This window comes from Gossypium arboreum, chromosome 4 (assembly GCF_025698485.1).
Source record: "Gossypium arboreum isolate Shixiya-1 chromosome 4, ASM2569848v2, whole genome shotgun sequence".
Classification (NCBI taxonomy): domain Eukaryota; kingdom Viridiplantae; phylum Streptophyta; class Magnoliopsida; order Malvales; family Malvaceae; genus Gossypium; species Gossypium arboreum.
This window is the reverse complement of record NC_069073.1, coordinates 119,677,609-119,820,569: the sequence shown is the minus strand read 5'-3', so window position 1 is coordinate 119,820,569 and position 142,961 is coordinate 119,677,609. Positions and strand designations below refer to the sequence as shown.

At 31.6% G+C, this 142,961-nt stretch overlaps 14 protein-coding genes, 3 long non-coding RNA genes and 1 pseudogene across 36 annotated transcripts; 10 read left to right on the top strand and 8 right to left on the bottom strand.

Annotated features, from left to right (window-relative positions):
- Positions 1-7,272: 7,272 nt before the first annotated feature.
- On the bottom strand, positions 7,273-7,957 carry LOC108458974 (transcription factor bHLH25-like). The gene is made up of 2 exons (XM_017758354.1): positions 7,676-7,957; positions 7,273-7,347 (listed from the first exon to the last, which is right to left on the bottom strand). The coding sequence occupies exons 1-2, from the start codon at positions 7,955-7,957 to the stop codon at positions 7,273-7,275; spliced, it is 357 nt and encodes a 118-aa protein (XP_017613843.1).
- Positions 7,958-13,153: 5,196 nt separating this feature from the next.
- Positions 13,154-16,096, top strand: LOC108458027 (soluble inorganic pyrophosphatase 6, chloroplastic-like). Its single transcript, XM_017757259.2, has 6 exons — positions 13,154-13,563; positions 13,640-13,800; positions 14,864-14,964; positions 15,081-15,262; positions 15,604-15,702; positions 15,788-16,096. Exons 1-6 carry the CDS (start codon positions 13,312-13,314, stop codon positions 15,878-15,880), a joined length of 888 nt encoding a protein of 295 aa, XP_017612748.1. The 5' UTR covers positions 13,154-13,311; the 3' UTR covers positions 15,881-16,096.
- Positions 15,796-18,267, bottom strand: LOC108458029 (eugenol synthase 1-like). The gene is made up of 5 exons (XM_017757260.2): positions 18,018-18,267; positions 17,815-17,949; positions 16,821-17,049; positions 16,513-16,716; positions 15,796-16,417 (listed from the first exon to the last, which is right to left on the bottom strand). Exons 1-5 carry the CDS (start codon positions 18,207-18,209, stop codon positions 16,221-16,223), a joined length of 957 nt encoding a protein of 318 aa, XP_017612749.1. The 5' UTR covers positions 18,210-18,267; the 3' UTR covers positions 15,796-16,220.
- Positions 18,268-24,597: 6,330 nt separating this feature from the next.
- On the top strand, positions 24,598-27,029 carry LOC108458973 (agamous-like MADS-box protein AGL61). Of its 2 annotated transcripts, none has more exons than XR_008281337.1 (2): positions 24,598-24,988; positions 25,437-25,855. XR_008281337.1 is itself a non-coding variant. In XM_017758352.2 (2 exons), the coding sequence occupies exon 2, from the start codon at positions 26,160-26,162 to the stop codon at positions 26,877-26,879; it is 720 nt and encodes a 239-aa protein (XP_017613841.1). In that variant the 5' UTR covers positions 24,617-24,988; positions 26,117-26,159; the 3' UTR covers positions 26,880-27,029. The 2 variants fall into 2 exon arrangements, 1 of the variants encoding a protein (XP_017613841.1); XM_017758352.2 differs by lacking the exon at positions 25,437-25,855 and adding an exon at positions 26,117-27,029 and having other exon boundaries at positions 24,617-24,988.
- Positions 27,030-34,132: 7,103 nt separating this feature from the next.
- Positions 34,133-36,412, top strand: LOC108459426 (RNA demethylase ALKBH9B-like). Its single transcript, XM_017758794.2, has 6 exons — positions 34,133-34,461; positions 34,648-35,043; positions 35,182-35,267; positions 35,347-35,657; positions 35,739-35,810; positions 35,880-36,412. The coding sequence occupies exons 1-6, from the start codon at positions 34,296-34,298 to the stop codon at positions 36,190-36,192; spliced, it is 1,344 nt and encodes a 447-aa protein (XP_017614283.1). The 5' UTR covers positions 34,133-34,295; the 3' UTR covers positions 36,193-36,412.
- A 3,352-nt stretch (positions 36,413-39,764) lies between these two features.
- Positions 39,765-45,421, top strand: LOC108460231 (phosphatidylinositol 4-phosphate 5-kinase 7-like). Of its 3 annotated transcripts, none has more exons than XM_017759647.2 (10): positions 39,765-40,238; positions 40,515-40,663; positions 40,749-41,825; positions 41,954-42,121; positions 42,242-42,407; positions 42,593-42,703; positions 43,053-43,240; positions 43,354-43,508; positions 44,425-44,593; positions 44,692-45,421. In XM_017759647.2, exons 2-10 carry the CDS (start codon positions 40,569-40,571, stop codon positions 44,972-44,974), a joined length of 2,412 nt encoding a protein of 803 aa, XP_017615136.1. In that variant the 5' UTR covers positions 39,765-40,238; positions 40,515-40,568; the 3' UTR covers positions 44,975-45,421. The 3 variants fall into 3 exon arrangements, with proteins under 3 accessions (XP_017615136.1, XP_017615137.1, XP_052882562.1); XM_017759648.2 differs by having other exon boundaries at positions 39,771-40,238; positions 44,437-44,593; XM_053026602.1 differs by lacking the exon at positions 39,765-40,238 and having other exon boundaries at positions 40,525-40,663; positions 40,801-41,825.
- LOC108460234 (uncharacterized protein At1g10890-like) lies at positions 45,216-49,347 on the bottom strand. 9 transcript variants are annotated; one of them, XM_017759650.2, is made up of 8 exons: positions 49,200-49,341; positions 48,999-49,045; positions 48,815-48,903; positions 48,518-48,721; positions 47,355-47,573; positions 46,012-46,231; positions 45,870-45,911; positions 45,216-45,770 (listed from the first exon to the last, which is right to left on the bottom strand). In XM_017759650.2, the coding sequence occupies exons 4-8, from the start codon at positions 48,658-48,660 to the stop codon at positions 45,504-45,506; spliced, it is 891 nt and encodes a 296-aa protein (XP_017615139.1). In that variant the 5' UTR covers positions 48,661-48,721; positions 48,815-48,903; positions 48,999-49,045; positions 49,200-49,341; the 3' UTR covers positions 45,216-45,503. The 9 variants fall into 9 exon arrangements, with proteins under 9 accessions (XP_017615139.1, XP_017615140.1, XP_017615141.1 ...); XM_017759651.2 differs by lacking the exon at positions 48,815-48,903; XM_017759652.2 differs by lacking the exon at positions 48,999-49,045 and having other exon boundaries at positions 48,815-48,924; positions 49,200-49,340.
- Positions 49,348-58,108: 8,761 nt separating this feature from the next.
- LOC108458044 (transmembrane emp24 domain-containing protein p24delta3-like) lies at positions 58,109-60,399 on the top strand. The gene is made up of 4 exons (XM_017757283.2): positions 58,109-58,489; positions 59,172-59,384; positions 59,881-59,957; positions 60,058-60,399. The coding sequence occupies exons 1-4, from the start codon at positions 58,262-58,264 to the stop codon at positions 60,200-60,202; spliced, it is 663 nt and encodes a 220-aa protein (XP_017612772.1). The 5' UTR covers positions 58,109-58,261; the 3' UTR covers positions 60,203-60,399.
- Positions 60,400-63,798: 3,399 nt separating this feature from the next.
- Positions 63,799-68,304, top strand: LOC108457759 (vacuolar protein-sorting protein bro1-like). The gene is made up of 5 exons (XM_017756888.2): positions 63,799-64,547; positions 65,328-65,437; positions 65,529-65,900; positions 66,096-66,762; positions 66,882-68,304. The coding sequence occupies exons 1-5, from the start codon at positions 64,286-64,288 to the stop codon at positions 66,959-66,961; spliced, it is 1,491 nt and encodes a 496-aa protein (XP_017612377.1). The 5' UTR covers positions 63,799-64,285; the 3' UTR covers positions 66,962-68,304.
- Positions 68,305-68,616: 312 nt separating this feature from the next.
- Positions 68,617-69,529, bottom strand: LOC108460096 (E3 ubiquitin-protein ligase MPSR1-like). The gene is made up of 2 exons (XM_017759470.2): positions 68,912-69,529; positions 68,617-68,807 (listed from the first exon to the last, which is right to left on the bottom strand). Exons 1-2 carry the CDS (start codon positions 69,483-69,485, stop codon positions 68,773-68,775), a joined length of 609 nt encoding a protein of 202 aa, XP_017614959.1. The 5' UTR covers positions 69,486-69,529; the 3' UTR covers positions 68,617-68,772.
- A 1,314-nt stretch (positions 69,530-70,843) lies between these two features.
- LOC108459508 (probable plastid-lipid-associated protein 4, chloroplastic) lies at positions 70,844-72,790 on the top strand. Of its 2 annotated transcripts, none has more exons than XM_053026601.1 (6): positions 70,844-71,268; positions 71,370-71,479; positions 71,576-71,674; positions 72,152-72,226; positions 72,438-72,505; positions 72,608-72,790. In XM_053026601.1, the coding sequence occupies exons 1-6, from the start codon at positions 70,944-70,946 to the stop codon at positions 72,678-72,680; spliced, it is 750 nt and encodes a 249-aa protein (XP_052882561.1). In that variant the 5' UTR covers positions 70,844-70,943; the 3' UTR covers positions 72,681-72,790. The 2 variants fall into 2 exon arrangements, with proteins under 2 accessions (XP_052882561.1, XP_017614382.1); XM_017758893.2 differs by having other exon boundaries at positions 70,844-71,279; positions 71,366-71,479.
- Positions 72,791-75,218: 2,428 nt separating this feature from the next.
- Positions 75,219-77,271, bottom strand: LOC108459530 (basic blue protein-like). The gene is made up of 2 exons (XM_017758916.2): positions 76,864-77,271; positions 75,219-75,622 (listed from the first exon to the last, which is right to left on the bottom strand). Exons 1-2 carry the CDS (start codon positions 77,045-77,047, stop codon positions 75,423-75,425), a joined length of 384 nt encoding a protein of 127 aa, XP_017614405.1. The 5' UTR covers positions 77,048-77,271; the 3' UTR covers positions 75,219-75,422.
- Positions 77,272-80,482: 3,211 nt separating this feature from the next.
- LOC108460968 (uncharacterized) lies at positions 80,483-83,291 on the top strand. 7 transcript variants are annotated; one of them, XR_008281336.1, is made up of 3 exons: positions 80,483-80,774; positions 80,912-80,981; positions 81,170-82,062. XR_008281336.1 is itself a non-coding variant. In XM_017760694.2 (3 exons), exons 1-3 carry the CDS (start codon positions 80,769-80,771, stop codon positions 83,003-83,005), a joined length of 1,104 nt encoding a protein of 367 aa, XP_017616183.1. In that variant the 5' UTR covers positions 80,495-80,768; the 3' UTR covers positions 83,006-83,291. The 7 variants fall into 7 exon arrangements, 6 of the variants coding, with proteins under 6 accessions (XP_017616183.1, XP_017616185.1, XP_017616184.1 ...); XM_017760694.2 differs by having other exon boundaries at positions 80,495-80,793; positions 81,997-83,291; XM_017760696.2 differs by having other exon boundaries at positions 80,496-80,774; positions 80,912-80,977; positions 81,997-83,291.
- Positions 83,292-84,518: 1,227 nt separating this feature from the next.
- Positions 84,519-87,509, top strand: LOC108460921 (uncharacterized). The gene is made up of 8 exons (XM_017760626.2): positions 84,519-84,668; positions 84,780-84,916; positions 85,010-85,090; positions 85,259-85,347; positions 85,636-85,710; positions 85,850-85,914; positions 86,976-87,182; positions 87,263-87,509. The coding sequence occupies exons 2-8, from the start codon at positions 84,794-84,796 to the stop codon at positions 87,346-87,348; spliced, it is 726 nt and encodes a 241-aa protein (XP_017616115.1). The 5' UTR covers positions 84,519-84,668; positions 84,780-84,793; the 3' UTR covers positions 87,349-87,509.
- Positions 87,510-87,527: 18 nt separating this feature from the next.
- Positions 87,528-89,847, bottom strand: LOC108460922 (uncharacterized). The gene is made up of 3 exons (XR_001867684.2): positions 89,662-89,847; positions 89,493-89,543; positions 87,528-87,762 (listed from the first exon to the last, which is right to left on the bottom strand). It is a non-coding gene; the product is annotated as an uncharacterized LOC108460922 (long non-coding RNA).
- A 21,677-nt stretch (positions 89,848-111,524) lies between these two features.
- Positions 111,525-113,157, top strand: LOC108458972 (WAT1-related protein At1g25270-like; annotated as a pseudogene).
- Positions 113,158-121,837: 8,680 nt separating this feature from the next.
- Positions 121,838-123,949, bottom strand: LOC128291512 (uncharacterized). Of its 2 annotated transcripts, XR_008281334.1 has the most exons (3): positions 123,822-123,949; positions 122,873-122,914; positions 121,838-121,989 (listed from the first exon to the last, which is right to left on the bottom strand). It is a non-coding gene; the product is annotated as an uncharacterized LOC128291512 (long non-coding RNA). The 2 variants fall into 2 exon arrangements; XR_008281335.1 differs by lacking the exons at positions 122,873-122,914; positions 123,822-123,949 and adding an exon at positions 122,641-122,856.
- Positions 123,950-134,086: 10,137 nt separating this feature from the next.
- On the bottom strand, positions 134,087-135,150 carry LOC128291511 (uncharacterized). The gene is made up of 2 exons (XR_008281333.1): positions 135,101-135,150; positions 134,087-134,517 (listed from the first exon to the last, which is right to left on the bottom strand). It is a non-coding gene; the product is annotated as an uncharacterized LOC128291511 (long non-coding RNA).
- Between the last annotated feature and the right edge of the window lie 7,811 nt (positions 135,151-142,961).

The window sequence follows — 142,961 nt, the reverse complement described above, 5'->3', positions numbered from 1 at the left end:
AATCCAAAAAATATAATTTTAACAACAGCACAACCACCACGATAGAGATGGAAAAAGGGGTGAATGAAAAGTAAAAAAAGGAAGGAAAAACAGAGAAAATCTTTAACACTAGTCTAACATGAAAAGCAAAATTGGAAAGGGTAGAGAGAGAGTGGGGAGAAACTTGGGACAACAAAGTGAGAGAAAGTGGAAAAGTGGGAGAGGAACATGAGAGATTTTCTTCTTTTGTGATATTTTCAATTTTTTTAAAAAATAATAATAATATCTCACTAAATCCTAACTTATCAAATTTTCTAGAATTTGAATTTAACTCAAATTCTGACCACATTGGGGTACAGACAGAGAATACCAAAAATATTTTTTCTTTGTTCCTGTCCCAGATATGCTCCTTATCAAACTCAATGTCTGTTTTGGTGTATGAGAATAAAATAAACTTATGAGAAATGAATGAAGGCTTCAAGGTGTGTATCAACATCACTTTCTTTAAGGTTCTATTCGCCCCCACCTATATTATGGTGTGGATAAGAGTTACTAACAAATGAACCTCAATGATACAATAAAACCCAAAGGCTGTCTATGTTTTACACTGACGAGAACAGTCCACTAAACACTGAGCGGAGCATAATAAGGATATCAATTTCTATAAAGAAATTTTGTAGCAATTCTTTATAGAACAATATAGAAATATAAAAGATGATGAAAGAAATAGAAAGAAACTTTGTTCCTATGTTTTTTTAGTGTGTCATACAAATGAAATCTCATTCCTAATTGTAAGAGTTTTCATGTCTCTTCATAGAGACATAATTACCCAAATGGATAGTCACATCTTTAGCAATAAACATAATTATTCAATAAATATATACTTGAATAATTATGACTACGTATTAATAATCAAGTGACATAATTTTTGAATTTAAAAGACATAAATTTTGGTTAATTATAACTTTTCATTTACAACTATTAGAACACTATATATATTTTGAAAATATTCCAATAGTCTCTTGGCATCATGACCTTACGAGTTACAAGATTGTATAGTTTGTAGTCATTGTTAAGAGTATTATTTTTCTATATGTTTTAGTACATGGTTTAGGAATAAACTAATTATAATTGGTAATTTTAATCACTTACATGAATTGTTTGTGGCAAAAAGAAGTAATTTTTTGTTTATTTTGAAGATGTCTTATTTTACAAAAATTTTACTCATTCTTCTAATTTCAAGATTAAATTTGTACTAAGTATTTTTGTTTTATACCTAACTATTTTAACACGTGTATTAAATAAGTTTTTTCCTTGTGTTATTACACTAATATCAAAACGTGTTATCAAAGTTGATTTTTGATATATTCTACACCATCTTACAAAGTATTTTTACTTATGTCCATTGACATTCACATTTGAAGATAACATGGAACATGGTCAAAGTTCCATGGAGCCTATGTACTAATGTCACGGGGCTAGACCTTTCATCTCACAATCCATGTAGCTTTAGGCGATCCGCTTGTCCAAACTTGCCTAAGTCAGCCTTTACTCGAATGAGGATTCCTTAAGAACTCCTCCAAGGCACCAATTGTATAGCGGAAGTGATTTATGCCAAAAGAAGCAACCAAAAGAACAACAAAAAGAGCGCTCGCAAAGTGTTTAAGTAAATGCTCTCTATTCTTTTATTCACAAAGAATAATGAAAGAATGTAATGGAGTGATTACAAATGAGGGGGAGGCTTTCTATTTATAGTTGAGCTCCCCCAAAACCGACGGTTAAGATACATTTACATCGACGGACGAGATTAACCATATCCCATAATTTAAGGGATTTACAAGATATGTCATATCAAATCCTTTCTAATATTTACAAGATATGATTCCCTCTATCTTCTAAGATTAGTTACCAAATTAGCCTAAGTTGTCATATCTTTGCTATCGGGCCAACCAGGCTTCAATCTGACAAGCTTCTCAACAGTTCTTTGAATCGGGCCAGCTTTGTGGGCCAAATGATCCTCATCTAAACAATAGACCTCCATCGAATGCATTTGGTGCAATGGTCATGGGCTTTGAACTCTGACCCGTGACACTTAGAGCAAGATTGCATTTTGCCTTATTTACTCAAAAATGAAAAAATTAGTCTTTGTACATTAAGTCAAAAAGTAAACTAGACGCTTTCTATTAATTCATCTTTTTCTACTATTAAAAACTAGCGTGGCTGACAGAATAATCAAACATTACACGTGGTGTAACTTGTACCTTATTCTGACATACAAGGATCAATTTTTAACAGTAAATTTGAATAAGATTTTTAACAAAAGGACCAATTTGCTCTTTAATCTAACGTACAAGAACTAATTTGTCCATTTTTTGAGTATAGAGGGCAAAATGCAATTCGGCTCCTATTACAAAAGCCTCCTTATTACTTTTACCCATGGAACATTTATATCTTAGTTTCGAGTATTAACTTTAGTTATATAACTTATTCAATATACTTATAATCAAGACTAACTCGCATAACAAGGATTCTATAGTAAAACAAATTCACCAACAAATTAACATCGAATAGTTTGAACTATAATTGAGAGAATTATTATACTTAAATGAATCAATAGGAAGTGATAACATATTTGGAATCCACAAAATACAATCAAATCAAACCTTTTTTATCTCCTCTATTTCAACTTCTTCACAAACCCCCAAAAACCAATCTTTCACAAATGTCAAGAGCCAAGACATATTCCTTAATGCATGTGTCACGGGGCTAGACTTTTCGTCTTGCAATCTGTGTGACATTAGACGATTTCTTCGCTACAAATGTACCTAAATTAGTCTAACTCTCGTAAAGTGAGAATTCTTGCAGAAATTCTCCAAGGCACCAAAGCAAAGTGGAAGCAAACTTAAAAATTGAAGAAGCTACAACAAAGAAAGCCACAAAAAGAGAGTGCACACCAAGTATTTGAGTAATGCTCTTAATATTTATTTAATTCGGAAAGAATGAAGTGATTACAAATGAAATGTGAGACCTCTATTTATAGTTAAGCTCCCCTAGATCCAATAGTATAGATCGATTGACGTCAATGGCTAGATTAGTGTCTATCTATAAGATGAGAGTCTTAAGGGATTTAAACTCTATACATTTTTATCTCTTAGAATTTACATAATTTACATTAATTACCCTGATAACTCTAGTTCTTCTAGAGTGTTTACTGGCTACCAAGGCTTTAAGTAGATGAGTTTTTGCTTATCTTCCACGAATCGGGCCAGTTCAAGTGAATCGAATGAATCTCATTTCATCATTGAGCTCTATGGGACGTTTCGTGCACATTGCTCACGAATTTAACCCGCGACCTATGACACATGGACAAGGATAGCAAATAAAAACCAACCCAATTGACATTAAAAATTGGAACTATTTATGCAAATAAAAGTGGTTAGATTACATGAGTGTCATGTATTTCAAAATTTGAACTATTGATACAACGTGTGTTAAATAGATGTAAAAATATTTATAATCTTATTGATAAGTGGGCGAGAGGATTGGGAGGAAACTGAGGTGACGTTAAAGGAACCGATCACATGATGCGACACACTAACACCATTGGTGGGCATCTGTTGTTGTTGCCAGTTTATTTCTTTTTTACCTATGGCCCCATTTTTCCATCCGTGTTAAACCGTGGAATCACATGTAAAGGAATAAAGGAGACGATGAAAAAAAAAATGTACTGGCGTCGCCCGGTTTCCAGTGTGGTAGACTGACATGATAACCAGCTACACCACGACACCACTGCTTCAAAGTTCTGTACATTATTTATAATATTGGTTCGGCTTAAGTGACTTGTAAAGAAAATAATTCCAAATTATGATACACGATTTTACAGGTTGAATGGTGATAAATAAAAAGTACATTACCCAATTCTGTCCACTAATATGCGATTGGTAAACCAAAACTGGAAAAAGAAATAAAAAATGAATTATTCATAAAAAATTAAACGCAAAATTCTATGGCGAATTAGTTTTTGTAAAGTTGATAGAAACATTGATAGGTAAGTCACTTCACCTTGCATTCATTTACGTCTATTTTACATTTTTTTGACCATATATTGAGGCGTGGGATCACACATTTAATGGTCAGTAAATAGTTGTCCCCAGGATTCCTTTCGCAATAATTTAATTTCGTTTTGAGATAATAATAGAGTGAGACAAATAGAATTATCATGTTTAGAGGTGTATGCACTAAATGGGTCGAGTTTAGATTAAGTCTATGTACGATATTAATACAACATATAATTGCCTAAGATCATGATAGTGTCACAAGCCGCAATTCAAAGTTTGTGACCATTACACAAAAGTTGTTCCATGGAGGTCTACATATTAAATGGGGCTCATTTGACCCACAAGAGGTGGCCTGATTTGAAGAACAAGTGATGAAGTCTATCTACTTGAAAAATTGGTAGCCCAATGAGGCAATTATGGGAAATTAGGACTATCTCGGTAAATAGCGAAAGTAATCTTTGAAGATATGTAATCTGATAAGATTTGATTTTGTAATCTAGGAGATTATGTAAATCCCTTAATCGTAGATATGCTTCAATCTCGTCTGTCGGTGTAATTCGATCTATATCATCGGTTTTGGGGGAACTCAACTATAAATAAAGAGTCTTCCTCTCAATTGTAAATCATCCATTGTATTTCATTCTTTAGTAGTAAATACTAAATTGAAAGCATTTACTTAAACACCTTTCGTGTATTGTTTTTCTGTGGTTATTTTGCTCTTTTGTGTTTCCGTCATGATTTCGATGCTTTGGAGGAATTCTGTGAGAATCCTCACTTTATGAGAGTTAGACTAACTTAGACGCATTTGAGCAAAGAAATCATCTAAGATTGCATAGACCGCAAGGCTAAAATTCTAGCCCGTGACAATAGACTCTTCTATAGAAACTTACAAAGACAATATTATTTCACCTTTGTTAAGTCTTGAATTTCTAGCCATTATTTAAGTTAGACATCTCCATGTATCATAATTAGTGAGTTAAGACTAATATGTATTTGATATAACGATAAAGTATATTATAATTTTAAAGAAAAATGTAAAAGAAAATGTAAGTTCAAACTTACAAAACGATATTATTAAATACAGAAAGAAGAGATTTTTTTTATGAGAAGGAAAGAAAGTGATAACAAGATTTGGGAACAAAACACAACTACAAACATTTGTTTTGAGTCAAATATAATGTCGAATTTAGACTGTTATTCCGACAAATAACATGAAAGCTGTTGGTATCCTTTCATTTTCAATATAAAAGGAGAGGCTATCAGTAAAGCGTACAGGACACAAACTAGATTTAGTAATAAAAAATTCTGTTACTTTAAAATGATTTTATGCTCTGAGCCTTATGGGAGAGAAAACAGTATTAAATTTTACTTAAATCAACTTTTAATTTAATTTAATTTAATTATGATCCAAAACAATTACTAAATACTCAAATTTTATGTACAAATAAAATAATTAGTATGCAACAACCAAAAAAATAAAAGATTTGAATAAATAAAGAAATAAAATAAGAACGTTATCTCATAGTGGGATAATCACACCGTTGTTTCTAACCAAAACAAAAAGTCCCCACAAGAATTAATGTCAAAATAAAAGGCTAAAAATGGAGATATTTTTTTCAATTTCTGAATCACATGTGTTTCCATACTAAATATCTATACATTTACCATTCTTAAATTTTTTAGGTTTGTATGTAAAACCAGCTATTTAAATTACGTAAAAACTCTCTTTATACAAGTAAATATCTACTTGATTTTGATTAGAATAAGGTTTTTAAACTTATAAATTGACATAATCGTCTCTCCTCTTGTATCATTCGAATTCTATATAGTGAATTTTCTCCTCCTCTACCAATAGTTATTTTCTTCTTAATAAGGGTTTTCCACGTAAAATTTGCGTATTCTTATTTTTTTTTCCTTATTTCTTTGCGATCATTCCTACTGTCATTATCAACGTATAGTATAGCAGAAGGTTTACTTGGGCAGAGGCAAATGTGGAGGGCTGGCAAGGGCCACGCCCCCCCTAAAATAGAAAATTGTTATTTTGACCCTTTAAAAAATTTTAAAATTTTAAATTAATAAAGGTAAAATATCACTTTGACCTCCCCTAAAACTATGAAAATTTAATTTAATTTAATTCTTTAAAAATTATAAAGATATAGATGATTAAAAATTAAAATTTTATTTTGGCCCCCTAAAATGATTTTCTAACTTCGCCAATGTACTTGGGTGAAATTTCTGAAGGAAAAATCAAATACGTTTAAAAACTTTAAGAACTTGTATAAGGAGCTCATGAACAAGAAGGTCAACTAGTTGGGAAGATGATTAGAATCAAAAGTGATCATGGTAAGGAATTTGAGAATAAAGAATTTTCTAACTTTTGTGACAACACAAGCATGCAACATGAGTTTTCAACCTCAAAGACTCCACAACAAAACGCCATTATTGAGAGAGAAAATTGCATGGTCGAGGATATGGATACGATCATGCTAAATGCCAAAGGAACTTCTCACAGATTTTTGGGCGGAGAATGTGAATGCAGATTCACATATGATGAATAGGATATTGTCAATGCCCAAGATAAAGATGATCCCATATGAGATGTGGAGAGGAAGAAAGCTAACTATGAATTACGTCTATGTTTTTGGAAGCACATGCTATATTCTCAAAAACAGAACCTATTAAAGAGAACTTGATGCACGCAATGACAATGAGATTTTGCTTGGATACTCCATCAATGGTAAAGCTTATAGTGTTTAACAAGTTCACAAAATCAATTACGGAGTCTTCCAATTTTGTTGTCGATAAAGTATACCTAATCAGTGTGTAGAAAGAACTAGTAGAACTGAATGTAAAAATAATTGCAACTGAACCTGTAACTAAAGCAGCTGTTGAACATGCATGCGTTAAGTCTGAATATACTAATAAAAATATAAAAGTTATGCATGTGTTTAAAGCTATTTTAATTTTGTTTTGTTATAAGTGATTGCTTACCCCATTTTTAATTGCAACAGAAGGCCAATTTGTCCACACACCCTTCTTTGACCAACTTATACAGGTTGAGTTCAAATTTTCAAGCTTCCAAAGATAAAACCCAAAGAGAAACTGTAGGGCATACATACATACATACATACATACATACATACATACATACATACATACATACATACATTTCCTAACTTTTAAAGCTTCCAGCTGCAGTAGGTATTGTAATATATGATATTTGAAGGGAGATTTGTCACACTAGAAATATAAAAGCTAAACGTAGTTTCTTCACAAGCTCCTTTATTGTCATGCAGAATTCCATGCCCATCTGCAAAAGAAAAAATATACTATTGAAGAGAAAGTACGTTCATGACTTCCCATTGAAGAGCTTTTTGCATTTAGGGTTTTTTTAGTTCAACCAGTTATTAGGGTTAATTGCATTAAATGTCTCCAAATTATGGTTCAGATTTAAACTTTCATTTGAATTGAATATATTTAAAGCATATGAATCGTAAATATATGGGAATTTATTACGTAAAATATAAGCCGACTATGTAATAGGTACATATACGTACTTATACTTTTATGTAAGTTTTAAATACGTAGAGGTCAAATTTTAGCTGACATTTAATGCTATTGCTAACGGATCAAAGTACCTGAGCAACGATGGTTATATGAAGAGCACAATTCCCAAATGTCATTGCATTGCTGTTGATGACTGTTAGGTGACATTTCTCTATTCCAGAAATGATTTTCTCGAGAAACCTTTTCTTTTTCTCACAGTGAATGCTTATGAGAACACTTTGGTCACAACACCTTGCTTCAATTTCTGGTAATGGCTCATCAAATGGGGCACTGAAATGTTCATCCCAGCTTGAAAAATCACCATTACTGTCAGTCAAGAGTTGGTGTTTCTTCACACAGGCCACATATTCCATTGGTTTCTGCCTGGCCTGCTCTTCAAGTGTCTTCACTTTCTCTTGCAGTTGTTAGATATTCTTTATGGCATCTCCAAGCACTGTTGCGCTATCCATCTGCCAATCCCATTGCAATACAAAATCTCAACTATTTGGCATATAAATTAATTATATGCAATATAGGGATATTTGTATTTGACGTCCTCAAATTTCAATGAGTTCTAATTGCATTCTCAAAGTATATTATCATATCAGCCAGATCCATCCTTTCAGCCATGGTATGATCTTTGGTCCCTGAAATTCTATGACAAAAAGGACTGTGGTTGGAACAGGAAAAGGGGAGAATGTTTGGTGAAAAGGAAGATTGAATATCAACTGAAATATGGGTTTTGCATGAATTGCAGCCATTGGTGATTTTAAGCTGTTTTTGAGGTCTATCAATGGCGGCATGGCTAGAAGATGAAGCTTCATAGTGCTGCAAGTTGTCCCCAAAAGAAGCTGGTTCTTGGACTAAGAAGACACTGAGTCCATCAACCGAGTTCATATTATCCCACTGATCATTGAATAGGTTAGGATCCTCCATTAAATCCTGCGTGGGATTTTAAGATTTTGAAAAATGACTATGCTAAATGGCATAATATTCCATAATAACGAAAAATATATATATTTCCTACCAGTTCAGGCAATACTCTGATTGATGGTGGAATCTCCATTGAAGACCCCTATTCTGATATAGATATGAAAATAATATATGATTCTTATATAGATTCTAATCTTATCTGTCTATAAATAAGAGTATAATACACTCGAATTTATATATTCTTGCATTGATAATAATGTCCACGTCAGTTGAACTAAGACTCCATCAATTAAATATGATTTTAGTTGAAAAGATAGAATTGTAATTGTCAAAACTATAATAAGTTAAGTTTAAATCTCATGATTCTCATTATGAGTAATAACTAAACAAGTAAAAATAGAGTTGGACACAATAGTTAGTTACACAATTCGAAAATTTTTATCATTGTGGAGAGTCTCTTTTGAAGAATAATCCACTATGAATCAACAGTACAAGTTGTAATTGAATCACACGTTTATGCATAAATTAAGATCACTCTCCTACTAAAATATTGTCTTTGAAAGCTTGGTTATAAATTAAACATCAAAATAATTTATTTATAATGTATTTACACTAAAACAATTTTCTAAAATTGAACTAAATTTGTGCTTTCTTTAATTTGTCCCTAATCACACAACCAATCCTTCTTTAAATAGGTATTGTAAGCTTGTAATTATTTGTTGGTGTGAGTGAAACATATTTACAGGACTTATGTTTCAAATAAATTTTTAAATGACATCAAAATAAGTAGAGATCTTTAAAATTTGAAAAGGTCAAGTTAGATCAATGTAGCCTATGGCATATGTTGGCAATGATTGGTCCATTGTGCCATGTGTTGTACAAATCTATTGGCCCAATTACACTTCCATCCCGAATGCAAATATATTGGACGACCATCACCATGTTCTCTAAATTTGTTGGAATTATTTAAACCATTCTGAATTGTCATAATAATCAATCTGACTAATGCCACTCTATGTATGAAAACTGTCGAAACCAATTTTTTATTTTTAAAAATGGGGATAGACTTTAAAATGAGGTATAGAGTCGCCACAAATCTTTTTTGTTTAGGTGTGATTGGATCACCTAATAAAAAATTTTATTCTATTTAAATCAATTTTGGCCTACGAAATTTGAGAAAACGGGTTCGTAAGTCGATTACGTATGCGGAAAGATTAGCACCCTCGCCACGTCCAAAATTGGTACCAAATTGACTAAATAATGTCCTTATGTCTAAGATTTAAAAAAAATGTTTTGAAATACAATTTCTTTTAAAACATTTGAAGGACATAAATTGGACGTCAAAATTCTTTTGTTTCGAAGGAATACAGTATCACATCCATCAAGCTAGGACACGATCCTTTAAACCCTCGAAACCACAATCAATTCTTGATTTCCAAAAGCTCATACATTTGAAAATTACAAAAAGATATTAGATTATTTGGTCCAACGAAAAACCGAAACCCAATACATTAGGGCACGATTTCTCGGATTTCCAAACATAGAACATTGTCTTGTTTTAAAATTTAGAAAACACGGATGAAATTTTAAAGGGATATTTGATTATTTTGGACAAATGGAGAATCGAAACCCAGCACGTTAGGGCACGATTTTCCGAATTTCCAAACATCAAATATTGCCTTTGTTTTAGGAAATTTTCAAATAAACAATTGCAAAGCCAATTCAAAACGCATTAGTTTGATTTGAAAATAATTAATTTGGATTGATAAATTGAAAATTACAATGCAACACTTGTGAACGAAAGGCGAAACTATAAACATGGAACAATATACACGAATAATGTACTATACCTAGTGAGTGAACAAAAAAACAAATTAACAAATACATAAGAGCAATGAGCACACATCCTACTTTGAAAAACATTAATAATCAAAAGAATGGAAACTAAAATATAACTAATCAAAGAAACATATTAGAATAAAATAGATGAATGATAATTGAAATAATAATACATAGGACGACTAAACAACATGCAACAGTAATATATGAAACAATATGAAAAACACACAATACACAAAACAATATGGAAACTAGAAGCCAATATAATACCAAAACAACTTAAAAACCATATGGAAAAATTTACAAATATTGAATAATGCATGTTAGAATTCAAATAACTTATGTGTATATAAAACTAATAGAATATATATGATTATTAAAATATATGTTATGTAAGAAGAAATTAAATAAATAATATATAACATAATTTTAAATAAAATAAATTGATTTAATTAATGATATATACAAATAATATATATAAATGCAGAATATATGAAAGTATTTAAAATAAATAAAATATACAATTTTAGATAAGATCCTTAAAGGAAACAAATTGTACATAAATAAATTTAAAAGAAAAAAAAAATATATATATATATATATAATAGATTTAAAAGAATATATTTGCATAAAATAATATGAAAACAATAATGTATATAGAATTGAGCTAATTTTATAAAAATTATATATGTATAATCACATATAAAAGTATTTAAATGTAATAGCATACACAATTTTAAATTAACATGATATAAAAGGAACTTTTAAAATAATAATTTTGTAAGCTAAACAAAATAAAGAACAAAATAAAATACTAAAGTAATTCAAAATGTGTAAAAAAAATTTAAGAAAATGAATGTTATATGAATTAGAAAATAAATTATACAAATTGAAATAAAAAACTTAATTGAAATAAAACCAAATTCAAAGAGATAATTAATAAATGAAATAAACTATTGAAATTAAGAAAAAGACTAAAGCGCAATGCGTGCGAATGCACAGGGATCAAATCTAGAAATATTCCAGATCCCAAAACGCGGCACTGAGGCGAGGACCAAATTTGATCTATGCACAAATTACACAGATAAATTAAAAAAACAAGGAAAAAACAAATAAAGCTCAATTGAACAATAGCGCAAAAGGGAAGGATTTATCGCGCAAATATCCCCTTTTAGAAAAACGCGCGGATCCTCATGGGTAACCGGATCAAGTCGGATCGGGTCTGGTCTATACGGCACCGTTTTGAAGCCACTGAAACAGGCTCAAAAGGCACCGTTTTTGGTCCTTTATAAAGGCTAAAACTAAGCCAAATAAATCCATTCGGCCGAACCAACCCTAGCCCCCTTTCTTTTCAACTAGCAGACCCTAAATCCCTTTCTTCAAACACTGATCTACCTCCATAAACGGCTACCAGTGCCTTCAAGCTTTGAAGGATGTTTTTTAGCCTCGAGATCCCCTTTCAACCTCGATTTCAACAAAGCAAAACGGAATCCATTGCATCTTCGTAAGGTAAGACTCCCTTTTTTGTTTTCAAATGCAATAACGAAAGACCTCAAGAAATAAACCGAAAGAAAACTCAAAAACTTAAAGAAACTTAAATCAGAAATCACCTTTAAAAAGTTTGATTGATTTCTTTGTATTCGATTTGCGTGCATAATCCATTTACACTGATTCTCTCGGCCTTTTATAGCCAATTTATAGAATAAAATAAAAAATATAAATCACAATTTTCCTATACATTTGCTGGCTTATTTCTGTTATTGGTACTGTTTCTGCTGCTTATTCTCACAGGTTCTAAGGCCGTACGGAAGCGTGGGGCTGTGGACGTGGCAGTGGTGAGCTGGAAATCGTTGCAGACGTGGCGAGGCCGTTCGTGAAAGACCACTCGTAGGAGCGGCTGGCTGTGGCTCTAGCATGTTCCAGAAACCTCTAAGGTTTCTAGTATTTTCAAACTGTTGGGCCCCTTTGGGCTATTTGTAAATCGGGCTAGGGGGTTTTGGGTGTAATGTTTGGGCCTGTAATTTCATTTATGATTTGGGCCTGAAAGTTTGTAAAAGGACATTAGACCCTTAAAAGTTTATTTTGGTTGATTATTTATTTGGTTTTATTTTTGTATGATCTGGTAAAAACTATAAATGGACTTTTATTTATTGGGAGTTCTTTTTTGTTTTAATGATTTTGTGAGCCCGGGCAAAATGGGTCTATTACAAAAAAAATATAAGAGACATGCAAATGGTAAAAACACAGTTGTGCTCACATGTCTCCGACGATAGTATGATTGTAATCTATTCTACTTGATACAACATCTAATAAATTGTAAAAAAAAAAAATCCAGTTTGAGATGATATTAATTAAAATAAAGTAAACTCAACAACATAAAACATAATTTACTAAATGATTAGATTCCTTTCAATATCAAACCATTCTTCTAATATGTGGGTATAAATATAAAACATTTAGAAATTAATGGATATGAAAGTTTAGGTTTCTATTTTAACCTTTTAGCCAAATGAAAACTAAGCAATTCAAAAATAAAAACACAATGAAAAAAGTAGGAACCACAATATAAAAAATCATGAAGTAAAAAATATTGATTACATGAAATTTATTTATTTTATTTTAAATAGATGAATCTAAAATATAATTACTTTTAAAAATATAAAATTGTTGATTTTAATCTAAAATTTAGTTTAAATGAACGATACATTTAACTTTAATTAGTATAAAAATAACCATTAAATATACAGTAATAAACATATTGTTACGAATGTGGACGAGTTGAAGCATATAATAAAAAAAAATTAGAAAGGGAAAAAGTATACAATAAAAATAATCAGAAAAGGGAAAACGACTATACGAGAGAGCATTAAAAGGTTTGCCAATCAATGCAAACCACTTACTTGCCCCAAAAAACACCCCTTCACTGATCTTTGAGTCCACCACACAAAAATCAACCATGGCAGCAGCAGCCAGAGTGATAGCCATCGCCGGCAACTCCGCCGCCGCCGCTTCTTCCTGCTTGCTTATCAAAACACCGTTCGCTTTGCAACGCTGCAGCAACGGACTTAGATTCAACAACGTCAGACGATCATCGAAAAGATTGTTTTCTTGCAATGCCATTTATAACCCTCATGTTCAAATCAAACAAGAAGGCCAACCCGAAACTCTCGACTATAGAGTCTTCTTCGAAGATACTTCGGGCAAAAAGGTATTTTCACTTTTCTCTTCTTTTGTGTTTTTTAAATGAAGATTGTAATTTGAGATTTGATGGGGTGTGGCCTTAGATTTCTCCTTGGCATGATGTTCCATTGCATTTGGGAGATGGTGTTTTTAGTTTCATTGTTGAGATACCCAAAGAATCAAGTGCTAAAATGGAGGTTGCTACTGATGAACTTTACACTCCCATTAAACAGGATACAAAAAAGGGCAAGCTTCGATATTACCCGTAAGAATTTTCTGGTTTTGATTATGTTTTGATCATTGCTAATTTTCAATTCTTGGGTTATTTCCAGCGTGGGTTTGTACTTGTATATTTAATTTTTCTAACAATTTTGCAATTAGATTTTACATTTCACCATTTCTTTTTTTGTTCTTAGCATTTTGCAATGTCATACTATAGAAATTGTAAGTGACTGAAAATAATTTAGTTATGTTTCAAGTATACGGTAAAAGTAGCATGGAGTCCCTGGATTAGAGCTCAGATTGCATTTTCCACTCTTTACTCAAAAAATGAGCAAATTAGTCCTTATACATTAGCTGAAAGTGCAAACTTGTCTTTTCCGTTAAAAATTTCATCCATTTCTACCATTAAAAACTGGGCTGGTTGATAGAATAACCAGACAGTTACATGTGGCGTGTCACGTGTACCTCATTCTAGCATGCAATAGCTAGATTTTACTGGTAGAAATGAATGAAATTTTTAATGGAAGAACCAGTTTGCCCTTTGATCTAATGTACGAGGACTAATTTGCCCCTTTTTTGAGTAAAGGAGACAAAATGCAATCCGACTTCTAGTACAAGTGCCTCTATGGTACTTTTACCCAGGTATACATATAATAGCTAGAAAATTTGTCTGCTAAATGGCAGAGTTGTTGAGTAGCTATGATTTTAGCTGAAGTAAGATTAGACTAAGGATGATAGCTGATTGAATATCTATAATTTTTTTAAATATCGGAACTCGAATATGATTAATTTATTTGAAATGTGAATCTGTTTATCATTGTTTCTTTGTAGAATCCCATCTTATGTAAAGAACCTGGTTGGATATCTGAATTCATTAAAAATTTTAAAATATGCAAATAGGTATGAGATTCGGATATTTTACAAATAAATTGATATTCAAATCCACTGCAGATAGTAAATATAAGGTCTAAATACATAAATTATCCAAATCTTCCATATTCGAATCCACAATAAACAGATTAGCTAGAACCATTAATATGGCATGACTATCTAGTGTGTGTTAACAGAGGTTACATTTCTAAATGTTTCAATCCATTGTCCCTCAGCTATAATATAAATTGGAATTACGGATTGCTTCCACAAACATGGGAAGACCCATCTTTGGCAAACTCTGAAGTTGAAGGAGCATTTGGCGATAACGACCCTGGTAAATTCCGATACTTGTTTCAATATTTGGTACTTTTCTCATAAGATTGTTGTTCTTTGTTACTGTGAGAAGTAGGTTTAAAAAGATTGATGTTTTTTGTTTCCTTAAATTTGTAGTTGATGTCGTTGAGATCGGTGAATCCCGGAGGAAAATCGGTGACATTTTGAAGGTTAAGCCCCTGGCTGCTTTAGCTATGATTGATGAAGGGGAACTTGACTGGAAAATAGTTGCCATTTCATTAGATGATCCAAGCGCTTCTCTTGTAAATGACATTGACGACGTCGAGAAACACTTCCCGGTATTTCGCTCTATTCTTTCACGGGTTTTGTATTATGGTTTTAGTTTGTAGTTGATCATATGAACATCAAGAATAGTGGAGTCAGGAACTGCCATGTACTCTTATGAAGGGCTTCTCTTGTAAGTGATGTTAACAATGTTGAGAAGCAGTTCCCAGTATTTCTCTCTATGCTTTCATGGTTATGTTATAGTTTTAGTTAGCAAAAATTGTGAAGCCGGAAACCGATAAGTTAGATCCTTGATATTGCTACCATGTTTTACAATGACTGCATGTATTTGAAGAAGTTGGTGTCTCTTGTTGCGAAATTTAATAATCGAGCATCAACCTGGTGATATTTTCAGGGGACTCTCACTGCAATCAGGGATTGGTTTAGGGACTACAAGATCCCTGATGGGAAACCAGCCAACAAATTTGCCCTCGGCAACAAGGCGGCAAACAAGGTAAGTATCGATCTTATATTTTTACCCTTTGCTTCATCCTTCTTCAGGCTGCATATGATCACTCTAAGTTCTATCTGTATAACAGGATTATGCTCTTAAGGTTATTACAGAGACCAACGAGTCTTGGGCTAAACTTGTCAAAAGATCAATTCCCGCTGGAGAGCTTTCGCTTGTATGAATGCTACCAGAAGCATTAGGGCAGCAATTCTTTCGAATTCAAATAATCATCCGAGTTTTTCCCCCTTTCGGGTCCTGATAATAGTACGAATTGATACCAATGCACTTGTTTCTGCTTATTATTTGAGTAAATTAGTGAACTCTTTGAACTTGGATAGTATTTCATGTTCATATGGTTGCTCTAGTGTGGATTAATAAGAAAAGGCGTACATGGGAATGACTTTCCTCTACAGATATATTCTTAGTAGACATTGGAAATATATATACACACGCGCACGCATGCATACGTACATGTTTTAGCAGGTAGGGAGGTGATGAAAATGATAAAAATCAAGTCTGATTCAAAATGTAGCAAGAGCAGGCTTAGGTGGATCAACCAGGAAAACATCGAGAAGTTGATCGATGGTGGTATACTTAGAATCTGGGTATAAACTAGAAGCTTCAAGGTCATTTTCCCCAAGCTCATAGTTCGCAAGATCACCTTTTACAAATAGACCGTGAAGAACCGATGCCCGTACATTATCCGGAAATGGTAAGGCTGCATTTTATCAAAGAGCTCCCAATTATTATTCATCCAACAGGTTCGGGATTCGAATTCGGAAAGCAAAATGGAAGAGCATTTTAAAAACTTACTCTCTGTCAGTTTCACAAGTTCTTCCTCTGGTACATGAACCTTCTTGAAATATTTACCTGTTTTCTTCTCCCACAACGAAATTAATTCAATCTGGGACAAAATATTCTTCTGCATCTTATAAATCACTATTTTATTGCATGTTCTTGGATCATTTGCTACTCTGATGGTGTAGTTTGCTATATCTTCTTCATAAGTAAACGGAGCTGAAAAAAAATATTATTTTAAACACGTCATCAATAAATTAAAAATTAATTTTTAAAAATTATTAAAAATAAATATAAATATAATTTGCTTTCATTGTACGTACCCTTGGCTTCACCAGATCCATAGATAATAACATCTTCCTGTTGTTCATGTGGACGAAGCAAGTAATTCAAAAAGTAAGCACCAAAACAATTTGCAGATACATACGTGTAAGGTATCCCACTTGCTTCCACTGCCCTTCTAACCTTTCGCTTCTCGTCTAAACAAGCTTCAAACGGTGGCAGAAAACTCAGCCGGTCTTCTTCGACCCCGAATTCAGACGGAAGGAACCTCTATATATACAAATTATATATATATCTATATGTTACATCTATCTATGATTGTTCAGACAGTCAAGCGATACAAATAGACCTTTTGAGGGAACTCTTTATAAGATCACCTCAGCTTACAACTTATCTTATAGGCAAACTCACTCAATAACTACCACATCAAGTTCAACCATCACATTCCACTTGAGATGACTTAGCAGTAGCTGAATTTGTGACCAGGTTTTGAAGGGACCTATCCAAATTTTAAAAACTTTTAAGAGTTTAATGAGATTCTTAAAAAAAATTTGGGAGTCTAATTTGGGGATTTTTAAAAGAGTTTAAATAATTTTAAATATATATATTTAAAAGATATAATGAGAATTTTCAAAAATTTCGGACCTAATAAAAAATTTTTGAGGGCCAAAGCTCCGTAGGCCACCATTACAATCGGTCTCTATGACTTAGGTCACATCATAGCACCACTCTACCTAAGACTATGGCAACAAGCCACTTGCCTGGAGCTTAAGAATAAACTCAAGTCACCTACATCTCTCCTCTTTCTAGCTTACCTCCAACCACATTCTCTCCTCTTTCTAGCTTACCTCCAACCACATTCTCTCCTCTTCGTTCTTGCTACTGCAATCATCCTATTTAGCAACTCTTTGTCTTATTCTAAACAGATTGGACCACCTACCTACCCATCATCATATCGACACTATACATAAAACCAATTACAACCATTTCTCTATTGAAATAATAAATCAAGATGACAATTTTTTTTTAACGTACCTTTATGTTACCTGCAACCTTAATGGCTTCAATAATATGAATCTGATCAGGTACTTGAGGGAATGGTAACAATGAGATCACAATATCTACTTGACGAAGTATTGCCACAATCTTTTCATGTTCCTTCAACTCCCCCTGTTTTCGTACATACATTAAACATTTACGATTATCAAATATACTTGCATGTATACATACATACATACCTGGATGATGGTGACACCAACAGACTCAAACTCTTCATGCAAGTTTATCTTGTTGAGAGTAGATTGTGGGGTGATAGGGCGAGCAAAAACAAAAGTTGGATGCCCTAACTTGATGCTTGCCTTCACCATGTATGTGCCTAAGTAGCCGGTTCCTCCAAATATGAGGATTTTATTTTTAGCTTCCCTATCCATATTCAATTTCTTTTCTTATGATCCACAGCTTCTTGCCATGCCCATATTTATATTGTCTTATCCATACATGTTCTTAAAAATATGAATTTTTTAAATTAAGATTTTTATATCAAATGAGAAAAATTGTGTAATATAAAACGTGATATAAAATGTCAAATCATTAAATTTATTTTTAAAGGTACAATAAGATTAATTTCGATGATATTAAAATAGAAATTAATTATTATAGTGGCAATTTAAAATAAATAATACAATATGTATTTGAGTACAAATATAACGATTGCAATGAGATTAGAATAAAAATAATAATCATTAAAGATATTAAATCGTGTATAATAAATAATTAAAATTATATTTATAGCATTTAATGAAATATAAATAAATATAATAATTATGTGTTAAAATATAATAAAAATAAACAAAAATAGGTATCTTAAATAATTATAAAATTTATTAAAAATATTTATATTAAAAATAAATTAATAAAGCAAATATTAAAAAATTGAATTAAATAAAGAATGAAAGCTATGACACAATGTAAGTAATTTTCAGCTTCAAATATTTGAAGAATTACTGCCAAAAAGCTCTGTCCATGAAACCTCGCTTTCCTCCAAACTTTCATAATTGTTTATTGTCTGTATTGATATTTCCAAGAATTTTATATTTTGAACGAAAAAATCATGTATGAGAATGATCTGAAATTTATTGTATTTATCCGTGTTGCTCCTTCGTCATTAATTAATTATCGATTTTTTTGAAAGATATTTTTTTTGAGTGTCACCGTTATGTCCGGCAATATTTATATGTATTTTTTAAAATACATATATTTTTCACTAGTATTCAAGGTGGAATTTTTTTTTTATTTTGATGTCGTTTTTGTTTTAGGCAATACCACCGTATCAAGTAGCAATGTTATTAAGTTTTAAAAAAATTGTTTTTCTGTGCTGCCGATGTGTTAGCCGGAATTGGTGACCATTTTTAAAAATATATATCTTATTATTTAAAAAAAATAAGCAAATAAAGAGAAAAAAAAAAACACCGTAAGAACCAAAAAACGAAATTAATGTTTTCTCGTTTTAGATTTTCTAGGCAAGAGAGCATACAAATGACACATGAATTAAGGGTAAAGAAACAAAGAAAAGCCGAAAGAGGAAAATGAGGTTTGGTTTCTTTGGTCACTTTTGGGTTTGATTGAAAGCATTTTTGACAGTGGTGCTGCCTAAGTGGTGTAGTAGAAGAAATTAATGATTTTTCCTTTCAAATTTTCTAGGCTTAATTGCATTAATTAGGTTCTAAATTTTCAAATATATAAAAATTGCATTAATTATGTTAATTATTATTTTTTTAATCCTGAAAATCTTTAATCACATTTTTTATCATCTCGTTTACTTTCTTCTTGACTTAATTGATTTTGTAAACTAGTGTCAGAAAACTTTTGAGTTTTTTAGTTTTCTTTCTCGATATATTTTCTTAAGGGTAAAGATTCTAGACTTTTCATTTTATTGCTCTACTCTTGCAAATAATTTTTCCACATATGTATTTTTTTCCATTTTGTTTGTTCTACTCTTTTTTACTGTATCCTACCATTAGAGGGTTTTTTACTTAAATAGTACAAAAAAATAAAAATAATACAGTAAAAATATTATGTACCAAAATGGTACAGTTGAGGTGGTGCCGCCTATGTCAAAGGCGTGACCACCCCAAAATCTGATAAAATATTTGTTAAAAATTTAAAAACAAAAAAGTTGTTAAAAAAATACATTTTCTCTATTATATTTTTTTACTCTTCTTTCTCTCTATTCTCTCCTTCTCTTTTTCTTTTTCTTTCTTCTTTTTCCCTCACCTGTGTCGCCCTCTCATTCTCCTTCTTCTTCTTTTTTTCTTTCTTTTTCTCTTCTTCTCCTTGCTTCTTGCTTCAACGGAGCTGTTGCTACTGAACTTAGGAGACCTTATAATGGTCCCCAAACAAAAAAAAAACAAAGGAGGCCGTGCATCCTTGGTGCCGCCTCTGGCACCCCCTCCATTACTTTTTTTTTTGTTATATTTTGAGGTGTTCACGCCTCTAACATAGGCAGCACCACCCCAGGTGTACTATTTTGATACATAATATTTTCACTATATTATTTTCATGTTTTTCTTTTTTTTTTTGGTATTATTTTGGTAAAAATCCCGCCATTAGAGCTTTCTGTTTTTAGCTTAGATTTTTTACTTTTTTTTTGGTTTTTATTGTGCAAGGTGTTACATTCTCTTTCTATATGTTTATTTTTGTCTTACAGTGCTCTTTTTTCTTCTCTTTCACCATATTTAATATTTGCTTACTTTTTTTAATTATAAAAAAAAATTAAAAAAAAGTCATTAATGTTGCCTGATACATTGGCAACACAAACAACGGTACCACTTGAAACGGTGGTGAGATCAAAAATTTTAAAAAAAAAAAATAGTGTGCCCTAACACAGCAACGACACCAAAGTAAAAAAATATTTTTTTCCTTTTTTTTTTATTGTGAATACTCGTGAAAATATAAATATTTTAAAAATTACATATAGGTGCCACATTGGTGACACCTAAAAAAATTATTTAAAAAAAGAAAAAAGCCAATAATTGACTAATGATAAAGGGCAGCGATATATCTGAAAACACTAACAAATACAGTAAATTTCAAGTTATTCTCGTAGGTGATTTTACTTCTAAATTATTTTTGTAATTATTTAATTTATTTGGGTCAATTTCGGGAAAAAAAAAGGCACATTTACACCATCATTTCAATTTGCTACTTTTTATATATCATTTATGCAAGTGTGCTCAGTCCATGAAAAGTCTCTTTCCTCCAAATTTTCATAATTGTTTATTGTCGGCACTGATATTTTCAACAACATACATATTAATTTCAATTTGATATTTTTTATATATTATTCATAAAAATTATTAATTAATTATATTAAAATTTGAAATTTTAAAGTTCAAAAACATAAGTGTTAAGAAAATAAATTTAAATATGTGAAAGAAATCACAATCACCTATTTGGATAAAAAAATTTAGGTACTAATTTAAAAATCAAAATAAAATTTAGATACTAAAACACATAATTTCCCTTTCAATTTTTCTCTTTTTCCATATGCATTTAGCGAGAGCTTATTAAAACGCCCATTAACAATGTTATCAATTTAGACATACTATATAACATTATAAAAATAAAATATAAGAATTAAATTTTAAGTTTCAAACATAAAAAAAAACTAAAATCATAATTAGAACAAATATTTATAAAAAATATATTTAATCTATCATTACATTATTAATCAACGTAATGATGACACATCATCAAAAATAAAATCTATTAATTTTTTTAAAATTATTATGTGTTACTGTCTCATTGAGTAACAATATATATGATTATCAAATATAAAAATTTCAAAGTTTATTTTTAGTTTTAAAATTATTTTTCCATTTTATTGACAACTTCCTAGTTGTGTTCCAGCGACAAAAGCAAGCTCTTTTGATTGTAAAAAGTTTTTAAATTGAATTGATAAAATCACCATTTTTAGTTTCATCGATTTAATTAGTTTATTCGTTTTAATTATATAAATTATACCAAAATTATAAAATTTTAAAAAATTTACTGTCTAATTTAACCAATTCTAAACGATCCACGGATTAATTAATCTAATCTATCTTTTCAAAATCCAATCAATTAACCAATTTGATTTAAAAAACATTGCAAATAGCAGTAAGAAACGCCAAAAACCGCCCCATGTGGATTGAAACAGTGGAGACAACCCTCAAACAGTCGACACATGTGTGATTTCAGTTGCCCTAAAACAGAAAAGCTTGGTTAACTTGTATTCTATGTCATGTAAAGACAAATAAATAATGAATCTAATGCGAGTAACAATTAAATTACTAAAACATATGTATGTACGTGCGAACCAATTCTCGTTACAACACCTTCCAGCCCACCTCTAACTTAGAGGTGATCAGGATCGGTTTGAGTCAGGTTGGATTTAAGCCTTCTATTAATATATTTTATATTTGTCTAAATTTAAGTTCGGCTTAAAATTTAGGCCTAAAATTTTACTTAAAAATAGTCTATATTTGTAAAAAATTAACTCAAATTCATTTCAGGCTTACCCATATTATTTTTTAATTTTTTTAAAAATATTTATATTATATTATTTTAATATTTAATAATTTTTATTTTTTATTTGTTAAAATTTTTATATAGTTATCTTAATATTATTTTAATGTTTATATTAGAGTAATATTATATATTTATTATAAGTTTATTTTAAAATTTGTTCTCAATTTCATAATATATAAAAATAACATAAAATAAAGTATTATAAACTTAAAATGGGTCGAGCTGGGCCAGGCTCGGGTCTTGAATATTCAAGCCTAAGTCTGACCCATATTTTAAACGGACTTAAATTTTTTGCCCAAACCTTCTCAAATTTCTGACAGACCTTCGGACTTAAATAGATAGCTCGACCAATGAACAGGTCTATAATAGTATATAACTAAAACAACTTTTAACTTTAGTCCAAATGACACCCCGTTTAGATTATCTAACTTTTGACTCACAATTCTATGACTCCTTATAACAAACCTCAAACCAATAAATTAAACTGGTGTTAAAACTAACAAGCCCTGACCTAAAGAAAATCTGAGCTCATGAAATTTTGGTTAAACCTACTTACTTAACTATCAGTTAGAAAATTAAGTCATTTGACATGACAAATAGCTATCAAGAACTTACAATCTGGCAATCGAAATTACAGGGCCAACAAACTGATCCCCAAGTAGATTAAGTCGTACAATTTGATAGGCAGCAATGACCACGCACCGAGCAATCCTCCAAGCAACCCAAATACAAGGTATAACTCTCATTCTAAGCATCTATATAGGTAATGTCCTATCAGAGTCCTTTAACTGTCCCCAAATTGAAACATTATTCTAAAATCCAATATTAAACTTTAAGTAAATTGCAAACACAAATATTTCGATTCACCCTTACTTTGAAGCTCTAAAACTTAATCCTCCAAATCATTAGACACTTTCTTTTTCACTTTACATCACCCAATCAAAGAAGTTATCAATGATATTAATGATTTTAATTAAAGCAAAACTAATGTTTTAATAATTAGACAAATGATTCAACCCGTCAACTCACCAATTTTTAGTTTAATTGGTTCGACTGATGTCCAACAATAATGAAATCAATAATTATAAAGTAATATAAAACTAGTTCAACAATTTAATTACTAATTTTTTTTGCAATTTTGTTTGAACCGAATTGGACTAGTCTGTCGGATCAATTAAACTGGAAACAAGTTGGGATACTGGTGTAGAGAGTGGCTTTGAATCGATTAGATTAACGGTGTGTTTAGCATTGCTTCTAAGAAGCACTTTTGAGACAAAAAACATTTTTGGGACAATAGCATTCCTAAACAAGTTGTGTTTTGAGAGAAAAAAATGCTTCTCCCAAACCAAAAATTGGCCCAAAAGTGCTCTTTTTTTTTTTTAGAAGCAATGCTAAACTAAGCTTAAGAACTTATATAGACCAGTTGAATCAATTTTTTAAATATTTTTTAATCAAACCAGTTGAAACGACGAATTAATCACCTGACCGGTTCAACCACTAATCCTATTTAAAAAACATTGTTTTTTTTTCTAATTTTTGTTTTTTACGGTTCCTAGCCATTAGGTTAGAAGCGAGTAGATCTATTCATCGGTCGGGCCGCCGGCCCAGGCCCGAAGGCTCACTCGAAATTCGAGAGGGTTTGGGTAAAAATATAAAGCCTGAAAAAAGGGCTTGGGCAAAAAAAATGCTCGTTTAAAATATGGATCGGGCTCGGGCTTGAACATTCAAGAACTGAACCCGGCCCGACCCAGCCCAACTCATTTTTAAGTTCATAATACTTTATATTATTTTATTTTTATATATTATATAATTTAGAACACATTAAAAAATAAACATATACTAAATATATAATACTATTCTAATATAAACATTAAAATAATGTTAAGATGACTATATAAAAATTAAATAAATAAAATTGTATAAAATTGTTAAATGCTAATATAATATAATATAAATATTTTTAAAAAATAATATGAGCAGACTTAAAATGGGTTTGGGTTAGTCTTTTACAAATATGGGTGAGTTTGAACAAAATTTTAATATTATATTTCGAGTCGAGCTTGGACAAGTATAAAATATGTTAATATCATGTTTAAATTCAACCCATATCAGGTCCAACCCGACACATGAACGCATCTAGAATCGAGTTCAACTTTTGCATCAAATTGAACTACATATATTCCATGCATATTAAATGAACAATAGTACAAATTGACATAAACACAAGGACCAAAAGTAGAATTTGACTTTTTTACTGCGTAAAAGATAAAAAGTAAAAACCCTAAACGTCAATAATGCGTGTGTCACTCTTAATTGCTTAAATCACTTAGATAAATCCGAGAAACACGCGGAATTACTTCCCCTGTTTCGAACTAAAATCTAACTTCTCTTCTATATGTACTGTCTGTAAATCTTTCTTAATTATTTCATTGTTCTTTCTTCTGTTTTTCTTTGTTTTTTAAAGTGGCGGCAACGATGGCTGGAGATATCCCCGGAAAATTGACCGGCTCCGCCGGCCGAACCGGCACCATCGGGTTACTGAAGACACTGAACCGCGACGAGCTTCTTGAAGTTTTATCTCAGGGTTTTTGTCAACACTGCGAGGCTCTTTTAGAGGAACGAATTCATCAGCTCTTGAACAGTAAGTTGCTTTGAATCTCACTGTTTATAATTCTTTTCAACACCAGTTTTCTGGGAATTTTTTTTTTTACTTTTTCTTGGAAAATTTTATTTTTTACTTTGATTGCATGTATGTTACTTGGGAAAGATTTTAACTCAATTGATTCTGATATATTTGTAATTGCAAGAGAGTATATTTTTGGCGTAGAAGGAAGTATATTTCTTTTTAGTGATAATAATTTTTATTTATTTTACAAAGATATTATCAGGCCTGTTATTAAGTGATATAATAAATTGGACCCTTTTAAAATATATATATAAATAATTAAATAAAGTTGAAAATTGTTTCACGCATTAAGAGATGAAACATTTATGGTAAAAAATAAAAATTTTAAGCATTTAATTAATTTATTTTAGTCTGTAATTTTTTTCACATTAAAAGTTGAAAAATATTTTTTGGCTCCTTTCAGACTTGGACCTTGCGCGGCTACACTCTCAAACAATCCAGAGCCGGGCTTGGATATTATCATATTTTATTTAATTTAATTTTTATAATTTATTTAATTTAGTAAAATTTAATGAATATCTATAATTTATGGTTTTAAAGGATATACAAGGAAATTCTAATTATTTCCTATTACACAACAATCATAGACAATCTTTACGAGCTTTATCAAAGCATCTTTTGAATAAATATGATAATTAGATAATTAAATCAAGCCTTGATATAGCATTGATTTAATTAAATCAAGGCTTAATTAAGCATTGATTTTAATTACCAATAGCTAGGCAATGAATTATTCTTTTTTATAGGAAAAAAAATTGGGATTGTGTAATTATTTCTCTTCATTAACTAGTGCTATGTGTAAGAAAGAGTTAAATTTCAAAATTATACATTAATCGTGAGTTTGGATGTGCAGTGTATTTACATGTGCTTAGTGCAAAAATAGCGGTGACGGTGAAAATAAATCTGTACTAATTAATATTGTTAACCTTAATTATAGTTTGAAAAGAGAATATTGAGATAATAATTTTAGGATATTATTTAATACTAAGTTGAAAATTTGGATCAATTCTCCTAAAAATTCAACTTACCATATATATAATTGCTTTAATTTGGATATAATCTTATAAATTTTCTTCCCTTCAGAAGAATACCATTTTTTTTTCTAAGACGTACATAGGATATAACAATGGCATCTCTAAATCAAACCAGAAGCAGCAACACCACCACTAAGGCAACGAGGGGTCGCCAGAGGATTTCGATAAAGAAACTCGAAAACGAAAGCAACCGCCAAGTGACTTTCTCCAAGCGCCGCACTGGTTTGTTCAAGAAAGCGATCGAGCTTTGCATTTTATGCGGTTGCAACATCGGCATCATCGTGTTCTCTCCCAAAGGAAAACCGTTTTGCTTTGGTCACCCCGATATTGACACGATATTGGAGCGTTACCTTAGCAAAAACCCTAACCATGATGATGGTTTGATGATGTCTGGTGACGACATTGCTCCATGTCTCGAAGAGTTCAACGAGGAGATCCGGGAGACGTTGGAGAAACTTGAGGAAGAAAAAAAGCGAAGCAAAGAGATCCAAAAGGAAAACGAAGAGAGAAAAATGAAGGGACTGTTTTGGTGGGATGACCCTATTGATAATAATATGGGAATTGAGGAACTTGAAGCTTATGCTAAAGCCTTGGAGGAGTTAAGGAATAATGTGGCTAATAGGGCTAGTGCATTGATGGAAGATGTTTTTGCCATGTCGACTGCCATGACGGTGGCTAATCCTGATGGTATGGGCAACAGTTTTGCCGTCCAAAATAGTGGCTTTGCCGTCGGAGACACCGAAGGGTACGGGGATTTCAATCTAGGTGTTGAAGGTTTTAATTTTGGTAATGGTCATGACTTAGATTATTAAATATTCTCTATTCATCATTGAAGGTATGTCTATGGCTATTATTTTACGTTATAAAATTAATCTGCTTAGTTTTTAATTATTTTATGAACAATATAGATCTATATATATGATCATATATAAATGAAAGCTAGTTTTTTTTATACCTTTAAATGCATTATTGTAGCTTTACATCTTTGTTTATATAAGGTAGGTTTAGATTGGTGGTGGGTTTACCTGCGATTAATGTAAAAGTAACGGTTGTTGTAAGACTAGATATTGTAGCATGAGTCAAAAAGTAAACTAAATGTACAGTACTTAATGCACGCACCCAATCGTTCATCCAAACCCACGCGTAGTTTTATATAATTTTATTTATTTATTCTTATTTTTATTATAAAGTTGATAATTTCGGTATTAATATTGCTCAATAATATATTTAAGAGAATCTTAAAAGTGATTTTGCACTGAATAAAGAAATTTTATACACTTTGTATTGTTTTTTTATATTTCTTAAGAAATTTCTAAATGCACAAAAGATTTAATATCAATATGTTGATGCAAAAAATCAGTGCTTATTTTTAGTGATGTATTTTCCTTTTTCAAATATAATAATAAAATTATTTTATTTAGAAACAATTTAAAGTTTTACTATTTTATCAGGCAAAAGAAAAAAATAATTTATCCGTGAAAATATTTATTTTGAACAATCAGGTGACATTTTCCAAATGTCATTGCATTGCTGTTGATGACTGTTAGGTGACATTTCTCTATTCCAGAAATAATTTTCTCGAGAAACCCTTTCTTTTTCTCACGGTGAATGCTTATGAGAACACTTTGGTCACAACACCTTGCTTCAATTTCTGGTAATGGCTCATCAAATGGGGCACTGAAATGTTCATCCCAGCTTGAAAAATCACCATTACTGTCAGTCAAGAGTTGGTGTTTCTTCACACAGGCCACATATTCCATTGGTTTCTGCCTGGCCTGCTCTTCAAGTGTCTTCATTTTCTCTTGCAGTTGTTAGATATTCTTTATGGCATCTCCAAGCACTGTTGCCCTATCCATCTGCCAATCCCATTGCAATACAAAATCTCAACTATTTGGCATATAAATTAATTATATGCAATATAGGGATATTTGTATTTGACGTCCTCAAATTTCAATGAGTTCTAATTGCATTCTCAAAGTATATTATCATATCAGCCAGATCCATCCTTTCAGCCATGGTATGATCTTTGGTCCCTGAAATTCTATGACAAAAAGGACTGTGGTTGGAACCGGAAAAGGGGAGAATGTTTGGTGAAAAGGAAGATTGAATATTAACTGAAATATGGGTTTTGCATGAATTGCAGCCATTGGTGATTTTAAGCTGTTTTTGAGGTCTATCAATGGCGGCATGGCTAGAAGATGAAGCTTCATAGTGCTGCAAGTTGTCCCCAAAAGAAGCTGGTTCTTGGACTAGGAAGACACTGAGTCCATCAACCGAGTTCATATTATCCCACTGATCATTGAATAGGTTAGGATCCTCCATTAAATCCTGTGCGGGATTTTAAGATTTTTAAAAATGACTATGCTAAATGGCATAATATTCCATAATAACGAAAAATATATATATTTCTTACCAGTTCAGGCAATACTCTGATTGATGGTGGAATCTCCACTGAAGACCCCTATTCTGATATAGATATGAAAATAATATATGATTCTTATATAGATTCTAATCTTATCTGTCTATAAATAAGAGTATAATACACTCGAACTCATATATTCTTGCATTGGTAACAATGTCCACGTCAGTCGAACTAAATTTCTATCAATTAAATATGATTTTAGTTGAAAAGATAGAATTGTAATTGTCAAAACTATAATGGGTTAAGTTTAAATCTCATGATTCTCATTATGAGTAATAACTAAACAAGTAAAAATAGAGTTGGATACAATAGTTAGTTATACAATTCGAAAATTTTTATCATTGTGGAGAGTCTTTTTTAGAGAATAATCCACTATGAATCAACAGTACAAGTTGTAATTGAATCACACGTTTATGTATAAATTAAGATCACTCTCCTACTAAGATATTGCCTTTGAAAGCTTGGTTACAAATTAAACATCAAAACAATTTATTTATAATGTATTTACACTACAATTTTCTAAAATTGAACTAAATTTGTGCTCTGTTTAATTTGTCCCTAATCACACAACCAATCCTTCTTTAAATAGGTATTGTAAGCTTGTAATTATTTGTTGGTGCGAGTGAAACATATTTACAGGAATTGTGTTTCAAATAAATTTTTAAATGACATCAAAATAAGTAGAGATCTTTAAAATTTGAAAAGGTCAAGTTAGATCAATGTAGCCTATGGCATATGTTGGCAATGATTGGTCCATTGTGCCATGTGTTGTACAAATCTATTGGCCCAATTACACTTCCATCCCGAATGCAAATATATTGGACGACCATCACCATGTTCTCTAATTTTGTTGGAATTATTTAGACCATTCTGAATTGTCATAATAATCAATCTGACTAATGCCACTTGATGTATGAAAACTGTCCGAAACCAATTTTTTATTTTTAAAAACGGGAATCAACTTTAAAATGATGTATGGAGTTGTCACCAATCCTTTTTGTTTAGGTGTGATTGGATCACCTAATAAAAAATTTTATTCTATTTAAATCAATTTTGGCCTAAGAAATTTGAGAAAACGAGTTCGGAAGTCGATTACGTACGAGGAAGGATTCGCCACGTCCAAAATTGGTACCAAATTGACTAAATAATGTCCTTATGTCTAAGATTTAAAAAAATGTTTTGAAATACGATTTCTTTTAAAACATTTGAATGACTTAAATTGGACGTCAAAATTCTCTTGTTTCGAAGGAATACAGTATCACAACCAGCACGTTAGGACACGATCCTTTAAACCCTCGAAACCACGATCAATTCTTGACTTGCAAAGGCTCATACATTTGAAAATTACAAAAGGATATTAGATTATTTGGTCCAATGAAAAACCGAAACCCAACACGTTAGGGCACGATTTCTCGAATTTCCAAACATAGAACATTGTCTTGTTTTAAAATTTAGAAAACACGAACGAAATTTGAAAGGGATATTTGATTATTTTGGACAAATGGAGAATCGAAACCCAGCACGTTAGGGCACGATTTCTCGAATTTCCAAACATCAAACATTGCCTTTGTTTTGGGAAATTTTCAAATAAACAATTGCAAAGCCAATTCAAAACGCATTAGTTTGATTTGAAACAAAATGGAATAATTAATTTGGATTGATAAGTTAAAAATTACAATGCAACACTTGTGAACGAAAGGCGGAACTATAAACATGGAACAATATACACGAATAATGTACTATACCTAGTGAGTGAACAAAAAACAAATTAACAAATACATAAGAGCAATGAGCACACATCCTATTTTGAAAAACATTAATAATCAAAAGAATGGAAACTAAAATATAACTAATCAAAGAAACATATTAGAATAAAATAGATGAATGATAATTGAAATAATAATACATAGGAGGACTAAACAACATGCAACAGTAATATATGAAACAATATGAAAAACACACAATACACAAAACAATATGGAAACTAGAAGCCAATATAATACCAAAACAACTTAAAACCATATGGAAAAAATTTACAAATATTGAATAATGCATGTTAGAATTAAAATAACTTATGTGTATATAAAACTAATAGAATATATATGATTATTAAAATATATGTTATGTAAAAAGAAATTGAAATAAATAATATATAACATAATTCTAAATAAAACAAATTGATTTAATTAATGATATATACAAATAATATATATAACTGTACTAATATATGAAAGTATTTAAAATAAATAAAATATACAATTTTAGATAAGATCCTTAAAGGAAACAAATTGTACATATATAAATTTAAAAGAAAAAAAATATATATATATAATAGATTTAAAAGAATATATTTACATAAAATAATATGAAAACAATAATGTATATAGAATTGAGCTAATTTTATAAAAATTATATATGTATAATCACATATAAAAGTATTTAAATGTAATATCATACACAATTTTAAATTAACATGATATAAAAGGAACTTTTAAAATAATAATTTTGTAAGCTAAACAAAATAAAGAACAAAATAAAATACCAAAGTAATTCAAAATGTGTAAAAAAATTTAAGAAAATGAATGTTATATGAATTAGAGAATAAATTATACAAATTGAAATAAAAAACTTAATTGAAATAAAACCAAATTCAAAGAGATAATTAATAAATGAAATAAACTGTTGAAATTAAGAAAAAGACTAAAGCGCAATGCGCGCGAATGCACAGGGATCAAATCTAGAAATATTCTAGATCCCAAAACACGGCGCTGAGGCAAGGACCAAATTTGATCTACGCACAAATTACAGAGATAAATTAAAAAACAAGGAAAAAACAAATAAAGCTCAATTGAACAACAATGCAAAAGGGAAGGATTTATCGCGCAAATATCCCTTTTTAGAAAACGCGCGGATCCTCATGGGTAACCGGATCAAGTCGGATCGGGTCTGTTCTATACGGCACCATTTTGAAGCCACTGAAACAGGCTCAAAATGACACCGTTTTTGGTCCTTTATAAAGGCTAAAACCAAGCCTAATAAATCCATTCGGCCGAACCAACCCTAGCCCCCTTTCTTTTCAACTAGCAGACCCTAAATCCCTTCCTTCAAACACCAATCTACCTCCATAAATGGCTACCAGTGCCTTCAAGCTTTGAGGGATGTTTTTTAGCCTCGAGATCCCCTTTCGGAATCCATGGCATCTTCGTAAGGTAAGACTCCCTTTTTTGTTTTCAAATGCAATAACAAAAGACCTCAAGAAATAAACCGAAAGAAAACTCAAAAACTTAAAGAAACTTAAATCAGAAATCACCTTTAAAAAGTTTGATTGATTTCTTTGTATTCGATTTGCATGCGTAATCAATTTACACTGATTCTCTCGGCCTTTTATAGCCAATTTACAGAATAAAATAAAAAATATAAATCACGATTTTTCTATACATTTGCTGGCCTATTTCTGTTATTGGTACTATTTCTACTGCTTATTCTCACAAGTTCTAAGGCCGTGCAGGCGTGGGGTGTGGGCGATGGCGGTGTTACTGAAATCATTGCGACGCCATGAGGCCGTTTGTGAAAGACCACTCGTGGGAGCGGTTGGCTGTGCCGCTAGCATGTTCCAGAAACCTCTAAGGTTTCTAGAATTTTCAAATTGTTAGGTCCCTTTGGGCTATTTGTAAATCGGGCTAAGGGGTTTTGGGTCCAAATGACACCCCGTTTAGATTATCTAACTTTTGACTCACAATTCTATGTCTCCTTATAACAAACCTCAAACCTAGAGAGACAATTGTTTTACTGCCAATAAATTAAGCTGGTGCTAAAACTAGCAAGCCCTGATCTAAAGAAAACCTGAGCTCATGAAATTTTGGTTAAACCTACTTACTTAGCTATCAGTTAGAAAATTAAGTCATTTGACATGACAAATAGCTATCAAGAACATACAATCTGGCAATCGAAATTACAGGGCCAACAAACTGATCCCCAAGCAGATTAAGCCGCACACCATTTTAGTTAGATAGGCAACAATGACCATGCACCGAGCAATCCTCCAAGCAACCCAAATACAAGGTATAACTCTCATCCTAAGCATCTACATAGGTAATGTCCTATCAGAGTCCTTTAACTGTCCCCAAATTGAAATATTATTCTAAAATCCAATATTAAACTTTAAGTAAATTGTAAACACAAATATTTCGATTCACCCTTACTTTGAAGCTCTAAAACTTAATCCTCCAAATCATTAGACACTTTCTTTTTCACTTTACATCAACCAATCAAAGAAGCTATCAATGATATTAATTATTTTAATTAAAGCAAAACTAATGTTTTAATAATTAGACAAATGGTTCAACCCGTCAACTCACCAATTTTTAGTTTAATTGGTTCGACTGATGTCCAACAATAATGAAATCAATAATTATAAAGTAATATAAAACTAGTTAAGAATTTAATCACTAATTTTTTTTGCAATTTTGTTTGAACCGAATTGGACTAGTCTGTCGGATCAATTAAACTGGAAACAAGTTGGGATACTGGTCTAGAGAGTGCCTTTGAATCAATTTGATTAAGGGTGTGTTTAGCATTACTTTTAAGAAGCACTTTTGAGACAAAAAGCATTTTTGGGACAATAGCATTCCTAAACAAGCTGTGTTTTGAGAGAAAAAAAATGCTTCTCCCAAACCAAAAATTGGCCCCAAAGTGCTCCTTTTTTTTTTAGAAGCAATGCTAAACTAAGCTTAAGAACTTATACAGACCAGTTGAATTGACAATTGAATCAATTTTTAAAATAATATTTAATCAAACCAGTTGAATCGACGAATTGATCACCTGACTGGTTCAACCACTAATCCTATTTAAAAAACATTGATTTTTTTTTCTAATTTTTGTTTTTTACGGTTCCTAGCCGTTAGGTTAGAAGCGAGTAGACCTATTCATCGGTCGGGCTATCGGCCTAGGCCCGAAGGCTCACTCGAAATTCGAGATGGTTTAGGTAAAAATATAAAGCCTGAAAAATGGGCTTGGGCAAAAAAAATGCTCATTTAAAATATGGGTCGGGCTCGGGCTTGAATATTCAAGGCCTGAACCTGGCCCGACCCAGCCCAACTCGTTTTTAAGTTCATAATACTTTATATTATTTTATTTTTATATATTATATAATTTAGAACACATTAAAAAAATAAACCTATACTAAATATATAATACTACTCTAATGTAAACATTAAAATAATGTTAAGATGACTATATAAAAATTAAATAAATAAAATTGTATAAAATTGTTAAATATTAATATAATATAATATAAATATTTTAAAAAATAATATGAGCGCACCTATGGGTTTGGGTTAATCTTTACAAATATGGATGAGTTTGAACAAAATTTTAATATCATATTTTGAGTCGAGCTTGAGCAAGCATAAAATACGTTAATATCATGCTTAGACTCAACCCAAATCAGGTCCAACCCGACCCATGAACACATCTAGAAGCGAGTTCAACTTTTGCATCAAAATGAAGTACATAGATTCCATGTATATTAAATGAACAATAGTACAAATTGACATAAACAAAAGGACCAAAAGTAGAATTTGACATTTTTACGCGTAAAAGATAAAAAGTAAAAACCCTAAACGTCAGTAATGCGTGTGTCACTTTTAACTGCTTAAATCACTAAGATAAATCCGAGCAACACGCGGATTTACTTCCCCTATTTCGAACTAAAATCTAACTTCTCTTCTATATGTACTGTCTGTAAATCTTCTTATTTCATTGTTCTTTCTTCGGTTTTTCTTTGTTTTTTAAAGTGGCGGCAACGATGGCTGGATATATCCCCGGAAAATTGACCGATTCCGCCGGCCGAACCGGCACCATCGGGTTACTGAAGACACTGAACCGCGACGAGCTTCTTGAAGTTTTATCTCAGGGTTTTTGTCAACACTGCGAGGCTCTTTTAGAGGAACGAATTCATCAGCTCTTGAACAGTAAGTTGCTTTGAATCTCACTGTTTATAATTCTTTTCAACACCAGTTTTCTGGGAATTTTTTTACTTTTTCTTGGAAAATTTTATTCTTTACTTTGATTGCTTGTATGTTACTTGGGAAAAATTTTAACTCAATTGATTCTGATATGTGAATGTTGTAATAATCTGATTATTATTTCAATTCCAGAAAGAGGTAGCGAATCAGGTAGCGAATCAGGTAGCGAATCAACTGTGACCTCAAATAATACCCTAATATCAAATCCGGTGACCGGAAAACAACTAGCTCGTACATCGCCGCCCCCACCGGCGGCGAAATACGATATATTGCTTAATGATGGACTTGGTGGAAGTGGAAGTACATCCTCAGACAATGGATTGTCTGAAGAACAAAAGGAACATATTAGATTCTCCCAAGTTGTAAGAAAAAAGGATTTCGTTCAAATGGAGAAGATCAACGGTAAATCGATGAATGTTCTTAAAGGACTCGAGCTCCATACGAAGGTCTTCAATGCCGAAGAACAGAAAAAGATCGTCGAATGCGTATATAATCTTCAACGTATGGGCCAAAAAGGGCAACTTAGAGGTATAAATAAGCTTTAGAACTCGAATGATTCATTGAACTTTAGGTCGAAATAGCTTGCTATGAATTAACCAATTATCTTGAGTATTAGCATGAATGGTAGTATTGCTTTTCGTATTAATACATTTTGAATGTTTGTAGATCGTACATATTCAGAACCGAGGAAATGGATGCGTGGTAAAGGTCGTGTTACGATACAATTTGGTTGTTGTTATAACTATGCAGTGGTAATTTACTAACTTTCGACTCTTTAGTTCTTTATTTTCCTCGGTTTTGCGCATTTTGGTCCTGAATTTCAAATTACAGGATAAAAACGGGAACCCACCAGGGATCCTTAGAGAAGAAGAAGTTGATCCTTTACCCCCATTGTTTAAGCAAATGATCAAAAGGATGGTCAGATGGCATGTTTTGCCTACTATGTGTGTTCCGAATAGTTGTATCGTGAACATTTACGATGAAGGGGATTGTATTCCTCCACATATTGATCACCATGACTTTCTAAGGCCATTTTGCACCGTGTCGTTTTTGACTCAATGCAATATTCTCTTCGGTTCGAGTTTGAAGATTGTGAGTCCGGGAGAGTTTTCAGGACCTGTATCGATACCTTTGCCTGTAGGGTATGTTCTTATGTCCTTTGCTGAATGTGAACCAATTTGATTATTGCCGTCTCAGTTCTAACCTAACGCTCGGGTATGCAGATCTGTGCTTATTCTAAACGGTAACGGAGCCGACATTGCTAAGCATTGTGTCCCAGCTGTTCCAGGGAAAAGGTATCCAATCTTTGTCTTTTCCGATTAATTACCTCGAATATCCATATGCTCAACAATTTCATCATGCAGGATATCCATTACATTCCGGAGAATGGACGAAAGCAAACTTCCGTACAAATTTTTGCCGGATCCGGAATTATCGAGAATTAAACCATTCATCGTCTCTCCTTCTTCAGCTCCGCAAGGCCATCATCAAAAGCCGGTTATAAATTCTTCTTTTGTTAAGGCAATCGTTCAACAAAACCAACATCGAAATGATCAAGTAATCAAGGATAAACCCGATCGAGAAGCTACTAAAACAACGAAGAATGATTCGTTTCTATGTGGAAACGACGATTTTCCTCCCCTCGGTAAAGCAAGCAAAGGCGCATCGAGGCGATGACGAGTTCTTTCTTTCGGATAGATATGTAACAATTGGATTCTGTAGACTTCTCATTCATATATTCAAGACATTATAAGTTACAGTTTCTAGTTTCCTCCATTTGTTTTAGCCTTGAAGGCTATTAAATTTTGGTTACTACATATATAGAGAGGTACATCATTGTAAAAGTAAAGCTAGAGTAGCTTTTATTATTATAATTCAATTTTTAGTCAATTTGATATCTCTTCGATTTAAATGATTATTTATATTAATATATATGAAATAATTGAAAGTTATTTATATAAATCATATAAAATATATTGATTAAAATATGTAAAAGTATAAAATTTCAACTTGTGGGGTCAATTCAATTAAAAGCTTAAATAATAGTATAGATTTTAATTTATGTCAAATTTAATATAAATAATTTATATAAATGGTAAAAATAAAATATGACGGTTAAATTATTAAAATGTTAATATTAAAAAATGAAAGTGTGTAACATTGGTACAAGTGAATATCCGTCGTATATATACACACAATTTAAATTTTGATTGAGTTGGTGCCACGAGTCAATTAGACACCAACTTGATTAGAAAAATTATTAAAATATCCATCTTCTTACAAAATTATAAATACTAATATAAGGTTATTTTGTCTTTACATATTTTTAATAAAATAATACTATAATAAGATTTGAACTTATGTCAAATGAATTTTAAACTTTTAATTTAATCATTTTAATCAATATCTCGTTTAATTTTACAATACAATTTTTATAAGTATATTATTCACATACGTTTTTTTACTCACAACGTGTCTATACCATAGAACTAGTATATATATTAAGAATGTAAATGAAAAAGTGTCGATTATCGGTAAAACGCATTGCACCCCTAAAAAGATAACGCGGGTTTGACCCTTGAAAGTGATATTATTAAGAAATGCATTAGTAAAATACATTGCACTCCTAAAAATATAACGCAGATTTGATCTTTAAAAGTGATATTATTAAGAAGGGTAACTACGAATCATGAATATAAATTGTAAAACGAACAAAGTAACTGAAATATTCTCTGAATGCAAAACTTTCATGATAAAAGTTTAAACAAGTTTAGAATATATGTATTAAAAGTTATATATTAATGTACTTAAAATACCCATTAAAAAGTGGTATTTATTTTATAAAAAGAAAAGTGATATTTATTTATTAAAAAATAATTGGAGAATAAAGTAACTTCATTTTTTATAACCATTTGAGACGACAATAGGAAAAAATTTATTCCAATGAATACACAAATATTTAAATGGTATATTACATCCCATTATAAACTTTCTTTTAATTATTTATTTACTAAAAATACGAAATATAACAACTCATAAAAATATTTAAAATTAACATATATTATCTTATGTAATCACCAATAAAAATGATTTTACTTATCTCTCCAGTGTTCTTTAGTGTCATTGTAGTTCAATTTCATTTTTTTACCGATGATTTTTCTTAGATGCTACTAATGGATGTTATTTACAGTTCTAAACATAATTTTTAATTAATATATAAGTCCAACACTAATTAAGTGACAATTAAAAGATAAAATCAGTTATGCTTAAATTTTGATTCAAGTTATAATTCTATTTTAGAGTCAAAAAATTATCTCAACTTACTTTTAAATAAATTTATGACTGATAATTTTAAATTACATTATACATGTTTTTAAATGTTAATTTAGTAATATGATAGAAAATAAAGGGTATTCTCGTTGGTTTAAAATTTTTTCTAAACTCGTGTTTTATATATATTATAGACTATAAATATAGAGAGAGAAATTTTGAGTAAAATTAATAGGTTAATTGCATGATAATTGATAGTTCAATTATAAAGTGGTCCCGAACTTCAAAATATTATAATTCAAGTATTTAAAGTAAAAATATCATATTAGTTAGGTCTTTTTAGACTTGTTCATGAGTAAGGTTATTGCCCAAGCCCGAAGGTCGGTCCAAAATTTAGAAGGCTTTGGACAAAAATAATAGGCTTAAAAATTAGACCCATTTAAAATATGAATTAAGCTTGGGCTTGAACATTTAAGGCCGAAACTGGTCCGGCCCGACTTGCTTTTAATTTTATAATGTTTTATATTATGTAATTTATAATACATAAAAATTAAATCTATAATAATATATAATATTATAATATAATGTGAAGATAATTAAATATTGAATTTTCATAAATAAAAAGTATATAAAATCATTGAATATTAAATTAAAAATATATAAATATATATTTTTATAAATAATTTGCTCCTTGGATTAGTAAATTGTAACAATTATTAAAAAGGGTAATGCAACATTGGTAATTTCTTTTAACTTGATCTTTAAAATTTTTGCAGTTTATGTTCGTTAAATTTTCTCGATTTGATGTTGAACTTGGATTTCGTTCAATAGTAATGACATGACACAACTTGGAATTTTAAAAATATATAAAATATAAAAATACAAAAAAAATTATAAGGAAATTATAATTTTATTAAATTTAAGTGATGATTTAGCATAATCTCACTTATAATCATACTTTAACAAAATTCAAGTCCAACGATCAAATTAGAAAAAGGCTGCCAAGTTTCAAATCTAGTGTGGACCAATGTGAGAAAAGTTAACAAATCTAGGGGTTAAATGTTAATTTATCCCATTATTATAAAAATAACACAATAACATTATTAAATAATAAATTAAATTTAAGAATCGTCTTAGCAAATTTTCTAATTAAAAAAAGAGAATTCAAATCTTGGCTTTGGACGTTGGAATTATTTAAAAAATAAGATAAAAGTTTTCAATCTGGCCCATGTGATAAAAACAAAGGGAATCATACACGTAATATAAGCTGTTCACTGCGCAAAGCAGACAATACCAACCTCTGCCTTTCCCCAGAGTTTAAGGCTTTATATCTTTAGGGTTAATGCCATTAAAAGTCCCTAAACTTTAACTGATATTTTAAATTAGTCTTTAAACTTTAAAATAAAAAAGTATTAAATAATTATAAAATACACCTAAAATGGTTTTATCTCAGTTCAATTGGCCTGTATTGATTCACGGGTCTACTAATTTTTTGTTTCTCTCTGGATCGATACTTTAACTAGTTCTGAAAACACTATGTCGTGTTGTTGGTGCACAAATGTTTTAAATATGGTCCGTGCCATATATTGGTTGTTATTTATGGATCAAGGTAATTGTAAAATTTATGAAAAGACATAATTAATAAAATAATGATAATTTGAAGGATCAATTAAAACATTTTGTAGTTAAGAAACTGATTTAAACTCTAAACCATATTTTAGGGACTTATGGAGGAATTAACCCATAAGTTTATATACCTTCCGTAATCGTGGCACCCACTTTAAAGGCTGTCCCAAAATAATCATCTACAACTCAGGTACACCCTTTTTGTTTCACTTCCTTCGCCAATAGATAATCGCCACGTTACACATGGGACCCACTTGATCCTCTGCCGTCAAATCAAAATGTTACGAACAAGTTATTCCTGTAAGACACGTGGCTAAATTATGTTCCCCCTTTTGTCTTTTTTTTTTTTTTTTGGAGGTTGCTTTGTTTATCAGTTCACAAACGCAAAAGTATAGCAGCAGAAGAAAGAAAAAACCATTTTTAGTGAAAACGAAGTTTTTATGTTTGTCTTTTCAAAGTTTCGAACTTTGATGATTTCCCAAACTGTAAATTCATAAACATATTATATAAATGAAGAAAAAAGAGATACCCATGGTCCATAAATTTAGGAAAATATTTATAAAAAATAATAATTTGGAGTTGAGAGCGAGAGCGAGAGAGATAAAGTGTCAATTCTAGAAGAAGAGATTCGTAGGGCATAGTGTCGGCTGCTTGAATTTTTTTGATAATAATCATTTAAATTCATTTATTTCTTTTAGCCCCTTTTAATTTATATGGTGTATAAATTCTAGGGTTGTTCTTATTTTCATTCATTTATTTCTTCAGTTGTTGTTATCAATCTGTCCAGTTCAGGTGGAGAAGGATCTGGGTTTTTCATCTACTCCAAGGTATTTTTATTTGTTTTTCTTTGATTTAATTAAATTTCAGTTTTGTAATATCAATATTTGAGATTTAGTTATGAATTTCTTAGGTTATGGGGATAGAGAAATAGTAAAACAAGAGGCAATGATCATAGATTTTATTTGAAATGGAAGAGTTATTGATTATTCATTAGTAATAAAAAGTAGAGTGTAAGTGTTTTGATTTAAAGTTTACAATTTCGGTCGGTTATCAAAAATGGGTGGTTTAACTTTAACTTGGGGGTGAATGAACTGCCTTTTCAGATTCAAAAGTTAAAAGTGAGGGGTGCTAAGATAATTCGTTATCCGAGCGTATGAATGACTCGTTTAAAGACTCTGTTTGATGAGGAGTCTAAAGCAAACGATGAACAACTCGGTCCTTCATCATGCATCAATGTGGAGAGTGTTGAAAGGTATTTATATACTCTTAGGCACTAGATCTTGTGTGCTCAGATTGTGTTTCGTTAGGGTTAAAAGTAAATTGTTTTGTTCTTGTAGGCTTAATGAGAAGGCTTTCCCTAATGGAGATTTGTATGTTGGTGATTTTAAGGAAATTCTTCCCCACGGTAAGGGAAAGTATACATGGTCCGATGGAACGGTATATGATGGTGATTGGGAAGCAGGGAAAACGGCAGGCAAAGGATTGTTAATTTGGCCATCGGGAGCAAAATACAACGGTGATATCTCGGGGGGTTACCTTCATGGTTTTGGTGCATTTACAGCTTCTGATGGTTCCATTTACGAAGGGCATTGGAGGATGAATATACGGCATGGATATGGAAAAAAGAAGTATTCCAATTCAGATATTTATGAAGGAGAATGGAAAGAAGGGGAACATGAAGGGAAAGGTATATATTTTTGGAATAATGGAAACAAATATACCGGGAATTGGAAACGTGGAAAAATGCATGGTAGAGGTGTTATGGAATGGATAAATGGTGATCACTATAATGGCTGTTGGTTTAATGGTTTCCGTCATGGAAATGGAATTTATCAGTACGCAGATGGGGGATATTATTTCGGAACATGGACGAGGGGCCTTAAGGATGGAAAAGGATTATTCTATCCTGCTGGAAGTAAACGTCCCTCTTTAAAGAAGTGTTGCACCTCTTTGGGATACGATGATGACCATAAAACCGTGTTACCACAGTGTTCATCACTACATTTAGAAGAACATATAGTCAAGAAACCGAGTATTAAACGTAGCTTGTCCGAAAAGATATCAGTAAGTGGAGTTTTAAAAGGTTCGGGTCGAATGTCAAGCAAGACTGCTGAAAGTTCTGGACTTTCTGATTCCGGAAGAGAATTCGTTCACCATAATTCCTCAGGAACATTCTCATTTGATTCTGATGCCGGCCAAAGTGAACTGCAAGAAAATACGGCTGTAATTTACGAGAGGGAGTACATGCAAGGAGTTATGATTAAAGAGAGAATACGAGATTACAACGAATTATCAAAGAAAGCTGAAAAGAAAACTAAATTTCATGCCAAAGAAACACAAAAGAGCTCATGTGTTGGCATTTTCAAAGGCCATAACAGTTATCATTTGATGCTTAATTTGCAACTCGGTATAAGGTAAACCGATTGGCATACTCCATGTCCTTTACTTAATCTTTTGTGAGAGTTATTTTTGTTATATACAGAATATATATTATCTTTAGCTTTTATTGCATGTTATAAAATGCTTGATTTGAAGTTCTCAGGTATACTGTCGGTAAGATAACACCAGTGCCTAAGCGTGAGGTTCGAGCAGCTGATTTTGGTGATCGAGCTAGAATTACTATGTTTTTCCCTAAAAAGGGTTCACAATTTACCCCTCCACACAAATCAATTGATTTCTACTGGAAGGATTACTGTCCCATGGTTTTCAGGTACTAAAATAATATTGCCACACACCTTTGATGATTGAGTTTTATTGGTGGACATATATATATATATCAAGCATGTTTATGATGTTATTCTTTGTATATATTGTTGCATTATGTTTAAAGGCATTTGAGAGAGTTGTTCAAGCTAGATGCTGCTGAGTACATGATGTCCATTTGTGGCGATGATGGCCTGACCGAGATTTCTTCTCCAGGGAAAAGTGGCAGTCTTTTCTATCTATCTCATGATGATAAATTTGTGATTAAGACATTGAAAAAATCCGAACTCAAGGTTTGAATCTGTATAGCTTTTCATGCATTGTATTTGCTAAGTTATATATATATATCGAGCATGTAATTTAAAAGTAGGATCTGTCATTTTCTTTCACTGCACAAACAAACCAATAACTTGGCGAAGATAACGTTACACCATGACGGATGTCCTCTATGTTACGTATGTAATTTTGTTCTTTATAGGTTTTACTCAAGATGCTGCCTAAATATCACAATCATGTCAAAGAACATGAAAATACTCTCATAACAAAGTTTTTTGGGCTTCACCGGATAACTTTGCCAGGGAGAAGAAAGGTATCTGTTCATCCATCTGTCTTTGCTTGGTAAATTTACCAAAGGCCCTTATACAAGGAGTCAGATTGCGTTTTACCCCTATACTCAAAAAATAGTCAAATTAGTCCTTGTTATTATTTAGTTACTCCGTTGACCACATCAGTTTTTAATAGTTCAAATGAATGAAATATTTAACAAAAAGAACTAATTTGCTCTTTGATTTAATATACAGGGACTAGTTTACCCTTTTTTTTGAGTTAAGAAAGCAAAATGCAATCCGACTCCTAGTACAGGAGCCTTCATGATACTTTTACTGTCTTAGCTTATATATAGCAATGTGCCTGGCTTATGATAAGTGTCATGCTTCTAGGTGCGCTTTGTGGTTATGGGGAATATGTTTTGCACGGAGCTACGAATTCATCGTCGTTATGATCTAAAGGGATCAACTCATGGAAGAATTACAGATAAAGATAAAATTCATGAAAACACTACGTTGAAAGATCTTGATTTGTCATATGAATTTCATATGGACAAATCATTGCGGGAGTTCCTTTTTGAGTAAGCTTCTTATTTTCATCTTATATAACATCATCTTCTGCAGTGATACTATGATTTTCTCATAATCGGTAGGTTATATTTAACCATCAATGTTCTTTTTGCTTGTATTGCAGCCAAATTGCCGACGATTGTGCATTCTTGAAATCTCAACAGATAATTGATTATAGCCTTCTTTTAGGTTTACATTTTAGAGCTCCTGAGCCACTTGACGGCCTTGTAGAACCTCCTAACATTTCGCCTAATATGCAAAGCTCACCTGCTGGCCAAGGTAGGTTCCTCTTTCTCATTTGATCATTTTATGTTATTTATATGGCTTGGTTTATGTGATGGTGTGCAAAAGGTGGGAAGGAAGTAGTTATACTGTAATATTAAAATAACTTGGGAGTTACTAGCAAGTGTTAAATGCATTGGTAAAGGCACATTGCACTCTTTGTTTTTCTTTTTTTTGGGGGGGGGGGTTGGGGTGGATGAACCCCGAAAAGATTAGTCTTCATAGACTGAAAAACAGACATGGAGGATACCTTGGTCATACCAGAAAAAAGTAATAAGACAGTAGTTGTGCTGACCCTTTTCCTAGATTTGGCCCTCGAGCACTTGAAGTAAGCTGAGGTGCACTATGGAAGAAAATTTACATGATACTAGAGTTCTGCTCTCTTGGATGCTTTTGGTAATATTTATGTGGTTCTGATAGTCAACCAACTTAGAAAATAAGATACTATAAGGGGGCGTTTGGATTGGGTAATCTCACATATCGCGTTTAGTTCAACAGCTTTCCCTTGAGTCGGTAATGTGATATTTCCAACACTGCCAAACTTTGGTAATATAGGGGATAATCTCAGTACTTCTTAGTTCTTATATAATCTTACATTAAATCGGTAATGTCTCATTTTTAATGACTTAGATTCATTTTGCTTAAACCATAATGAAATAATAATAAAAACTAATGAATCAAACTCTTCAGTTCTTTGCATGAGTCATCACCAAACTGAGCATAAGAATATGCAGGTGCATGTGATATACAACCGTGACTGGTAAGCCCCAGAAAGTAGACATGTGGTCCCCTTTTGAACTCTAGGAATAACTTTTATATTTCTTTTCCGTCGCTACTTCCCGATCTTGGGTTCCTTTGTTTTCATATTAACAATGTATCGAATAGTATGCACCTTATGTTATGCTTTCACTAGGTCTGACCGCAGATGGTGAAGTGTTGTTTCCTTCAAAAGGCTTTGTGTTACTTGCCCATGAACCCAGCTCTGTTAACACCGACCCAGGTCCTCACATTAGAGGAAGAGCATTACGAGCTTTCTCTTTGGGCAACCAGGAAGTTGATATTATGGTGCCCGGTACTGGAAGGTAGCTGCTTTCGTTATTATTCTGAATATGGAGATTGCTTTTTATTCAGTTATTACAGAGAGTCATTTTATTCAGTCGGCCGACTGCTTTTTACTCAGGTTACGGGTGCAATTAGGAGTAAACATGCCGGCACGGGCTAATCACAAGCTTCCCCAAGATGAGTCTGATTCAGCCGAAGTCGAACTCTTTGAGGTATATGATGTGATTCTCTATATGGGAATTATTGATATTTTACAGGAATACAATGCAAAGAAAAAGGCAGAGCATGCATACAAATCAGTGAAATTTGGCCCCACGACAATATCTGTCGTGGAACCCGAGCTGTATGCTAATCGTTTCACCAATTTCTTGAAACAAAAAGTTTTCCCTGGACAACCATGAACACAAATTGTAAATATTTCATCTCCTTTCCATTGCTTATTCATTCCTTTTCAACTTTTTTTTTTTGTCTTTTTGACACAATTCTTTTTACACTTATTGTATAAAATTATCACTGTCTGCGCCTGTTGTTGTATACTCTCATGGTATAGTTCTTAGTAAATGAGTTTCACATTCTTCTCCCTCTGTATGTACTTATATATATGTTTGTGATTTAACAACCCATATCAAAAACTCAAAATGATTTTGGAATAATGATAACTTTATTATTCTCATAAACATTTTTTCACAGCATTACTAAGTATTTTTTTCAGCCCACATGCTAACAATCAAAATATATTTCAACCTAAAACTTTTTTTTGGGCACCAATACTAAACTAGCCCTAACTTAACCAGTCAAGAGCTTCACTCTTAGCGAATCTATCCCCAGCTTTCGAGTCTGAACCCTGAGCAAGCCGTAATAGAATTCAACTTCAAAACTGGACAGACAACACAACTATTACAACGTAGAGTAACAACTTTTCGGATTCTATCATTTTGAACCGAGTGCGAAAGACAACTTCGGTCGCAGTTTGTTCTTTCCCAGTAATTTCATCTGGTTTAAACGTTCTTCCTCCTCCTGTTGCTTCTTCCTTTTCATTGCCTCCACCTTTTGTCTTTGAAGCTCCTCTAGTTCTCGATACCGTTCCTCCTCCCTTCGCTGCTGTTCCAGTGCTTCCCTTCTTTGAGCTTCTTCCACCCTCTTCCGGTTCTCTTCGAGCATCTTTTCCAACTCCTCTTTCTCTTTTCGAGCTTGCTCCTGTTTTAATAAAATCAGTCGAGGTTGATCATAAAATAGCATGAAAATAGTCACAGCTAGAAGTTAGTGAGATAAAATTAATAAACACTGTCATCGTACATTGAATATTATATGAGGAAATAATGTATTCTTTCTCTCCCCCTGTACAGAAATACATGTGTATGGGACAATTGAGGATTCGGTGATCAGATATGCATTCACAAGAAAAATTGAAACAAACGCCTTGTGTCTTGGATATTACCTCTTTTTGCCTAGCCTCAAGAAGGGCAGCTTCCTTTTCTTTTTCAAGTTGAATTGCAACTTCATCATTAAGTCTTCTCCGTCCCTCCTCTAATCGCTTCTGAATTTCCTGCTTGATTTCCTCGGAATTCAATCTCTCTTCAACCTTTTCCAGAATTGCTTCTTCCACTCTCTTAGCAGTCTCTTCTTCTATGAGTTTCAACTCTGCTTCTTGTTGACGCCTGGAAAACAAAAGAAATGTCAAGCAGGAAAATGATGGCATGCATTCGGGAATATGCTGCAACCTTTCATTACAGATATCTTTCCAAAACCAAACCACAGTACAAAAAAAGCAGCTGACATGTCATGTTTGCTTTTTTCTCTTTCTTTCGCTCACCATCTTTCTTGATGCACTATGTAACTATAATAAATGGGCAAACTAACCTTCACGACGACAAGGCACTAAAAATATGCTATGCTTTTAAGGCATACCTCTAATCGAACCTGATCCAAACAAAAGAGTTACAAAACTGGTGAACAGTAGATAAAGGTGCATCCAATCAGATTATCAAATATAACAAAGTTGAATTATAGCGGTATCTTCCTTCAGTAAATCCTGTGGAGAAGAATATCAAGTAACTTGCGCAATTTTATAACTAATCATTGTAATACTTCAAATCTCGCATCAAAATACAGTTTTGACAAGAAGAGCTTGTATCTTTTTACAGATATCATCCTGTTTTTATGGATGGCAAACAATATTCAACTTAAAACATTTAGTCAGAATGACTTTCACTGTAAATTACAAAACCAACAGAATTAAGATGCTCGGACAGCACTAACATTTCTCTCGGTGTTCTAGAATGGCAAGCACATAAACAATTCTCTCTCTTTAGTTTTTCTTTGTATATTCTGTGGAAGCAAACTTCCATGAGTTGTACAAAGTAGCCCATAAACCAAGCTTTTGGTAAAATGCATCACAATTCGGAAGGTAAGGAGAAGGGGTTTGTGTACATGCAACTAAATGCTCTTTGCCAAGATTGAAATTAAGGCCTGGAAAAGAGTTCAGATTTTGGCAAGACCTAACAAACTACATTAAGCCTTGCTATCACAGTATCATGTCTCCCATATGATTTGTGGTTATATCATCCTAGTAAACCACATATCATATTGTTATCACAAAAACTATACAATAATATATCAACTTCCACCAAATAGTTGATGGACCCAAATATCAATAAAATCAATAAATTTGGAAAATGTAGCAAAAATAGAAAACCAGAATGGATATAGTTCAAGAAGATCTACAAGAACAGTGGAAAAAAAATAACATAGGCTGAATAAATATGACAGCATACGATATACCTTTTCCTCTCTTCCTCTTCTTTTTTCAGTTTCTCACAAGCATTTTTGCAGTCTATTGACCCAAGATTTGGGCTAGATGATTTATGAGTAGGAGACAATGAAGAACTCCTACTTCTTTGCCTCTTATAATGCTTTGGAGTTGGAGAACGACTTTTATGACGTCTTGCAGAGGGAGAACGGCTTTTGTTGCACCGTGGACTAATGGAACGACTCTTTCTTCTGTACAGCAACACAAATTATTAGCAACAGCAATAGAATTTGGGCATACTAGCTACACAAACTAAGAATGAATAAAGCTCACCATCTAGCAGAATAAATATAAAAGCATATAATGTTACCTCATACATTGTTAAGATAAGCATTGAGCTCCGTCATTTATGACATGAAGAAGAAAATGTTACATTCGAGCAACGAAAGGAACCCACAGCACCCATCTCAAGTGATGGGAAGAACTTTGTCTTTAATGTTCTAACGAAGAGCATGCTTCCTATCACTGTCATAGAATTCTCTATACTTTGCTCCAAATCTATTTGTATTTAGCATATTTGATATTTCCATTTTCCCAAGCAAAAGGAAAGTTCCTCACACATCAAATGCTCACCAAGACATTGATAATTTCATAGAAGATATTTAATAATACACCATCAAACTTTATTGGAATAATTCAGCAACACTTCTTTATCAGAAGGGTGATTATTAAACATAAATATATAATAATGTACTCAAGGAAGTCAGGCAGTGAAGCCATCTGTACAGAAAAGCACCACGCGCATAACAAAACATGTTTAACTGCAATGTAAATGAAACTGAAAGCCCTGTTATACAAAAAGCCAACACCACATCCTCAACCGCAGCAGCACCTCCAAATTTAGCGCATTCAAAAATCTAATTGCCACTCATTACCAGATTCTTGTCTAGGATCTGATTCTAAAAAATATGATCATAATTGTAAACAGAAAGCAAGCTACATAGTCTTTCAGTAAATCCGAAAGAGCACCAAAAGATATACAAATAAGTACAGGCTGCTTACACATAAACTTCAAGAATTTGTAATTCCAATCCGCAAGAATAATTCCAGTGTTCCAACCTTTCTTACAAAATTCCTTACGGTATCTCGTACATTAACAAATTAATATAAACAGAATGAATATAAACGGGATCACCTGCTATGAGAATAAGATGAATATGGCGATAGGCTTCTATCCCTTCGGCTTCTCCTTCCGTATCTATGCCTTACAGGAGATGGCGATTGTCTACGCCTATAAGAGGGTGAGCGAGATCGCAATCTTGACATATCTCTAGGCATCTGCTATCAGTTAACAACCTCAACCTTAAGCAAGATCTGTTTCAATATTCAAACGTTTCTCCTGCAAATTGAAATATTTATCGCTAAGTCAATACGGTAATCATTTAAAGAAACTAAAAAGAATAAACTTGGATTCATCTGTGATCAATTTGACCTGAAAATTCCAATATTGCTGAGCGGAAAAAATAAAATTATCAGCTTAATAGATAAGATTTCGTTTTTCGGCATTCCCTTCTTGTTTCTCTAAAAAATTTCCCGGATTTTCTAGTTAAACAAACAAAACGAAAAGTAAAACAGATAAATTTAAGATAATAGAATAAACCCTAGAGCAGGCCAACCTGCGAACCAATATCGAAATTCTTCAGAAATCATCCTTCACATGAAACTGACATTCAATAATTAAAAATTTTAAATTAATTAAAAAATAAAACATATATATAGCAAATTAGAACCAAACCCTAATTGGAGAAATTAAACAAAAATCGTGTACACCAATTAAAAATTGGATGAGGCAAAATAAGCGAATACAAATTCAGTACCGTTAATTTGGATGAATTTTATGAAATATCTTAACTTCTGATCTGATACGGAAAGCTCCTGCATTTGCCTTCAATATTATTTTAGGGTTTAATAATAATAATCGGAAACAGCATAATATTTATAATTATAAATATTATTTATCAGAAAAGTGAAATATTATTATAACACTGTCCAAATGTTGGCGTGGAAATATCTCATTGGAGGAACGCAAAGGTGGTAAATAGACGTTGAAAAATATTGACTGATTTTTTTAAAGTTTTAAATTTTTAATATAGAAAATTAAAAAAACCTTATAATTGGATATTTACCCTTTCTTATTTAATTTTTGGGTAAACTACGGTAGTAGTCAATCAAGTATTAATAAATTTCATTTTTGGTCAATTGACTATGAAAAGTAATAAAATGATCACTCAACTATTTAAATTTTTCTTTTCTTTCATCCGTCGTTAAATTACTAATAGAAAGATAATTTCATAGCTTTTAAAATTAGCATAATTTTAATATTTTACATTTATACATTATGTAAATTTAGTCTTGGATTTAAAAAAATTAACTCTCAATATTTTACACATTTTGTAATTTAGTCTTTTTTTAGTTTTACTTTTATTTATGAGATCGATGGTTAATTTTAAAAGAATGAGAAAAATAAAATTTATTATCTTGGATATTCAAGTGTTTCCATTTTAGTATATTTCGATTAAATTTAGTTTATAGAATTATTTTTAGCTTTGTATATGAAAGAGTTGTAAAGAAAAGTAAAACTGAAAAAAAAAAACATAATGTAGACGTTGAAGGTTAAACTTTTTTATAATCAAGACTAAATTAACATGATGTATAAATGTTGAGAGTTGTCCGACAACGGGATCATACACACTAATGTTTTATATTAGTAGTTGTTGTGACATATAAGATAAATAATGATATGTCAATATGAAATTCACGAGATTTATCACGTAAGTTGTAACACCAATAATGTTAAAAAATTAATATTTTAGTCAATTTACCGTTAGAAAAACGATTTCACTTCTTTAAAAAGATTAATAATTAAATTTAATTAAAACAAAAAAGAAATAATCACGAATTTGACAAAAAAAAAAAATTAAGAGCTAAATTTAGGTGTAAAAGCTTTCACTGGGTTTTTTATTCCTTGGAGAACATGGTTTTTACAAAGTTCTCTATGCAAAGCAACAATCACATGCAATGAAAGAAAAACCCATAAACAGCCCCTTTCAATCACACACGTAATACGAAAAAAGGAAAATTTTAATTTTCCATTTTCATCAAGGATGAGCCTTGCTTCTAAATGAAGGTCCTCTCATGGCAAATTTTTTGGAGGCAAAATTTGCAGCTTTTTCCATCGAATTCCCCATTCTTTTAGCTTTCTTTTGCAGACTATTTTCAGCCATTAACATGCGTTCCATTTCATCCTCGAACTTCCTGAATTCATCCATTGCAGTTTCCATAACTGAGTGAAGATAATCCTCGCCTTCTTGCATGGCTTTTTCAGCTTCTTTTTCTTCCATGGCTGCCATTGCCTTTGAAAAGAGCTTCGTTGGGTCTTCAATTATCGATGGATCAATGTTATACGGCTCTAGCTAGCGAATAATTCTAGTGATAAAAGAAAGCTTGCTGGGTGGAGAATCATATAAAGTAGGTTTAATTATGGTTTTAGTCCTCTACTATGTTGGAAATTGGAATTTAGTATCTCTATTTCAATTTGTTATAAATTGATGCTAAATTGATGCATTCTGTTGATACACAACAGAGTTACAGCGGTCGAGAACAGTTCAGTCAGCCAATAGAGGGAGAGCTATGAGTAGACCTATTCAAGAGTTGGGTAACCCATCAGGACCGATTTGAATTAGATTTAGACAATTAACTCGACCCGAATTTAATTTAATAAAAATATATGAAATATTAATTAAAAATATTTTTTAAATATTTTAATAAATTTTTAGTAGTAAAACAGAATTTTTGAGCGGTCAACTTAAAAACGGGTTTGAACTGAAATTTTTTTGTAATAGAGCCTGCTCTTACTTATAAATAACTCTAGTCATAACAAATGATAGAAAAAGAGAGATGTGTCTTTGATCATGTGACATTGAGGGCTTTCCCAACGTGCCATACGTGTTGCTCTTTTATGAGCCATATATTTTTTGGAGCTCAAACCACTTATTGATGTCTCTTTCTCTAAAGGTTAGATTGTTTTGTTAAGACAATAAATAAATATGATGCACAGATGATGGACGCACTATCCCTATCAAAGGTGCGCTAGCCTCACATTGCGTGTGCTCATCTTACATTAGGCTTGCGGGGTGGAAGGCTCCTGACCTCCGTTGGCAAGATTGTGTTCCTTGTGTGTCAGCTCATGGCTTCTTTTGTGTAGGTATACCACATCCTTAATTATTTCTATTGAAATAATGATGTGGATTTTTGTTTTATTTATACTTGACTTAACAATCAAAATGACTTGAAAATCCAATAATAAATTTACATGTTTTTGTTAGTGTTAAAGTTATTTAAAGAAAATTTATACCATCATTTTAACTACAATAATTAATGATATTATTAATTTAAAGCTATTATAACATAATAAATAATATAAAAATAGATTATTATAAATTAAAGCGAAAGAGGTTAAACTCTAAATTTAAGAATAGTAAAAAGAATATATTTATTGTCTTAACTTGTTTTATCATACATCTATTGAGAAATTATTCTATGAACCTTTTCCATCATATCATCTATGGTTCATTTTTCAATTATTTAATGACATTTTTAATAATTTTTTTCATTTTATTGTCACATAATTCTGATAATTTTTTTTATCTTAAATCTTGAATTTTGAACTCTAAATCCAAACTCGAATCTTAAACCCTAAATGAGTTTACGATTCGAGTTTGTGTTTGAAATTTGAGATTTGGAGTTCGATATTCATGGTTTAAGATTTGAAGCTCAAGATTTAAAGTTTAGAATCTAGAGTTTAAGATTCATAGTAAAAAATTATCAAAATTATATGTCAATAATATGTAAAAAATTACTGAAATATCATTAAATAATTTAAAAATGATTCTGGATGATGTGGTGAAAATGGTCCATAAAATAATTTCAACATCTGTCTAGCACAAATTCAAATTGTGTTCCTCCTATTTCCTACCCAATATTTATAAAAAATATAAAATTATTATCTAAGAAAAAATAGAAAATTATAATAAAAACTTGTTCTTTATTTTTGTTTCTTCATTTAATTAATCTTTTGTATAAATCCATTTAGCTAAAAAATTTAAAAGAAAAAGAACCAAATTGTTTTTTTAATTTCTTTTTTTTCCATAAAGTGGTAGAGAGATGTGGATGGCTTTCGGCCATTCATTATCTCGATGAAGGATTGGAATCAATGAACAGTAAAGCCATGATTTGATATTGTCAAAGCATCAAACTTTTTTCAATGTAAATTATTCATGAGGTAAGAAAATTATATCATCAAATGAAAAAGATGCTTTCATTAAAATGAAGCAAAAAGTAAAGCTAGCATACAACATATCATCAAATGATAATTGCATTCCTAAAAAGAAGTATAGATTCAAGTTTTAGAAACGATATTATTGGAAAAGAATAACTACGAATCTTGATCATAAACTATTAAAAAACATAAAGAAAAACAAACTATAATAACAGCTCAAAATGAAAGAAATGAAATTGCAACCAATAGTAAAAAAAAACCGACAACCAAGGAAGTAGTGACATTGCTAAGCAAAACACCCCGAATCGCATGAACAACTCTACATCCCAAAATTGAGAACTCCACCGTAACACCACTGTGACGGTCCGAACCCTCCTTGTTGGGAAATGTGCCCATATTGTAGTAAACATGTAACTGTTTTCTATTTATTTTCACGATGAATAAATAAGTAAAGTTAATTTCACTATTTAATTTCACTATTATGTCTTTTGTTTTTCTGTCCTTTATTTTTTGCATGCACAGCGAATTTATGACAAACAAATATTAGCTCATTGATTGTCTAAGTTCAAACTGAAGATAAGTAGCATTATAAAGATGTTTACATTGCAAAGAAGACAACTTACTTTAGTAGATAATCTAAATAAGCCTATAATCCTGTAAAAGAATTGAAGTGAACATTTTATTCAAATACTGAGAAGGATTATTATATCGTCTACAATTTCAATTGGGGAGATGGTTGGTCTTGGCTATCGAAGTAGTTGACTCCACGGGTAAAAACATAGATGTATTCATTGGTAGAATGATATATTGGACTGGATCCAAGATGAATTAATTCTAAATCTGTTTGTGAATTAATTCACTTGTGATATTCATGGTGTGATTTACCTAAATCCTGAAATAATCATTGACCATGCATATGCAACTCATGTGCTTTAATATAAGTGAAGGCTTATACTTTAAATGATCGAGCCCATAGCCGATATGTTAGGTACATGACTTGTGTATGGCATGGCTTTAGTAGCACCAGTGGAATTCATAGCTCAATCAAAAAGTTAATGCTATCCTCTTATTGGCATTATATGGAACATGGCCATGGGTTGCTCATTCTCAAACGTGTAATTTATCACAATTATTTGTTGGCAGTGATTATATTAATCATTAAGAAGACACAATGGTGACAATGAGGTAAAATAAGATTATAAAAGAAGATTATATTGAGTGAACGGATTTAACTCAAATGAATCAAGGATATCATATAATGGTAACACACACATGACGAGATCATTAGACAAAACAGTTAGATAAATTGTTTTCGTAAAGAGTATACAATAAGGAGTTTTTAATCATGGTACTTATGATGGACTGACTCCATGATTAAGTAATTGTGAATTATCGGCAAGATGCTTATGGATATAATTGTAATTACTAGAGCCTAACTGTATATGTTCGATTAGACTGCATTTGAATCAGAAGAAAATTCTACAATTTTGGAAATAATTTAATTGATTCGATTTCTTTGATATGGAATTAAATTAGGTGGTCGTGAGAATAGTTCAACTAGAGAATTTGATTAAAAAATTTTCTTGAAAAATTAATTTGGAAAATCTAAGTGATTTTTGGAAAAATTAATTTTGATCAAGTAAATTTAAATTAATTAAAATTAATATGATATTTTTGAAAATTAATTTTGAAGTCAGACAATTAACTAAATGGGTAATTGAACTTGAAAATTGGACGTGAGATCATACATTGGGTCAGGGAGCCCAAAACCAAGATCAAAACCTAAAAACTGATCAAATCAAGCCCAGTTTCACATACCGGGCTAGCAATCTAACCAGTGGTTAGATCTGATCGGTCGCGTCATCATTGACTCGGACTGTATTGGTAGCAAAAGAACTGACTTGGAGTGCCATAAGAGTGTTGTACCTGCATCACAGAAACGACGGTGTCAGTGTAATGGCCTAAATTCAAGGTTATCGGAACAATGGTTTCGTAACCATAGATCCGATTTAAAGAAAAATTTATTTTAATATTTTTGCTTGAAAATTTATATGATAGGAAAATCGTATGAAAATATTGATAGGAAAATTTTATCGATTTAGTGATTAGTTCGAAAAAGAAATTATTGAAGAAATTGGGTAAAATAAGGTATCGGGACCTCTATCTCGTAAAACCGAGTCAAAAATAATTTTATAAATATTTATGAAATGTTAATAATGTGTTATTAAAATTTCGTTAGGAAATTTTAATGTTTGGGTAGTCAATTAAATGAAAAGGACTGAATTGTAATAGGTGTAAAAGTTGCTAGAGTGATTAAATAGCTTACTAGTCTAATGAGAAAGGATTTAAAAGGTAATTAGACCCAAAAGTTATTTGGGCTGGCCGGCAAGGGTATGCAATCAGCAGAAAAATTGATAAATTAAGGGTAAAATTGGAATATTGCAAAATTAACTAAATAAAACTAGGACTAAATAGGAAATATCTAGATTTCTCTTCATTTCTCTTCAATTCCAGCAGCTAAAAACGCCATAGGAGGGTTCTCTAAGCTGGTATTTCATAATTTTTGCACCAAATCCAGAAGATTCAAATACGAAGCTAGATCGAGGAAAGGAAAAAGTTCGGGATTAATAGATTTTTACTGTTTACAATCAAGTATCAAGGTAAGTTCGTGTAACTTGAATTATATTCTTAAATTACTTGAGATTGTATGTTTTTGATATGAATATGATTTGAATGTTCATTGTATGAAAATTTATGAAACATTGATATATTTGATAAAATGGGAAGAAATCCCGTTTGAATGAAAGGAAAATTCGATGGATTTCTGAAAAGGAATTGACGGTAAAAAGGATCTAGCCCGGACGGGTGATCCTATCCTGATATAGCCCTCCGAAGAATATGTGTAAAATGGATTTAGCCCGGACGGTAATCCGAATTAGGGTCTGAATTTAGCTTTGACTGGTAATTCAGATCCAAGCTCATTAGAGTAATTGTCGTTGCGGGATTTAGCCTTGGACCGTAATTCGACAATACTCTATGAGTTTATATTGCAGGGGATTTAGCCTGGACTGGTAATCCCGCTGCAAGGTTGAGGTTCACGGGAGTGTGCTCTCTGAAATGGAAATGTGCGCACATGAATATGAATTGACGGACTTGGAATTGTACACTAAAAGTGTACCTCTGAAAATCCATTGAAATTTCGATAAATTCAACGGGATAAATATGAAAATAATAAGGAATGAAAATCATGGTATTGATGAGTACATCAATCATGGTATATATATATATATATTATTGATACATGGAAATTATTGTACTAACTTGAATGTTGAGTTTGTGCATGTTAGGGTAATAATGCATTGAATGGATATATGAATGTTTATTATATTGTATTGAAAATATTAGGTAAGTATAATTCTTGTTACATGAGCTTACTAAGCACAAAGTGCTTACCCGCTTCCTTTTTCCCTGCTTTTGTAGTGTTAAGAGCTCGGAGGTCGGATTTGGTGGAGACACATCACATTTATCAACCTCGTGATTTCGGTATATAAAGAAACTTTATTTTGGAAATCAATGGCATGTATAAGCTAACAAAGTAAATGTTAACGTGAAATGAATGTAAAGTTAGCCATTAGTATGGTTAACAAACACAGTTATAGATATGTGATGACGTTATTTTATATAAATGCATGAATCTATCATAAAAATATGTTGAATTGATTTGGTTGATGTGGATTGGTCTCGATTTAATATTACGGGAAGGTTAGATATTTATAAAAGGGCTATATTGAATATAAAAAAAAAATTAATTCGTAAACTCCGGTAATGCCTCGTACCTTATTCCGGCAATGAATACGGGTAGGGGTATTACAGTCAGCAGCTGCAACAACAGCATCTCGATGGTCAACTGTAGTTGGCCTTCGGTGGTTGAGTAGTGTAAGAGTTACACTCCTACTAGAACTCTACAAGGGAATTTTATTTTAAATTAACTATTCCAAAAATAATACTATTTTAATAGTTTAATATTAAATTAAATTAAATGTTTATTTATAAATATTACATTAATTTAATATTAAAGTGATTAAGTTTAATTATAATTAAACTATCTAAACTTTCTCTATATAAATAGAGCATTGGGTCATTATTTTATATACAACAAAATTGTAGAGAGAAAATTCTCTAAAAGATTATTTCGGATAATTTATAGAGATATTTTTCTTATTTACAATTTAACCTAAAAGTTTAGAGAAATTATAAAATTACCCCACTAGTAATTTTTTTAAAAAATTTGATTCAAGCGAGCCCACATTTGTCAGGTACAATTTTGATTGAGTGTTTATTATTTTAGATATCACAGTCAAGATCTTGTTTTGGAAAAAAAAATTAAAACTCTCTTATCTCTAAATTTATTTTTCGCTACATTTTTCAAACTGATTTTTCCAACACTTCTCATCAAAAACCATTACAACAGAGTAGGATAATCTGTTTGGGATAAACCTGATTAATCAACGAATAAGTAAAATAAAAAAAATTGAAAAGAGTGAATACAAATATTTTACTCTGAAAATTTGTAAAAGCTAATACCTAAATGTATAATGGGTTATATTTTTAGGGTGAAAAAGAATCTATTTTAGGCTAAATTCGTAGGTCAAATAATATTAAAATAACCTACACTAACTAGAGTTCAACTAAGATAAATAATCAGAATTTCACTGGAAGAAGAAAACTGAGAAAATTGCATAACATGTTGCCTCGTTGTGACGTGGTTGCTGCCTCATTGGGATGCCTTTCATTGGGTCATTGGGACGTCAATGGTCGCGTTGTCGAGACGACACCTCTTCCTCGTCGGGATGTCAACTTTGTTTTGAAAAAAAAATGTGAGGTATAATCCACATAATCCTTTTAATTCATTGGCGTGGTATGCTTCTCTCTTATATACAAGTGATTTACTTACTTTATATAAAAATTTATTTATTTTACGTAATTTTTATACAATTAATATCTTAGCAACTTAATCGAATGTAAACAACCAAAATGGTTAAAATTTAATAGATTAAGTTTGGATAGTTCTGATTCAAATTTTGGCCTAGTATAATATATAATATCGAAACTTGACGAATTAAATTAAATTTACGAAAATATATTGAGTTAACTTAAATTGTTTCGATAGCAGATAATAGCATTTAATTCGAATTTGGATTTAGATAACAACATTCTAATAATTTACTAATAATAAATTAATTCAAAAAAATTTATAGATTTAGATTCAGATAATTCAAAAAATAAAAATATCCGACTTCATACTTTTCATAACCCTAAGGATGGGCATACTTTTTCATTGGCCCAAAACTTATATCTGGTTCTCCACTAAACCAGCCAAAAGAACCGGGCCTGTGAGCTGAGCCGCCCACAATTGCATAGCTATTTAATTAACTCTCATAAATAGTCAAAGTTTTTTCTTTAATTTTCCTTTAAAGGAAAGAAAACCTGAAGCTTAGCCTCGTTGTCTCTTAGTTCGTGCTCTCAGATACACAGATCCAAATTATTCCTTCGTCAAACACCCTTTCTCCGGTCTTCTCACGGCCAAAATTTTAAACAGCGATGTCGGGAAATGCTAAATTGCGGCGGTCGGTGATGTTCCAGGCGGTGCTATTAGTGGTATTGATGTTAGCTTCGAGTAATGCTCCGGTCGGTGACGCCATATGGTTGAACGTTCCTCCGACTGGCACTAAGTGTGTTTCGGAGGAAATCCAGAGCAACGTCGTCGTTTTGTCTGACTACGTCGTTGTTTCCGACGATCACGGTCACGTCCCTACCATTTCGGCCAAGGTTCGTTTCCGCTTTTGCCCTTCTGCTTTTTTTTTTTTTCCTAATTTTTAATTTCGATCTGTTAGGACAAGATTGTTAGGGTTTTGACTTGCTTTATTTATTTCTTTATTTTGATGAATAAATGGAGAAAATTAATGAAAAATTTTGAACTTGGATGTTATTTGAAAATTTAAATGAAATAAGGTACAATGGTTAGATTTGTTATTGTTGACCTCGAAATAGCCTGTTTTCGATGTAGATTCAGAAAGTATTTTATTTGAGGGGAAACTATCGACCGTTTTAGCTGTAATATTTTTAGGTATAAACTGAAGAATTAGGACTTTATGGAATCCAATGGAATTTAGATTGAACTGTTGACTTGAACCCTCTTAAGTTAATATTTGTAGAATCACCATAGGATTTTAGAAGAATGGGAATCTAAGGATGAAATTGTAAATGTAATGAACCCAACATTGAAATTATCCCTAAATTTTCTCAAATTTGCTCTTTATCCCTAGATTTACCCCATAGGATATATTGTACCATGTGTTTGAACTGACATTAGATTACCGTTGTCTCGTTGTTTTATCTTTTTAATATATTTTGCGTCTCTGAAAAGGAAACTCTAAAGCCCCAATGGTGACGTATATTGAAGCATAATTTACTTTTCGCAAGCTTCTAACACTTGATTTGTATTCTATAGGTGACATCCCCTTATGGGAACAATCTTCATCACAAGGAGAATGTGACACATGGTCAATTCGCATTCACTACTCAGGAGGCTGGCAATTACTTAGCATGTTTCTGGACAGACAGCCATACTCGTGGGGCCGGAGAAGTTAGTGTCAACATTGAATGGAAAACTGGTATTGCAGCTAAAGACTGGGAGTCAGTGGCCAGAAAAGAAAAAATTGAGGTATTTCCTTTTTCCTCCATCAATCATGTTTGGATTTAGAGAGAACCATGGATGTTACTACTCTTATTCCTAGTGCAGAGTAAATGTTGGTGTCAAATGATTTTTTAGATTGGCCTACTTAGGATTTTTTTTGCTGCTGCTGGTATAAAGATGATTTATTTTGTTGCTGAACTTCCAGTTTTCATAAACCCATAGGTGTAACAATCGACTTTTGCTCAAAAAGAATCAATATCCTTTTGCTTTGCAAAGTTTGTGAGGTAGGCTGAGTAAATGATCATATGGGTGTGGAAAGCTTGGAACTTCATATTTTTTAGCCAAACTTTTTGAATGATCTTGGAATTCATTTGATAAGTTTTTATGGTTTCCACTTAACATAACGTGGTTTGTGAAAAAGGTAAACGAATTGGTTTCTATACGCTTCCTCTTTTGTGTGTTTCATTGTGCTTATTTATACGCTTCCTCTTTTGTGTGTTTCATTGTGCTTATTTACATATAGGGTGTTGAGCTAGAGCTGAGGAAACTTGAAGGAGCGGTGGAGGCCATTCACGAGAATTTACTCTATCTGAGGGACAGGTAATCATTAATAATTTCTTTTTAGGGCTTGTTCAAACTTTAGGCTTTTCTTTAAGGTAAGCTAACATCCTCCGTTTATCCCATCCTTATCGGTCCACAGAGAAGCAGAAATGAGGACAACGAGTGAAAACACAAACGCTAGAGTCGCGTGGTTCAGTATCATGTCTTTGGGTATTTGCATCGTGGTGTCAGGTTCACAAATTTGGTACTTGAAGTGTTACTTCCAAAAGAAGAAGCTTATCTAAAGTCCTAAACTCGCTGATTGGTAGACAAGAAAATTCGGAAACTTGTTTTCTTTTTCTTTTTCATGTATGTTTTACAGAGGAAAGTTTTGATACCCCATTCAGAGGGTATTGTTAACATTTACCATACTAAGAGAATTGTTTTAGTTTCTTGACACTTAAGTTAATGCTTGATCCGAGTTTATAAGTACTACTAAAAATGCCTTTAATGGTTAGTTTATAATTTTACTATAAATACCTTTAATGGTTGGCTTGCAACTAGGGTTTTAATTCGAGTTTGAGTTGTTGCAAGTTTGAGCTCGTTTCAATTCGAAATAAAAATTGAATTGCTCAAATTTGATGGACCATCCATATTAGTCATTAAACTTGATAGTTTTTCTCTAGTTTTGGTTTATGCGATGATGATGATCTTTTCAGGTAATATCATATTATCACATAAAAAAAAATTAGTGAGTCTCACGTTACATGGATCAAAATGAAGAAAATTGTCTAAGTTCATTAAAATTAATGTTGACCAGAAAAAATTCAAGGATTAAGCAAAAGATGACAAATTTAAGAATTAAATGTTGCTTTTATTTTTTTATTTTAAAACTTTTATAAAATTATATTGACAATGAAAGCAATTTTATAAAAAAAAAATCAAAACACGGCTTAAATTAAAGGGTTATTTAGTTGATCACCCAACTTTTATAGAATGAAATTTTTGCAGTTTTGTTACTCAACTTTTAAGATGCTTATTAAATTTCTAACAGCAGTTTGTCACATCATATTCACATTTTCAATTTGGTCGTCTAAAAATATCTTTTTAATAATATTGATCGGTATAAAAATATTAAAATTAAAGTAAAAAATGATAGTAACTAAAATAATGCTTTAAAATTGCCAAATTGTATTTATTTACCTCTTGTGGAGAGTTTTAATTTTCTTTTTCAATATTAAAATTTTAAATTTCAAATAAGTTATTGAAAATTTCTTTTATCTTTTGATAGTGTCAATCGATTTATGACTATGATATTGAAATTAATTAAATTAATTTAGTCTCCTTTTAAATCTTAAAACTTAATTTTATGTTTCCAAATTAAAATCTACTCAAATAAAATATCTTTAATAATACATAAAACTCAAATTTCTTTTGATTATATGATTTGAGTCTTTCAGACTATGCTAATAGCAAAGAAAAATCCTTACAATTAATTAATTTTATATTTTATGCCAAACAAAATCCGAAGTTTTCATTACTCCTTTACTCAAATGAAGAACAATCAATTAATTTAATTAATCGCAATGATTTTTCTTTACTTTTAATTTAGTACTGAAAGATTTGAGATTATATAATTAAAAGAAATTTAAGTTTTACATATAATTATTAAATATGAGTCATCGAGTTGATTTTATTAAAATATTAAGGAAACATAAAATAAGCTTTTAAAATTTAGAAGGAGATTAATCTAATTAATTTCAATATTACGATAATAAATCGATTAATATTATCAAGAGATAAAAAATTCCAACAATTGATTTAATTGTTTTTATGTTTTGAAATTTAAATTTTCAATATTGAAAAAAAAAGAATTTTCTCGCAATGTGATAAACAAATACAATTTAATAATTTTTTGATACATTATTTTGTTTCTATCGTTTTTTACTTTAATTATTATTTTCTTACCCCAATCAATACTTTAAAAATAATAATTTTTAGGTGACCAAAATGAAAGTGAGAATACGATATGACATATACTGATTAACTATCGTTAGAGATTTAACGGTTAAGTAACTAAAATAAAAACACTCTAAAAGTTGATTAACCAACTATGTAGTTTATCCTTTGTCTTTTCACTACTATAAAATTTTTAACTCTATAAAGAGATTGAAATTTTACTATTTATTTTTTATATAAATATATGAAATTTTATATCTTAAGTGGACAAGCAAATTGTGTCTTGTGGAACAAAGGGTCAAATGTAGGTCTATCAAACAAAACCAGCTCTTTATCTTGTCTAAAATAAAGTCAGACCAAATTGTAATGTCCTTTTCTCTTGTGATCTTTTTTTTTTAAATGTAATCATTTTTTAATATTTTAAATTCAATTGGTAAATGAAAAATGAGATGAAAAGAGGAATTATCCAATAAGCTTACACCTACATGTGTTGGTAAATGTTTGTCCAATCAAAGTAGACATAAAACCAATGAGCATTAAAATTCGATGTTATAAAAGGAGATCTTTCACTTATTATTGGTCCACGTGTATGGTCCATACTGGTCAAACTTTTCTTTCCCTTACCTACCCCTTGAGTGAATCCCAAATTACATAAAAAAAAAGTAGTTTTATTTTTAAGTTACAATTTTATTGGTACAAAATATTTTTTTATTTAGGCTAAATTAGTTAAATATATCAAAAAAATATTAATATGTAAAATAGATTGATTTTTTTAAAATTTAAGGAAATAAGTTACTTTTGGATAAAGAGTGTGAAAGCACACCCAATTAAAAGTGAATTCTAATAACTATAAAGAAACCACGTCTAGTTGGACGCACTTTTCCTGACATATTAGCAGGAAAGTTCAACTGAGCATGCTTTCCTACCCACTGTTCAGAAAATATTTTTAGTTAGACGCACTTTCAGATACTCTTTCCAAAAAGATTTATTTCTCTAAATTTTTAATTTTATATTAATAATTTAAGGAATTTTAGATGAGATGAGATAAACTATAAGTATATCAAAATAACTTTATATAAAAAAAGTATACCAAAATAAAATATTTAAAAGAAAAAAAAGAACCTTATCTTTAGCTTTTAATAGATTCCTCATAAATTTCATCACTTATTTAAATTCAGTAAACAATAGAATTTAAATATTGCATTTAATATAGTTTGTTATTAATTTCTATTATTATTAAAAATTTATTGAGTTTTGTTTCATGACACTAATTTAATAGTAAAATGACAAAAATATTTATATATGATTATAGTAAAACTTCATCAAATTAGATAAATATCACATTTATTATTAAAACTAACCTCTAATAGATAAATATTATTAAAAATACTGGTTAAATATTAGTTCGATTGGCATGGATATTATTGTCAATATAGAAAGACATGGGTTCGAGTGCGCTGAAGCATATTATCCTCTTATTTATGGGTTGGAGAAAAATTATGAAAAGTTAAATCGATCAAATCGTCGGTTCAATTGATTTCGAATAATTTTCTTAAAAATAAACCTTTTCTTTCTACTAGAAAAAATAAATTAATCACTTTACTTCAAATCAAAGAGTAAATCGATCTTTTCTATTAAAAATTTCATCTATTTGATCTCTTAAAAACTAATGTGGTTAACAAAATAATCAAACAGTAACATACAATGTACCACATGTATCTCATGCTAATATACATGAGCTAGTTTTTTAATAGTAAAAATAGATGAAAATTTTAATAGAATAACAATTTACTCTTTGATTTAACATATAAAGATTAATTTATCTATTTTTTAAAAATAATAAAGGTAAAATACTCGTATTTTTACCCTTCTTTTCTAATTGTATTTGTAAACTCTTTAGAAAAAGATAAAATTTCCAATAATTTACATTATCTCAAAATGGCCTAAGTCACTCACTTTGCCTTTTCTTTCCCTTTTACCCTTTGCTTCTCCTCAACGTTCGGTAGCCCATAAAGTCATTTAAAATTGACTTGAAAAAGAGTGCAAAACACTGTCAAATTCACTAATAAAAAAACAACTAGATTAAATCTAAACATCCCATTAATCCCATTTGCTTGAAACTGTTCAAAAATCAATTTCAAAGAACACCTAGGTATATATATAAAATTAAATAAGAGAGCAAAAAGTGAGTGTTTAGAGAAAGAAAGAGAAAGGGTGTTGTCAAATTTCAGTAGTTAATTGAGAGAGAGAGAGAGGGATGGCATATGCCTACCATTAACACTTGTGTCACAATCCACACACCCATTGTTAATAAGGGTGCTGTTCTTGGTGGTAATGGTGTTAAAAGTGAGTTTTCTAGAGAGTGAAAGATAAAAGAAAAGGACCCATTCTTTTGTTTTTTTTTTGTTTTGGTTCCAGATGCTCTTTCAATGGGGAAAAATGAAGACCCGAATCTACAACAAAGGGAACAACAAAGTATTGAATCAAGGAACAATGAAGGGTATCATCAAGGGTTCTTCTTTTATGGGAGGTTTTGGATGGTTTTTTCAAGCTTTGCGAATGAGTTCAATTTCAGATGTGTTTTCATTTTGTTCCTCAGTTTATCAGTGTTATTGCCTGGGATCTTTTGGATCTTCCCTTTTCGTTCTATAAAATCTGGGTTTGATGCTAAACAAGCTATTAAGCTCAGTGGTAAGCCATTTTACCTTATTGAAGTTCAATTTTATTTTTATTTTTTTGTAAAGTTTGGTACCAATTTCTTTGTTTGATAGGGTTTTTTTTTGGTTGTTGTTGTTTCCACCAAATGGGTATTTTTTTATTTTCACTGCATTTTTTGTTTTTTAATTTGGATCCTCAAGTGTTGAAAGCCAATGGGTATTTCAAGATCTGTACTTTGAAATCTGGAATTTTGGTGTTCTTCATAGATTTCTAATGATTTCTTTTAAGTATGGACATGCATTTATTTCACTTTCTTCTATTAAGGCAAATTCATCTTTTATTCCCAAATAGGAACTATATATTTCTATTTTATTGCAATTTTATTTAGTGTTTAAATTTATGGTTCCAATTAAAATTGTATCATTAGAAGTAAATATTTTGCTATATTTAGATCATTTTCTCATTTTAGCAATAGGGAGCAAACCATTAATGGTTTGTTTGAAATTTCAATGCCAAATTTATGAGACAAGGGCTATGTTTTTTTTATTGTTTTTCCATAGCTTAAATTGATAAGCAAGTTGTTGATCACAAAGAATAATGGTGATATTTTGCAACATCATGTACCACTTTGTAAGTATTCGATTCACTATCAAACCTATGGTCTTGATATGTTTACTTTCTCAAAATGTGCTATTAAACTCGATCTTTTCGGCTTTGGTCTATATGCATATCAAAATAAGACCTTTTCCATTGGTTGTATTTCTATAAGTTTTCCTTGTTTGTTGCTTATATCACCATTTAATCTTTTTGCAGCTCCCGTTCATGCATACTTTACGCTCAAGAAACCAGTGTCTGAGCTTGTTCAGAACATTCAAAAGTTGGAGTATGATATATATGAAGAAATAGGTGTTCCGGATACTAAGGTTTTTAGGACAAACTTCTGCCATTGTTTTACATATAATTTACTGTCGTATTATGTGAGAAGTCGATCTAAAAGCTACTCATTTTCAACAGGTGGCTATCTTATCCATGCACCAGTCCAGTGTGCCTAACTCGACGTATGTAGTGTTTGGTGTTCTTCCTGATCCCGTAAATAGACTGATAAACCAAGTATCCCTAAGCGTGCTGAGAGCGTCTTTAGTTGAGCTGTTCCTCCGACACTCCAATCTGACTTTGACAACCTCCATTTTTGGACAGCCTTCTAAGTTTGAGATTTTAAAGTTTCCCGCTGGGATCACTATAACCCCCTTACAATCCGCTTCAATCTTGCAAAAGACCCAGATTCTATTCAATTTTACTTTGTATAATTCGATATCCGAAATAGATGACAAATTCATGGAGTTAATTGATCAGCTACAATCTGGATTGCATTTGAGGTCTTATGAGGTATGACATCGATTCCAACTTTCGAGCAATGTTCACTTATTCACTTTCACTATTGGTTCGTTTCCAGGTTGATCTATGGTAGCCTTAAGATATGGTGGAACCGGAATCAGGGTTTCAGGGAAGAGAAGAGAATCTATTTGAGTCCCATTTTTTCGATATTACTTGTTTCTAATAGTTTTTATTTGTTAATTGCAGAATTTGTTTGTGCAATTAACAAACATAAATGGCTCCACGATGTCCTCTCCGGTCATAGTTCAAGCTTCTATTATGTCAAATGGTTTCAGTACACTTTTGCCTCAGAGATTAAAGCAGTTGGCTCAAACCATCACAAGCTCTCCTGCGAAGAATCTTGGTCTTAATAATTCAGTTTTTGGTAGAGTTAAAAGCATTAGCTTATCGTCTTATCTGAATGGTACACTTCATCCTACTCCTCCTCCCACTCCTTCACCAGCTCCATCTCCAGGGCTGTTGATAGCCCCCAGTCCTTTATCTTCACCGGCTCACTCTCCAGCACCATCACCTGATAAACATCATCTTCCGCCTTGTCCCGACTGCAAATCTCCTGCTCCTTCCAGTCATAGTCCTTTGCGTTCACCAGGTCCGGAGACTGGTTCCTACCCTACTTTTCCTCCTTTGGTTTCTCCTGCACCATCTAGTGCAGCAACGTACCCCCCTCCTCCTCGTTATTTACCAAGACCTCACCCTAGCCAAACTTCTAACCACCAACCTGTAATGAGTCCTCAATCAAAGTTGTCCCCAAATCTACCACCTTTACCTTCAGTGTCTTACGGCTCTCGTCCAGACCAGGGTATGAACGGTACTAAAGGTCCAGTTTCTACACCACCTGCGCAATCTCCATCATGTAAGAACATATGCTAAGTGAATTTTTACAATTCTCAATAAGCATTTGTTTCGAATTTTCATCATGTTATTTAAATTTATAGCTAATTGTTTTTATGTAATTGTTGTGAGCATTTGCAGCTATAGCAACAAGTGTTCTCCCCAAGCAACTCTGGTTATTGGCATTCTTAGGATTCTTGACCTTTCATCTCCATTTATGATTGAATCGAATTCGTTTCATGTCACGCCATCCAACATCCTGAGACATCTAAAAGACAACAATAGGTGATACTTATTTCCGGACTTTGATAAGGCAAAAACACGGTAGAAGCCCCTGCAAAAAAAAGTTCCAAACATTTTCCATCTCCTTCAGGCAAGCAACGTACATTGCGCGAATGAGATGGAAGATCAACTTCACCAGGGGGTCAAGCCGGAAATTTCACAGGCCGGACATCTTACGACATAAAAACATAAAATGTTTTTTCTTCCCAAAGGGTTAAATAACCCTAAAGAGAATGTGTGTGTGACTACTTAAAAAGCAGCAGTCATAAAAAAAAACATGCCAGGTTTGAGCAAGGAGCCATCTCTTTGTATTTAATTCAAAGTGTAAAGAAAAATGATGGTTCTATTTTTGGAACAAAAGTTATTATGTCATGTTGTGAACTGTAAAAACTATTGTTTTATAATATACTCAAGGAATGATAAATAAATAAATAAACAGTATAGATTTACAAAGTCATTTATACATATGATTTTCATGTTTGATGGTTCAAATGTATTTTGTAGATGCAAAAAAAAAAATAACTTTTAAAAGGGAAACAGGACATGGGTTTAAGGTTTGTATTGTACAAGCTATCATGTTGTTCAAGTGTTTGCATCTTGGGTTTTAGCTGATGTGTCATGTTCATTTTAGGTGTGTTTGGTGCACCAAAGGATTGGGATATCATATCATCCAAAGCAATTACAAAGAAGAAAATTATGTTATATATATATACATATATATTATATACAGTAATAAATGATGGTTGTTGTGCACTAGATGGCAGTCAGATTTATATTTTAACTAAACGAGAAACTTGAACCCGAGATAAGGTTGATGTTTTTCTTAGTCCCCGCGACTCATTTTGCATCAAGTTTTGGTGGTTTGCTTTTGCTTTTGCTTCAATCTTTTCTCGAGGTTTCCTCCTACCCTTTGAGTTGTTGGTCGGAATGGAATGGCATGGAGTCAACGCCCCAAATCTGTTGATTCTGTGGTTGAAGCCTAGTTAGATGGTTTGACCCTAATCTCGTCCTTCCTTCAGTTTGTTCATGGTGGTTCAGACGCTTTGTTTTCTGCGGAATGATCTCCCAGGTCAAAGGTGTGCATACGGTCGATGGTGATGACGACTCCTAAGTTTTGTTGGCTTGTTCCTATGAACTAGGGTTCTTTGTGAGCTTTGGGTTCTCCTTGGGTTGAGTTAGGATTTGTGCCTGTTCGTACTTTATTGGATTTATTCTTTTTAGGCCTTTAAACTATTATGTAACATTTTTTGCTTAATAAAATTTAGATAATTAACAAAAAAAATACACAAACTCGAAATAACTTAAAATTTTTAAACATGAATTGATTCAACCCAAACCTACCCTACTTATCCAATTGACCATTCTAGTTTCAATTGGTTTATCAATATGATTTTATTTTCAATTGGTTTATCAATATGATTTTATTGCATGTTATAAAATTGTTCAATTTCCTTAAAATATGTGTTTAATAACACATATTCTAACATAATACAGAAAATATATATTTATAACAAACATATATTCATATCTAATACTCAATTCAATATTAATAATATATGTCCATGTATACTCTCCTAACCATGCATGTAATTGCAATAATAATTTAACGATTTCTCTAAGAAAAGAAACTTATTTTTAACGCTTATTTTTAATTTTGTAATGTAAAATTTAGTATCTAAAAACATATACATATATATACATATTTACTTACACATATACATACATACCTGGCCGCTGGTATATAGATAACCTATAGGATGAGCCAAGAGCGCCACCAGGAGATAGCTGCAAGGGAGATAAGATAGCTACTGTGTTACACAATCTTTATATGTATGTATGTATGTATGTATGCTTGTAAGTATGTATGTAGATGTGGAAGAAGATCCTACCCTCTTGAGAGAAATTATTTCCATTGATCATACTATCGAGAGAGTCAAGACATCCACGAGTCCAATGAGAGAACACACGAAGAGGCCTCGAAGAGAGTAAACGAGTCCGCAACCAAGTCAAGCCATTTGCCAAATCTTCAACACCAAGACCGAAATCCCCACGATCAATCTCATTCATTTCGTAGTCACCAGGAGCGTTACCAGACTCATTGTCGATCTCGTACCGACAAACAGGGCACGTGTTGTGGATGTTCAACCATGGCACGATACAATCCGAGTGATACAAATGCTTGCACGGTAACTCTCTCGCTTCTCCACCGATCTCGAACTCATCCTTGCAAATGGGGCAATGCATTGTGTTGATAACATGGCTTTCACTGATTTTCGCCATTGGCAATGCTCCAATTGCTGAAGCAGTTGCAGGGGGAGCCCCTTCAATGCCTGCATTACTCGGTTGCCGGTCTGGTGGTTCAACGAAACTGAGAGTGATCCAAGGTCCATTTTCGGGACCCGATTCCCATCGAATTCTTCGACCAAAATCAATATTTGTATAGGGTTCAAGGCTGAGAGACATGCTTTATGTAATACAAATGGGGATTGATTCTATTTTCAAAAGCATCTTATATATAAACAAAAAAGCGAGAAAAAGGATACCTTCTGGATATACAGCAAGTGATACCTTTTTCTCCTTAAACAGGAACCTTTTTTCCTGGATTTTCTGTTTGTAATTTCCCCTGATTGTGTCTATCTTCTAGGAAAAGCAAAGGATAATTTAATAAATTGATGTTAATTTTCGGTAGCCTTTGTTGAATCCCAGGTTTCTTTATCTACCAAGTTAACCACATTTAAAAGCAAAGTTACATCAGTCTTCCATGGCTGTCTCCAAGTGCCATTGGCCAACATATTGGTGTAGGATGGCATTGGCTCACAATTCTAGTTTGTTTCTGTATCCACCTTGTAAACATGTGTGTGTGTTTTGATGTATATTATACGGTCCTTGTGAATCAGTGTAAAGTGATAATATGGCCAGGAATAATCACAGTAGGGGGAACCACCACGGTGAAGGTTTTACATTAGAATCAGTCCAAACCATCTGCTAAGATGGCCTGAAAGGGTGGAGTGGCCGACTATGGGGTCGGACCGATTGTGATTTCGGTAAAAATGGCAGTAGCTCATGTCAAACAGGTAGCTGTGGCAGTTCCATTAATTGTACAATGGATTTAACTTTGCCCATTGTGATTAAGCCAACAAGTGATGTTGCCTGTTTGCCTACGAATTATCCCAAGAGCTTCAAACAAGTGTGCCCGGTGGCATCGTGCTATGCATACAAGGAAGCCAAATCTAATGGCATTTTCCTTAGTAGAGAAATCAATCTCCTTGGAGAGTGGCCCTTATAGGCCAATCTTTGAGTTCAAGTGGCGCTCATGATGTAAACTATTTATAAGATAATATTTAGTTCAGTCAACTTCAAAAAATTATAAAATAATTATTAAATTATTTAAAAAATTCTTTTAAGTTATTGAGATATTAAAATCATTAATGTATGACTTGTTTTGTTTAGATTATTGATACCAATTAAGGCCCTTATTTTATTTTTTTGTAGTTCAGCTTAGTTTGAATGTCACGAATCTACAAATTAAAATCTAAATAGTTTTCCTTTTTAATTTCTGACCTTGACTGTTAGATCTACTTGATCTAACATATGTTTTTCTACCCGTCGATAGGTATTAATTTACTGTACCGATCGTAAAATAATTGCTTGAAACTTGTTAGCGAATTTTTTTTTTTAAAAAAGAAAAAATTAATAATTCAGTGACTTAAATAAAAATTTTCGAATAATTTAATAACTAATTTATAATATTTTAAAATTAAATGATCAAAACCTAAATTTACTAATAATTTAGTCATCCTAGTTAAATTTACCCTTCCTCCTTTGAGTCCTCTTGGAATTAGGACTGACAACCACCTAATTTTCAACATTATCCACACTTCCCTTAATTAGTAACTTTCACAAAAACAGCTTAATTCAGGAATGGCTCTCACTTCTTCGTCTTCTTCTTCTGCCATTACTGCTCTGCTAAAACCTCATCTACAACTTTCAAACGAGCCCATCATTTCTTTTTCTCCTTCCTTTTTTACCTTATCATCAAAACCACTTCTTTCATCATCCAAACCCAATGTGAAAATCAACTTTTTTTCATCACAAACTGCTGTTTCCCTCAAATGGAGGACCGAAGCTTCAATCTTTTCTGGGCTTTTCACCAAAAGCAAAGACATTAAAACCCTAAAAGATGAGCTTTTTGATGCTATAGCACCTCTTGATCGTGGAGCTGAAGCCGGCCCTGAGGATCAACAACGTGTGGATCAGGTTCTTTTGTTCTGTTTTTTCATGCAAATTAAATTACTCTCTTGCTTTTTTCCATTGATGGGGGGTTTCCTGATTTTTTAAATCAGATAGCACTTAAACTCGAAGCTTTAAATGAGATAAAAGAGCCACTCAAATCCAACTTGTTGAATGGAAAATGGGAACTTTTATACACAACATCTCAATCACTTTTGCAAACAAAGGTCTTATCTTTTTTATCCATAAATTATCATTTTTGTCCATAAATTACCCAATTTTCTTCAAAATAATCCCATTCATGACCTTTCTTTTGACATCAGAGGCCAAAGTTCTTGAGACCCAATGGAAAAATATACCAGACAATCAATGTGGATACTCTCAGAGCTCAAAATATGGAAACTTGGCCTTTCTTTAATCAAGTAAGTATTGCTTCTGTCATTATTTTGTATTCAATTGGTCATCTATGGAGATCCTATTTTGCTACTTTACTAAAAAATCCTTTGCTAATAGTAAACTGATTATTTTTATTCCATTACAAATTGCATACTACGTGTAGCTTATGATCGCATACATCAACCAATTGAATGAGCAAAATGCAATTTAAAAAGTGCTTTCTAGAAAGTGCTTTTTACCTACTTATGATCCTAAAAACATGAAAAGTAGAAAAAATAATAATTGATGTATTGGAAGTGCAGAGTTAATTTTTAATCGAATCAATTTAAATTATCAAAATTTTCAATCATTTCGGATGCCAGTTATATCATTTAGACCATTTCAAGCTCTGGTAAATGATTTTCTCAAACCGAATTATTTCAGTTTTAAATTATTTGGAGTAATTTTATATTACATGTTGAAGTAAAAATTAGTTAGGGTGAATATTTTTTTCTTTTTCGCAGGCCACTGCTAATTTAGTTCCTATAAATGCAAGAAGGGTAGCTGTTAAATTCGACTATTTCAGAATCGTTGGTCTGGTATGGATTCTATTTGTTTGGCGTAATGTCAAATTTAACTTTTAATGTTTATATAAATGTTCATAGTTACATATAACATTATGTCAAATTTTATATCTAGTGACTAGTGCTGTATATTGCTAAGCATTCCTGTATTTGACACTCACTCTCGAGTCTCACTTGTAATCTCATTGCGGCAACTCATTGTCCGTCGATTTCCGGTGATTTGCAGATACCGATTAAGTCACCTGGAAGCGGCCGTGGTCAGTTGGAGATTACATACTTGGATGAAGAGCTACGGTCGGTACTTTACGAAAAAAAGAAATTAACTCTATGCCTGAAATTAACACGAAACCATCGCCTAATTGCTGCATGCAATCATGTTTGTTCATATTTCTGCAGGATATCAAGAGGTAACAGAGAGAACTTGTTCATTTTGAAAATGGTTGATCCATCCTATCGAGTCCCTCTCTAGCTGTTATACATATGTACGTACGTATACACGTGTATATATATTAGTTTTATTCCCGTGCCATGTACACAGATTTATTTTGTTTTATATTTAAAATATATTAAATTAATACATATTTTTTTCAATTTAACGGTTTTACAAATAATTTTAAGTAAAAAACTGAAATAAAGTAATTGATATATAATCTATTCAAACAATATATGTGGTAGATTTGCTCATGTGCCAGGTTACCCGTTCAGGCTCGTTTAAAAAATGAGAAGGTTTAGACAAAATATAAAACTCGAAAAATGAGCTTAGGTAAAATTTAATGCCCATTTTCTATAGGGCTGGGCTTTAGAAAATATTTTTTGGCTCAAGCCCAATCTGAATATATATTATGTTGTAAAAATATTATATTAATTATAACAATTAATCTCATTAGTCAAAACTTTAAAAAAAATTTACCCAACTAAATAATCTAACCCAAAATATAAAATTTTAAAATTATATTTAATACAATAAAACATTTATTATATTATGGTAGTGTTTTTAATATAAAAACTCTTTAATGTATTTTAATGTGTTAGAAAACTTTTATTTTAGTGTTTTTGGTACATTTAGTGTATTATTTTTTAAAATTGTTTTTAAATAAAAATAATTTAAAAATATTAAATATGGGTGGGCTGGGCTCGGGTTTACCTTTTTTAAATTGTGCTAAACTTGAACAAAAAAGAAAGCTCATTTTTCGGGTTAAACTTAGCCTTAAAAATTAATCTAGATACCTTATATGGTTACGACTCAAATCTAACCCATTCGCGAGCACATCTAATATGTGGTATTAAAATAATAAATAATTTATATTACTAATATAAATGTTAAAAAAAATTACAACCTTCTTATTTTTTAAAAAATGTTGTTGACGTTATATGAATTATGGCCTACCTTTTTATTGGGAAATTAGGATATGGGCACATCACTAAAGTCGAGCTTTATGCTATATATAATGTTCTTCGTCCAGCTTGGGAACATGGCATAAGGAATCTTGTTATCAAGTTAGACTCATTTGTGGTTGTTAATAAGATTTTGACCCTCTTGCAACAACATGATTCTCTCTTTAGTGATCCGGAATTGTAAGGAGCTGCTTCAATGCAATTAGAATTGTAGTCTTGTTCATTATTATCGTGAAGCTAATATGTGTGCAGATTTTTTGACAAGCTGGGCATTTTAAAGGCCTTTTGACATAACTAAATTGGTTCAATCTCTTAGAAACCTTACCAAAGATTATCCAGGAAGACATGATTGGTGTAGCTAAACCTAGCGCCATTATTAATTAAAGCGGTTATGTACCTAAAAAAATTATGAGCATATAAATTAATTTCATAAATTGAGAAAATAAATTTTTTATTTTATCAAAATACCAATTGAGATTTTAAAACCCTTCTTAATTTTTGTAATATTATCAAATATTAATTGAGATTTTAAATCCATACATAAATACCCTCATTATTTGGATATTTCTTAGCACAAATAGAAATATATTTGAGGTTCCAATTTATCGGTACTGGTGATTTACCTTCTTTAATATGGGACAATGAATTATTTATAGAGGTTGATGAGTTTCAATTAAATTAAATATAATAGTTTAATATCTTTCTAATTTATTTTTAAATTATGTCGAAATTATGTCGATTGAGTTTTAACTCAATTAATATCACTATTATTGCCAGTACAAGAGGTTATGGATTAGAGTGCGTTGAAGTATATTATTCTCCTATGAGTAGGGGTTCGGGTAGGGGATAAGGGTTGGGGAGGGACTATGAATAGTTTTAGGCATTATATAAAAAAATAACAGATATGATGAAAGCATGAGATTAATGTTAAAAAAAATTGTCAAATTACGGTTTATTTATTAATTAAGATCGACAAAATAAAAAAATGTACTTTATGGGCTAAAGATGAATCATAAGTTTTTGAAGGTCAAAATGTAATTTTACCATTATACTTAATTATAATTTCATAAATTTTAAAGAAGATGAACAGGGACAAAGCCAATAATTTATTTTTGGGGACCAATATTGAATTACATAATTTTTAAAGGGGTTAAAGTATAATTTTATCATTGTATTAACATATAATTTAAGATTTTTTACAGGACTAAACTGAACATTTACCATCTTAGAGGAGCCAAAGTGCAATTTTACCATTATAGTAACTAATAATTTTAAATTTTTAAAGGGACTAAAAAATAATTTTACCATTTAGAGTCAGGATTAAATAAATGATTTACCATTTTAGGAGGCTAAAGTCACTACTTGCCCCTTGTCTTCACCCTACACAAATGTATGTACATTTATTATATATACTATCAGGATTTATAATCAACAATAGATAAAAGTAGGAATGAAGTTAGAAAATTGTTTTAGAGGACCAACAATTAATTATAAATTTTTGAAGAATCAAACTAAAACTATTATACTAATTTAAAAAAAAAAATTAAAAGAACTATAAGGTAATTTTACCATTTTTTAGGCTAAAGCCACCGTCTACGGATATAAATACGTATCCGACACAAAAGTTTATTTTATTACAAAAAGAGAGTACATGTAAACCATTGCCACAAAACATTACTCAAAAACCATCATATTATCGATCATATATATAAAACTGAACACTAGCACTAGACTTAAAGACTTTTTGACACCAAATCCAACACTAATTATACTTAAGAAAGCTGATAAAAGCAAGCTTAGCTTTGCTTATCATAGGCTAAGCAGCAGTGACTGCTATTTTCATGCCAGCTTGACAATGTCCAGCATAGTTGCAGATGAAATAGTTTTGGCCTTTGACAAGCTTGATTTGATCCTTGCCCGACTGGTAAACTTTAGCACCTTTTGGGGTTGTGCATGAACTGTAACCTGCCCTGTTTACAGCTACCACATTGTGGATTGATGGGTTGTATTTGAATACTGCAATGAAATTGAATCTTCAAAGTATTAGTATCATATAAGGGTGAAACTAAAAATTTGGTTTAGGGAATCAGATATGAATCATAAATTATTATGGGAATCAACATGCAATTTTATCATTATACTGACGTGTAATTCCACAAAAAATTAAAAGACTAAACGACAACTCTACAATTGGGGGACAAGGCGAATGTCTACCCACCCAAGTCTGAAGGTCTACTTGAAATTTGGGAAGATTTGAGTAAAGATATGAATAGGCGTAAAATGGGCTTAAGTTAGCTATTTATAAATATGGGCAGACTTGGACAATTATAAAGTGTGTTAATATCATGCTTAAACTCGGCCTAACCCATGAACACTTCTAGAAAGAGAATGTGTGTATTGTCCTTCTATCCTTATGTTCATGGCCATCTAAGGGGTTACATTTGATAATTTCTCAATGTGTCATGTGTTGTTCATGTATTGGTTTCAAATTTCGTGTCATAAATATGAATTGTCATGTTAGGACAATAAATATATGTGACATGTAAATGACAAATAATTTGTCCATACCAATGATTCAGTCTCGATGGTATGGGGTCGTGAGCTCTTTAGCTCACAAAATGATCCTTCTTAACTAAGGACATTGAGTCACGAGGTTGTAAGATAGGCTTGTAAGATATAGATATAACATGATCAAATTTTAAACACGTATACTTATTATATGACAAGAATAATGCTTTAAAAAATAATGTCATTAAAATTAACAAGGCTGTTTTTTTTAAATTTGTTAATTTTAACTCGTTCATTCTATAAGACTCCTAAAATAAGAAAAATTTTTATTTAGATTTTTTAAAATTTATAAAATTTTAAGTTAATAATAGTAAAATTGTAGTTTGATCCTCTAAAAATAATAAATTTTGATTTAGTACTTCTAAAAACCATAAAGATATAATTCAATAATATAATGATAAAATTGTATTTTAGCACCTATAAAAATATATAATTTAATCTTGACCCTAGAAAAAAATTATAGTTTCACCCTTGATGATAACTACATTGTTTAAACTTTGATCAACTTGTTTTAAATATGTTAAATGCTAGATCTGACTTAATATTGAATATTTAAGTTTATGATTTGGCTAAAAGAAGAACTTGATAGGTGTAATACTAATAACCAAGGATTAAATTAAACTATTTTAAAATTTGGAAACATTTGGTGTAATTAACCCTCATAAAAAAAATCCAAATAATACGCTTACCAAGTGTATCACCAGCCTTAAAACGCTTATCTTTGGTCCAACCAGCCACGTTAATGGCCCAACCACCGGTTCCACCAACAGTATACGTTGCTGCTTGAGCCAACTCAAAGTGACTCAGCAACAAGCAGAGCACCGCCGCCGCCACCGCTGCCACCGCTATTGCACCGCCTCTTGCCTGAGCCATTTCTTAAATAAAAAAACTTGGGAAATCAAAGCTTAAACACTGAGTTTCAAAGGATATTGAGTGATGAGGACTGTGGACTGAGCTAACTATTGGGAGGAGCTGCCTTTATAATGAGTTCCTTTTTTTGGTGGGGGCCTTGAAATTTAAGGAACTACACCATTTTTTTTCTTTGAAAATTTCAACCCCAAATAAATGGAGAGCTGCGTTCTTGTCAGTGCCATATTAATGAGGTTTGAATGTGTAGATAACATTGTATGGGTTAGGCCGGTCGGTTTGTGATTCAATTCATGAATTTTGTTATTAAGTGTTAATTTCATTGGAGGTCCCCCAACTATAATTTGTATTCTAAATTGAGTTTAAACTTCAAAATAATCTAATCGATCCCAAACTATAATCAAGTCCTTCTATCACCGTAATGTCAACTTGAGTGTTAAACATCAGTTAAGATCTGATGTAAAGTATATGTAAAACACGTTGATCAAATTTAAAATGTCTTCACTTATTATGTAGGCAGCTTGAACCTAATCTATTAAAAAAGGTTGTGTCGTTAAAATTTAAGGGCTATTTTAAGAGCGAAGTTAGAAAATCATTTATGAGGGGCCAACATTGAGTTATAAAATCTTGTGCAAATTTATCATTTGTATTAATCTATAATTTTGCAATTTTTGAAATACCTAAACGCAATTTTCTCTTAGGGGTGTAAATAAGACACTGGTGTTTGCAAACTACTAAAGTCTGACCCGAGAAAAAAACTCGAAGTTGATTCTATAGTATAGATCTGAGCTATTGGTTGAGCCAAATTCGAGTTTAGTAATACTCGACTCAAACGGCTCTCGAGCCTTATCAAGCTTTTCATTTTTAATATATATTTTTAATATATTATTAAATTATATTATTACCCTTAGTATATATTATTAACCCTAAGCTTAATTATCAAGTCGAGCTCGAGCTTGATACGTACAAGCTTAATTGAGTGTGAGTACCAAAATTGATAACTAAGCTTAATCAAGCTAGATTACTCAATTATATCGCGAGCGGAGCTCAAGCTTAAAAATAGATATTCGATCAAGCTCAAGCCGAGTATCGAGTTTCAAATTTCGAGTCGATCTTAATCTCGAGTGTACCAATATTTAAGCTTTGTTCAGTTCGATTACACCCTTAGTTTCACCATTAAGGGGGGAGTGCCCCTACTTACCCTTAATGTCGTCCTATTTGATTCATAAGTTTTAAATATGTTCCATGGTAGATGTAAGCTAAACATTTAATGCCCAAGTTGGCAGTTTAGCTTACTAAAGGACTTGAATGATATGATACTGATACTTTGAGAATTCAATTAAAACGTTTTAAAATTTAAAGGTAAATTTTGAAATTTAAATCAAAATTTGAGGACGTATTATTCGATTAACCCAATTAATAAAAAAGCATACTAAATTAGAGGTGGGTGAGCTAATAACCCACCACACCCCGACATCAAATGTTGATGACTCCATGTTCTAAGCATGATTTTTTGCATGAATCACCGAAACATATAAATAAAATAAACAAATAAATGACTTTCAAAAATAAATAAATAACAACCCATTGTCAGAATTATAAATAAAAAATTAATTTCATTGTTGAAAAATGGAGCTTTTGTTAGTATTTTCAAAGTTGGGAGAAAGACCCTCTTGTCACTACAAATGACTCTTTTAGTCAAAGCTAAGCCACTACATCTAAATCATCACAATATTAGAATATACTTTGAAAAAAAAAAAAATTATATAATACGAATTATTAATATCTATTAATTCAACAATTTATAAAAATTGCAATTTAACAATTTAATTCAATAAAAAATTGGTCAATAATGCTTTTTTTTCTTTCTGAAAACCTTCCACGTCAGCACTTTAAATGTAATTTGAACTAACTAGTTAAGACTAAATTCTAATTAGCGTAGTTGAGGGACCAAATCAAGAATTTGACCTAAAATGCACCAACAATGTGATAGCTAATTCCAATTAGGAGTTTGGGTTTCTATGGTCATTGGTTTTTACTCATAGCCCAAGCTTTTATTGGGTTTTCATTTATGTACCTTTCAAGACCCAATCCATTTCAAACCCTTCATTGTAAAAATAATATGATCTTTTTGATACAATATTTAAAAATTAGGTATAGTTTCTTTTCAACTCTTAAATGGGAGGATAATGCATTCTAGCGCACTCAAATCCACGACCTCCTGTACTGAAAAAACTAAGACTCAATTGGTAGGATTATTTGCCTTTTCATTGCAAACTATTCATTGACGGAGTAGGAGTTACATGACTACCAAACAATTCAAATAAATTAAATTACAGATAACCTAAACGAATGAGGCCACAAATGACCAAACCAAAATGATCATAGATGATACTGAAATAAAAACTATTGATGATTCTAGCAACAAAGGTCATAAATGGCTTACAACAAAGGACAACGGTTAAGATACATGGAACTCAATACAATCCTAGATCAAACACCAAAAGCCGAGTAGGAAGAATATGACCCTTATCAAAATCCCAAGTGATTGAGAAAGATGAGGGCCACCCAACCACAATAGCCTTCATGCGGCATTTAGCGTCCTGCAAATTCTTTACAAGCTCGAAATGCTTTAAGGTGGAGGAAGGTTAACTGATCGGAAGCTAGACAATTTCAATAAGAATTGATTTACTTCTTCGAAAAGGTGAGGTGATAAGACCATGACACTTGAAAGAGAAACATAAAGTAAAGAGAAATTAAAGCATGAAAGACAACCTCAAAGAAAACTTAACTAGAACTAGATCTGATCATGGGTTGATCACCTACCCAAATCCGAAAGTTCATCCAGAAAGTGAGAGATTTTGGGTAAAAATATAGGCCCAAAAAATAAATTCTATTTTCTAAATAGATCGAACCTTGGGTAGAATTTTTTTCCAGGCCCTGCTCGAATAAGCTGTTTTGTTGTTGTTTTGCTACAATTTTGCTATTATATTACTATTATTTTGTTGTTATTGTTAGAATATTCTATAACTTTTATATTATTGTTAATTTTGCTACTACTTTAGAGGTATTTATCTGTTAAATTGTAACTATCTTAGTATTATTTAAGTATAAAAACTTTTTTTTAATATAGTTTTTGAAAAACATTCATTTTAATGTTTTTAAAAATAATAATCTAAAAAATTAATACGATGCAGTCGAGTCAAATTCAAGTTTAATATTTTTAATATACATCAAATTTAAACAAAATTTTAAACTTTTTTTAATTAAACCCGAGTCGAGAAAATAAATTTAAAATTTTACATTAACCCAACTTAAAACCATGATTAGTTATAGTTAGACCCAAACTCTAAAAGTGAGACCCAAAACGACTTATTAACTTTGCTTATAAAACTCTTACTAAGCAACCGTATCCAATTAGAACCCGTCAAGTAGGATATTATTTTCCCATATCTACCAACAACCCACGTATTATTTTCAATTGAGAGCGTGAATTTCACACCATCCTAACAGCGCGTGAGATTCTCATTTCTCGATCACTCCAGTTCCCGAAGAAAACACCTATCAATCTGATTCGTCGACTCATTTCTACGCTACTTTTCTCTCTTCAATTTGGTCCCTCAATTCATCCAATTTCGTGCCCAAACACAACCCTAATTTCCCTCCATTCTCTAATCCCCAATTTTATTCCTAGATCTTAGATGGGATAAAGCCTAAAAAAATTCCCATGCGGGTGAAAATCGTAGCTTCATGTTCTCCTCTCATTATTTAATTACTTAATTTACTGTATAATTATGGCTTGAATCTGTTGTTAAAGAACATTGTTTTTATTCTTTTAATTCTATGGTCACTGGTTTTTTATGTTATCAGATAAGACTTGGTATCTCGAAAAGACCCATTACATCGATCTAGACTTCAACTCTTTTTTTTCCCAAGGCAGGTGAGTTTTTCTTTTTTTTTTTGAAGTTCGTTCTTTTTGAATTTTGAGTTTTCGCGTTATATTTTGGTTGCCCATTGATTAGATATTGCTCTTTTGCGATGTTTAATCTTAAAGGTGATCTAATTCACTTGTGAAATGGATAATCAAACATGGGTTTTGAGTTTGGTTGTGTGTGTTGACTCTGGTAGATAATCTAATTCACTTGTGAATTGCCAATGATGCCTCAACTGTGTTCTGGGATCTTGATGACTCAGATTCGAGTCTCACCATGCGCAAATGCCAATGCCAAGCCTGGGTTCTCTTCCAGAGTTTAAATAACACATTCTTCTGTTTAAATTCAGATATACTTAAGTTTTCAGTCTGTTGTGGTTTGTATTGAGTTAATTGTAGGTTTAATTGATTGGATATATATTATTTGTGATTTGTACTTGTAAATGGATGTGAATTTTATCAAGGATAATGGTCTATGAGTGAATTTTCATTATGTTTACGGTTTATGAAGCCCAAATTTTGGTACTATTTATTTGTTTTTATGTATGTCGACTGTTCTGTTTTTACCATGGTTGTTTAAACTGGACCGGCTGGTTGGATTGGCAACCGGCCATTATACCGGTCCGAAGAAAGGGATTGGACTGGCTGAACCTTGAACTGTTTTGAACTGCAAATCGGAACCGGCTGAACTGTTAAAACTGCGAATTTGTAATGTATATTTGATGTAGTTAATTTAGTTAATGTTTTAAACTTTTAATTGAATTTGTAATGTATAATTGATGTTTATGTCATTTTTGTTATTTTAATGTGTTTATAAGTTTTTTAAATATCTTTTCTTTTCTTCTGCTTTTCCCCTATTTTTCAGAATTTTTTTTTAAACTGTGGACTGATTGGACTGGTGGTTCATTGGTATTACCGTCGGTCTGGTTCTAGAATCATTGGTTTTTAGCTTTATATCTTGGACTTTTTTTTTTTTTTTACTATAAGATTTTCTGATTTTTTGCAATACTGTTCTGTGGTGTAGTTTGCAAATGGCAAAAGGTAGCAAAGGACGACGTGGAATTGCTTTCCGGCAAGTCCGGCCAACCCCGTACTCATTTACCTCACGTAATGAAAACATTTCAGGGGATTTGTACCCAAAAAAATGTTCCAAAGCTTTGGGTAAGAATGATTGGGAAGACGCGACTTGTTCTGTTTGTATGGAGTGCCCTCACAATGCCGTGCTTCTTCTCTGCTCGTCCCATGACAATGGTTGCCGTCCTTACATGTGTGGAACTAGCTTCCGATACTCGAACTGTCTCGATCAATACAAAAAGTTCTACACTAAAGTAGTCTCATCCAATGAGGAAGAACCTTTGTTTAGTTCCATTGATACTCCGGTCTTGGCACCAGGTTCTGGCTGGCCAGTCGAGAAGTGTGAAGTAACAGAACTCGCGTGTCCACTTTGTAGGGGTCAAGTGAAAGGATGGACAGTAGTGGAACCTGCAAGGGAATATCTAAATTCTAAAAAGAGAAGCTGCATGCAGGATGACTGCACTTTCATCGGGACTTTTAAAGAACTAAGGAAACACATGAGATTGGATCATCCGTGTGCTCAACCACGAGAGGTGGACCCTACTCTCGAACAAAAATGGAGTAGGCTTGTACGGGAACGGGAACGGGATGATGTGATCAGCACCATAAGGTCAACAATGCCAGGGTCAATGGTTTATGGTGATTATGTAATAGAAGGAAATAACCATGGTTTCGAGACAGATGAAGAAGAGGATGGTCAGAATGGAGGTTTCGAAGCAAGTTTGGATAGTAATTTCGTGAATTTCTTTCTTCTGCTGCATGCATTCGGGTCATCCGGGAACGACCTTGGTAGTATACGACCAAGGCAGCCTACACATGCAGCTGATGAGAATGCTGAATCCATCAATTTATCTGATCAAGATGATGACGACAATGATGATGATGATGATGATGGAGGCAATATTGCTTTGGGTAGCAGCCTCTGCCGACGTTCAGGCAATAGACAAACAGGAAGGTAACATAACTGGATAGTTAGGCAAAAACTTAGGTAAAAAAGAAAACACATAAAAAAATAATACACTTTGAGTTTCCACTCATTTACATGTCATTCAATTTAGGGTGAAATATAAAATATATCATATGGTTGGCTTTGACTTTGACTTTGTTGTATGTATATACATTTCAATGTACCCCCAGTCTCTTTGTGTTTGCTGAATTTGTGCTCTGTAAACTTGTAATTAAGTTCAGTTCTGTTAATCATGGACCCTGTATAGTCTTGTGCTTATAAATATTATTGTTGAATGATTTTAATTTTCTCTATAGGTTGTGGACATTTACACGGTGCTTATATACATGGACATATTTAATGTACGCATTTAATGAGGGAAATATATGAAAGACTGAAATTAAGTCTATTTTGAGGTTAAAATTGTTGGAGGGTGCTCCTGAATGATTGTTCTATTTTGCATGGTTTTCCAAATCAGATCATCGGTTCTCAATTTAAGTAGTTTAATTGTAGGTCGGATCAGTTCATTATTAAAAATTATTAAAATAGAGAAAAATCAGAATTTTTTTTTAAAAAAAATATAAATATAATTAAATAACAATAATACTTTTATTTATTTAATTTTAAATTTTTGGATTTGGGCTAAACTTGGGCCTATTGGTTAGTAAATTTAGGGTTGGTTTTTTCATAATTTGATTCAAAATTTGATCCAAAACATAAAAATTAGTTTAATCGATTAATCCATTCCGTTAATATAATAAAAAATTAAATCATAATTAAAGTATAAATAAAAATAAGAATGAAAACTTTTTTTGTGATATTTTATCTACTTATAAACTTAAAAATAATGCATTTATTTTATAATAAAAATACTTTTATTGATTCCAAAAAATTGAAATTTCTTTTATAAATATAATATTATTAGAGAACAATAAAAAAATTCATTACAAAGTAATGAAATATTAACATGAATTTGTCATGGGTTACGCAAAAGAGTATATAACCATGATACATTTAAATGATTCATCTTGTTTGTGAGAGGTCATATGACCCAACATAATTCACACATTGTTTAGAGAGATTGAATGCCCATCTATACTGCATCGTAAATATGAGAAATAATTTTTGAAGATATGCAATTTTAGAGAATTTATAATCTTAAAATATTTAATTTTGTAAATTTTAAAATTTTAATTTAATTTATATGGTTGAATTTAAAAACCTCAATTATGAATAGGGTCTCTCAAAAATTAATTTTACTTTATATTGATGCTTTAAAAGATTTTTACGAGAATCTTTATTTTTTCAGAATTAAAATTAAGATTGCGAGATTAAATATCTAGTGCCGTGAAAAATCTATCAAGTAGGGCAAAGTAAAAGGCTAAAGGCGTTTTAGAGTTTTGACTAAAACAAACAAGCGTTGAGATTGCAACATTTCAAGAGAGAAAATAGAGCCAAACTAATCTACGTGTCAATTTGTTATTGGATAATCGTACGGATAGAACGGTTTGAACTTCACACAAATCCCCTAAAACCCTAAATTCCCTAAATAATACCTTCCTCCGTTTTCAAAAAAACAAAGCAAAGAAAAGAACATTAGCCTCTTTAGCCCTTTTGCCCCCCTTTTTTGTTTACACCCCATTCCCCTCTCTTCACAGCCACTGTTTGTCTCACAGGTAAACCCTAGATCTCGATGTCACCCCTTTTTTTGTTTTTAATTTCATTTTATTGAATATAAATTTAATCTCTGAATGATTTTCGACCTTGGGTTCTGTTTTGTTTTAAAGATTTTTTGAAAATAATGGACCGGTACCAAAAGGTAGAGAAGCCTAAAGCTGACACACCCATAAACGAGAATGAACTGAGGATTACAGCTCAAGGGAGGATGAGGAATTATATTTCTTACGCCATCACTCTGCTTCAGGTTTTTTTTTTTTTTTGCTTTTTCCCTACTTTTTTTTTTATATGTTGAGTATTTGCATTGTTATTGATTGTTGAAAGCCTTTGTATTTTGTAGGAGAAAGGTGCTAATGAGATTGTGCTTAAAGCCACTGGTAGAGCTATCAACAAGACTGTCATGATTGCTGAATTAATTAAGGTGTTTTATTTTTTGAAAAACAAACTTTTTTGGGTTCTTGTTTATAAATCTCGTGTAGGTTACTGACATTATTCTTAATATGTGGGAAATATGTAGTTTTAGTTGCATATATATATATACACAGAGAGAGACTTATGTATTTGATTGGTCTTATATTTATAATCCCAGAGGAGGATTGCTGGTCTTCATCAAAACACATCAACGGGATCGATAGACATAACTGACACATGGGAACCGCTGGAAGAAGGCCTTCTTCCGTAAGAACATAGATTTCTTATTCTTTCTAGTAATAAGAACTATGCTGCTCGTACTCTTCATTTAAGTACAGGTTTCGGAACTCGTGTCCGACACATGGATATGGGGATAGGATCTTAAAAGATCTTCCAAATTGGTGGAAAAACTTGTAAAAATCTAACAGTACCCATGTTGGATACTTACCTATATTTGATATTCACGCCTAAGTTTGAGTAACATTGAGTAAATGTATTAATCTTCTTGCTTGAACTAACATCATTGCCACTAATTTTTGGTTTTTGCTTGTGCAGCCTAGAAACCACACGCCATGTTTCGATAATCACTATTACTTTGTCTAAGAAAGAGCTTGATTCGTCTTCAATTGGGTTAGCTGACCTCCTCTTATCTGTATTTAAAAGTTAAACATTGTTCAATATAGTCCTGTAAATTGAATCCTGATATTTACTAATGATTATATTGATGTGCTGCTTTGATGGTTTGTTAATTTGTTGATTTGATGTTCAGATATCAGCCTCCGATCCCGGCTGATCAAGTAAAGCCGTCAGCTGAGTTCGAGGACAATGAAGGAGGTGAGAGAATTATGTACAATTGATGTCATTATGCATTTCTGGTTTATTTTGCTTCTTGCCTGAATTGATATTTGTACACCCATATCATGCAAATTAGAGATATCCAAAGCTAAAGCACATGGTCAGGTCACATGAGTTGTTTGGAGGAATATTATATTTTCAATAGGTTTTAGTACATGAGTTAGCAATAAACTGCTTTTGCTTGTTCATTTTTAGCCACTTACATGGCCTATTTTCGTCAAAGGCAAGGAAATTCTTTTACCTATTTTGGAGGTATTTTTTACTATCCTTCTAATTTCTAAGTTTAAATTTTTACAAATGCTTCTTTTATGTTATGATAAACAATTGTAATACTTGTGGAATAATTAAGCTTTTTCTTGTGTTAATACACTAAATAAACGAATGAAGCATAGGTGTTTGAGCAAAGTGATTTTCCTGCTTTTATAGTACTTGAAGTCGTTGAGAAGTTAAAATCGATTTTAGCCTTGTCATCTTGCATTTCCAATATGGGGTATGCATAGTTTGGTATTAGTGTATAATGGACACTTTCGGGGAAGGTTAATGGGACAATAGAGGAATATGGTTGACAAAAGTACCATGGAGGCTTTTATACTAGGATTTGGATTGCATGTTGCACCCTCTACTAAAAAAATGAGTAAATTAGTCTTTTTCTGTTATAACTTTTATCCATTTGTACGTTAAAAACCGGTATGGTTGACGGAGTAACCAAATAATGACACGTGGCATATCACACGTCTCATGCTGACATACAAAGATCAATTTTTAAATGTAGAAATAGTTAGTTTTTTTATCTAATGTGCGGGGGTTAGTTTGTCCATTTTTTGAGTATAGTGACTGAGATGCAATTTGACTCTTAGTACAGGGACCTCCATGGTACTTTTACCATGTTTTTGTTGGTTGGAAGTAGTTGCTAGGTTTTAGAGCCTATAGGCGACTTTTCTGTATCCGATTGATTGTAAGAGTCTGTTATCCAGATTCTTGCCGTTTATTAAATTGTGCTTGTGTTTTTCCTGAATTCATTGACATTCTTTCTTGCGCAGGCAATATCAATGGTGGCATGGTGGAGCACAGGAATGGAGGATGGGATGGTGGGCGAGGCTATGGAGGAAGAGGTCGAGGTCGTGGTCGTGGTAGGGGACGTGGTTTCCGAGGGCGTGGAAGAGGGTATGGTGGTGGAAATATGCAACGGGACTCGGGATATTACAATGGTAATGGTCCATCAGGACCATTGCCTGCCCAGGGTCGTGGTAAGCCCTTTGCTTTCAATGTGTTCTCGTACCCTGTTTTAGTGCATTCACCATTTTTGGCTAATCACTTATTGCATCAGGTCGTGGACGAGGTCGAGGAAGGGGACGTGGAGGCGGTCGTGGTCAGGGTTTCACACCCGATGGTCCATTCCAGAAAGGTGCTTGAAACAACTAGAGCATTAATCCTTAGATTCTTCTGCAGAACTTTGGCTTTAGTAAACAAAAAATCATGTCCTTTTTCGACATTAATTAAGGCTTTGTTTTTTACTTGGAGAATTTGTGTTGTAAGGGACCTTTAATATATTGGTTTTTCATTCTAGGCCACAATTTTTGTAGGAAAGTTGGTAGGGATAAATTTATATTTTATATAATATTATTGAACACAAAATCTAGATAAAGATACATAATTATTGAACTTACTAGTATCTCTTCAATGCTTTAAGGTAAGACGATGGATAAGAAGCTATATATATGCTTTTATTCAACACAATAGATTTGAGTGGTATATAGCAAGAAACTATGTAGTAAGTAGATTTTGATCTTTCAATTAGCTAACCCAAATTCCCCTCTACCTTGGAATCTGCACAAATGTCATGAAAAAACATAAAATTAGTTCTAAAAAGCATTAACTATGTACTTAATTCCAACATTAAGCAAAAACTAAACAAAAACCTTTCATTCAAAACTTTGGGGTTTCTTTTTTTTTTCATTTTATATTATAGTAGCTTGGGTTTGTAAAAGTTATAAAATGGTAATTGAATTTAAATAAAAACTTTTGAATAGTTTAGTGGGTTAAATGAAAGATTTTAAATAATTCGGTTATATTTTATAATTTTGATTTAAAGATGTAAAAACCCTCAAATTTTTTAAAAAATAACTTAGTTTTTTTCACTTATTTAGGTACTTAAACTTTTAAAATACATTAAAATGGCTTTTAAACTTTTTAAAAAAGCAATTAAGCTTTTTTTTCACTTAATTAGTTACTTAAACTTTCAAAATGCATTAAAAGACCTTCAAACTTAAAAAAAATTAGACCCTGCTTTTATTAAAATTATAGAAAATTAAAATTAATAAAAACTATAAATATTATTAAATTTTAATAAAAATTTAATATTAAAATTAGAAAAATATAAAAATATTAAAAATTATAAAATACATAGAAATATAAAAAATTATAAATTTTATAAAGTCATAAGAAAATTATACAAAATGTAAAGAAATATAAATTTCAGAAAAAATTTTATAAAATTATCGTATCAAAAGAAATATTTTATAATTTTTCTATTATTTTTTATCATTTTTCGCCACATGTCACGTTATATTGTGACAGTGATGACTTTAATTTAAAAACTACGAGTTGTTAACTTTAACGATCAACAATTAAAATTAATTGTTAAAACGGCTTTTGATGCATTTGATAGTTTACAATAATTTTTAAAATTTTTAACAAATTTTTTAATTTTTATATTTTTATTAAAATTTAATAATTTTTATAAAATTTATTATTTATTATTTTTATAATTTTTTATAGTCTTTAATAAGAGTAAGGACTTAATTGCTTTTAAAAAATTTTAAGGGTTTTTAATGCATTTTAAAAGTTTAAATATCCAAATGAGTGAAAAAAGACAGAGACTTAATTACTTTTTTTGAAAAGTTTAAAGGTCTTTTAATACATTTTGAAAATTCAAGTACTCAATTGAATAAAAAAAAAGAACAGCTTAATTACTTTTTTTTTAAAAAAATTTAAGAACTTTTACACCTTTAAACGAATTAAAATACGGATTCTTGTGTTGTTATAAATTCTAATCACTGAGTTTAAGTAATTTTGTGTTGCTTAATTTATTTTAAATTTAGATTATTTCAAATATAGTATAAATTTGAGTTGAAGTCATGTACTTTTTCTTTTAAATTAAATCAATAGGTTGGCTGAAAAAATCTAATTAAAATAGAGTGAATTAAGACAAGAACCCAAAAAAAGACATCCCAACAAAAATGGGCAACTTAGATATGTCCAAAACACCCCAAAAAGGAAAGAAGATAAGGCTCTAGCTAAGTAAGATTGAACCGACACGACACATAATCATATGATAAAAGCTTAAAATATAACATAGATACCTATCCTCTTCCTAAATTTGGAGTTTAGTCTGTGCAATTTTATTTTTTAAAGAAATTTAAAATTTAAAATTTAAAATTTATTAAGACTGTTAAATAGTGTCTGAATATTGTAAAAATAAAATTACAGGGACTATATTTCAATCTTTTAAAGAGTTCAGGGACTTATTGCATATTTTAACCTAAGGTAAACCTTACCTGGACTGCATCTAATCTGGCACTTGCGATCACATCGCTGCATGAGCCTCGCTGCATCACCCAAAAACAAAAACACCATAACCATAAGACCAACATCCAAGATCAACCCACCACAAAAAAAAAAAAAAAAAAGAAATTGAAAAAAGGTTCTTATTTTTTGTGAACTTACTGTTACTTTGAACGCAACCAGTACTACACGCGTCGTAGCAATCTACCTGTGGTGTTACGTTTTCCATTTGTGAACTTAAAACGCAGAAAATAAGAACAGCAATTATCATCATCTTCTTCATCCTTATCCCTTTTTTTTTTTTTCCTTCTGATGGATGATTTTTTTTTTGCTTTGCTATTGAAGGTTTATATAGAGGGTCTTTGATTGAAATTACCCATCAACTTGCATTGATCTACGTATTTGCCATGTTAAAATGAACAGCTCTCTCTTAGCAGCCACGCCGACAAGTGGGCCTTTGAAACTTTAATGCACCGTCTCGCCAATTCGTTTGACTATAGCCGCCTACTTTTACCTGATGGTCAAATTTTGCAGTTTTTGTTATCCCTCCACCTTGCAAGAACACCTGGCATAACATGGAACAACTTGTAATCGAACTCCCCACTTTAGATGATCTACGATAACTTATTGTGCAATTTAACCGAACTGGTTTGGAGATAGTTGGCTACACACTCTCGTGGGGATCACTTGCTACATACTTACTGTGAGAGAATGTTAGAACAAAACTACACAGTACACTATATAATGACAACTGACTTATGATGACCCTTTCACTTAGCCATGATCATATGAATTTTCTGTGCTAGTGGCTACGTGAAACTACAAGATAAGGAGTGACTCCTCTGTATACGCTTCAGCACACGAGGGATAAAGATCTCTTTTTTTTTTTTTTTCCAGAAAAACCTAAATATCAGCCTAGCCATTCTCTCCTCCTTTTCCCTTAGCACCTAGACTTCGACTCTCTACCTGTCATAGATGAATCAAGATTCCTCTCTATTATCTTCTCCCCTTCGTATTCTTCCTTGGTGAAAATTTGTATCAATAATTTTATAATCATTTTAATTTGGTTAGTTATTGTGAGAAATTTTTTAATTTTGACATGAAAAAAATCTATGTTTTAATATTGTTTATACAAAAAGAATGTAGAAAAGATTGAAGGCGGTTTCACCCAACGGACCAAAAGCCACAAGTGATTAAGTTGGAGCTTAGCTAAGAGAGTAATAGCAAAAGAAAGATTAAAGTGCGTAAGTCAACTATCCTTGATAATCTGGCCACTTCAACAGGACATTATCACTTGTTTATCACATATACTGTAACTTGGTAATATTGTATCATCTTGCTGACTTAACAAAGGACTAATGAATGACGGATGGCCTAGGGGGTCATCTCATTTATCCTCTTCTACTCCTTAAAAAAAAAATCTCTCTCTTCCAATGTTTTTGAAATCGGATCAATGGTCGATCTTGTTAGACCGGTTTAAAAGAAATAAATTATTAAAAAATTTTAAAAAAATTGATTCAACCAATTTTTTTATCTCAGTTCAAATGATCCATACTGATTTACAAGTTAATCGATTTTACACCTCTCACCAGATCGGTATCCCAGTCCAATTCAGGCAACACTGTTCTCTCCCTTCTCTTGTCCTCTTCTTCAAACTTTCACTCCTCCTTTCTCCCTAACCAGTTTCACCCCTCTTTCACCTTGCGGCTCTCGATCCAGCAAGTGAAGTGCCACTTTAGCCTCCACAACACTTTCTCCCTCAACAATTATTTAGATTAATAAATGATGTTATAAAATTAAGTTGCTTAAATAATAGAGTAGTACATTTTCTTTCTTTATTTTCTTAAACTAGTATAGATACGAATACGTATATATATATTATTAAACACAAATACTAGATAAAATACATAATTATTGAACTTGTTTATTTCTTCGATGCTTAAGAAAAATACAATGGATATAAGCTATATGCCTTCATTCAACACAATACATTGAGTGGCAAATATCAAGAAATTTTGTAGTAAGTAGATTTTTATCTTTCCATGAAATAACTCAAATTCTCCTTGGAATCTGGACAAATTTCATAAAAAAACAAAAACATAAAATTAGTTTTAAAAAGCTTAAATAGTAATTTATTGAGGGTAGATTCTTTCAGGAGAAGCTTTTTGAGTGTATTCGTCGAGCAATTGGTTGAACCCTTAAAAATGAAAGGTATTGTTTTCGGTGGGGGTTTTGCCCCTTGTGCTCTGTCAAGAGCAAGCATGCCTTAAGAAGCTGCTTGAGGAGGTTTGATTCATAGAGTTAAGAGTGCCTTAGTTGAGTGGTTGATTTAGTGTCCAACGGACAACACTTCGAAAACTTATCTAAAAAAAATTGATCCCCTCAACGTAACTATGTACTACCATATAATATAGCAGCTCAACTTTGTGATTTTAAGTTGGAACAATATGGATTAGACAATTGAGATTTTAAAATTTGCCAATCATTTCAATTCAAATAATTTTTCGAATTTAGATTTCGATTCTTGTTTAAAATTTGGGTTGTTTCTGTTTAAGTTAAACCAGTTTAAATTTTTGACTTTTTATTATTTCATTAAATTATATCAAGTTTGAGTAAATTTAAGTTCAGATTGAATTGAACTAGTTTAGATTATAGACTTTTTATTGTCAAATCGAGGTGGATGTAGTTTACGTTTAGATGTGGGGTTAGTATTTGGTACACTAACAGTGTATTTTTATTCTACAAGTAACTTTGAAAAATTAAAATGTGTCTATTTTTTTAATATTTTACTATAACCCTATAGGACACTTGTCAACCCAAATTTTTTGATTATATGATCTTGAGTCTTTCATACTAAACTAAAAGTAAAGAAAAATCATTGCAATTAATTTAATTAATTGCATTTAATTAAATTTAATATTACAGCAACAAATTGATTAACATTATCAAGCGATAAAAAATTTTCAACAATTTATTTCATTGATTTTTATGTTTTGAAATTTAAAATTTCAATATTGAAAAAAAGAAATTTAAAATTGTTAGCAATGTGATAAACAAGTACAATTTAACAATTTTTAATACAATATTTTAGTTTCTACCCTTTTTTACTTAATCCTTAGTTTTTTTTACCACAATCAAAACTTTAAAAAATTATTTTTTTGTGACCAAAATGAAAGTAAGAACATAATTTATTTTGTGTAGTTAACTACCGTTAGAAATTTAATGATTGGGTAATTAAAATGAAAGCATCTTCTAGTTGAGTGACAAAATTGCAAGGGCCAAAAATAAAAGCCTCCTAAAAGTTAAGTAACCAACTAGGTAGTTTACCTTATATTTTATTGGTATAATAACAAATTTAATCATAAAATTTTACACATTGTGTCAAATTGGTATTGTTTAACAAATTTAACCCACAAACATTTACATATTTTATCAATTTGATCTTGATTTAACAAATTTAGCTCGTAACATTTATATATTCGTCTAACAACACAAAATATATATAAACATTAAGCATTAAATTTATTATTATACTAATCAAAATTATATATAATTAACTGAAAACTATGATTAATTGTCCTTAATTAGTTGTTTATTTTAAAAATTGAAAGATTAATTTTTTTTAAGAATCAATTTGCTCATAGATATTTATAGCATGTTTAGTTGGATGGAATTGCTATTCCATTCCTGCCCTATTCCGCGCGCTACAGTAATTCTCAAGTTTGGTTCACCGTTTAGGTGATTCCATAGCTTTGTTATTACACCCATATTCCCTCAGCTGTTGTAGTAGGTATCCAGGGGTGGGGGCTCTAAATTGCTATTCAACGCCACACGCCTAAAATTTATCCCCAAAATAGCCTGCTTTTTTCTCCCCAAAATTCTGCTCCAGATTTCTTTCAACATTTATCCCCAAATCAAGGGTACGTTAGCCATTCATCTTCATCTCCCAAAGGATACGTTTTCTTTTTTTTATGATAAGCTCCTAAAACAAGATTTTTTTTCTCCTTCCTCATAACTTCATAAATCTTCTTGTATGAGAACGTGGTTGGATGAAAATTATTGTTATTATGATTCAAGTCAAAGTCACACCTTAGATCCAAAAAGGGAAAGATTCTGCTACCACGAGTTCTTGAACTATGCCTGTAGTATGTCTTCGTCAGTTTTGTTATATATATATATATATATTTTCTATTTCCAATTCATGACGAGGAAAAGCTTGTTATTTTTTTGACAGGAAAGTATTGCTGCAGAATTTTTGGACAGGCTTGTGAAATGGAGTGAGAACATTAAAATTTCAGATCCCTTGGAAGAAGGTTGCAAGCTTGGCCCCATTGTTAGTAAAAGGCAAGTATTATTTCAATTTCGTTGTTTGATTTTAGGTGCTTTATAGTTTTTTAAGCTTTCATATTAGCTGAAGAATCAATTTGTGCAGAGACCACTTTGTGAAAGGCATAGATTTCAGGTTTGGTCTCTGCTTTAGGTGTTTTAAAATTCATAGAAGAAACATTTAGTACTACGAAAAACCATTGGTTAGTACTACAAATTGGTTAAATACTTCCTTTAGATTAATAGTAACAGTGCCTTTTGTGTTTAGGTGGAGAAAATGTGCACACGTAGCTTGTGATCCAAATGGAAATATTGAAACGGATATAAGGAAAGACACCCAAAAAAAGATAGAATGAGAATGACTTTAAAAAAAAAAATTAAAGTTGATGCAATCATATATAAACTGGGAGAAAGGGTGCTTTAATGAATTTGGTTTTAAGCATGATTTAGATGCTTTTTGTTGAAAAACGATTTTTAGTATCTAGAAAAAAAAGAAATGAAATTTAAGAGTGAAACAAGAGTATGCTTTAACAGAGGGTGAATGGAAGGAAAAGATTCGTGTAGTTGGCTCAAGAGTTTTGCTTTTCAGATCTTTAGGATTCTTGAATGTGTAAGGCCATAAGGTCAATGCTGAACAAAAACTTAAGCAAGCTTGACTGGCGCTTTTTGGCTATCAGGATACTCTGCTGCAAGTTTCAATTAGATGGCCAGTTAGTTTTCCATTTTTTGATTGAACAGTCATGCTTCTTTGATTAAACTTTAACCTTAAAGAGACTTAATATTAAATAGATTTCATATTAGTTCTTCCTCTTAGAGCATTCTCAACAACCAACCTTATAGCTGCATTTTAGTTTGTTTGGCCAATTAGTGATTACCGCCCATAATTATTGCACTTGGCAGTTGCAGTATCACTGTAATCTATTGTACAGCCCTTAATCAATATGCTGTTTTGTTGCATCCATAGTTTATTGAAATTGTCAAACTGCCTCTTATGTGGCTAACTGTAGATGAAAAATCATTGTTTCAATAGGCTGATCAATTAGGAACCATAGTCAAGATCCTTGTAGAAGATGGCAAAGCAGCCAGCGTTGATACGGTGAGTATTCTTTGCTACCTTGATTCCAAATAATGTATATAGATGGATGGATGGGTATTGAATTGTGGATTTGAAGTAAATTTGATTGTTTTTGTCCTTTTTGTTTTGGCTTTCTGTTGCTCGGACGTTCTTTTTTGTCATATTTACAGCCTCTGTTCGTGATTAAACCTTGAAATAAGACTGTGGAGTAGCAAAGTAAAAGGTAGGAAGGACAGGCAGGCAAGCAAGTTGAGTTAGTGGGATTTTTCTTCCTGTTAATGTAGTTTGGATTCATTAAATGGGCAGCTTCTTTTGTAGTCTGGTAGCTTATTATATACTTTTAGTCTTACAGTTATAGTAAATAAAAATGTTATTCAAACAAATGTTATTATATACTTCTAGTACGAGATACTTCATGCTTTTTACTTTCCCTTGTTCAAATAAAAACGTTATTCAAACAAAGGAACAAACTGAGTTCAAACACAAAAATGATTGAAAATGAATATGATTAGATAGGGGCTATCGAATATGATTGGCATACTTTTGAATATGAAATTAAAATATAGAATTAGACTAAAATCAAATTCAAATAAAAGAAATAGCAAGAAGGCCAGTAAAAAAAATTGAAATTTTAATTAGCTTTTATGAGAAAAGTAATTAATAAAAATCTGTCGTTTTCTTTTTCTTTTCCTAAAAATACATTATGTTTTTTAGCTTTATAAGTATCTTCAAACACGGCTTGGGCTAGTATCAATGAAGAAATTTTCAAAGAAACCAAAATGACTAGTAATTAAAAAGCTTTTCAACCTAGTAGTATAATTAAATTATTTATTTCACTAATGATATTTTAGCACATTAAATATGTATTGCGTTTAAAATTAATAAAGTAGATTATATAATATAGTATTATATATTATGATTTTAATTCATATTATTAAAAATATATTTAATAATAATTATATTAAAATATAGTTAAATTATTTATTATTTTTATTAAATTATTTTTAATAATAATCTTTTTCCATTACAACCTTATTGAGGTTTTATACATAAAATGGGTCGAATTGAGAATATTTTTCATTGTATAAACCTGCCATTGTTAATGGTATTGGTACAGATCATATTTGTTGGTATTAATGTAATATATAAGTTGGCTGCTAATGATGGGATGAGTTTAAGGGTTATTGTGTGTAACGGCCAAAATTTCAGTGGTGTCGGAACAGTGATTCAAAATCACTAAATCCGACATGTGAGATTAGTAATTTAGAAATTAATAAGTAAAAGTTAGTTGTGATTTTAAAAATCTTTTCGAATTGGTGAACTTTTGGGAATTAAAAGAAATTATTAGGTCAAATGAGTCAAGAATAAGGTACCGAGACCTTGAATTCATAAACCGAGCCATAAATATTTTTATGAATATTTATAGAGTGTTAATAAGATAGTATTAAAGTTTCGTTAGGAAATTTTAACATTTCGGTAGTCAATTGAATAAAAAAGGACTAAATTTAATAAGATGTCAAACTGTGAGAAGTGATTAAATGGCTAAAATAATAAATAAGAGGGACATAAAGAGAAATTTGGCCCAAAATAAAGTTGGCTGGACGGTTAGGTATGGCTGAAAAATAGTGTGAACCAAGGGCAATATAGTAATTAAGTTGAAATTGAATAGTTAAAAATTGGATTGAATTCTCTTCATTTTTCTTCATCCTCTTCAGCCAAAAACACCATGAAGGGTTTCCTTAAACTGGTTTCTCATTTTACTACATGTAAGCTCAATTCTTGATTATTTCTTGTAATTTTTGTGATTTTAAGACCTTTGCAACTAGGTCCTATTATCTAATTCATTAGTTTTTGATTTTATGAATGATTTAGAAGGTTTTCATGAATAAATTCTGGAATTTTATGATGATTTAACATGGAATTGAAGCTTTAATTTTATTTTGTGATGATTTTATGGAGATAATTAAATAGAAATTGATTTTTAGGACCTAATTGTGAAAGTTATTGAAATTAGGGTTTTGTGTTGAAATTTTGAATGTAAAAGGTTGTGAAGTAGTTTATATTGACTAGATAAAGTATTATTTGAGAAGAATTAGTTCTATTGATGAATAACTTGAGCAGGGATTAAATTGTAAAAATTGAAAAGTTTAGGGTAAAAGTGTAATTTTAAAATTAAAGGGCATAAAGTATGAAGTAGAGTAAAATTGTGATAAATACTAATAATTGAATGATCTTATAATTATAGATCAAGAACTCGAAGTAAATCGTGGAAAGGATAAATTGCCAGAATAGTCCCTGAATTTCTACGACTTTTGTAAATTAGCCAAGGTAAGTTCATGTGGCTAAATTTAATGTTTTGATATGAAAGTTTCATGAATTTTATAGTTTATTATTGTGTCGAAACCATTTTTAAATCGAGTTTTGAAAAATGGGAATTGACTTTAAGAAAAACGAAAACGGGAGTCGCCACCAATCTTTTTAGGTGTGATTGGATCACCTTATAAAATGTTTTGTTTTTAAAACATTAATTTTGGTCTACGAAAGTTGAGAAAATGATTCGGGAGTCGGTTACGTACGAGGAAGGGTTAGCACCCTCGAACGCCCAAAAATTGGTACCTAATTGATTATCAAGTGTCTTTAATGTTGGAAATTTGAAAGTTTTAAGATGCAAACCTCTTTTAATTAGAATGTCTCAATTTTGAAAATTAAGGCTCACTTATTTCAAACGAGTCAAAACATCACATCCAGTAAGTTAGGACGCAACATTTTAGAACCTTCGAAACTAAGCTCGTCTTTCGAAAATTTCTATCTCGAAACAACAAAACGCCATATCCAGTAAGTTAGGACACTATGTTTTGAAATCTCGAAATAATTGTTTAAGTTTTGAAAACTCAAAATCACTTAGAAGGGTGCTTGACTATTCGAATTCAACGAGAAAAGTCGTAACCCAGTAAGTTAGGGCACTACCTTTCTCGAAGTTTCCAAACATCAAGCATTGCCTTTTATTTTTTAAAAAAAAAACCTTGGAATATTATTTTAAATGACGTTTTAGGATGACATATTAATGCATCATGAAGCATAGATGTACAAAATATTCTAGCATTTTCATACAAACATAAATAATATCATTAAGACAAAACTAAATAACATTAACATACGTTTAATGAAAAAAAATCAAACTAGGGTAAATATAAGATAATAAACAAATAAAAACATGAGTAAACTAAAAGAAAAACATAATACATACAAAATTATACAACGATATATATCATAAAATAGCACCTAAAAGAAATAATTAAACATAGCATATAAAAAAATGAAACTATGCACAAATAAGATAAATGACATACACTAAAAAATGAATAAATAGAACATTTACAAATTATAAAAATATAATGCAATAGTTCAAAATACATGAAATCATAATATAATATATATACATGCATAGAAAATATATATTTGAAAATAAACTATATAAAAGGTTAAATATTATAATATATAAAATACATAATCAAATGTACAAAAGATAGGAATAAATATACATATTTGAAAAATGAAGAAATTAAAATAAAAATGTTGAAAAACTAAGATAGACGAAGAATAAAATAAGAACAAACCACGAGAGTAAGAACGCAAGAGGGAGAGAAATTTGAGTGAATGCTCTCAAGAATTCTTATTACTTCCCAAAACTCAAGTGATTTACAATGAAGGGAGAGGCCTCTATTTATAGTTGAGCCTCCCCAAATCCAACGGTACAGATCAATTACATCAACGGTTAAGATTAAAGGATATCTACAAATTAAATCTCCAAGATTACAGGATCATATCTTCAAGATTGCATATCATATCTAAGATTGCATATCATATCTAAGATTGTATCATATCTAAGATTGCATATCATATCTAAGATTACATATCCTTAAAGATTATATTTCCATATGAATCAAGCTTATAGATGGACCTTAAATCTTTTCAAGTAATGGGCCATTCCGATTGGGCCAAATTATATGTTTGTAATTTTGTACTGGACTTGGACTTCGTTTTTTTTTTTGGGTTTATTATTTTTGTTTTAGGACTTATTTCTGGGCCCGGCAAAATTAAGTGTCTACATTATTGCATATGAATGTCATTAAACTGTGATAATTGTGAAATAATTTTTGAGTAAAAGTACAAATTAAGTGGAATGAAGGATTTAAGTACTTTCGTTCTGTGGCTAAGATGAATTGACTGAAAAAACCATGGTCAAATCATGGAAATATGTGATTATGTACTTCCGTATAAGACCATAGCTGGGCTATGGCATCGGTATGATGTGATTATGTGCCTCTGTATAATACCATATCTAGGATATGACATCGGTGCGATATGTACTTCTGTGTAAGACCATATCTGGGATATAGTATCAGTGTAGTATGTGATCCGTATAAGACCATGGTTGGGCTATGGCTTCAGTGTGTGGTATGTGAATATATGCAAGACCATAGTTTTACTATGGCATTGTGAAAACGAAGTACTCAATTCTATAATCATTCCCTAATTTGATTAAGAAAGGTAAATGATAAATGGGCCTAAGAGATTAAAATTGGTTATTAAGTGACATTAAATTCAATCAAGTGAACTTATCACTGATTTTGTGATTGACAGGAGGAATTAGTGAAATTGTATATTATATGATTATTGTAAAATGTTCGGTTAGATTTATTTTCTATGCCTATAAGCTTACTAAGCTTCTATAAGCTTACTTGTGTATGTTTATTGTTCTTGTAGCTTGGTGTATATACATTCGGAGGATCAGATCTACATCGAGGATCACACTATCCAGGTTTACTCCGGTACATTTTGTTAAACAACTTTTTGATTTATATGGCATGTATAGGGGTTGGAATGATAATGTAATAAAATGAATGATTAAGTATCCAAAGTAAATTGAATCCAATGGTTGTGTTAGATAATGAAATATACATATTTTGGCTTGAAATGGTTGCTTGGTTGGACTTATTTAGAATATAAATGTGATTTTATGCAGGAAGATAATATGAGGGTGAGAAAAGTGGTCTTAAATGGCCTATTTTCGTCCACACGGTTTGCCATATGGGCATGGGACATGGCATCGACATTTTACCTTTTTGTATGAGGCTTATTGGGTATCCTTTAGTATTCCAACTGGTTCAACGGGTGATTTAAAGATTGTGTCATGATTGAGAAAAGTTATGATTATGTTGCAAGTGGTACAGGTATGTGTGCAAAACTCATGAGAGATGATTTCAGTTTATGATGCATCTTTGGTAAGGATGCAAATAAGTAAGTCATGCCCATGAGAATGATTTTATGGTGACTTTGTGATTATGACTCTATGCTTATGATGTATAAATATGTATTTTTACCATGATGGTTGAAATGATTTGTAAAGGTGTTATAAACTTAGCTATCATTATTTTACACTAAAATAGTTTTGGATAGCAACAGTAGTCCGATTTTAAAAATCAACCAAAAATTGTGGAAATTGAGTTAGAGGTTGAATAAAACATGAAATTAAATCTTATTGAGTCTAGTTTCACATAGAAGAAACAGTGTAAACAAAAGAATTTCATGTTATGAGATATTTGGATTTCTGTGAGATAGGTCTAGAATGATTTTTGGGTTCCCTTGTCTTAACTTTGGAAAATAAAAAAAAAATTGTATGAATATAATTATAGGTTAGAATTCATATTACTAAATTCTAATGAGTCTATTTTCAAGAGAAACAGATGAGAGCATTATCCGAGTCCCGTACTGTGAGATAATTAATTTTTAGTAAAGAAAGGTCAAAGCTGTCAAATAGCAGAATAGGGGTAACTTTGAAGAATAAACTGTACTTATTGGCTTATCCATAAATTTTGAAATTAATATACTAGAAAGATATATGAGTCTAGTTTCAAATTCTTTTAATGGATCTTAATTTAGAATTCCGTAGCTCAAGTTATCGATAATTTACTGACTATGACTCGTGTAGAGAGCTTGGCTGGAATATGAATAAATAGTGGAATTATGTGTAATTATGATTCTGTTACCTTGAGAACATGTTGTGAGAATATGGCAAAAACATGTCAATAATTCTCTTATTATTTTCATATGGACTTACTAAACTATAGCTTACCCCTTCCTTTTTCCTCATATTATAGGGTTTGTAAGCTAGCTCAGGTTGGAGATCGTCGGAGATTCTATCACACTATCCAGCTATTGAAGGGTATAAATGATTTCAAGCACTTTAAGTCTATGGCATGTATATGGACTTAGTCAATTGGGTATGTGTCATCTGATTTGGCCAAATGTATTGGCTCATAATGGGAATAGAATTCATTTTGTATATGGCCATGAGATGTGGCTCATATTGGTTATTTGGTTGTAAACCTATTTATATATGCATGCATGTGCTAAAGTTTTCATATGTTGTGGTCATGTGTGTTTGGTATGGATGAATTGTGAATGTGCCCTAGATTACTTGATGGTTTTAAAGTGACTAAATTGGCCTATGGATAGACCTTAGCATAAGTATGAAGTGTAAAAATGTGTTAAATATAATCATGGCATGAAGTTGATAAGTTTAAACTAGACAAACTATTGTGTCTTATGCATGAATAAATTGATATGAAATTGCCACGAAAAGTGCTATTGAAGTTATGTTTAAGTAAGTGCTAATGAGGGTGCCAAATGGCTTGGTAAATAGCCATTTTCTGGGCCACACGGGCAGAGACACGGCCGTATGTCTCATCCGTGTGGAGGACACGGGCGTGTGACCACACGGCCTAACCCACATGGGCGTGTGACTCTCCAAAACTAGAAAATTTTCTAAGTATTGTAAAAGGTTCATAAGTTCTCGGTTTAGTCCCAAACCATCCCCGATGTATGTTTTGGGCCTTGTAAGCCCATATAAGGGACATTATAATATGAATGAATGTTTTTAATTTGAACAAATTTTTTTATGGCTCGGTTTTACATAATTATGTATGTTTAAGTTTGATAATACCTCGTACCCTGTCCTGGCCTTGGACTCAGGTAAGGGGTGTTACACGTTCGCCCTTCATCTTCATCTCCTCAAAGGGTACGTTTTTTTTTTTATGATAAGCTCCTAAAACAGGATTCTATTTCTCCTTCCTCATAACTTAATAACTCTTTTTGTACGGGAACATGGTTGGATCAAAATTATTGTTATTATGATTCAAGTCAAAGTCACACCTTAGATCCAAGAAGGGAAAGATTCTGCTACCACGAGTTCTTGAACTATGCCTGTAGCATGTCTTCGTCAGTTTTGTTATATATATATTTTCTATTTCCAATTCATGACAAGGCAAAGCTTGTTAATTATTTGACAGGAAAGTATTGCAGTAGAATTTTTGGACAAGCTTGTGAAATGGAGTGAGAACATTAAAATTTCAGATCCCTTGGAAGAAGGTTGCAAGCTTGGCCCCATTGTTAGTAGAGGGCAGGTATTATTTCAATTTTGTTGTTTGATTTTAGGTGCTTTATAGTTTTTTAAGCTTTCATGTTAGCTGAAGAATCAGTTTGTGCAAAGACCACTTTGTGAAAGGCATAGATTTTAGGTTTGGTCTCTGTTTTAGGTGTTTTAAAATTCATAGAGGAAATGTTTAGTACTACGAAAAACCATTGGTTAGTACTACAAATTGGTTAAATACTTCCTTTAGATTAATAGTAACAGTGCCTTTTGTGTTTAGTGGAGAAAATGTGCACACGTAGCTTGTGATCCAAATGGAAACATTGAAACGGATATAAGCAAAAATACCCAAAAAAAAAAAGATATAATGAGAATGACTTTAAAAAAAAAATTAAATTTTATGCAATCATATATAAAGTGGGAGAAAGGATGCTTTAATGAATTTGGTCATAAGCATGGTTTAGATGCTTTCTGTTGAAAAACGATTTTTAGTATATAGAAAAAAAAGAAATGAAATTTAAGTGTGGGACAAGAGTATGCTTTAACAGAGGGTGAATGGAAGGAAAATATTCGTGTAGTTGGCTCAAGAGTTTTGCTTTTAAGATATTTAGGATTCTTGAATGTGTAAGGCCCTAAGGTCAATGCTGAACAGAAACTTAAGTAAGTTTGACTGGTACTTTTTTTTATTAGGATACTCTGCTGCAGGTTTCAATTAGATGGCCAGTTAGTTTTCCATTTTTTAATTGAACAATCATGCTTCCTTGATTAAACTTTAACCTCAAAGAGACTTAATATTAAATAGATTCCATATTAGTTCTTCCTCTTGGAGCATTCTCAACAACCAACCTGATAGTTGCATTTTAGTTTGTTTGGCCAATTAGTGATTACCGCCCATAATTATTGCACTTGGCAGTTGCAATATCATTGTAATCTGTTGTACAACCCTGAATCAATATGCTTTTTTGTTGCATGAACCTATGAAAGCTTGCCATAATCATCATCTCATCTCTTAAAATGGTTTTGATGGTTGAATTTAACATATATTTTAATTTAATATATGTTATGAAATATTTATGTGGATGTCATTATCAACCCCATAAGTTATAAAACTCTTCCTATACCCCATAAGTTATGAGACTTTTCCTATACCCTATTAATATGAGAGATAAAAGGTCATGACCCTTTAGATGCCCTATAATAATTAGAGAGTTACTTTTAACCCCTATATATATGGGGCTCATGTACTCATGAAAAAAAATATATATAAAAAGAAGATACACTCTCTACACTCTTTCTTCTATCACATTTTAGTTTATTCTTTCTTTATTATTTTACAACACGTTATCAACATGAGTCTCTAATACAAGAAATCAAGGCTAACAAATTTTTCCTTAAAGATTGCCGAAGGGCACTTAGGTGAAGTAAGGGTAACAAGTTGATCTATTTCATTTGCATATGTGTTATTTCATTTGCATATTAACATGCTTTATTTTACATTATTGATTTGTATATTTTGTCTTATAGTTTATAATGTCAAATCTTACAAAACTCGAATTTGTAGCTCTGGGCATCACTGGAAATAACTATTTATCATAGGTACTAGATGCTAAAATTCACTTAGATGCAAAGGGTCTTGGTGAGACTATTAAGGAGGGAAATGAAGAAAGTACACAAGATAAGGCCAAGGCTATGATTTTCCTTCGCCATCACCTCCATGAAGGTCTAAAGACCGAATATTTGACTGTTAAGGACCCTCAAATTCTTTGGGCCAATCTAAAGGAAAGATATGACCACCAGAAAACTGTGATTTTGCCTAAAGCTCGTTATGAGTGGCTAAATTTAAGATTGCAAGACTTTAAGTCTGTTAGTGATTATAACTCGGCCATGTTCAAAATCACTTCACAATTGAATTTATGTGGAGAGAAGATTACTGATGCAGAAATGTTAGAAAAAACATACTCAACTTTCCATGCAAATAATGTTGTCCTGCAGACACAATATCGTGAAAAAGGCTTCCAGAAATATTCTGAATTAATTTCTTATCTCCTAGTGGCGGAGCAAAACAACGAGCTGCTAATGAAAAACCATGAATTACGCCCAACTGGCTCTGCTCTATTCCCTGAAGCGAATGTGAGTTTACACAATGGGCAAGAATTAAAAGAAACACACCATACAAATAGTAGTATGCGTGGCCGTGGTCGTGGCCGAGGGCGTGGCCGCGGACATAGATATGGATATGGTCGAGGTGGTCGTTTTAAAAATTCACATTCCTACCAGAAGTGGGATCGAAAAAATGGTAACAGGGAAGAGAAAGAAAAAGGTGAAAATGTGACTAATGTATGCTATTGTTGTGGAGGAAAAGGACATTGGTCTCGTGTGTGTCGCACACAAAAGCATCTAGTTGATCTTTATCAGCAGTCCATAAAACAGAAGGGAAAGAAAGTAGAAACCAATCTTGTGTATAAAGATGGCGAAGGTGATTTTGATGATGGCAATGCAACCCACTTAGAAGTGGCTGATTTTATTTCTACCCCTGAAGGAAATTATTAAGGCCACAAATTTCGATAAATAATAAAATAAACCTCTACTACTCTATGTTTCATTTAGCAACTTTAATAATGATGTTATGACCTTTACTAGTGCTATGTTTTATGTGATAATATTGTTTTATAGACCTTTTAATAATTTGAACTTTGAATACCTGTTTTCACCATTATATGTGACATTTTGTGGTTATTTTGTTTCTTTGAAGAACATTATCTCGCAAAGGCAATCACCTATGAATGGTGAAAATATATGTCTAGCAGACAGTGCAACTACTCACACCATATTGAAAGACAAGAGATATTTTTCTCATTTAATAATGAAAGAAGAAAGTGTGAACACTATATCTGGTAGTACAACTATTATAGAAGGCTCCGGAAGAGCAATTATTTTATTACCAAGGGGAACAAAAATTGAAATTATTAATGCATTATGCTCCCCTAAGTCTCAAAGAAATTTATTGAGTTTTAAAGATATTCGCCAAAATGGATATCATATTGAGACTTTAAACGAAGGAAATTGTGAATTCCTTCAAATTACGAGTATTGCTCAAGGCAATAAACAAATTGTTGAGAAATTACCTGCATTCTTTACTGGTTTGTACTACACAAAGATCAGTTCTATAGAAACACATGCTATAATAAACCAGAAGTTTACTAATGACTTTGTCCTTTGGCATGACCGGTTAGGCCATCCCGGTTCAATAATGATGCGAAAAATAATTGAAAATTCATGTGGACATTCATTGAAGAGCCAGCAGATTCTTCAAAATATTACATGTGCTGCATGTTCACTGGGGAAATTAATAATCCGACCATCACTAGCTAAGATAAATAACGAACCACTTACTTTTCATGAGCGAATTCAAGGGGATATATGTGGGCCTATACATCCCCCATGTGGACCATTTAGGTACTTTATGGTTTTAATCGATGCATCAAGTAGATGGTCTCATGTATCTTTGTTATCAACTCGCAACCTGGTGTTTGCAAGATTGCTTGCTCAATTGATTCGATTACGAGCCTATTTCCCAGATTTTCCTATTAAGACCATCCGTCTTGATAATGCTGGTGAATTTACTTCTCAGTCTTTTAATAACTATTGCATGTCCATTGGAATAAGTGTTGGACATCCTGTAGCTTATGTTCACACACAAAATGGTCTAGCAGAATCTTTAATAAAACGACTTCAATTGATAGCAAGGCCATTACTTATGAAGTTAAAACTCCCAATCACTGCTTGGGGCATGCAATTTTACATGCAGCTACATTAATTCGCATCAGGCCAACAAGTTATCATAAAGTCTCCCCCTTACAAATAGTTCATGGTCAGGAACCAAATATTTCCCATCTAAGAACATTTGGATGTGCCGTATATGTTCCAATTGCTACACCACATAGAACTAAGATGGGACCATTTAGGTACTTTATGGTTTTAATCGATGCATCGAGTAGATGGTCTCATGTATCTTTGTTATCAACTCGCAACCTGGCGTTTGCGAGATTGCTTGCTCAATTGATTCGATTACGAGCCCATTTCCCAGATTTTCCTATTAAGACTATCCGTCTTGATAATGCTGGTGAATTTACTTCTCAGTCTTTTAATAACTATTGCATGTCCATTGGAATAAGTGTTGAACATCTTGTAGCTCATGTTCACACACAAAATGGTCTAGCAAAATCTTTAATAAAACGACTTCAATTGATAGCAAGGCCATTACTTATGAAGTCAAAACTCCCAATCACTGCTTGGGGGCATGCAATTTTACATGCAGCTGCATTAATTCGCATCAGGACAACAAGTTATCATAAAGTCTCCCCCTTACAAATAGTTCATGGTCAGGAACCAAATATTTCCCATCTAAGAACATTTGGATGTGCCGTATATGTTCCAATTGCTCCATCACATAGAACTAAGATGGGGCCTCAAAGAAGGTTGGGTATATATGTTGGATTTGAATCCCTATCCATAATTAAATATCTAGAATAATCTACAGGGAATCTATTTACAGCTCGTTTTGTAGATTGTCTTTTTGATGAGTCAATTTTTCCAACATTAGGGGGAGAAATCAAACAGCTGGATAAGAAAATTAGTTGGAAAGAGTTGTCATTAGCTCATCTTGATCCTCGAACTAAGCAATGTGATTTAGAAGTTCAAAAGATTATTTATTTACAAAGTTTAGCTAATGAATTGCTAGACGCATTTTCTGATCCAAAGAAAGTGATTAAGTCACATATACCAGCTGTGAATGCTCCAATAAAACTTGATATCCCAGAAGGACAAAATCTAGTTGCTACTGAGTCTAATACATGCCTGAAGCGTGGTAGACCAATTGGTTCCAAAGATAAGAATCCTCGAAAAAAGAAAGGAGCAAAGATTAATGATGGCGAAATCAAAGAAAAAATTATTATACTGGGATCTCCTGAAGAGACTATAGACATGACTGGAATTTCAGAAGAAAATCAGGTACCTGACAATGAAGAGATCTCTATTGATTATGTCATGTCCGGTATAAAATGGAACTGAAATCAAATCGATGTCGATGATATTTTTGCATGCAATGTAGCACTAGATGTTATAAATAATAAAGAGGATTATGAACCAAAATTGATTGAGGAATGTAAACAAAGAGATGATTGGCCAAAATGGAAAGAAGCAATTGAAAATGAATTGAAATCGCTAGCGAAAAGAGAAGTGTTTGGACATGTAGTCCGTATACCTACAGGTGTGAAACCAGTGGGATATAAATGGGTTTTTGTGCGTAAAAGAAATGAAAAGAATGAAATTGTAAGGTATAAAGCACGTTTAGTTACACAAGGATTCTCACAAAGACCTGGAATTGATTATGAGGAGACATATCCTCCTGTGGAGGATGCAACTACATTTAGATTTTGATAAGTCCGCTATAAGAGAAGGGCTTGATTTACGCCTAATGGATGTAGTAATGACTTATTTGTATGGCCCATCGGATACTAACATTTATATGAAACTCCTGAAGGATTTAAACCGCTCAAGCGGTGAGTTCGTGTTCTAGAGAACATTATTCGATCAAATTGCACAAATCCTTTATGGATTGAAACAATCCGGATGCATGTGGTATAATCGCCTAAGCGAGTATTTGTTGAAAGAAGGATACAAGAATGATCCAATTTGCCCATGCATTTTCATTAAGAAGTTTGGATCTGGATATGTAATTATTGCAGTATATGTTGATGATTTGAATATCATTAGAACTCTTGAATATATCCAAAAGACTGTTGAGTGCTTGAAGAAAGAATTTGAAATAAAAGACCTTGGAAGAACAAAATTTTATTTGGGGTTACAAATTAAGCACCTAAAAGAAGGAATCCTTGTGCATCAATCAACGTATATTGAAAAGGTGCTAAAGAGATTTTATATGGATAAGGCACATCCAATAACTACCCCGATGGTTGTAAGATCACTTGATCCAAGTAAAGACCCTTTTCGTCCTCGGAAAGATAGTGAAGATTTTCTTGGTCCTGAAGTGTCATACCTCAGTGCAATTGGGGCATTAATGTATCTTGCTAGCCATACCCGGCCTGATATATCTTTTTCTGTAAATTTGCTAGCAAGATTTAGCTCATGCCCAACTCGGAGACATTGGACTGGAGTAAAACAGATATTTCGTTATCTTCTAGACACAAAGAATATGGGTCTATTTTTCCCTAATAAATCAAAGACAGAGTTGATTGGTTTTGCAGATGTAGGATTTATGTCAGATCCTCATAATGGAAAATCACAAACTAGATATGTTTTTACATATAGAGGTACTACAATCTCTTCGCGCTCAATAAAGTAAACAATTGCAGCAACCTCGTCTAATCATGCAGAAACCTTAGCAATCTATGAAGCAAGTCGTGAATGTGTATGGCTAAGATCTATGGTCCAGCATATAAGGAATAATTGTGGTTTATCATTTGGAAAGGAAGCTACAACTGTCTTGTTTGAAGACAACACAGCATGCATTGATCATCTCGATAGTGGATACATCAAAGGTGACAGAACAAAACTCATTGCACCAAAATTCTTCTTCAATCATGACCTCCAGTAGATTAAGGAGATAAAAGTTAAGCAGATCAGTTCAAGTGAGAATTTAGCAGATTTATTCACTAAGGCGCTTCCTACATCAGTGTTTCAGAAGCTTGTTTACTACATTGGAATACGTCACCTTCGAGATCTCAAGTGATGTAGCCATTAGGGGGAGTTAATACGCGCTGTACTCTTTTTCCCTTAACCTTGGTTTTATCCCACTGGGTTTTCCAAGTAAGGTTTTTAATGAGGCAGCATATCAAGCGTATAATTATGTACTCTTTTTCCTTCACTAAGTTTTTGTCCTACTGGGTTTTTCTTAGTAAGGTTTTAACGAGGCATAATTAGATAATGAACATCCTAGGGGGAGTGTTATGAAATATTTATGTGGATGTCATTATCAACCCCATAAGTTATAAAACTCTTCCTATACCCCATAAGTTATAAGACTTTTCCTATACCCTATTAATATGGGAGATAAAAGGTCATGACCCTTTACATGCCCTATAATAATTAGAGAGTTACTTTTAACCTTTATATATATGGGGCTCATGTACTCATGAAAAAATATATATATAAAAAGCAGATACACTCTCTACACTCTTTCTTCTATCACATTTTAGTTTATTCTTTCTTTAATATTTTACAACAATATAATTATTTAAAATTATTATTAATTTATTATGTGTAAGTGGTGGATTTAACTTTTTTATTTTGGTAAAAATATTTAATATCTATGAGCAAATTGATTCTTCTTAAAAAATTAGAACAATTTAATCTTTCAATTTTGAAAATAAACAACAAATTAAGGACAATTAATCATGGTTTTGGTTAATTATATATAATTTTGATTGGTATAATAATAAATTTAGTGCTTAATGCTTATATATATTTTGTGTTGTTAGACGTAATATGTAAATGTTACGAGCTAAATTTGTTAAATCAAGACCAAATTGATAGAATATGTAAATGTTTGTGGGTTAAATTTGTTAAACAATATCAATTTGACACAATGTGTAAAATATTGAGGACTAAATTTATTATTATCCCAATAGAATATAGGGTAAACTACCTAGTTGGTCACTTAACTTTTAGGGGGCTTTTATTTTGGGTCCTCACGATTTTGTTACTCAACTTTAAGGCGCTTTCATTTTAGTTACCAATCGTTAAATCTCTAACGGCGGTTAACTATGCAAACTAAATTATGTTCTCACTTTCATTTAGGTCACCAAAAAAATATCTTTTTTTAAAGTATTGATTGTGGTAAAAAAACTAAGAATTAAGTAAAAAAAAGGGTAGAAACTAAAATATTGTATTAAAAAATTGTCAAATTGTAGTTGTTTATCACATTGCTGACTATTTTAATTTTTTTTTTCAATAATGAAATTTTAAGTTCACAAATGGAAATCGTAGCACTACAGGTGGATTGCTACGACGCTTGTAGTACTGGTTGCGTTCAAAGTAACAGTAAGTTCAAAAAAAGAAGAACCTTTTTCAATTTCTTTTTCATTTTTTCGTGGTGGTTTGATCTTGGATGTTGGTCTTATGGTTATGGTGTTTTTGCTTTTGGATCTTGGATGTTGATCTTAATATTGTCTATATTAAGATGCATTTAACGGTTGAAAGTTATTTACATAAACTGAATAGCTAGAAATTTTTAATTTATGTCAAACTTGTCATACATGATCTACATAAATGAAATATAAAATATGATGTTAATTATTAAAATATTAATTATATAAAACCACTTAAATTTTACACCCGTCTAAGTGGATCCCTACTATATATTTCTATAAATATTCTTACAAGTAAGGAAAATTTGAATGGTTGGTATAATTTTTATTAATATGGAAATTTTAAATTTTATTAACTTTAATTAAAACAATCCTAAATGTTAATTTTTTAATTTATAAAAGTGATAATTAATTTTAATTACATATATTATAAATTTTATAATTGATTTTATGAATAACCAAGTAAATTCTAAATATTATTTTAAATCTAAAATAGTATCTTTTATTATATTATATACTTTTACATTTACACCATTATTATAATACTACGAATCAAAACTCAATCAGTTTTCTTCGATCTTCAAAACTAACTATCACATTGACTTAGATCTAAAGTTGTTCTTCTACTTATCGAGAGATATCGATCCACCATACCAATCGTCGAATTGTCACTTAAAACTTACTAGCCAGTTTATTGATCATTTTGTAACTTTTTAAAGTTGAATGTCTGAATCACAAACTTACCGTTAGTTTAGTGACATTAAATGTAGTTTACCCTATATATTTATAATAAAATATCTCATTTACTAATTAAAAAATATTTTCTACATTATTTGAAAAAAAATAGATATATATATTACCAGCATGAGAATCCCCAAGATTCCACCTTCTACTTTGGATTCTTTGGACCATAGAGAAAATTACTATCTTTTGGATTTATACACATTCCTGGGTTTTTAATTTTTCAATTTTGGGTTCTCCTTTAGCAAAGGATTAAGCGTGAAAACAAGAAAAAACCAACAAAGATTTCTGGGTTTTTTTTTTCTTTGTTTGGTTTTCATATTATTGAGGTTCTATACATAAAATGGGTCGAATTGCGAATATTTTTCATAGTATAAAGCCGCCATTGTTAATGGTATTGGTACAGATCATATTTGCTGGTATTAATGTAATGTATAAGTTGGCTGCTAATGATGGGATGAGTTTAAGGGTTATTGTGGTTTATACATTGATGTTCGCCACTGTTATCATGGTTCTGCTTGCTCTTATTTTTGAAAGGTTAAAGCTTAATCTTTTTTGGTTTCAGTTGTTCTTTTATCAGTTGTTTTTTATTATTTGTGTTTTGTTTTTTATAGGAGAGCTTGAAGAAAGTTAATAGAAAAGTACTGCTTCAAGCGTTTCTTTGTGGATTATTTAGGTATGTTTAACTTTAATTTATATGTGTATATATTTATATATACAAAAATCTATTTGCTTTAAGCTAATTGTAAAGGTATTTTAAAGAGGATCATTGGTTCAAAACTTGTACCTGCAAAGCTTAGTGCATACATCTGCAACATTTGCTGTAGCCAAGGTCAACCTTGCTCCAGCCTTTACTTTTATTTTGGCTATTTGTTTCAAGTACACTTCTTAACCCTTGGTTGATTTTGATTTTTGTGCCTGTTGGATACTTCAACGGGTGTGTTACAGGGTTCTTGGTGTTTATGTTGGATTTTATTTCTAGTTTTTGTTCTGACTCTGTTGAGAGTTCTAGTGGATTCAGTGACTCTGCTAAGAGCTCGTGGAGTTGACAGGCAGCAGGAGCACTCTCACCCACTAAGGGCGTTGGTGAGTGAAAATTTGTGGACCGCCGTTACCTCATCGAACTCTCAATAGAATCACAAAACTCAGAGATAAAATCGAATATAAATGTGGAACCCAATTCCAATTGTCTCTAAAATTTTGCCATTTTTTACATGTATTGAAACAAAGTTAATTATGATAACAGGATGGAGAAACTGGTAATAAGAACAAATGCAGGGAAAGCCAAAGTGTGTGGGACATTAATAGGAATAAGCGGAGCAATGGTATTCACATTTTACAAAGGTATAGACATAAACATCTAGTCTGGTCAACAAATGTAAACCTTTTAAAGCATCATGATCATCAACAAGTAGGTCATGGACCTTCATATCATGGCACTGGTCACTTCACTATCGGTGCTTTTTTCGGTCTTTTGAGTTGCGTTTCTTTCTCTTTGTGGTTGATCAATCATGTAAAACTTGGGTTCTTTTCCTTTTCTTATTCCATCAATTTCACTCTACTTACATGGTCTTTTTTCGTACTTAACTTTTGAACTTTGTTAGGTTAAAATGAGTGTGGGGTTCCCTTACTTGTATTCAAGCACTGCTTTGATATGTTTGATAGGATCAATACAAGGAGCTTTGTTTGCAGTTCATACTGTGAGGGATTGGAATCAATGGAAGCTTGGGTCGAATGTTAGGCTTTTAGTTGTTGTTTTTGTGGTATGTTAATGGCTTTTAGCCCGAGTAGCCCAACCAATGCACATTTCTACACACAACACAAAGAAAACCCTTTCGTTGGATAATTCTACTCATAAAAACAACATATAAATTGCTAGTTACATATTGCTGCTACACAGCTATAATAATATATAATAAATGATCTAATATCAGGTGTACAAATTGGCCTTTGAATTACAGGTAATTGGCCCTTAGTGGATGAGGGTGTTTCTGCTGCCTGTCAACTTCTCGAGCTCTTAGCAGAGTCACTGAATCCACTAGAACTCTCAACAGAGTCAGAACAAAAATTGGAGATAAAATCCAGCATAAACACTAGGAACCTAGTAACACACCCGTTGAAGTATCCAACAGACACAAAAAATCAAAATCAACCAAGGGTTAAGAACTGTACTTGAAACAAATGGCCAAAATAAAAGTAAAGGCTGGAGCAAGGTTGACCATGGCTGCAACAAATGTTGCAGATGTATGCACCAAGGTTTGCAAGTACAAGTTTTGAACCAATGATCTTCTGTAAAATACCTTTACAATTGGCTTAAAACAAACATATTTTTGTATATATAAATATATACACGTATCAATTTAAGTTGAACATACCTAAATAATCCACAAAGAAACGCTTCAAGCAGTACTTTTCTATTAATTTTCTTCAAGCTCTTCCTATAAAAATCAAAACACAAAAAATAAAAAAAACAACTGATAAAAGAACAACTGAAACCAAAAAAGATTAAGCTTTAACCTTTCAAAAATAAGAGCAAGCAGAACCATGATAACAGTGGCGAACATGAATCTATAAACCACAATAACCCTTAAACTCATGCCATCATTAGCAGCCAACTTATACATTACATTAATACCAGCAAATATGATCTGTACCAATACCATTAACAATGGCGGCTTTATACAATGAAAAATATTCGCAATTCGACTCATTTTATGTATAAAACCTCAATAATATGAAAACCCAACAAAGAAAAAAAACCCAGAAATCTTTGTTGGTTTCTCCACTTAATCCTTTGCTAGAGGAGAACCCAAAATTAAAAAATTAAAAACCCAGGAATGTGTATAAATCCAAAAGATAGTAATTTTCTCTATCCTCCAAAGAATCCAAAAGTAGAAAGGGAATCTTGGGGATTCTCGTGCTGGTAATATATATATATATTTCAAATAATGTAGAAAATATTTTTTAATTAGTAAATGAGATATTTTATTATAAATATATAGGGTAAACTACACCTAATGTCACTAAACTAACGGTAAGTTTGCGTTTCAGACATTCAACTTTAAAATGTTACAAAATGATCACTAAACAGGCTAGTAAGTTTTAAGTGACAATTCGACGATTGGTATGGTGGATCGATACCTCTCGATAAGTAGAAAAACATACTTTAAATCTAAGTCAATGTGATAGTTAGTATCGAAGATCAAGATGAAAACTGATTGAGTTTTGATTCATAGAATTATAACAATGGTGTAAATGTAAAAGTATACAACATAATAAAATGATACTATTTTAGATTTAAAATAATATTTAGAATTTACTTGGTTATTCATAAAATCAATTATAAAATTTATAATATATGTAATTAAAATTAATTATAACTTTTATAAGTTAAAAAAATTAACATTTAGGATTGTTTTAATTAAAGTTAATAAAATTTAAAATTTCCACATTAATAAAAATTATACCAACCATGCAAATTTTCCTTATTTGCAAGAATATTTATAGAAATATATTTAGGAGGGATCCACTTAGACGGGTGTAAAATTTAAGTGGTTTTATATAATTAATATTTTAATAATTAACATCATATTTTATATTTTATTTATGTAGATCATGTATGACAAGTTTGACATAAATTAAAAATTTTAACTATTCAATTTATATAAATAACTTTCAACTGTTAAATGCATCTTAATATAGACAATATTAAGATCAACATCCAAGATCCAAAAACAAAACACCATAACCATACGACCAACATCCAAGATCAAACCATCATGAAAAAATGAAAAAGAAATTGAAAAAGGTTCTTCTTTTTTTGAACTTACTGTTACTTTGAACGTAACCAGTACTACAAGCATCGTAGCAATCCACCTGTGGTGTTACGATTTCTATTTGTGAACTTAAAATTTTAATATTGAAAAAAAAAAGAAATTTAAAATAGTCGGCAATGTGATAAACAACTACAATTTGACAATTTTTTAATACAATATTTTAGTTTCTACCCTTTTTTTTTACTTAAATCTTAGTTTTTTTTACCACAATCAATACTTTACAAAAAAATATTTTTTGGTGACCAAAATGAAAGTGAGAACATAATTTAGTTTGCATAGTTAATCGCCGTTAAAGATTTAACGATTAGTTAACTAAAATGAAAGGGCCTTAAAGTTAAGTGACAAAATCGCGAGGGCCCAAAATAAAAGCCCCCTAAAAGTTAAGTGACCAACTAGGTAGTTTAACCTATATTCTATTGGTATAATATCAAATTTAGTCCTCAAAATTTTACACGTTGTGTCAAATTGGTATTGTTTAACAAATTCAACCCACAAACATTTACATATTCTATCAGTTTCGTCTTGATTTAACAAATTTAGCTCATAACAATGTTACATATTCTGTCTAACAACACAAAATATATATAAACATTAAGCATTAAATTTATTATTATACCAATCAAAATTATATATAATTAACGAAAAACCATGATTAATTGTCCTTAATTTGTTGTTTATTTTCAAAATTGAAAGATTAAATTGTTCTAATTTTTTAAGAAGAATCAATTTGCTCATAGATATTAAATATTTTTACCAAAATAAAAAAAATTAAATCCACCACTTACACATAATAAATTAACAAAAAATTAAAATAATTATATTAAATTAAAATATATGTTAAATTCAACCATCAAAACCATTTTAAGAGATGAGATGATGATTATGGCAAGCTCTCATAGGTTCATGCAACAAAACAACATATTGATTAAGGGCAGTACAACAGATTACAGTGATATTGCAACTGCTAAGTGCAGTAATTATGGGCGGTAATCACTAATTGGCCAAACAAACTAAAATGCAGCTATCAGATTGGTTGTTGAGACTGCTCCAAGAGGAAGAACTAATATGGAATCTATTTAATATTAAGTCTCTTTAAGGTTAAAGTTTAATCAAGGAAGCATGATTGTTCAATTAAAAAATGGAAAACTAACTGGCCATCTAATTGAAACCTGTAGCAGAGTATCCTAATAACAAAAAAGTGCTAGTCAAGCTTGCTTAAGTTTCTGTTCAGCATTGACCATAGGGCCTTACACATTCAAGAATCCTAAAGTTATTAAAAGCAAAACTCTTAAGCCAACTACACAAATCTTTTTCTTCCATTCACCCTTTGTTAAAGCATACTCTTGTCCCACACTTAAATTTCTTTTTTTTTTCCAGATACTAAAAATCGTTTTTCAATAGAAAGCATCTAAACCATGCTTATGACCAAATTCATTAAAGCATCCTTTCTCCCAATTTATATATGATTGCATAAACTTTAATTCTTTTTTTCTTTTTAAAGTCATTCTTATTTTATCTTTTTTTGGGTATCTTCACTTATATGCGTTTCAATGTTTCCATTTGGATCACAAACTACGTGGGCATATTTTCTCCACCTAAACACAAAAGACATTGTTACTATTAATCTAAAGGAAGTATTTAACCAATTTTTGTACTAACCAATGGTTTTTCGTAGTGCTAAACGTTTCCTCTATGAATTTTAAAACACCTAAAGCAGAGACCAAACCCGAAATCTATGCCTTTCACAAAGTGGTCTCTGCACAAACTGATTCTTCAGCTAACATGAAAGTGTAAAAAACTATAAAGCACCTAAAATCAAACAACGAAATTGAAATAATACCTGCCCTCTACTAACAATGGGGCTAACCTTGCAACCTTCTTCCAAGGGATTTGAAATTTTAATGTTCTCGCTCCACTTCACAAACCTGTCCAAAAATTCTGCTGCAATACTTTCCTGTCAAACAAATAACAAGTTTTGCCTCATCATGAATTGGAAATAGAAAAAAATACATATAAAAAAATTGATGAAGACATGCTACAGGTATAGTTCAAGAACTCGTTGTAGCAGAATCTTTCCCTTCTTGGATGTGACTTTGACTTGAATCATAATAACAATAATTTTCATCCAACCACATTCCCATACAAAAAGAGTTATAAAGTTATGAGGAAGGAGAAATAGAATCCTGTTTTAGGAGCTTATCACAAAAAAAAAAAACGTACCCTTTAGGGAGATGAAAATGAAGGGCGAATGTGTAACACCCTTTACCTGAGTCCGAGGCCGGGACAGGGTACAAGGCATTATAGGACTTAAACGTACACAACTATGTAAAACCGGGCCATAAAAAATTTGGCTCAAATTAAAAACATTCATTCATATTCATAATGTCCCTTATATAGGCTTACGAGGCCTAAAACATACATTAGGGTGGTTTGGGACTAGTCCGAGAACTTACGAACTTTCTACAATACTTAAAAAAGTTTCTAGTTTTGGACAGTTATATGCCCGTGTAGGTTAGGCCGTGTGACCGTGTGGTCACACACGCCCGTGTGGCTTGGGACACGCCCGTTTCCTCAGCCCGTGTAACTCTCTGTTTATGACGTCAACAACGAAATAGGGTCAAACGGCCAAGTCACACGCCCGTGTGCTAGACCGTGTCCTCCACATGGATGAGACACATGGTCGTATCTCTGCCCGTGTGGCCCAGAAAATGGCTATTTACGAAGCCATTTGGCACCCTCGTTAGCACTTACTTAAACATAAATTCAATGGAACTTTTCGTGGCAATTTCATATCGATTTATTCATGCATAAGACACCATACTTTGCCTAGTTTAAACTTATCAACTTCATGCCATGATTATTGTTAACACATTCTTACACTTCATACTTATGCTAAGGTCTATCCATAGGCCAATTTAGTCACTTTAAAACCATCAAGTAATCTAGGGCACATTCATAATTCATCCATACCAAACACATATGACCACACCATATGAAAACTTTAGCACATGCATGCATATATAAATAGGTTTACAACCCAATAACCAATATGAGCCACATCTCATGACCATATACAAAATGAATCCTATTCCCATTACGTGCCAATACATTTGGCCAAATCAAATGACACATACCCAATTGGCTAAGTCCCTATACATGTCATAGACTTAAAGTGCTTGAAATCATTTATACCCTTCAATAGCTGGATAGTGTCATAGAATCTCTGACGATCTCCAACCTAAGCTAGCTTAGTAACCCTATAATATGAGGAAAAATGAAGGGGTAAACTGTATAGCTTAGTAAGTCCATATGAAAATAATAAGAGATTTATTGACATGTTTTTGCTATATTCTCACAACATGTTCTCAAGGTAACACAATCATAATTGCACATAATTCCACTATTTATTCATAGTCCAGCCAAGCTGTCTACGCGACTAAATTATTGATAACTTGAGCTACGAAATTCTAAATTAAGATCCGTTAAAAGAATTTGAAACTAGACTCATATATCTTTCTACTATAAAAATTTCAGAATTTATGTATTAGCCAATAAGTACAGTTTATTCTTCAAAATTACCCCTGTTCTGCTGTTTGACAGCTTCGACCTTTCTTTACTAAAAATTAATTATCTCATAGTACAAGACTTGGATAATGTCCCCATCTGTTTCTCTTTAAAATAGACTCATTAAGGATTTAGTCATATTAATTCTAACCTATAATTATTTTCATACAATTTTTTTTGATTTTCTAAATTTAAGACAAGGGAACCCGAAGTCATTCTAGACCTATCTCACAAAAATCCAAATATCTCATAACATGAAATTCTTTTGCTTACATCATTTCTTCTATGTGAATCTAGACTCAATAAGATTTAATTTTATATTTTATTCAACCTTTAACTCAAGTTCCACAATTTTTGGTGGATTTTCAAAATCAGACTACTGTTGCTGTCCAAAACTATTTTAGTGTAAAATAATGATAACTTTTATAAGCATAGACCCAGAATGGTAAAAATACATATTTATACATTATAAGCATAGACCCATAATCACAAGGTCACCACAAAATCATTTTCATGGACATGGCTTACTTATTTGCATCCTTACCAAAGATGCATCATAAACCAAAATTATCTTTCATGAGTTTTGCACACATACATGTACCACTTGCAACATAATCTTAACTTTTCTCAATCATGACAGAATCTTTAAATCACCTGTTGAACCAGTTAGAATACTAAAGGATACCCGATAAGCCTCATACAAAAAGGCTAAAATGCTGATGCCATGTCTCGGACATGGTCTTACTCTGGCTCTCATACATCAGTGTCGATGCCATGTCCCAAACATGATCTTACACTGGCTCACATAACAATGCCAATGCCATGTCCCAAACATAGTCTTACACTGGCTCACATATTGAGGCCGATGCCATGTCCCAAACATGGTCTTACACTAGCTCTTATAACAATGCCGATGCCATGTTCCAAGCATGGTCTTACACTGGCTTGTATATTGAGGCCGATGCCATGTCCCAAACATGTTCTTACACTAGCTCTCATAACAATGCTGATGCCATGTTCCAAACATGGTCTTACACTGGCTCACACATAACCCTAGTATCATGGCATGGATATCCGATTTATTCCTACAGTTCAACCGAGAGTTTTACCACATCAAATCTCGTCATGCATATTCCATGTAATATCACTCTTTAACACTAAGTTACCATTCATTACAATGTCATCAAATATCATAGACATATGTTTTAGGTCATTGCATATGCATAGCATACAATATAATTTCGTGAAGCATAACACCATCACATACATAGTACCACAAACACATAATTCAATGCATCCGAATTATCATATCAATTCAGATTTCAATCACAAATCACAATAGCATTATTGTCTTACCAATTTTATTATACGATTCGTTTGTCGATTCCTCGTCGAGTATATCTATAACAAATCACACAAATTATATAACAATTAAGCATTTCAATTCAAATAAGACATTGCATTACTATTATTACACGAAATTACCTCGAATGCAAAAACGGCTAATTATTCCCTTTTTGTCCTTAACCACGTACTTTCTCAATTTAGGCCCGAATCTCGATTTTCTTGATCTAACATTTCACATATAGCTTACTTATTACTCATAATATTCAAATTGACCCAAAAATCATGCTTTGAAAAATTTATAATTTTACCCCTAAACTTTCACTTATTTGCAAATTAGTCCCTAGGCTCAAAAAATAAAATCCATTCAATTTTATCCCAACCCAAGCCTAGACGAATATTTATCTTACTTACAGCAGCCCAATATTTCACATATTCACACTTTTATCACACAATTTAACACATTTCTCAACTTAGTCCTTAATCGACATTTTTATCAAAAATCACTTTACAAATGTTGCTTATCTAACAACAAGGGTGCATTTTCTATCATCAATTATCAAAATACACATTTTTTCAACAATGGAAAAATTCACAAACTTTAACAATTTGGAAACGAAGGTACGGGATAGCTAAATCGAGTTACCACGACTCCGAAAACATAAAAATAATTAAAAACAAGACAAAAATCGTACCTAGATGAGCCATAAAAGTTTGGCCAAATATCATGCTCATCCATGGCTGCTCATTTTTCTTCATTTGGTGGAAGAAAGAAACATAAAGATGATAACTTTTTTGCATTTTTGTCTTACTATACTTTTTTAACTTAATTACCAATTTACCCTTTTAATTTCCAACTAATTTCAATAATACCAAACAAATATCTTCCATTAACTTATTAATGGGCTAATTTCGACATAAGGGCTTCCACTAAAAATTCTATAGCTATTTAATACCTTTAGCTATTAGAATGCAACTTTCGCACTTTACACAAATTAGTTCTTAAAGCCAAATTAAACACTTCTCACATATAATTTCTTCATGAAAATTTTACACAATCATATAAACATATCATAGACCTTATAATAATTATTAAATAATTATTTCTAATTCGAATTTATGGTCTCGAAATCACTGTTCCAACTAGGCCTAATTTGGGATGTTACAGAACGTACCCTTGATTTGGGGATAAATGCTGGAAGAAATCTGGGGTAGAATTTTGGGGAGAAAAAAGCAGGCTATTTTGGGGATAAATTTTAGGCATGGTGTTGAATAGCAATTCAGAGCCCCACACTCCTAAATACCTATTATAATAGCTGAAGGAGTATGGGTGTAATAGCAAAGCTGTGGAATCACCTAAACGGTGAACCAAACTTGGAAATTACTGTAGTGCGCGGAATAGGGTAGGAATGGAATAGCAATTCCATCCAACCAAACATGCTGTATGTAACACCCTAAACCTGGCCCAGACGTTGTGACTGGATCCGACATGCCACATCGAAGCGTTCAAAACATTTTATATTGTTGATCCTGAAAAACTTACTTAGTGTTTTAAAAGATAATTTCATTATAGGTTAAAGTGAATGGAAGTCGTACCGGGTAGGAAACCTAAAAGAGGTGGTGAGTCCATCTGATTGCTAAGTACCAAGCTCCTTCGGATCCAATCCTAGACATGCATACCGCCATTGCCACACCTTAACGTCATGGATATTTCTAGGAAACCGATTTAATTAAGTCATTTTTAGGAAAAGTGATTAATTTTGGAAAATACTTTCATTGCGGAAGCTTTGCTTGTGTCGTGTTATTTTGAAATCAATTGTTGTTTTTGAAAACGCGCCCTAAAGCTATCCAATTTCAACAGTTAAATATAAATATTACCTATCTTAATAAAACATATAAAAACCATAAAAAATAATTAAGCGGCCTTATTACATTTAAAAAAAACCCAAAACTTCAAACGCAAATAAAAGGATGTCCAGTTCACCAGAAGAAAACCAAACTTTCAGGAGGGGTGGCCACTCCGAATTCCCTCACAGCTCCAAGCCCACTATGGTTGGGGATTTCCTGCGTGGATGAAAATAAAATGGGTGAGTTTGGGGAAACTCAGTGTGTAAGGAAAACCCATTCAAAGCCCAAGTCAGCTCAAGCCTATTGGGCCTAAGCCCATTCAGGTAACAGTGGTATTGGACCGAGCCCTTTTGATTACAATAAAGCGGGCCTTAGCCCTTATTCAGATAACAGTATGGCCCATAGGCTCATTTCAAAATACATGCAACATCAATAACATATGCAAGCCCATTTGGGAGACTACTCAACCCACCAACCACTACACTCCATCCGTACCACCCTACACTCCATGTGGGAATAGCTCAACCCACCCAAATTAACACTCCACGATTGTAGCCTTGTCGCTTTCGATTAACGATAAATTGAGGCAAAGCCTTGATGCGTGGACAAGCTACTTTCAGTACTTCCTCCATCAATATTCCAATCCCATGCATCGATAATAACAACATGGCATGCGATAAATAACAACAAATCAAACATGCATTTAGGTCAATTTAACCCTAGGGGTATTTCAAGAATTTATCTACTAGGGTAAAACTATAAATTTTCCACTTTTAAAGGTATTTCAGTAATTTATCTATTTTAGGGTTTTTCATGCATATTCCTACTTTTCACGTACTAACAATATCACGTACCGAGGGTTCTTACCGAATTGGGCCCGTTGGCCCATCATTCCAATTTTGGCCCATTAAGCCCAAAAATATCAAGGGCACAGAAATCATGCACTTTGTAGTCCAAATTTTGCAGCTTACCAAAAACATTAATCGATTTACCTCACGAGCATTCGCACACTCGCAAATCTACAAAATACCGGTTTTTAGCATTTCGGCTTTTTGACTTTTGCCGATCCAGACTAAGAAAGAGGGTGTTAGTTACACACCTGTTTGCGACGATATGCTGACGAGATCCACACACGAACCGCCTACAATTGGATTACTAACACGTTAATCTAACTATTCAAATACTTAACCCCTTACAATATTCGGCCAACCACACCTACAGATCATAGTAAGCTTATAAGAAATCAATAAGCAACTCATTAACAAATTCTTGTCAATGTCTACCACATAATCATAATTTCACTGCAAGCTGTCTTTCTGAGCAACAGTCACTAAATCATTTATAACTGGAGCTACGAAACTCCAAATCAAGTGCCGTTAATTTTTCCTGAAAATAGACTCATATATCTTATATCCATAAAATTTTCATAATTTTTGGTTTGGCCAATCAATACCAGATTTTTCTCAAAGTTTCGCATGTTTCACTATTTGACTAATCTGACCACTCTTCATTTCGAATCAAATTTCTCATTGTAAAGAATTCAAAATATGTTCTAGTTTATTTCATTTGAAACTAGACTCAACAAGATTTAATTACATAATTTATTCAGCTTCTAATTCATCTCCCACAATTTATGGTGATTTTCCAAAGTCACGTTACTGCTGCTGTCCCAAGCAGATTTATTACCAAATTCACTCTTTCACACATAACTTGCATGCATGTTATTTAAACATGTATATCACCAATCAATCATCACATATCTATGACTTTACTTAAGTATAATCTCCATTTCATCATTTTAAAGCACAACATGTCAGCCGATTTTTCCCCTTAGCATCTAAGGCACATGCATGCTCATTTGTTTGGCTCAACTTCACCTATCTTCCATTTTTCATCAAAAGAACATGAAACAAAAACCATTTCCTTCATTTTAATTCATGACTAAATGCTCACAACACAACTAAAAACCAATATATGCTTCAAGAGTTAAGGTAGAATCAAGAAGAACTCATGAACCTCAAAATAAAAGCAAACTACCATGAACTTACCTTCAATTTTTCTTCCCCAAGTGACCGAACATTCAAGAGCTTTCTCCTCTTCTTTCTCTTCTTTAACTTTAGGCTATGATGAACAAAGATGGACAAAACTTTGTTCTTTTCACCCCTTTTTTTTTAATAAAATTTCATATTTCATCCATTTAATTCTTTAATACAAAAAGACATGAAATTCCCATCATGGAACATTTACCTAACCCATTATCATGAAACATTTACCTAACCCATTATCATGGAACATTTACCTAACCCATTATCATGGAACATTTACCTAACCCATTATCAATTTGTATCAATTTGTACCATAAATTATGGATATCAAGTGCACATTTTGTCTACAACAACATGATGACCAGCCACTACATGTAAAATGGGAGGTTTGTCATGCAAATCCTCCTATTTTGCACTCCTATTTATTGGGCCACTTCAATTTAGCCTATAGCATTTTCAAACATTTTCACATAGGTCCTATTTCATAATTTCACCCCCTTTTTTCTTATGGAACAAAAATTAACTAAAATTGTCGGGTTCTATATTAAGTTTGGGCCTTCTAGAGGCCCACTAACAAATTAAACCTATGCCAACATTCACAGAATTCCCGAAAATTGGGGCGTTACACTGTAAATATCTATAAGCAAATTGATTCTTATTAAAAACATTAGAACAATTTAATCTTTCAATTTTGAAAATAAACAACTAATTAAGGACAATTAATCATGGTTTTCCGTTAATTATATGTAATTTTGATTGGTATAATAATAAATTTAGTGCTTAATGTTTATATATATTTTGTGTTGTTAGACAAAAATGTAAATGTTATGAGCTAAATTTGTTAAATCAAGACCAATTTGACACAATGTGTAAAATTTTGAAGACTAAATTTGTTATTATACCAATAAAATATAGGGTAAACTATCTAGTTGGTCACTTAACTTTTAGGGGGCTTTTATTTTGGGCCTCACAATTTTGTTACTCAAACTATAAGATGCTTTCATTTTAATTACCCAATCATTAAATTTCTAACGGTAGTTAACTATACGAACTAAATTATGTTCTCACTTTTATTTTGGTCACAAAAAAAATATTTTTTTTAAGTATTGATTGTGGTAGAAAAACACTAGGATTAAGTAAAAAAAGGGTAGAAACTAAAATATTGTATTAAAAAATATCAAATTGTACTTGTTTATCACATTGTTGACAATTTTAAATTTCTTTTTTTTCAATATTGAAATTTTAAATTTCAAAACATAAAATCAATGAAATAAATTCTTGAATATTTTTTTATCGCTTCTCGTAATATTGAATTTAATTAAATGCAATTAATTAAATTAATTGCAATGATTTTCTTTACTTTTAGTTTAGTATGAAAGACTCAAGATCATATAATCAAAAGAAATTTGGGTCTACAAGTGTCTTATAGGGGTATAGTAAAATATTAAAAAACATACACATTTTAATTTTTCAAAGTTACTTGTAGAATAAAAATACACTGCTAGTGTACTAAATACTAACCCCAAATCTAAACCTAAACTACATCCACCTCGATTTGACAATAAAAAGTCTATAATCTAAACTAGTTCAATTCAATCTAAACTTAAATTTACTCAAACTTGATATAATCTAATGTAATAATAAAAAGTCAAAAATTTAAATTCGTTTAGCTTAAACAGAAACAACCCAAACTTTAAACAAAAATCCAAATCTAAATTCGAAAAATTATTTGAATTGAAATGATTTGCAAATTTTAAAATCTCAACTGTCTAATCCATATCGTTCCACTCAACTAAGGTACCCTCGACTCTATGAATCAAACCTCCTCAAGCAGCTTCTTAAGGCATGCTTGCTCTTGACAGAGCACAAGGGACAAAACCCTCACCGGGAACAATACCTTTCATTGTTGAAGGGTTCAACCAATTGCCCAATAAAAAACACTCAAAAAGCTTTCTCTTGAAAGAATATACCCTCAATAAATCACTATTTGAGCTTTTTAAAACCAATTTTATGTTTTTTTAATGAAATTTGTCCAGGTACCAAGTAGAATTTGAGTTATTTCATGGAAAGTTAAATCTACTTACTACATAATTTCTTGATATTTGCCACTCAATGTATTGTGTTGAATAAAAGCATATAGCTTCTATCCATTGTATTTTTCTTAAGCATTGAAGAAATAAACAAGTTCAATAATTATGTATTTTTATCTAGAATTTGTGTTTAATAATATATACGTGCGTATTCATATCTATACTAGTTTAAGAAAATAAAGAAAAAATGTACTGCTCTATTATTTAAGCAACTTAATTTTATAACATCATTTATTAATCTAAATAATTGTTGAGGGAGAAAGTGTTGTGGAGGCTAAAGTGGCAGTTCACTTGATGGATCGAGAGCCGCAAGGTGAAAGAGGTGAAGCTGGTTAGGGAGAAAGGAGGAGTGAAAGTTTGAAGAAGAGGACAAGAGAAGGGAGAGAGCAGTGTTGCCTGAACTAGATTGGTTGGACTGAGACATTGGTCTGGTGAGAGGTGTAAAATCGATTAACTCACAAATCAGTATGGATCAATTGAACCGAGATAAAAAAATTGGTTGAATTAGTTTTTTTATTTTTTAATAATTTATTTCTTTTGAACCGGTCTGACAAGATCGACCATTGATCCGATTTCAAAAACATTGAAAGAGAGAGAGATCTTTTTTAAGGAGTAGAAGAGGATAAATGAGATCAAGTGAAGTGCCACTTTAGCCTCCACAACACTTTCTCCCTCAACAATTATTTAGATTAATAAATGATGTTATAAAATTAAGTTGCTTAAATAATAGAGTAGTACATTTTCTTTCTTTATTTTCTTAAACTAGTATAGATACGAATACGTACATATATATTATTAAACACAAATACTAGATAAAAATACATAATTATTGAACTTGTTTATTTCTTCGATGCTTAAGAAAAATACAATGGATATAAGCTATATGCCTTTATTCAACACAATACATTGAGTGGCAAATATCAAGAAATTATGTAGTCAGTAGATTTATCTTTCCATGAAATAACTCAAATTTTCCTTGGTATCTGGACAAATTTCATTTAAAAAACAACAACATAAAATTGGTTTTAAAAAACTCAAATAGTGATTTATTGAGGGTGTATTCTTTCCAGAGAAGTTTTTTGAATGTTATTCGTTGAGCAATTGTTTGAACCTTTAACAGTTAAAGGTATTGTACCCGTTGGGGGTTTTGTCCCTTGTGCTCTGTCAAGAGCAAGCATGCCTTAAAAAGCTGCTTGAGGAGGTTTGATTCATAGAGTCAAGAGTACCTTAGTTGAGTGGTCGATTGGTTGTCCAACGGACAACACTTCGAAGACTTATCTTAAAAAAATTGACTCCCTCTACGTAATTATGTACTACCATATCATATAGCAGCTCAACTTTGAGATTTTAAGTTAGAACAATATGGATTAGACAATTGAGATTTTAAAATTTGCCAATCATTTCAATTCAAATAAATTTTCAAATTTAGTTTTGGATTCTTGTTTAAAGTTTGGGTTGTTTCTGTTTAAGCTAAACGAGTTTAAATTTTTGACTTTTTATTATTACATTAGATTATATCAAGTTTGAGTAAATTTAAGTTCAGATTGAATTGAACTAGTTTAGATTAGACTTTTTATTGTCAAATCGAGGTGGATGTAATTTAGGTTTAGATTTAGTGTTAGTATTTGGTATACTAGCAGTGCATTTTTATTCTACAAGCAACTTTGAAAAATTAAAATGTTTCTGTTTTTTTAATATTTTACTATACCCCTATAGGACAATTGTCAACCCAAATTTTTTTTTGATTATATGATCTTGAGTCTTTCATACTAAACTAAAAGTAAAGAAAAATCATTGCAATTAATTTAATTAATTGCATTTAATTAAATTCAATATTACAAGAATTTAATTGATTCACATTATCAAGCGATAAAAAATTTTCAACAGTTTATTTCATTGATTTTTATGTTTTGAAATTTAAAATTTCAATATTAAAAAAAGAAATTTAAAATGGTCGAAATGTGATAAACAAGTACAATTTGACAATTTTTAATACAATATTATAGTTTCTACCCTTTTTTGCTTAATCCTTAGTTTTTTTACCACAATCAATACTTTAAAAAAATATTTTTGTGACCAAAATGAAAGTGAGGACATAATTTATTTTGTATAGTTAATCGCCGTTAGAAATTTAATGATTGGGTAATTAAAATGAAAGCATCTTATAGTTGAGTGACAAAATTGCGAGGGCCCAAAATAAAAGCCCCCTAAAAGTTAAGTGACCAACTAGGTAGTTTACCCTATATTTTATTGGTATAATAACAAATTTAGTCCTCAAAATTTTACACATTGTGTCAAATTGGTATTGTTTAACAAATTTAACCCACAAACATTTACATATTCCATCAATTTAGTCTTGATTTAACAAATTTAGCTCGTAACATTTACATATTCTGACTAACAACACAAAATATATATAAACATTAAGCGCTAAATTTATTATTATACTAATCAAAATTATATATAATTAACTGAAAACTATGATTAATTGTCCTTAATTAGTTGTTTATTTTCAAAATTGAAAGATTAATTTTTTTAAGAAGAATCAATTTGCTCATAGATGTTTATAACATGTTTTGTTGGATGGAATTCCATTCCTGCCCTATTCCTGCGCTACAGTAATTCTCAAGTTTAGTTCACCATTTAGGTGATTCCATAGCTTTGCTATTACACCCATATCTCCTTAGCTGTTGTAATAGGTATTCAAGGGTGGGGGCTCTGAGGGTGCGTTTGGTTCACTATAATGGAATAGGGTTGTAATTGAATAGAGCTGTAATGGAATAGAGCTGTAATCAATAATTCAACTGTTTGGTTGAATGGAATGGAATAAAACTGTAATAGTATTCTTGCGTTTGGTTGAATAGAATGATGTTGTAATAGCATAAGGAAAAAAAACTAAAATGACCAGAATACCCTTAGTAGAAATTTTTTTAAGTAGATGATTATTATTATTGTTATTAATTTATAATAAGATTATTATTAGATATAATTTACTAATAAATAATAAATAATTTAATCATACTTTAATTTAATTATTATTAAATATAATTTAATAAAAATAAAAATATATAGTTTAATAACATTCTTAATATAATAATTATTAAAATATGAATGAATAAAATCATAATATATAATATTAGAAAAATAATATATAACTATTTTATTATTTTTAAATTGCAATGCATATTTAATGTGTTAGAATATCATTAACGAAACAAATAATTTAATTATCTTCTATAAATTAATCTTCCTATAAATTAATCTCAATTTTATAGTTTCAACAAAAGTTTCAACAAAAGTTTCATTTGTTATTTGCATATTTTTTTATATCTTTTTATATCGTGTTATAATCTAAAATTGATAAATTGTATTAAACATGAAATTTTTATTAAAAAGAAAAAGGTACAAAGCACCGAAAAGAAAAAGTGTATCTTTTATTTTTCTACTTGTCCACCATTGGTATTAGTATTGCTGAAACATTTGTATAAATAGTCTGAAATTTGGTACCAACATAATAAAATTATATAAATAGTTTGAAATTTTTATTTTTCTACTTGTCCACTGGTATTAGGATCACTGAAGCATCGAAAAGAAAAGGCACAAACATTTTATTTCTATATATTCAACATTCGGAATCTTGTCAAGTTATAATATCTCCTCTGTTTTCAAAGAGACCAATTGGGGATAATTCGCAATCATAATAAAATGAAGTCAAAACTTAACCCATATTGCGATAAAGATTTCAATTCTTTCTAATTAGAGATGTCAAAATTTATTGAGTTTGCGATTCTCAACAATGCCTTCTCTGCTGAATCTCAACAATGCCTTCTCTGCTAAAATATCAAATTTATTGAGTTACTCGGCTTGCCTTTGCTAGTTTACCTGTTATTAGTAATTTAACACAAAAGCAAGGTTAGAACATCCAAGAAAAGAAAATCATTATTTAAGGTAATTAAAACGAATACTATTGCTAGCTGCAGCAATTTAACATCCTTCATTACATCACTTTAATCTGACAGAACAAAATACAGCTACATTTGGCGAATATCATCGTTAATTTGTTAAATAGCCAACCCCAGTCAGTATGTCTGAATATGCTATTCCCCCCTCCCCTCCTTACTTTTTTCTCAGATAAAAACCGGTTGCCATTGATTTAGATTAAAAAGAATATGGTTCATCATCATGGGCTTAACTGAGACAAAGAAACACAAATTAGGGAAAATAAAACAGTTAACGGGTGAAAGGCTTACTAGTTGATATGAACAAAGAAGCTAATTTATCAGCTGCTTTTGGAGTTGAACCCAGTTGCTGTAATCTTGCACTAGTTGCTGAAGAAGCAAATTTGGAGTTGAATCCAGTTGCTGTTGTCGAGACCCTTTTTTAAAATCGGGTTTTGGAAAATGGGGTTCGACTTTTAGAAAAACGAAAACGAGAGTCGCCACCAATCTTTTTAGGTGTAATTGGATCACCTTACAAAATGTTTTGCTTTCAAACATTAATTTTGGGCTACGAAAATCAAGAAAATGGATTCGGGAATCGGTTACGTACGAGGAAGGGTTAGCACCCTCATAACGCCCAAAAATTGGTACCTAATTGATTATCAAGTGTCTTTAATATCGGAAATTTGAAAGTTTTAAGATGCAAACCTTTTTTAATTAAAATGTCTCAATTTTAAAAATTAAGGCTCACTTATTTCAAACGAATCAAAACATCACATCCAGTAAGTTAGGATGCAACATTTTAAACCCTTCGAAACTAAGCTCATCTTTCGAAAATTTCTATCTCGAAACAACAAAACGACATATCCAGTAAGTTAGGACACTAGGTTTTGAAATCTCGAAATAATTGTTTAAGTTTTGAAAACTCAAAATCACTTAGAAGGGTGCTTGACTATTCAAATTCAACTAGAAAAGTCGCAACCCATTAAGTTAGGGCACTACCTTTCTCGAAGTTTCCAAACATCATGCATTGCCTTTTATATTTTTCTTTTTTGAATTAAGTGAAATATATCTTTTGGTTTTAAAAATAATGATGTGTTTTGTATATCACAAGGAATTAAATAAATCTAATTACAATATACATGTTTTATCATTTCATGCAAATATAGTGTAGAAAATAGTAATAATGGCATAAATTACACAATATACATTATCACTTTATGCATACGTCATGTTCATGCATTATTGTTACATGCAAAAATACAACATAGAGTATAATGAATTTAATAATATAAATTACATAACACCTATATATAACAACATTTCATGCAAATGTACCTTAAATTAATATAAATAATTAACTTCCATGCAAATATGTAAAAACCACAACAAATAATTTACTAAACAATAACAAAATATAAAATAAAAAAATAAGCAAAGTATAAACTTATGAAATATAAATCAAATAAAGATATTCATAAATTTTAGATTAATATGAAAATAATAAAAGAAAACCCAAAAAATGATTAATATATATATATATATATATATATATATATATATATATATATATATATAAACCATATTATAGGTATAATACCTTAATAATGTACTAAATATTAATATTACACATATTTATTTAGCAATAAAAATATATATATAACTAATGAGTGATAAAATAGTATATATTTTATAATGAAATAAAAGTATTGTAAATGATAATATATATATATAGTAAATATTTAGTGTATAATATAATTTATAACCAAAATATATAATGATATAAACCATATAATAAGTAATATAAAAATATATATATATATAATAAAATGTGATATGTAATAAAATGTAAATATAATGAAGGATAATATATATACTATTATTTAATAAAGATTAAAATTTACACAATTAATAATAATACATAATTTTTAAAAATAATATATATAAGATATATAAATAAATATAATTTATAAGTAAAAAATAATATAATAAATAATATATAAAATAATATATACTATTTTTTATAATTAATATTTATAGATATAAAGTATTTAATAGATTAAAAAATATTTTAAAAGGACTATAATGAAATAAAATTAAAGTTTTAGGGCTAGTTTAAATAATAATAAAAATTTGGGCCTTCTGGAATGCGTGTTAAAACCGAGGGACTCATTGGGCAAATTGCCCTAATCCCAAAACGACACCGTTTCCCCAAATTAAATTTTAAAGCACTGTGAGGACCAAATTGAAACAAAATTAAAACATTAGAGCTAAATTAAAAAATAAATAAAATGAAATTATAAATATTAAAATTACGAGAGGACCAATTGGGCAATTAACCCATTTTACAAAAACACGCGGATCCTCCCTGGGTAATCGGGTCAACACGCGGATCCCCTGCTGAAACGGTGCCGTTTTAGTGCTTATTGAACTAAGCCAAAACGACACCGTTTTGTACTGTAATATATATTAGAACTTAAGCCTAAAATTCATTTAGTTATTAGTTTTAAAAAAAAAAACTTTGAAAAGAGCTCTGAAAGAGAGTAGAGAGTAGTCTTCCGGGCTCCGGCCTCCGTCGAGCCGAGCCCCGGTCATTGGACTCACGCGCCCACACGCCGTCGCCGACCATGCCCCGTACGGCGGTCAGAAGCCCAAAGTCTCGATTTTTTGAAGCGATTTCAAAGGTAAATTCGCTTTTTATTTATTTTAATGGTATTTGCATGTATTTAGAGAAGAAAAAAAATGAAAAGGTAAAGGTATATCACCTTTAAGAAACTATATGTATTTGGCTTTTGTATTCCTCGTTAAAAATCTCCCCTCGTTTACAGGTTACAAAGGAGACTTTTATAGCCACTGTTTCTATTACATTTTGGGAAGAAATCTTTTATTTCTTTCCATATTTGTTTTGTTTGTTTGCTGCTGTTTCTTTCTTTCTTTTGCAGGTAATCGAGGAAAGTAGACCACCAGCGTTGATTCGGCCGTAGAACACGACATGGTTCGAAGCCTGGGAATCACGGCACTGATTCGGGTTGCTGCGAGATGAACGGACACGAGCCAAAAGGGCGTGACTCTTGGTCTGATTGCGGCGCAAGTTCTTCCATCGCTTGGTATGGCTTGGGAGTTGCGGTGCAAACCCTAGCTAAGGTTTCCCAAAACTGAAAATAAGTTGGGCCAATTGGGCCGACTAAGTCTTGGGTTACTGGACTAGTTCAGGGGTATTGGGTATTTGATTATAAATGGGCTACTGGGTTAAGCGGGTTATTGGGTGTAACGGGTCTACTGGGTATTACATTGTAATTGGGCCTCGGGTAGACTAAAATTTTTTTGGGCTCTATATATGGACTATTTAAAACAGTAAACATTTGTTTATTTTTATTTTATTGTTTAAGACCCAGGCAAATTTAGGTTATTACAGCTGTAATCTTGCACTAGTTGCTGAAGAAGCAAAGGAACAAGTCTATCCAGTAAAGCTTGCATCATTCTGTATTAATAACAAATCCATTTTATAATATATGCATGGAAAAATTAGCGAGTGAAAATGAAAATCCCCCCTCCCGTACTAATAATAGTATTTGAGGTAGAGGATTAAGTTTGTGTCAGACACTATGTAATGTGATTTAATCAACCATACTAATTATCCTTCAATATATATAAATGAATATACTAAAGTAATGAAATAATAGTATAGTTAGAGGGGAAAGGATTGTATGAAACAGTGACACCATGTCATTTGTATCCCTTTCCAATAGTTTTATGCCATATCAATATTCTTATCCTGAATTTCAGGAGTTTATCCTGAATTTCAGTATTTTAATTTGGATTTGATTTTTTTTCAGGATAAAATCCTAAAATTCAGGATAAGAATACTGATGTGGCATAAAACTATTGGAAAGGGATACAGTTGACGTAGCGTCACTGTTTCATATAATCCTTTCTCATAGTTAGAGAGGCTCCTTAAATCTTGCAAGCCCCAAAAGATAAATGTGCAAATGGATAAGATAGGATACATAAACATAACCCTAACATCTGTATGCTGGAATTAAACAAGATATACTTACATATTTCTCGGACCCTTGACAGTTGAAGTTGGCAGTAAAATAAAAGGTCGCGTGTAAATCTGTTTACAAAAATCAACCTCATCCATCATGTTGTAAAAGTAAAATAAAAAATCATTGCTTAAACAGCTAGAAAGATGAGATAATTAAACACGTTAACATACTAGAACATAAATACAATCACATTATCATGCTGACATTCTAAAAAATATGACTAGAATCAAGATTCTACAGAAGTAAAATATAAATCGAATCATATGAGCCAGAACTGTCTAGTCAAAGGGGCTCCCAAATTAAGGTAACGCACCAGGAGCCTGAAAATTTTAAAATTCAATAAACCTAAAAGGAACTGCAAAACTTAACAATTTCATATTATTTTGGAAGGGAAAAACATATACAAATGGATATCTGGACAACCCAAAAGAACAATGTTTTGTCACGGGGCATAATTGAAGTTAAATATCCAAGTAATTGTCATGATCTTTGAAGCCAGTAAGATAACAACCTCAAGACATAGATTCAACTTCACATCAACCTCTAAAAATGGTTCAGACATATTTGTGTCCCAAGTAATATGACATGTTTGTGTCCCAAGTAATATGATTTATCATAGTAGCTGCAAAATTCAAAGCAACATTAATAGTTACAACATGGTACCAAGTACTCGCTTTATTTATATAGCACAACATGCATTCTTAAATATTCTGAAAAGAAAAATCTTCATAGGTCGTCCATCTTAATTCTGTTATCAATGATAAAACTGAATGAAATCTATCCAAGCACACACAAAAAAAAGATCGTACCCAGTGCACAAGGATCTTTGCTATAAACAGGGGCAGGTCTAATGTATGCTGCCTTCCCCTGTTCACAGAGGCTATTTCAAGGCTTTGAACCCATAACCAAGCAGATAGAAAGTCAGGGACGACCTTTAATATCTTTCCTATTATAACACAAAACTTGTAGCTATAGTTTGTATCCAATAGAGTGATAAGAGGATAGCAGCTAGGGACCAAATGAAAAGTTTAGCAACAGTCTTAAAAATCCAAAAGGGTATACATTTTAAGCTTAAAATGATTGGTTTCAAACAATAGGTTTAGCACTATGAAACAAGCATTTTAGTCTATCTAAACAACATCTGTCACTCTAAATAAAACCAAACCTATATTAGCTCAGAGGTATACAAATGCCATAATAAGTACCTGAAAAATGGTCATTTTGGCGTTCCACAACTTCTGAACCCTTGAACGCATACAATTTTAGCAACAAGTATACACTAATTTTCACGATCATCAAACAGAATATGAATAACAAGAACCATTTTCTTTGGTCGGAAAAAATGCTCTAAAGAAAGCTGATAAAAAATAAGGTAAACTCCTTACCTATTCTTTCCAACTCTATTTCTTTGGTCAGCATCTCTCTCATCCCCGGGGCGTGCACATGAACCCTTTGTTAGCAGCATATTCTTTGAGGACGGATCCAACTCTGTATCACCAGCCTTGATTTCATCCCCATCGTCCTGCAGTAGTTTGAGGTAAAGGACATGAACCCAAATAATTGTAGAAGGCAGCTGAATGCCATCATGAAAAACATAGTATTACCATTTTCCCCAATCTATCTTGTTCAGAATCAAAACTAAAATTCAAAAGGTGAAGGTATTTCTCTAAATCCAATGAAAAAGAACAATCCAAATTTAACATTGAGAAACCAGAAAGAAAATAGAGGAAGAAAAGTAATGGGAAATTGGAACGATTAGAAAGAAGAACCCTTGGACATTCTTGAGGGTTTGATTAAACCTGAAATGAACAATTAGAAAGATTGCCATGGCTGCTGCTGTTGTTCTTTCAAACCCCTCTTCTTGCTCACTCCAAATGTTCTACATAGGTATATTGGGAGAATGGTGAGGGTAAAGAGAAAGTAAGAAGAGAAAGTTAAAAAAAAAAATAGAGAAATTTCATACGAGATTTGTTGAAAAAATCTTAGATGGGAGTTGGGAGTTTGAAGAGGATGGGTAGAAAAGGAAAGGAAAATAATTTTGAACATTACTCGAAGCATTGAATAGCCATTCATTGGAGATCGCATTGAATTGCTATTTAGTGGTTTTGAGGAATCAGGCTGTAATAGCTATTCAACGGAATAAGTTTTACAGCCAACCAAACCCCTGAATAGTTTTACTGTATTGAATAAGGGAGGAATGGCTAAGCCATTCATGTCAACCAAATAAGGCCTCAAGAATTGCTATTGAACACCACACGACTAAAATTTATCCCTAAAATAGCCTGTTTTCTTCTCCCAAAATTCTGCTCCAGATTTCTTCCAACATTTATCCCCCAAATCAAGGGTACGTTCGCCCTTCAAATTCATCTCCTTAAAGGGTATGTTTTCTTTTTTTATGATAAGCTCCTAAAATAGGATTCTATTTCTCCTTCCTCATAACTTCATAACTCTTCTTGTATAGGAACGTGGTTGGATGAAAATTATTGTTATTATGATTCACGTCAAAGTCACACCTTAGATCCAAGAAGGGAAAGATTCTGCTACCACGAGTTCTTGAACTATGCCTGTAGCATGTCTTCGTTAGTTTTGTTATATATATATATATATATATATTTTTTTTTTTCTATTTCCAATTCATGATGAAGTAAAGCTTGTCTTTGTTTGACAAGAAAGTATTGCGGCATAATTTTTGGACAGGCTTGTGAAATGGAGTGAGAACATTAAAATTTCAAATTTCTTGGAAGAAGGTTGCAATCTTGTCCCTGTTGTTAGTAGAGGGCAATGATTATTTCAATTTCGTTGTTGTTTTATATTTTTTTAAGCTTTCATGTTAGCTGAAGAACCAGTTTGTGCAGAGACCACTTTGTGAAAGGCATAGATTTCAAGTTTGATCTATGCTTTAGGTGTTTTAAAATTCATAGAGGAAACGTTTAGTACTACGAAAAACCATTGTTAGTACTACAAATTGGTTAAATACTTCCTTTAGATTAATAGTAACAGTGTCTTTTGTGTTTAGGTGGAGAAAATGTGCACACGTAGCTTGTGATCCAAATGGAAACATTGAAATGGATATAAGCAAAGATACCCCCAAAAAAAAATAGGATGAGAATGACTTAAAAAAAAAAAAGAACTAAAGTTGAGGTAATCATATATAAACTTGGAGAAAGGATGCTTTAATGAATTTGGTCATAAGCATGGTTTAGATGCTTTCTGTTGAAAAATGATTTTTATTATCTGGAAAAAAAAAAGAAATGAAATTTAAGTGTGGGACAAGAGTAAGCTTTAACAGAGGTTGAATGGAAGGAAAAGATTCATGTAGTTGGCTCAAGAGTTTTGCTTTTAAGATCTTTAGGATGCTTGAATGTGTAAGGCCCTAAGGTCAATGCTGAACAAAAACTTAAGCAAGCTTGACTGGTACTTTTTAGTTATCAGGATACTCTGCTGCAGGTTTCAATTAGATGGCCAGTTAGTTTTCCATTTTTTAATTGAACAGTCATGCTTCCTTGATTAAACTTTAACCTTAAAGAGACTTAATATTAAATATATTCCATATTAGTTCTTCCTCATGGAGCATTCTCAGCAACCAACCTGATAGCTGCATTTTAGTTTGTTTGGCCAATTAGTGATTATAGCCCATAATTACTACACTTGGCAGTTACAGTATCACTGTAATCTGTTGTATAGCTGTAGCACTCCTAACTCGTATCCGTCGCCGAAACAGGGTTACAATGTGTTACCAGTACATACAAAACATTTACAGATTAATCAAAACATTACTATTCACTTTCTGAGATCATATATATATATAACGACCTTTATTTGGGCCCTCAAAGCCCAACATGAAGGTTAAAATCAAGTTGGAACTCAACTGATTTCTCATAAAATTTTTCGCTTAATTTTTTTTAAATTTTTTTAAAAAAAGATTTTACTTATGAACAGTACCCACACGCCCGTGTGGCTTGGGACATACCCGTGTCCCTTGTCCATGGAGCTTTTTGTTTATGACATCATCATCAATTTAGGGGCACACGGCCACATGGCACGCCCGTGTCCTAAAGTCGTGTTCCATATACGGCTGAGACACATGGCCGTGTCTCTGCCTGTGTGGTCAATATCTAAGCTATTTTCCAAGCCTTGGTCAACCTTAATCTCTTACACACTTATACAAAATAAAAAGCATGTAACATGGTATTCATTTAATGATTAAACATTCTCAATTAAACTAAAAACATAGCATTTGTATGTCATCATACATGTGTCTCTCATACTCATTTTACCTTGTATATTATGGTACCACTTATACTTTTATACCATGATTATCATCTTACCAAATATTTTTAGCTTAATCATCAAGCATTCATATTTAAAGCTAGATCATATCTCTATAAAATATCACATTTCAGATGCACGGAATAAAATACTTGCCTTAGACATTTCAATCCAACTTCATACCCAACAAGCATCATATTGAAACTAGTCATATATATACATGTCATGATATGTATCATTCTCATACTATTTTCTTATAAACATATATCATTTGTTTTCCTCCTCCTCCTCTCCATTCCACATCCTTAATGTATATAACATTCTTGTAAGTACAATTTCACAATTTACTCATTAATGCTCACATCAAGCTGTTCACACGAGTCATAATCACTCAATTATTTAAAATTCGAGCTACAGAGCTCCAAATTAAGATCCGTAAATTTTTCCTGAAACTAGACTCATATATCATTTAAGTTTCCCCTGTTTCACTATCTGACGGTTCTGACCTCTCTTCACTAAAAATTAATTATATCCCAGTACTGAACTAGGATAATATTCCTGTTGATTTCTATTGAAAATAGACTCATTATGGATTCTAAGCATATAAATTTGAGCCTCTAATTAATTTTCTCCAATTTTTGGTGATTTTCCAAAGTCAAAACAGGAGAACCCGAATTCATTCTAACATTGTCTCACAAAATTCATTATATCTCATAATTTTCAATTCAATTGCTTACACCGTTTCTTCTATGAGAAACTAGACTCAATAAGCTTTAATTTAATATATTATTCATTCTCTAATTCGATTTTTAAAATTTATGGTGATTTTTCAAAGTCAACCTACTGCTTCTGTCCAAAACTGTTTTAGTTCAAGATGTTTATTACTATTTTTCCTCTAAATTTCACAAGTCATACAATTTAGTCCTTGCTCAATTAGTCCATCTATTAAGCTAATTTTTCTCAATTAACATTTTATTCCATCATTCTAAACTATTACACAACCTTTGAAAATCAGAATTTTAACACTAAACCTTAATTCACAACTTTTTCACAATTAGGTCCTAAAATCAATTTCTACTGAAATTACTTGATAAAATCATCAAACAACAAAATCAAAACTTCAAATTCATTTTATTTCATTATAAAAAGCCAACACTTATCATTTATAGCTTTTAATTTTGTTCATAAAATCAAAAACTAATGAGTTAAACACTTGGACCTAATTGTAAAAGTCACCAAAACATAAAAATCTCAAAGAAAAGGGCAAGAATTGAACTCACAGATGTCAAAGTATGAAAAACCAGCAGCTTTCAGACTTCCCATGGCATTTTTGCTGAAGAAAAATGATGATATCTCTAGATTTTTCAAATTTGTCTTGTTTTATATGTTTAATTTGCAAAATTTTCCATTTTGCCCTTGTTTCTCCTTGTCTTTTTTGCTGATTTTCTTGCCCAACCGTCCAGCCCATACAATTTGGGTCCAATTCCCTTTTAAATCCCTCATTTTTAATCACTTAAACTATTTAATCATAATTTAATAAATTTCGTACTATTTTCAATTTAGTCCTTTTTAATTAATTGACTAATCAAACGTTAAAATTTTCTAACGAAACTTTAATACTAACTTAATAACACTCAATAAATATTTATAAAAATATTTATGGCTCGGTTTATGAATTCGAGGTCTCGATACCTCGTTTTCAACCCAATTTACTTGATCAATTCTTTTAAAATCGCAAAATTCACTAATTAAAAATAATTCTTTTAAGTTTGCACTTGGCCTATAATTATTATTTGTTAAAATTTCTAAACTTACTCATCGGATTTAGTGATCTCGAATCACTGTTTCCGATACCACTGAAAATTTGGCTGTTACAACTCTCCCCCCTTTATGGATTTTCGTCCCCGAAAATCTTACCAGAAAAAGTTGCTTTCAACTCTCATGAAAAACTTCCACAGAATTTCTTAGAATCACAACCGAATTAATCTCAAACATGTCTTCCCAATAACTTTTAGACTGTAGCATACAGTGTCGGAGCATATCATCAAGATCTCACTTATTCTCTCATAATTACTTATACTCAATTGATTTGTTCAATGAAAATTTTGTACATACTGAAATGATCATAAGAATCTTTCTTTGTCAAATGATCAACCACAATCAAATAACATCTTATTTTTCAGAGAGAATGACAATCCCAATACGAAATCTATGGCAATTCTATCTCATAACTTACTCGTCTCATCACTGACTGTATTAGTACTAAATACACTTGGTTTCTCGTCTTGTACCTGTTAACAAATCAATGTCTGAATACGAATCCAAAATATCATTAGACACATACAATCACTAGCACAACTAACTCACATAACTGCACATCTTATCTTTCTTGGATGAGCAGACTAACTACTACTGGGCCTTGCGCAAAAACTTCTATATAAACTTCAGATTCATCTATACATACATTCTATCTCGAGATAACAATAATAACAAAAATCATGTTCGACCTGAAATTCAGCACCAGAAATAAATTCGCTCCAAACTTATTTAGATTACCACCCATTATCACATTTCTGAGCTTCTCAGTTTCACAAAGAAAACCCCACTTTGACATTTAACTGGGTTGGAATAAAATCATCAGCAAATAAAGCCAATCATGTAATCAACATTCACAAAATAATCAAGATTTTCCAATACGTATATAATGCAGAGTAACAACCCGTAAAACCAGAATAATAGCTTCACATGAATCTCACCATTTACTTTTATCTCAAACATAACAAAATAGTTTAACAAAGAAAAATGAAGAAGTCCCAATCATAATTTAATCAGACCAGCGTTGCTCTCATCAAACATTTTAGTTAACTAGCATTCTTATACAATAAAAATTTCATCAGAAAATGAACAGCCACATATTCATCTAACTAATTCTGTCATCCCTAATCCCATAATATTTCATTCATTAACAAAAATCAATTCAAAAGAATTTTCCGGTAAGTACACTTTTTAGGCATCATATCTGAATAAGTTAATTTACCGAAATTAGTTTCTTCTCTAACCATGACATTGCATATCTCGAATGATCTTTAAAACATTCTAATACCTTTTTCCAGAACTGTATTTACTTTTCAAACTATTCTCGTCTTTGTATGCCTTACTAATCACTTCACCACTATACTCTCCAATTCTACACATATGACTTTATTAACATAGTTCTCATGAAATTTTGTCATAATTACAACTCTGGTAAGGGGGTGAGGTCGTAAAGCCTCTAACTTAACTCTCATAATTACACACATATAACTTGACATTCATCATTAACATAACATCATCGTTTTCACATAGTTCACTTCAAGCAAATTAATACACTTATATAGTCTATCAATATTTTCTGCCATCTACAATTTCAAACGATGAATTCACTTAGTTCAACTCAATATCAACAATTAATCAATTTCAATCTCTTAAGCCCATTTATCACTTACTTTTCTTAATCAATTTAGGGAACAATTTCGGAATTGAGTACTTCGTTTTCACCATGCCATAGTAAAACTATGGTCTTACACATAGTCATATATCACACACTGAAGCAATAGCCTAGCCATGGTCTTACACAGATCACATATCACACTGATGCCATATCCCAGATATGGTCCATATTGAATAATATAAAAATTGATAACATCTCAAAGAGAGTCCAGAAGAATAACATTGCACATTCACCATTCAGAGTTTCCACCAACAGAAATAAAAGATAATATCATGTGAATCTTAGTATAAAGTATTCTATCACATATATTGACTTGGATAACCAAAGAAAGATAGAGTAAATACCACTTGTGAATCAATCAGACTTGCGACAATTTCTGTCTGTTAGCATATTTATCTAACCTTTTCCATATAATGATTATAGCATCCAAACATTAACAGTTGCATATACTTCTGAAAATATCAGTACATATAAGACACCCATATAAAATTCCCAACAAAAATTTTTACTGTAATATACCTATTTATAATAGCTATATTCAAATATTTTTGCAATTTATTTACCAATTCATTGACTGGTATAGTCATCAATAATTTCACATCATTCAGTTCACTCAAGAAATTAATTCGTAAGAAATTTTTAGTTAATCGTTCTGTAAATTCCATATTTGAACAAATCAATTTTCCTATAAATAACTTCTTTATTTAACAGTGGTACTGTATATCCCAGCTAGTTTTCAGAAAAATTTGATGTCTCTATTCAGAACCCATCTTTACCTATTAACTCATTCTCAGTTCCGACTGTATTATCAATTGTTCAACCATTGAACTTTTTCACTTCCCACTTTTGAAATCAATATAAATCTCATGAATTCCATTGTATATAACTGTACTAGTAAATGGGTATAGATCGTAAAGCCTCATAATTTAATTTTCATATATTTTCTCATATAACATTTATTATTCTCAAGTATTATAAAACATTTATCCGTACTTTTACGAGTTCTACTTCATCATAACTAACATTAGACTCAGGGATAATCTTTTACCTTGTAACGAAAATTGTTTACTTTTTACTTAACAGAGGCCCAGTAGACTGGATAGAACATTTCGGATATACAGGACTTATACAGAGGTGCATTATTATGCACTAATAAACAGAGAGCACTGAAGTGCTACACAGAGAGCACAAATGTGCTAATCAGAGAGCATTGACGTGCTAAATATCAGAGAGCACTGGCGTGCTAATAATCAGAGAGCACTGGCGTGCTAATATTCAGATAGCACTGGCGTGCTAATATTCAGAGA

Excerpts from the sequence above, each read along its gene's own strand:
- LOC108460968 (XM_017760694.2), top strand. The coding sequence starts at position 80,769 with ATGCGGGTGAAAATCGTAGCTTCAT. Across the intron at positions 80,794-80,911 it reads GGTGAAAATCGTAGCTTCAT|ATAAGACTTGGTATCTCGAA; the intron begins GTTCTCCTCTCA and ends TTATGTTATCAG. Across the intron at positions 80,982-81,996 it reads TCTTTTTTTTCCCAAGGCAG|TTTGCAAATGGCAAAAGGTA; the intron begins GTGAGTTTTTCT and ends TCTGTGGTGTAG.
- LOC108458974 (XM_017758354.1), bottom strand. The coding sequence starts at position 7,957 with ATGGAATATGTGGCCTGTGTGAAGAAACACCAACTCTTGACTGACAGT. Across the intron at positions 7,348-7,675 it reads ATATAACCATCGTTGCTCAG|ATGGGCATGGAATTCTGCAT; the intron begins GTACTTTGATCC and ends TTTCTTTTGCAG.
- LOC108460234 (XM_017759649.2), bottom strand. The coding sequence starts at position 48,660 with ATGCCTAGAGATATGTCAAGATTGCGATCTCGCTCACCCTCTTATAGG. Across the intron at positions 46,232-47,354 it reads GAAGAGGAAGAGAGGAAAAG|GCGTCAACAAGAAGCAGAGT; the intron begins GTATATCGTATG and ends TTTGTTTTCCAG. Across the intron at positions 45,771-45,869 it reads TTCCTCATATAATATTCAAT|GAGCAAGCTCGAAAAGAGAA; the intron begins GTACGATGACAG and ends TTATTAAAACAG.
- LOC108460096 (XM_017759470.2), bottom strand. The coding sequence starts at position 69,485 with ATGTCTCTCAGCCTTGAACCCTATACAAATATTGATTTTGGTCGAAGA. Across the intron at positions 68,808-68,911 it reads AAATAATTTCTCTCAAGAGG|CTATCTCCTGGTGGCGCTCT; the intron begins GTAGGATCTTCT and ends TCTCCCTTGCAG.
- LOC108459530 (XM_017758916.2), bottom strand. The coding sequence starts at position 77,047 with ATGGCTCAGGCAAGAGGCGGTGCAATAGCGGTGGCAGCGGTGGCGGCG. Across the intron at positions 75,623-76,863 it reads TAAGGCTGGTGATACACTTG|TATTCAAATACAACCCATCA; the intron begins GTAAGCGTATTA and ends ATTTCATTGCAG.
- LOC108458029 (XM_017757260.2), bottom strand. The coding sequence starts at position 18,209 with ATGGATAGGGAAGCTAAAAATAAAATCCTCATATTTGGAGGAACCGGC. Across the intron at positions 17,950-18,017 it reads TTGGTGTCACCATCATCCAG|GGGGAGTTGAAGGAACATGA; the intron begins GTATGTATGTAT and ends GTACGAAAACAG. Across the intron at positions 16,717-16,820 it reads TGGATCTGGTGAAGCCAAGG|CTCCGTTTACTTATGAAGAA; the intron begins GTACGTACAATG and ends ATTTTTTTTCAG.
- LOC108460231 (XM_017759647.2), top strand. The coding sequence starts at position 40,569 with ATGACTCGTTTAAAGACTCTGTTTGATGAGGAGTCTAAAGCAAACGAT. Across the intron at positions 42,122-42,241 it reads TACTGTCCCATGGTTTTCAG|GCATTTGAGAGAGTTGTTCA; the intron begins GTACTAAAATAA and ends TTATGTTTAAAG. Across the intron at positions 42,704-43,052 it reads CTTTGCCAGGGAGAAGAAAG|GTGCGCTTTGTGGTTATGGG; the intron begins GTATCTGTTCAT and ends TCATGCTTCTAG.
- LOC108460921 (XM_017760626.2), top strand. The coding sequence starts at position 84,794 with ATGGACCGGTACCAAAAGGTAGAGAAGCCTAAAGCTGACACACCCATA. Across the intron at positions 84,917-85,009 it reads ACGCCATCACTCTGCTTCAG|GAGAAAGGTGCTAATGAGAT; the intron begins GTTTTTTTTTTT and ends TGTATTTTGTAG. Across the intron at positions 85,711-85,849 it reads CTTGATTCGTCTTCAATTGG|ATATCAGCCTCCGATCCCGG; the intron begins GTTAGCTGACCT and ends TTTGATGTTCAG.
- LOC108459508 (XM_017758893.2), top strand. The coding sequence starts at position 70,944 with ATGGCTCTCACTTCTTCGTCTTCTTCTTCTGCCATTACTGCTCTGCTA. Across the intron at positions 71,480-71,575 it reads AATCACTTTTGCAAACAAAG|AGGCCAAAGTTCTTGAGACC; the intron begins GTCTTATCTTTT and ends TTTTGACATCAG. Across the intron at positions 72,506-72,607 it reads TACTTGGATGAAGAGCTACG|GATATCAAGAGGTAACAGAG; the intron begins GTCGGTACTTTA and ends ATATTTCTGCAG.
- LOC108457759 (XM_017756888.2), top strand. The coding sequence starts at position 64,286 with ATGGGGAAAAATGAAGACCCGAATCTACAACAAAGGGAACAACAAAGT. Across the intron at positions 65,438-65,528 it reads TAGGTGTTCCGGATACTAAG|GTGGCTATCTTATCCATGCA; the intron begins GTTTTTAGGACA and ends CATTTTCAACAG. Across the intron at positions 65,901-66,095 it reads TGCATTTGAGGTCTTATGAG|AATTTGTTTGTGCAATTAAC; the intron begins GTATGACATCGA and ends TGTTAATTGCAG.
- LOC108458973 (XM_017758352.2), top strand. The coding sequence starts at position 26,160 with ATGGCATCTCTAAATCAAACCAGAAGCAGCAACACCACCACTAAGGCA.
- LOC108458044 (XM_017757283.2), top strand. The coding sequence starts at position 58,262 with ATGTCGGGAAATGCTAAATTGCGGCGGTCGGTGATGTTCCAGGCGGTG. Across the intron at positions 58,490-59,171 it reads TCCCTACCATTTCGGCCAAG|GTGACATCCCCTTATGGGAA; the intron begins GTTCGTTTCCGC and ends TGTATTCTATAG. Across the intron at positions 59,385-59,880 it reads CCAGAAAAGAAAAAATTGAG|GGTGTTGAGCTAGAGCTGAG; the intron begins GTATTTCCTTTT and ends ATTTACATATAG.
- LOC108459426 (XM_017758794.2), top strand. The coding sequence starts at position 34,296 with ATGGCTGGATATATCCCCGGAAAATTGACCGATTCCGCCGGCCGAACC. Across the intron at positions 35,658-35,738 it reads TCGATACCTTTGCCTGTAGG|ATCTGTGCTTATTCTAAACG; the intron begins GTATGTTCTTAT and ends TCGGGTATGCAG. Across the intron at positions 35,811-35,879 it reads CCAGCTGTTCCAGGGAAAAG|GATATCCATTACATTCCGGA; the intron begins GTATCCAATCTT and ends TTCATCATGCAG.
- LOC108458027 (XM_017757259.2), top strand. The coding sequence starts at position 13,312 with ATGGCAGCAGCAGCCAGAGTGATAGCCATCGCCGGCAACTCCGCCGCC. Across the intron at positions 13,801-14,863 it reads GGCAAGCTTCGATATTACCC|CTATAATATAAATTGGAATT; the intron begins GTAAGAATTTTC and ends ATTGTCCCTCAG. Across the intron at positions 15,703-15,787 it reads GCAACAAGGCGGCAAACAAG|GATTATGCTCTTAAGGTTAT; the intron begins GTAAGTATCGAT and ends TCTGTATAACAG.